Source organism: Triticum aestivum, chromosome 3B, assembly GCF_018294505.1.
Source record: "Triticum aestivum cultivar Chinese Spring chromosome 3B, IWGSC CS RefSeq v2.1, whole genome shotgun sequence".
Lineage (NCBI taxonomy): Eukaryota > Viridiplantae > Streptophyta > Magnoliopsida > Poales > Poaceae > Triticum > Triticum aestivum.
This window is the reverse complement of record NC_057801.1, coordinates 744964759-745069594: the sequence shown is the minus strand read 5'-3', so window position 1 is coordinate 745069594 and position 104836 is coordinate 744964759. Positions and strand designations below refer to the sequence as shown.

At 45.0% G+C, this 104836-nt stretch overlaps 2 protein-coding genes and 3 pseudogenes across 7 annotated transcripts; all 5 read right to left on the bottom strand.

Annotated features, from left to right (window-relative positions):
• Nucleotides 1–27098: 27098 nt before the first annotated feature.
• LOC123072145 (beta-glucosidase 5) lies at nt 27099–30559 on the bottom strand. Of its 4 annotated transcripts, none has more exons than XM_044495700.1 (13): nt 30280–30558; nt 30125–30188; nt 29984–30042; nt 29707–29782; nt 29546–29614; nt 29298–29385; nt 28872–29130; nt 28410–28525; nt 28102–28316; nt 27925–27953; nt 27711–27813; nt 27508–27595; nt 27099–27438 (listed from the first exon to the last, which is right to left on the bottom strand). In XM_044495700.1, the coding sequence occupies exons 1-13, from the start codon at nt 30406–30408 to the stop codon at nt 27408–27410; spliced, it is 1326 nt and encodes a 441-aa protein (XP_044351635.1). In that variant the 5' UTR covers nt 30409–30558; the 3' UTR covers nt 27099–27407. The 4 variants fall into 4 exon arrangements, with proteins under 4 accessions (XP_044351635.1, XP_044351633.1, XP_044351634.1 ...); XM_044495698.1 differs by having other exon boundaries at nt 27099–27424; XM_044495699.1 differs by having other exon boundaries at nt 27711–27953; nt 30280–30559.
• A 25066-nt stretch (nt 30560–55625) lies between these two features.
• Nucleotides 55626–59171, bottom strand: LOC123072148 (beta-glucosidase 2-like; annotated as a pseudogene).
• Nucleotides 59172–59785: 614 nt separating this feature from the next.
• LOC123072142 (disease resistance protein RPM1) lies at nt 59786–64056 on the bottom strand. Of its 3 annotated transcripts, XM_044495696.1 has the most exons (4): nt 63974–64056; nt 63552–63729; nt 59974–62751; nt 59786–59901 (listed from the first exon to the last, which is right to left on the bottom strand). In XM_044495696.1, the coding sequence occupies exon 3, from the start codon at nt 62744–62746 to the stop codon at nt 60017–60019; it is 2730 nt and encodes a 909-aa protein (XP_044351631.1). In that variant the 5' UTR covers nt 62747–62751; nt 63552–63729; nt 63974–64056; the 3' UTR covers nt 59786–59901; nt 59974–60016. The 3 variants fall into 3 exon arrangements, with proteins under 3 accessions (XP_044351631.1, XP_044351629.1, XP_044351630.1); XM_044495694.1 differs by having other exon boundaries at nt 59786–62751; XM_044495695.1 differs by having other exon boundaries at nt 59786–62751; nt 63845–64044.
• An 11205-nt stretch (nt 64057–75261) lies between these two features.
• On the bottom strand, nt 75262–75412 carry LOC123072980 (uncharacterized; annotated as a pseudogene).
• A 2245-nt stretch (nt 75413–77657) lies between these two features.
• On the bottom strand, nt 77658–82058 carry LOC123072144 (disease resistance protein RPM1-like; annotated as a pseudogene).
• Between the last annotated feature and the right edge of the window lie 22778 nt (nt 82059–104836).

The following is a 104836-nucleotide window of genomic DNA, read 5'->3' as shown; positions in this document are numbered from 1 at the left end:
AGTGGATCTCACGCAGCACCCGCATCTCCTCCCGCATATCGCCAGCTCGCCGACGTCTTTGCCATCGTCATTGGATGCACAGGTACAGTCGCAGCACCGCAGACCTCCCACCCCCTCCCCTTGCAGCTCTCGCCCTTCATGGCCGCAACAGCATCGCTCATGCTCGCAGCGCTGGTGGTCGACGCTCAACGGGGTCCATCGGGTCGCCGCTGTCACGTTCATCAGCAGCATCAGTTGCAGCCCGCCGGCTTGTCGAGGCGAGAGCTCGTCGTGGTCACCATCGTACATGGTGGAAGCTTCTGCAAACGCTGGTTGTAACTTTGCCATAGCCGGTTGCAGCTTTTGCGGCCCGTCCGTAGTTTCTGTCACCTCCAGGTGAAGCTTTCTTGTTTGCCAATTAGAGCTTTTCCCATCAATAGTTGTAGCTTCTCAGGTGCCGACTGCAGCTTCCACGGTGCCCCGCCTCAGCTTTCATGTATCTCTGGTTGGAGCTTTTTTTCTCACCGGTGGCAGCTTTCTCGTGTGTCGGTTACGTTGTAGCAATTTGAAGTGTTGGTTGTAGCACTGCGTGACAGCGTTTGTAGCAAAAATTGCCGACGCCGGCATGTCCGATGTAGCATAACGGGACACGGGTTGTAGCAAATTTCAACACCAGTTATAGCAAAAATCCCTGGATGGCGTGGCTACAACTTCGGCGAACTCGGGTTGCAGCTCTGACGAACGTGGTTGTAGATTTCTTGATAAACAGTTGTAGCATTTGTCAACACTCCTTGCCGGTTGTAGCTCCATTGTGCGCATGTTGTAGCATCTTTGCAAGTTGATTGTAGCTTTGTGGTAAGTGGTTGTAGCATTCGCGACACCGTCATCGGCAGGTCCTCGTGCAGAAACCTCACCTGCCGATCGTGGTTTCACCCACCCTCGCTGCCCTATCGTTTGCAGCTCCCCCGTCTGCCCTTTTCTTCTGGCACCGCAACGCCACAGAGATCAGAGTGATGCAAGAAAGGAGCATATGGGGTCCGCTGGTGCAGGCCTCGCCGGAGAAGCCATGGTGCTCGTTGACGGCGCCTGAGGTCGCCGAGGGGGAGGGAGTGAAAGGAGGAGGGAGCTCGAGTGGTGGAAGGAAGAAGGTAAGGCAAAAGGAAAAAAAGGAAAAAATCTGGGAGGAGGATGCGCGACAGACGTTGGATCTATGTGGATTGAACGCGAGCGACGCGATCGGCCGAACGTTTCGGCCAGCGCACTAACATGAAACATTTTCCTTCAAAAAGCATATGTCCTGTATAAATCTCTCCAATTATAATGTCTTTTTTTGCGGGTCTCTCCAATTAGCGCCAGGGCGATCTGCATAAACCGCACGCCTCTGACCATGTTGGAGATGTGCTCGCAGTTGGCGTCCATGTTGCAGTGGTACGGCATGAGGCCAGTAATGTGGTAGACGCCGTCGGCGGCTGCCGTGAGTTCGCGGGTGCAGGCTGGGACGGGGCGGGGAGGGATGTCGTAGGACGTGTCCACGACGGCGATGGGGAAGTCCTGGAACATGTCGGACATGCGAGCCAGCTCTGCCTCCTGGTTATGGGCCCAGACCTCCACCACTCGCGCCTTGCCCATGGCCCTGCCCATGCCTGCGGCGGCTTCAGCATGCGGCGGCGGCCGCTATCCCCTGGTATGTGCCGCTTTCCTAATCAAAAGATAGGAGAGCACCCCTTCTCCCGAAGTTACGGGGTCATTTTGCCGAGTTCCTTCGACATGGTTCTCTCGACGCGCCCTAGTATACTCTACTTGTTCACCTGTGTCAGTTTGGGGTACGGTCAGTTCACCGGGAGGATCGCCCTCCCAATTCGAAGTTTTTTCCTGGAAGTTTCAACCGTCATTGACTATGACAACAGTCGTGACCGACTATTAAGATCCTCGTGACTATGGCAGGGCGGTACGCTCTGCTCTCTCGCGACCTCCACTCTAATCAAAAGACTAAAGGCCCCTACGGAAGATGAAAAAGGCGAGGACTGAAATGAGAAAGGAAGGAGTTCGGCAAGACGACTTCGGTTCACACATGAAAGTGCTTCTAAAGGTGTCAACAGGTGCGCGGAGCCGGAGCCGGCATGTTCGCCTGCTGGGCCGAGTGTTCGCCCACTTCTTTTTCTTCACCTTTAGAGAGAAATCCGTATCCGCCCCAGCAAGAAAACGTATGCACGTGTACGGAAGCGCAACGGCTTTCGCGCTCATCCCTTGCTTTAAAACTATAGGTTTTAGCCCTCCGTTTGCTGGTCGCCAAAGACGAGAGCTTCGCCTTTGGAAGCGCCAGTAGCGTAGGGCGACCGGGCCAGCCGAGCCCCTCTGAATTAGTTGACGGCTTTGATGACTCGATGGTGAATATTAAGGAAAGGAGAGCGAGGGGAAGAGGGGGCAGCCCTCGGCCCGATCATCCAATTCGCTCTGACGATCCAGGCATGGTTCAGTAGTCAAAGCAACTTTGTCACTTTCGTGTACCCATCGGACGGCAGCCCTTTCGGGGGTTCCTTAGGGACCGATTCACTCTGCGTAGATTGACTGAACGCAGAAAGCCTTCCACTGGCAGGCGATCGTGTTTTTCACAGGATTTCTCGTTACTCATGTCAGCATTCTCACTTCTGATATCTCCAGGTCTTGTCACCAAAAACCTTCCCCGATTGACAGAACATCTCACTACTGACACTTGAAAAAGCTGCTTTCAAGGTCTCGTTGCTTCGGTGAACCACTTGAGTCCTGAGACATTTTCGGTGACACGGAGCTAGACTAGTGAGCTATGACGCTTTCTTCAAAGGATGGCTGCTTCCAAGCCCACCTCCTGGTTGTCATCGCTCGATCACTTCCTTTTCCACTAAGTGATTGCTTAGGGACCTTAGCGTACGATCTGGGCTGTTTCCCTCTCGACTTTGGATCTTAGCACCCAATCAGTCTGTCTGTACTAAGGATGACGGCCTGTATTCGGAGTTTCCCTGGGGTTGGTAAAGTGAAATGGGGGCCACCCTAGCCCATTGAGTGCTCTACCTCAGGCCATCAACATCATACGCTCTACTAAAATAGATTTCATGGAAAACCAGCTATATCTTATCTTGGTTGGCCTTTCACCCCTAGCCACAAGTCATCCCCATATTTTGCCACATACGTGGGTTCGGTCCTCCAAGGCCTGTTAGAGCTCTCTTCAACCTGCTCATGGCTAGATCGATCGGTTTCGGGTCAAATAGGAAGAACATAAATCTTCCACCTCTGGAAAGCGCCTACACCTAATGGCTTAAGCCGTTGTTCCCATTTCCTCGCTGACCCATCATGCGAAAGGTACGCCGTTAGAGTGAGTGCGCCCACACTCCGCTCCTTCGACTGATTGTTTGCATCAGATCTCAGGTTCTCTATTGCACTCCCCGATTGGGGTTCTTTTCACCTTTCCCTCATGGTACTTGTATGCTATCGGCCATTGAGGAATACTTAGGCTTAGAGGGTGGTCCCCCTTTCTCGTGTAAAAGTGATCATCATTCGAACACGCCGCGTTTTACTGGGAAGGATCGAACCATGGGAATGAATGAACAGGGCCATCATCTTCTTTGGCCGGATCTTCCAATCTTTTTAGAAAACTAGTTCACTGTGCACCCCACCCCGTCATCAATCATGTGTTGCCTATGCTTGCGCCCTAAAACGGTTGCTGACTTTGTACAACTCTGTAGGGCGTGCTACGGCAACTTTTCTAACTACGCTTGCTGCTTGCTGGTTTTTCCATCATCCAATCCACAACAAATCTAATGAAACCGCTTCGGATTTCTTTTGATGAAAACCCTTGTTTCGCTCTCGCTCGCCGCTACTAACGGGTTCTCGGTTGATTTTCCTTCCTTTAGCTACTCAGATGTTTCAGTTCGCTAAGTTTGAAAAGTCCAAAGAGCGCAGACTAGCCATGGAGCTTGGATACAGTTTCCCGACCGGAGATCCATGGATCACAGAAAAATCTCTCCCCATGGCCTTTCACCTCTGAAAGCGTCCTTCCTTCTCAATGCCCGGGCATCCATCCAATGCATGATTTTCGATAGCGTCGAACATGAGCGGACACCCACACAATCTCGATTTGACATAGCAACACTTTCCACCTCTCTTCCTTCCCTTGGATCAGATAGGAAATCCTCACTTTTCCAAGACAGAAGAGAAACAAGCAACGGATTGAGCAACTAGCACGAAAGCCGTTGCGCGTTAGCGCATCCATTTTCTTGCTTGATTTTTATATGATTTTTTGAGCAACTAGCGCGAAAGCCGTTGTGCGTTAGCGCATCTGTTTTCTTGCTTGATTTTTATACAATTTTCTGAAGTGATCTGTCCAACTAAGTAGAAAAGGACACTAGAGTGTGGCTACACGTGGTATAGGGTTGCTCCTCCCGCCTGGTGTTGAGGGAGCTAAAGTGGAACTCTCACATACATGTTCCTTAAGTTTTTATCTCGCTAAATGATACAGTCCTCGCTGATGGATCGGCAAGTACTCCACGGTCAGCGGCTATCAGCTAACGTTATGGGCCGTTAGTGGTGGTTCATTGCCTATAGTGTTGTAATCCGGAATCCAAGTTTTGTGATAACTGTGTTGTTTACTTTCAGTGTTGTTTATTGTTCACAGCTGGATTGAGCTCAGTTGAGAGTGTCATGCTCTGTCAATATATGTTGCAGGAGTTGTCATTCTCTGTTACTAGAGTTGTCAATCTCAGATGCAGGAGTTGTCCGTTGCAGCCATTCTCGCTGTGTCAAGCTTGTGACTTGCGTTGTATCAGGTTGGTAACAGCTTGTATCTCGATAGGACTGAATGTAGCCAGGAGTTGTCTTAGGTTAGTCTAATGTGCCAAAATGTTAGTCAAACCACCTAGGTTGTGTTTGTTCTGGAGAGTTCAGCTAGTCCGAGTGATCTGGGTTATCCTACGTTTTATCCCTATTTTGATATTTTTCTCGACTATAGGGGTTTTGTAGCAGCCCAGCAGCATCCGTATGACAGAGAGTCATATTAAGGATATAATAATGCTTTCCCCTTGAACCCCTTGCAGAAAAAGTAGGAAAATGGACTGAAATTGTTGGATAAGTGGATTTGCAGTATCTCAACAATCAGAACAGTGAATATTCCATCATCCAAACTAAGCTTCCTCAGATCCTAACCCATTGGTCATTATCGAGCCTCGTGACTCCGGCTGTATTGATATCATCGTATTACCTGTTATCATTCTATCTATCTGGTTATTTCTTTATGTGTTGGTTGGTATTTCACTATTTAAGTAGTATAGTTACTGATTCTATTGACTGAAGGATTGCTATTGCTGACATCTTCTGTGATGGAAGCCGAGGGAAAGGCCACCAAGAGATTCGGGTGGGTCGGCCTTCTATATTACCTAGTCGCCCGTTATGATATTCCTTTACGAGAATAGCCTACTTTCGCTTCTAAAGTGCCTTTTTTCAACAACTCAATAGAACTTTTTTCTTTTTTCATATTATGTTATTTGCAGTTTGGATTTTCCTCTCTCGCTCCTGGACTCTTGTTTAGCTTGTTAGAGGGAATGATCCGCTCGGTGATCCGGATTTTTTCCTTCCTACGATGAAGGTGCCTTAAACCAAATGAATATCTCAAGCACTCGAGTAAGCTATGGACGCACATTGAGGACGAAGGGAACGCGCTTCTGTCCTTCTGTCATTGGACTGATCATTTCTTTTGGCTTTCTAGGCCATAGATTAGTGAACTTTCTCTTCTAATGAAATAGATCTTTCAAGTTTTCGTATGAGTCTACTAGTCATAGGTTTCTATTTTGTTATTTCTACTGGAGATAGGTATGGAAGCCACTATGAGTATATATCCAGGTATGCTTCTAACTTCACCTCACGCCATAAACGGAATCCCTATCATGAGCGCAACTATATTTACAAGTATAACAAATGTAAGCATTCAAAGCAATCGAACCATAGATCCAGCTTTGCAGGACAAGCATAACAAATGTAAGCATTTGGCCAGACATTCAAATAAACCCTATATCGAGAAATCCATCATCCCTGTCTGAACGGTCTAAGCATCATATCTTTTTCTTTTCACTTCCACTGCACCGTCCGGACATCAGAAGTAGCTGCATTAGCAGCATCTCGCTACAACTCCCTTGGCAACCCTAGCACCAACAGGAACAACTCAGTTCAAGCTAGCAACAACTAACAATTTCTACTTCCTCGAACGAGAGCTTGCTTTTAGTTCACGTTAGCTACATTCATTTTAATAGAAAGATGGGAAAGGCTAGGTTAGCAGAAGACTATGCTTGTGCCACAAACTTATTGCTTCGGAGAAGCATTTCTTCAATGAATCTTACTCAGTACAGTATTCATAAGGGACCTGTATCTAAATATTCTGTTCTAACTTTCCAATTTTGGTTGGAAGTTTCTCAAATGAAACAGCACAACCCTTTCCATCACTTCTCTACATACTGGCATTCGGAGCTAGGAGCAGAAAAGAGAAGTCAATCGGAAGAATCGTAAAAGCCTGGAGCTCAAACATTGCATTCTACACTTTACTTTTGTTTTGTATCTCTGAAACATGAGTGAAAAGAAATCAGCTCATCCACCGCTAACTAAACAGGGCGAAACTAGCTCTTCTTTGGTTTCCCTCGGTCCAAGTTGGGGCAAAACCTGCTCTTTTCCCGCAAAAAGTCTATCGTACTAGGTGGCGCGACACGCGACATAGGTAGTAAAGTAGTGATTTTGGGCCCAATTCATACTTGTTTTTTGATTGGAATTCTTATCCTAGCTCGGCCTACTCGCGAGATGTTAGCCTTCAGCCTGATTACATAAAGCATAGCACTTCTGGTCGATTTGAATATTCCATTCCCTATTTCCTTGAGCACTTTCACCATTAACCCATGGGTGCCAAGACCATCCCCCCGGCTCTTTCTTCTTCTACTTCATATAATAGAACACAAGGATCGAACCTACTTTGCTTTAAGTTTGTTTACTTTTTAACGCCGTCTACGGAGAGACAAGATGAGAGAGGAGAGAGGAAGCTGAACGACAAGAGCTGACGAAGTCCAATCAAGCTGAGGCCCGGAAAGAGTTAAGAAAAAACGCCTTCTACCTGCATTCATGGGTGCTCAATGATAGATTCCACATCAAGATAGGAAAAGTGGGATACAGCTTGTTTCTTACCTCAAAGAAAACAAGAAACAGGTCTTTTCTAATCACGGAACACGAGAATAGCATGCACGGGAGAAGGATTTAGGGAAAGGTACACGATGATTTTTCGGAGTCTATAGGGGAAGATTCCACCAGCCCCAATTGCTTTGGGTGAGAGATCGAACCTCCACTCGTTTCTGGTTTCTGCTTTCTCCCTAGGGAAAGAAGATATGATACTTTTCGAAGAATGCAATCCCCGCATTCCGGCCCTGCTCTGCAAATCAACATCTGAAGATCTACGGGTCACCATAGTCTTCTGATCCACTAATAAGATTCCGCGCTCGAGATGATGTGATCTGAACGAAAAGATAGATACATCCGAGCTGCCCAAGGATATGGTCTGGATATCGATCTGCTAGGATAAGAGGGAGATCTTAGTACTCAAAAGGCTGGGTAAATTTCAAAATTAAGCGGAGGAAATCCACCAATAAGAGAGTAATAGAAAATACTGTTATCATGAAGAAATTCTTTCAATCCATTAAGAAGATACTTAATTCGTTATACAATAGAGACGGGGGAAAAGATGATGATAAAAAACTCCACAATAATAAGAAATCCAAGAAAAAAGATATAACGGATGAGGAAGGAGCTAAAGAACCTATCAACAATGATGCATCTAGTGCCAGTAATGATGCATCTACTTCTACTTCCCCTAACCCTAATGATGGTTCTAGTTCCACTAATGATGGAACAAATCCAAATGTGAAAACTAGTACACCTAAGCACGACGATCATGGTATAATCCACCATTTTATATGGGGTGGTGGTAGTTCAAACGGTGGAGATAGTTCCAATAGTGGTTGGACTTCCTTCTTGAATTCACCTATTGATAGATTTGTGAAAAATCGAAAAACATTTACCAATTTAGATCAAAGAGGTCTAAATGGTTTTATTGCCAAAATAATAGGGTTTATAGGTCCAACAACAATTGTGCTTCCATTCTTTTATAACAGTTGGATGCCGAGGATAGTTTTTTTTCATGTTTGTTAGAGAGCCACACGACTTTCAAATAGGAGTTAGCGTACAACCATATACCACGTTTCACAATTATGGAACTCTAGTTATGGAATATGTATATATAAAATATTTGTTCCACGCTCAGGTAGGCTGGCGACAATCTAAATGTATATATTTGATAAGTTTAAAGAAATAAATGATTCACTAGATTTGTTTTTAATCGATAATATTTACTTAAGGGATACTTTTGACGTTATTCAGCGATTCTCACATAGCAGTCTTGGTTTGAAATCCCTTTTGAAATGTGAAATAATAAACAAGTTGGTTGAAGTAGTAATACGATTTTCTGATGAGAATTCTAAGTCGTATGTGTACGTTATTTTGCTTTTCTAGTATACGCAGGGTTATTTTGTACTGTCTGGTATAAGTATATACCTTGGGATCCATATATAAAACCTGCTGATTTAGCTCCACCATCACTGGATGTATTTAACACCTATCATGCCGATGTCTTGGGTTATAAGAAGGTCACATACCTGATTACTAAGGACATTGTCCAAGAAAACTATGGTAGACACCTTTAAACAGCCATCATTTAACGAAGTAGTAAATTCAAATGACTACAACCTTGATCAATCTGATCACAAAGTGAGTTTTTCATGCTTATGCACTGGTATCATGGTTTCTATGTTGTTAGTAACAAAAACACTTCTTCCACATTAAACAGTACTGCATAGATACAAGTTTAGCACAATGAATTTGTGAGTTATTTCACACAAGGAATTTACAAGCTAATGAAAATCAATAGATTTATAGGATATCTATCTAAATACGGCTCCTATCGTTTAAGGTTAGTAAATACATACTAGGAAATGCTCTTCAGGGATACCAGAACTGGAAGATCCTGTCAAGGGGAAACAGGACCTTAATAAGCGTCATCCCGAGACTTGGACTCGAGGGATGGTAAGATCAATAGGAGAAGGAGATATGATACAATTACTATGATCAGGATACCTTATATGAGCCATACTTATCGAGGGAATCAATCGCGTGAGGGTGTTGTTAATAGAGGGAGCTCTGGCCAGGAGAGGCTAGAGCGAGTGATAGCAACGGAAAGGTAAGATCAAGAAGGAAACAAGGCTTAAGAGGACCCTAATGCACCAATACTTTAGGCATTCCAACTTCTAATACATACTTATCATGGAATGAAATCCAAGAGGAGCAAGCATATCACTGAGAATAGCTAGCTGAAATCAAGGATGCTATCACAATATTCAATGGAATCATTACATCAGAATAAGATAGACCCGCTTTGATGTTGTATTTAGTATGTCAGCTAGGAGCCAGAACTTACTATGCCATAGTCATACAATCAACCTGTGTATTAACAGCAATATCTAGACAGGCAGGATGGATTTTTATATTGATGGCCAAGATAAGGTGCTCAAAGGGGAAGCACTCTTCATCAAGTAATGACCCCTGGGGGAGGGTACTGTGAAAAGAAAGCAACGCATAAGCTCTTGTTCCTGATATGGTTCGAAAGTAGTGCAAAGAAAAGCGGTACTTCAGTCGGAAAGAAAGTTCCTGGAGGGTTAGTGCTAAAATCTTCTTGTTCGGATAGTTGAGAGCAGGAGGTGTGTCCTGTGGCGGATACACCGATTGATCGAGACGCCTCGAGGCCACCGGAGGGAGAAATAGTGATAGCAACGCTTACAAGGAATGCTGGGATATGTTGGGAAGAAGGCAAAGATATTGGCGACTAGATCCTTGTGGCAGATTGGAAGATACCGATATCTCTATTTCAAGTCAGCTAGGAAGACCTCTTTCTTAAATTAAAGGGAAGGGGTCCACATAAGCCCCAATTATTCCCTAGCTTGTTAATCCAGCATATCAGTTGGCGTGTCTGAATAAGAAAGAGTTAGGCGATGGTTTTAGAAAACCCGAAACTAGCCATGCCCTAAAGAAAGTGAATTCCAATCTACGTGAATCACGAAATAAGCAAAGCCGGACAAAGAATCGATTATATGCTTTCTCTTTCCATAAGACCGATGGCCTTAGTAACGTAACGCTCAGAAGGAATAGAAGACAGAGCGAGGGGATATGTCACGAGCAAAAGGGATGAACAACTACCCCTGTATACGTAGCTTTGTGTAACAGGGGGAACGACTATTGAGTCAAAAAGCTGAGTGAGAAGGAAGCAAAGGATCGGTTGTGGCGGGATACGAAGTGCTCTGCTAAGCCAATACGAATGTTTACATACGAACCCACGCCAATACATACGAGTAGTAGGGGTATGGAAATTCTCATCAATTAAACAGTTGGCGTGTCGTCCAGCCGTGTCGAGTTGGGATTAGAGGAGAGAGCTCGAATGTATAGGTCCAGTGAGGCGGGTGTGGAGCACAAAGGATTAAGAAGGTCCTCTTTATTTTCGGAATCAACAAGAAAGACTTAGCAGCCCAAATAAAGTAACCCTTTACCCCTCCCAACCTGGGAAATTCGCAGCAGGAAAGACTGGCGCCGATCAGCGAAAGCGAACCCTTCAGTACATCGCGTTCAGCCCTCCCTCAAAATCCCATTTGTTTTATTGAGGAATCACTCTTGATCCTCTAAAGGCTCTTCTCCGTCTATAACTCAAAGTCCATCTGTCTCTCGTGGAAGCACTTTAGAGTGCCAAGAAGATCCAGCAAACGGGGGTGCCAATGCTGTCCCAAGACCAGATCACGGTAGGTAGCTGCTTTAAAGAGGTTGGGAGACAGACTGGTGAACAATCTTCTTCTTGTTTTCTCTGACCTAGAGCACTCTTTTTTTCAATCATACAAAGAAACTCCGTGAAAAACCCAGCTATCACTCCTATGAGACGGCTAACTCCCAACTCCCGATACATTCTTTAGAGTCGACCAAAGGACTCGTTGGTTTGGACATAGTTTCTTTGTTCCTGTGTTTCCGTTTTGCTCTCCCCCTTTTTTCACTTAGTTTAGTTGGAATGGAAAGAGAACTTCCTTCAGTTTTTCTTTTTTTTTTGTTGCCTAGTTCGGTCTCTCCGAGTGGAATAAGTGGGTCCTTCTTCTTTTTCCTGACTGATGAAGGTCGAAACTGAAGATCGAATCAAGCGGAGTCTGGATTCCTATGTTCGTACCAACTCAAATGATTGATGAATTGGATCTTGAGTATGCTCACTTTGCTACTCAGCAAGGGTGAAAGAATGACAAAGAGACTGACATCACAAAGGATGGGAAGGACCCAATCGCCTGCCTCTTTCTTGGTCCACCCCCTGGTGGGTACTTTATAGCTCACAACATGAGATAGGCAGATATGTGACATAGAAAAATTGCTTTCATTGACAACAAGACTCTCTTCCTGATTGGGATTGGTCCGTGCAGGATCTCCTTCCCTATGAGACTCTTGCTTCCCTTTGAAAGAGGCAAACCCCTACTTCAATTGTCATCTGACGCCTCTACCCGCCCTTGGTGTTCGTAGATCGGTTTTGCCAGTTAGGGTTTGTGTGGTGGGTTTCGATGATCTCTGGTAGCTCCTCACTTGGATGAGGAGTGGGGGGATGAGGCTGATGTTGAGCTGGGTGATGAAGCAACTTCACCGCAGCAAGAAGCCTAGTGAGCGGTTGACATGGCGGAAGGTCGTTCTACTTTTCCCTGTGCCAACAAAGAAGGCATACTTGATTGACTCTTTGGGGCTCGTGAGAGACATTCATATTACTGCGTTCTGTGATCGTAGATCGTCAGGATTCATCATTGTATATCCGAGATCTGAAAGTGTGGCAAATGGATTTGAAGGCATGGAAAGAGACCTCCCTCGTGCAAGACTTCTTTATTCTCGCGATTTCCCTCCTCCAGTTGGATTGACACGAAAGTCCAGTGATAACATTGAAGTACTTTAAAGAGTCCCTTTTAGCCCCCGCTTTATCACAGGAAGAAGAAGAGTAATCTAGTTTAGGGGTAAGTGCCCTTTTGTTGCCAATATCTAGAGTCCTGTTGTGTCGATAGAGCTTGGAAAACTCCTCTTTTAGTGATGGATTCTAGTAGCCCTATGCCTAGATTGCACAAGAACTACTCCGCTTCTATATTGGAAAACATTGTGTTTCAGCTTCTGAAAAGAAATGAAGCTGTTACCTGATCCAAGCAGATAAGATGCTCACGGCCTGTCCTGAGCACTACGGAGATATTTCTTGATCCACATGACAGTCAGCTCCCTACACCTACACCGGATTATGTCAATGAGAGCTTGCCAATAGAGATACTTCTGACTTAGAGGCACCGGAGTTGGCCAACTCAAATTGCATTGACAGCGAACCCTTGGTAGATGATTCAGAGCAAGATCAGATTCTTGATGATTTTTCCCTTTGTTTGATCGAGCGATGCCGAATCTTTATAGCGCATTTCCACCTATCCGTGCTTTACGACTTGTCGCCATGAAGCACATGCCTGCGAAACCTTCTTATTCTACAGAATAAATAATAAAGTACTTAGAATGAATGGACTAAAGATCCACTTTTCAAAAGGGACGGCTCCGCCTACATGTGAAGATCTTTCAAGCGAAAATAATGGGTAGCCATGAGAAATCTCGATCGGCGACTCTGATACCATGATATCATTGGTCGAAGAATTCCTTGCCTCGCGGGACACGTAAAGAGACCTACCCACCACCCTTGTGCGTGCGAACCTAACAAGAGATGCTGATGCCAGCTACACCGCGCTTTCTTTCCGACCGACCTGACGTTCCGAGGAGAAGAAGGAATGGTTGTATGCATGCGCCGGACGCCTATCAAAAAGTAAAAGAAACCATGGATGGGGAGAAAGAAATCCCTACTTACTTGACAGGTTTCCGGGTCTCAGAAACATAGAAAGGATTTCACAAATAGGATAAATGTCCAGTGAGGACATCTCCTTGCTTGCTTTTTCATTGACTGATTCTAGTGGCTGGCCCAGTGAGAGAATTACCAGTGTCTGTCATTAGACTTTATCTTTCCACGGTGAACTCCTTTGTTGTTGAAAATCGGCTGGCTGGATTGACCTTTGGGATTGAGTCACTCGTACATTGAATCAGAGTATTTCGTATAACTCTTACTTAACAGACTTAGTGGACTGATTGATTGTTTCTTAGTTAGGATTTTCTATTCCTCCTAGCTTGCGAAATTCCCCTCTGCACTTGCAGCTTTAATAAGAAGTAGTAGATGGGAGTAAGGGCTCGGCTGGTGAGTAGTAGGAGTAAGGGCCCGGCTAGTGAGAACTAGCTTATACTATCTTTCTGGTGTAAGAGCATCTCGCTTATACTTTCGGAGATCTCTCTCGTAATTCGTAGATCTAAAAGCCTAATCTAGAAAAGGGTTTTTCTCAGAGCCATAAGTCAAAATAATAAGTCCAAATTCCGCAAGAGCTTGACAAGCAATCCTTCCTACACAACTCATCGGCGGTGTGACCTGCTTGACTTTTATCTTCGATTCAACCTTGGTATTCTCCTTTCTGAAACTTACTAAGACTATTGAAAGCTTTTTCAATGATTCAAAAAAGCATCCCTAGTATAAGAAGCTGTACCTGACCTACTCCTACTATAGTATTAGAAAAAATAAGAAGCTTTCAAAACACCACTACTATATCTAATATGCCCCGCCAGACCAAGAGTGAGGAGCTTGACTGAACCTCTGAGCGAGCTATTAGTACCTTCTTCCTGAAGAGTAGTAGCCTTCATTCATAGCCTGACCAACTCGTTCGTACGCTAGTCAGCTATGAATTTCTAGTCAGGTTGCTATTCCCTTCTATTGAAGGCTTTTTACCACTATCATACATGACTTTTTTTCGCCCTTCTTTTTAGAACTCATATAATACTGCTGCCCTTTCACTTGCTTCTGCCTTTTCACAAGAATTAAGATAGTGTCCTCCCTGAATTGAGAAAGAAGAGAGAATACCTATGTGCTGCTATGCCTATGGTCCAGAATTGCTATCCGTACGACCTTGGTCTTTGATTGTATAAAAAATACATACTAAGCAAGTAAGCCTGCCTAAAAGCATTTCTTTTTGACACCTCTTCTCTCGATTTGAAGAGATTACACATCACTGCGAACGAACTTATTCACTCTTCGAAGCCCCCACCACCTTCTTTCTTTGAGCTGAGCACTTTACTTCGGCTGTGGTCATTGCCTACCGGTAAACTCCCATACTTCCTTCTTTTGTTCGAGGGAGGCCATACATCTTCCTTCTTTGGTTGGATCCAGGTCAGAAAGTTATAGGAAGGTTGTGTGCGCAAACAAGTCTGAATTAAGAAGAAGGGGAGCGAGCAGTACACTACCCATTTGGGTATTGGCAAATCACAGTCATACTTCTTAGAGCGGGGTGGAGCACCAGCACCTTAAGCTGCACCAGTATCTTAGTAAGATAGACACCGATTAAGAAACCGAGAAGTCTAGATTATGGAGACTCTCTAAGTTTTTCTCTGATTTCCTGTGTCTGTACTACTTCACTTTAGACCCGGCATATTGTATGTATCCTTCGCCCTTATTTTAAGTTCAGAGAATCCGCCTTCACCCTTCGGAGAAAACATGGTGGCCGGAGACAAGGTATGTAGATTAATAGAGTAGCTCTTACTTTTTGAATATATCATTGATCAAAACTTGGTTCTCATGGATGAAGTGTTTGAGTAGACAAAAGAAGAAGAAGCTGCTACACGAAGTGAAAACCGGTGCTAAGAGCAGGATATTCTTATCTATGAGAGAGAACTGGTAGAGAAGTGCTAAAAGTAAGTGTAAGTTAACGAGCATGAACCTCCTCGTTGAGCAGCCGCCTGAGCTTTCTCTTTGTTTAGAATTGAAAGAGAAGTTTTTGGTAGTGGGGTGCGTGGTGTATTAAAAGTGGATATAGACCCCGGACAAGAAAGCCTTTTCTTAAGCACAAATGCGGTACTATTTTTAGCAAGCAATCTCTTCTACAATAGGCGGTCTGATCAATCCAAAATATTGAGGCTGGATTGAGATTTCTCTCTAAATCAAACCGGATTGGAATGCAGGTATAAACCAGCAGCAACCAATAGAGGAGTCAGCCGGTTATGATGCAGCAACAGGTAGACCACTCAGAGACTGAATACAGCTAACATTAGCTGCAAGTGCACCATCACTAACAGGAATCGTAATGGTCTCAAGCATGTGCTTCCTTTCTTCTTGAAGGACCTTGTTTTAAACTTTCTTAATGTCAGGAAGTAGAAGTACGGTGAAATAGATCGAGTATCAAGTATATTAGTGTGTAAGGGTTTCAATGCAGACTTTGATGGGGATCAAATGGCTCTTTCTGGAATTGACTTTTGAAAGCCATCAACCAGAGAACGAAGAATCACTGTGTCCGCCGCAAGAGCAAGAGAAGAGAAAGGACACGACCTCTAAGCGAGTGCGAGGCGAGATCTGCGAAACCAATTTGATGCATCCAACGGGCAGCAGTATTGAGGCGACGTGGCCTACCTGAGTGTAGTCACCACAATTTGAGAGTCCATCATAATTTTATCCCTCACCTTATTCTGCTGAGCTCTATTCTCCTCCGCAATTCTCTTCTCGTTCGCATGAGCAAAATTCAGAGAACTAGTTATTTTCCTCTTGTGCCCATACAATTGGTTCCGCTTTGCTCCGCATCATCTGGAATCTCGCGCGATTCGTCTCGAGATAAAGATACCTTACCATTAAAATCATCTTCTTCCCGTTGCTATTTCTTTTCGCACGCCTCGCTTCATACGGAGTACCTGATATCATCTACCACTCTTTCCAATCTTGCCCTCAGCGAACTGGTCGACTCAAAATCCGCCCCAGCTTTACCACCGGCCTTCGATTTCATTTCTTCGCTTTTATAGAGCTTTTCCTTTTACCTAATGCCGGCTACCGACAACTCTTGCTATCCAATCCTGACCCAATGTACTCCATACTGAGGGGTATGGCGCATACCCATACCCATGACCAACCTGTAAGGTGTTCCCTAGTGAACTTAATTTCTGGGAACATCAATAGAAAAATGACTGTGCACTCTAATTTGGTAGATAAATATATTACAACATTGTTTAGATGTCTATACTCTGACTCTGCATTCAAATAGGGGTCAAAATGCTTGGTGTCCAACCAAATATCCAAAGAGAATAGTCAGTATTAGTTTACCATTTTCTAGTACATATTTCTAAACCAATTGCATCTCTGGTAACTCTGAAATTACTTGAATCAGTATTGCTATGAGATCCCCTCTCCAGTACTGCATGTTCCCTTGCCGCTCCAGTTGGTTTACTCCCAGAGACATGATTAGTACCACCAGAGCTTGAATTAATCATTCCATCCCCAACTCCTACATCAGAAACAACAGTGAGAAAAAACTCTTCCATTCTATCTATGGTAGATAAAGGAGCTTCAAAGCAGTAGCCATCCTCATGGCCTTTTCACCCTACAGCCGTTGCACTTTTTTTATTAAATGAAATAGTTCGTTTTCTCGCTCTTAACTCGAAAGTACTAACTAAATAGGGCCACGGAGAAATAAAGAAGTGTGGGGGAGAAGCAGCCGAGCTCATTCCCTTCCATTCCTGCTCTATAGTAGGGGTTATGTCCCCCTTTCCTAGTGAGAGCAATACGCAATGCTGCTACGAATAGAGATAGTGCCCTATCCACTGCAAAACGGTACTCTGCTTCAACCACACGGTATGGCTCCCTCATTTCAAACCAAGCTGTAGACCAAGTAGGAAACAGCTAAAGGTTCCGGTCCAAAGGTAAGAAGATCCGTTGGTTGGAAATCCGTATCAATTGTTACTGGTTCTCCCGTTCTTGGTACTGTGTCATGTGACTCTAAAGCCCCAACTAGGCTAGATCGAGATCTTGGTCCTTGCTAGGCTTACTCGCGTAAATAACCCCCATGTCTTAGGTGTTCTCGGGGTAAGCGAGTCAGTACAATGGTTGCACAACCGTCCAGTCCATATCATAATTGTCATAATCAATCATATCAGTAGGTGGCATACTTGCCTGCTCAAGTCCATCTACTATGGATGTGGGCTTGGACCAAGCCATCCCCAAACACTGAACCGGATCTTGAAAACGGGACTAAACTGAATCTGACTTCTTGGTAGCCCAGTGGCTTTTGGTCCCCATCGGAAAGTGCTGAATGGATTGCTCCTTGCCCAACGACAAAAAGAAAGAAATTTAGGAGAGGATTGATAGGTTTAAGCATTCAGGGTTGGTCGCTCTTATGGATACCTGTGAGTTAGAGTCGGGAATCGAAAAGGAGACAACGGAAGCCGTACAGATCTAGTTGGGAATGTTGTTCATGCAGTGGAGAGCGTAAATGACCGGCCCTTGAGGCGCGAGTAGACTTATCATATAGAAAGGAAAGAGATAAGCGGAGGGAGGATGGTTTGATGATAGCCAAGATCTCCATCTCATTTGTCACTCTCTTATTCTTAATAGGAATCGGCAAGCAGATACAACCACTAGGCCATTGCCATTCGACTAGTCTATCATAGTATCCTACGAAGTCAGGTCCAGTAGGCGCAGGATGCGCTAAGCCATTCAATCTTCCTGCTGGTGGTCCACCATAGAGCTCCTATGTAGCCATTTGTTTTCTCGCTTAACTAATTTGTATGAGGTGATACAACTGAGATCAGCCAACGGTTCGAGCACTTAGCACAATGTGCCACTTAACCGGACGAGCACAAGACCGGGTCTACCTACCTTATGTCATTTATGAAAAACGAACATTGTATTAAGGGGTTTCTATCAGTTAGTAACAAAGCCGGCAGTATCCTTGAATTCAGGGGTCAGCTACGGGAGGTATGTCTCCATGTGTGCCGAAGAAGCGTCTATCATTATACGATGTTTATCCAATCAAAAACTTCTTCATTTAGTTGGTAGAACCCACGCCAATATCATATTGACTCTCTCTCGTCCAATAAGAGTTTCCGAGAGTTACTTTATTCAAATTCTCTCCTTTCCAAAGCTCCACAAGGACAAAAGAGTAATAGGACAACAATATTGCTTTCATTTATTTTGAGTTCTTTCTGTGTTGAGATGGAAATCGACGTTCTTTTGAAAAGGGCTAGGTAGTTTGCGTGCAGACAAAACTTCTTCATGAAAGGTCAAAAATAGACTTGGATTTCATGCGTTTCTTAATGACTAGTTGTTCGTTTGAAGCCTTAAGAAACCGGCAGAGAAAGCGGCAGTTTTTTTTCTGAATGACCTTATTTCGAGAATCAACTAACCGACAAATCTGTAGCCCAGGTGATTCGCTGCCTCCCTCTCGCCAAAATGGGATGAATCTTCTCACGCAGCTTTTTGATTATCCAGGGCGCAGCGAAGCCAATTTCCATCAAGGCAAGGGGGTAAATAAGGGGGAACAGGAGTTGTAATGATAGAAAAGAGAAATGACTATAAGGAACCAATGATTCTCTCTTCTTAAACAATCTATATACTCCACACTTAACCAGCATTTGATAGATTATCCAACCCCGAGCAATCTTAGTTATTGGTGGGGGTTTGGTTCATTAGCAGGTATTTGTTTAGTCATTCAGATAGTGACTGGCGTTTTTTAGCTATGCATCACACACCTCATGTGGATCTAGCTTTCAACAGCGTAGAACACATTCTGAGAGATGTTGAAGGGGGCTGGTTGCTCTGTTATATGCATGCTAATGGGGAAAGTATGTTTCTCATTGTGGTTCACCTTCATATTTTTCGTGGTCTATATCATGCGAGTTATAGCAGTCCTAGGGAATTTGTTCGGTGTCTCGGAGTTGTCATATTCCTATTAATGATTGTGACAGCTTTTATAGGATACGTACCACCTTGGGGTCAGATGAGCTTTTGGGGAGCAACAGTAATTACAAGCTTAGCTAGCGCCATACCAGTAGTAGGAGATACCATAGTGACTTGGCTTTGGGGTGGTTTCTCCGTGGACAATGCCACCTTAAATCGTTTTTTTAGTCTCCATCATTTACTCCCCTTATTTTAGTAGGCGCTAGTCTTCTTCATCTAGCCGCATTGCATCAATATGGATCAAATAATCCATTGGGTGTACATTCTGAGATGGATAAAATTGCTTCTTACCCTTATTTTTATGTAAAGGATCTTGTAGGTCAGGTAGCTTCTGCTATCTTTTTTTCCATTTGGATTTTTTTGCTCCTAATGTTTTGGGGCATCCTGACAATTATATACCTGCTAATCTGATGCCCACCCCGCCTCATATTGTGCCGGAATGGTATTTCCTACCAATCCATGCCATTCTTCGCAGTATACCTGACAAAGCGGGAGGTGTAGCCGCAATAGCACCAGTTTTTATATCTCTCTTGGCTTTACCTTTTTTTAAAGAAATGTATGTGCGTAGTTCAAGTTTTCGACCGATTCACCAAGGAATATTTTGGTTGCTTTTGGCGGATTGCTTACTACTAGGTTGGATCGGATGTCAACCTGTGGAGGCACCATTTGTTACTATTGGACAAATTCCTTCTGTCTTTTTCTTCTTGTTCTTTGCCATAACGCCCATTCCGGGACGAGTTGGAAGAGGAATTCCAAAATATTACACGGATGAGACTCATCGCACCGGATCCTTTTGGCCATAGCCATAGAAGAAGCTGCTCCTCCGAAGCGGAGGGAGGGGAATCTATTGATTCCTATAACCCTGCTTATATAGCGTTTTTAAGACAACATTTAGGGTTTTTCCCGGGTTTGGTACCAAATCTGGATAAACTCCTTTCGGTTCTTAAACCGGAGGAAATTCTCTTTCTGGCTTTCCGCTTCCCGCGGGATGCGAACATGTTTAAATTGCCCCTAAAGAAGATCAAATATATGATTAAAGCAGCAATGGCTAAAGAGGAGGAAAACACAGAAAAGCCTCCGGTGGAAGGTTGTGAAGACCGTCGTATGATGGAGGAGGAAAACAAAGAAAATCCTCCGGTGGAAGGTTGTGAAGACTGTCGTATGACGGAGGAGGAAAACAGAGAAAAGCCTCCGGTGGAAGGTTGTGAAGACCGTCGTATGACGGAGGAGGAAAGGAAAAAATTGCTGGAAGCATTTTCTTTCCTATGGGATAAAAAACAATGAATTGGAACTATTGAGTGGTGTAGGTATCCATCTTAGCAAATAGAGATACCGAGGCCCACCAACCTACTACTTGTTGGTTTGGTGGGGAAAGAGGAGTGGGTATGAGGGCTTCTTTCACTTTTTAAGGCTAGTTTACATCATCCACATGATGATTTGCTAATTGTTTTATGATCCTTGACTAGCTATATAGACCCTAGGAACTTGCATGTGCTATTACTGCTGTATAAAGGAAAGGTGGCTCACGTTACCACTCTCCCCTATTCCTACAGGAAGGAAGAGTCCATCAAATGCAAGTCGCTACCAGTTTCCTATTTTGGATGAATACCATCGCACCATTTGACCTCGAAGTAACGAGTACTCAAGGTATCCTCTGGAATTCCAGTCATGATGATCAGGTACCCGGAGTACATCACCCTCATCAGGAAGAAAAGAGAGAGAAGTGGAGTAAAATGGATTCAAATGCCGCATTGCAAGTGAACAAAAGAAACCAGTGGAAATAGAAAGAGAATGAACAAGTGTATCAATTCATGAGTTAAGGAATACTATTGGGAAGATTGGGTGACTAATATCCTGAGAAAACGATCTCTTGCTTCCCTTGAAACATGCTGAGAGGACCATTTCGATTAGTGAGAAGCTCAGTTCATGGGTCATGACGACAGATCATATCGTGTACCAGTGCACTGTTCTTTAGAGATCTATGTTCAGTGAACAAGAATGTAGTGAGGGGTGCTACTTTAGTGTTATTCCTAGACTGATGAAGTGAAGACTTTAGGCCTCGCTAATAGTGGACCAACTGAGAATGTTTGTTTCTCTTTTCTATAGATATCTCAATATTCCTTGAAAGCCTTATGAATGGTGGTGATGATGTGGAAGAGCTAGTCATATAGTCCTTGAAGCTTGATTCCTTTTATCGGTTAGCAAGGAGTTTGAAGCTTGAGTACTTTCATTCAGCTTTCGTTCCTGTGGAATGAAGTTGGTTCAGAGGTCTCAAGTAGATCTTCTCAGACAGCGAGTAATATCTCTACTACACTTTCCTTCCACTTTATGTTGAGAAAGTTCACCTGTTAGCTTTCCCGCCAAAGGACAGCAAGCCAGTAATGTGAATCATCATAGTTTCTATTTTCAGACAAGTACAGCGTCCACCTTTATCATATTAGAAAATAGTTGATCTTAAGAGATCTCAAATAAGGGACATACTTTTGCGTATTTCCGAATGGAGCAGAATAGTCATTCAACTGATGCTTTGAAAGTATTAAACGAGGCGATGTGTTTATCTGCCTTTCCTCATTGCACTCCTATACTTTCCTGCTTAGTATCAAAACCATGTGATGGTACACTATTTTGGCTATAACTTCATTTCTCTAACAACTCAATATGGCTTTCTTTGTCGTGTTGAGAAACATGTTCGGATGCAACTTTCATTGAAAAATAAGCATAATGAATTAACTGGCCAGTGGAATTTTATGAAATGAGGGCTCTCGGGAAAGCAAGACTTAAGGAAGGTAGGCAATTTCATACCAAGAAGAGCATTTAAGAACAGCTCATAAGCAATTCCAAGTGGCAGAGATGACTCGAGGGACCTCGTCAGATAAGCATATCCTATGGTAAATGTGGTACCTGGTCCAGTCAACTTGGAAGTAGAAACTGACCACTAGTGGGTGTCAATTAAAAAGTCACTCTGTGGCTAACGCTTCTACTGCTATCGGCAGGGCTTAGTCTCTCGTGGTTCATTTCCACCGGAGAGCATCTGTTTGAATAATTAGCGTATATAGTTGATCACTCTAATGACAACGGATTCGATTCGCAAATTTCTCGTGATTAATCGAAGGAAAGGTTAGCGACTGCTCTCCCTATAGAATCTCAAGTAGAGCCATTGCATAGATGGCAGACACGATGGGCTCAGGGTTTCGACTGCTGTTCATTCCGATCTTAGGTCTCGCTCAGCGAATTCAGAAGGGTTGGGTCCTTTGTCAATGACTTACTTTCCTAGTAGCAGAGATGCAAGAATAACTACTTTCTTCTGCTAGGCGTTTCTTTGTTGCCAGCTGAGAAATAATACTTGTTTTTTTTGGATGAGGGGGGGTGTCTTTGTTTGTTCAACGTGCAGATCCGGGAGGAAGGGGCAGGACTTGTTGTTCGGGAATTCTAGTTTTGTTTTGTTTGGTGCCAGTGTCCCAGTGAAGGAAGTAGGGCTTGCTGTTCCAACAACCGCTCTCTTCTCTCTCCGCTCCCTGATGTCTTCTCTTTATCTTCGGTATAGTATATATTTCTTTTGATTCAGATTCAATCATAACTATAAGAAGAGTGTGGGATGGAGGAATGGATTACGGAAGGAGACAGATTCCTTATAAAATGGATTAAGGTGGGTTTCAGAGATTCTACTGAGTTCGTGGACATATTAGATTAGATACTTACTACCTACACTTGCTTTTTTTATTCAGGGGAAAAGTTTGGTTAGTTGATCAACTACGAGTAGCCAAAAGCGGCTATTAGGATTATGGATTTGATTTAGATACTTCTCAATCCGTCGCGTTCGCAGGTCTAGTTCGATACCATCCAGATCCCACTCAAAGATGGAGCGGATGTTGTCAGTTTGTTCTTCCAGGGTCGAAAAACGCCGCCCATTTATGGTATCCTTCTTGTACAGTCATCCACATAACTCTGGTCATAGGACCTAGTCATAAGTTTCTACTCTAAGTCCATCTACTTCTATTGCTCATACTGAACAGAACCGTAGATTTATTCTAGTGTAAACTGCGTACATGATCTAATTATAAGTGTAATAAACTCTGTACGTGATCTAGTTATATATGATAATAGTGGTTAGCGGTGGCGCCCGGGGCGAGTAGAGGAAAGGGAGTGCTACTTTGACATTTTCATTAACAATATATCATAATAAGCTTTGCCGAGGCATGCTAATGGAGGTTGTATTAGTCCTATCACCTTAGAGAAAATAATATCCCTTTTATTATTAAGGAGCTACGGTCGGTACGTGCCAACCCCAACAAATCGGGGTACGACAAAGGTTCCCGTAGAGTGCTTCGAAAGGTGCCATTCCGATGCTAGAGTGATAGCAGTTGTTGTAAGCAAACTCGGCTAATGTATCTCTATGCCTATTTAGTAGGCTTGCTCATTGATGCTCTTCGGGCCGATTGTATGGGATGTGTTCTGGTGTACAGTGGGAGATGCAAGTATATCAATTGAAGTTTGATTTGTTGGCCATGGAGTTGGGAGCATATGATGTAGTCCTAGGAGTAGACTGGATGAGGAAATTCCCTATTATTTCAATAAGTCTTTTCGTTGGTTGTAACTAATCACGTACCCGTTGCTGCGGAATTCCTTTTACCTAACCAGGATTGCAGTAAAGATAAACAACGTTGGGCCTGCCTGCTTGTTCAGCACCACCCATTCCCATGGGAATATATGGGTTTTTCGGTCCAGTGGGAGGAGCATTTTCCTTTGAAGGTAATTTTCCCAACCAATAAGTATTGGGCTCCCAAGTAAACAAAGCGAAGGATCAAGTAACCAACATGTTGCGAAGCAGCCAAGTAAACCCAGAAATGACGCAAGTAATCCAAGGGCAGAGCAACGTAATCCAATGGAGGGGCTACGTGATCCAACAGACGTAAACAAGGAACACATGAACCTGCTAAGGATCCACTCCACCTGCCAAGTGGACCAATCACAAGAGCTCGGGCCGAGAAATTCAATGAAGTAATCCATATGCTGATTCAGCAAGCCAAGCATTGGAGTTGGTATTCCAAGTTTCTTGAATAACCTAGCTGTCTGAAACTCGCCAATGGGATTCTGCGTAATCCTCCGGTCTACATGGTGTAGGTAAAGGGCAAAAAAAGTCGCTAATTAGTGGCACTAAAGTATGCACCCGGCATGTAAACTTCTTCTTTTTTATTTATCAATGTCGCTATCCGACTGATCATCCTTTGAGACCACGGAGAACATCAGATAGAAAGATACGTCACCTAAAAAAATTGACATCCTGACTTATATGAGTCGGCTAGAAACTCAAGGCCTGGCCTTTTGTGGGAGAATGCTGAGTCCTTCCCAAAATTGCCTGGATCAGATCTGGATAACGCTACGTTGTGATACTGATGTCTAATTTTACTCATATACATCCGATAGTGAAGGCCGTGAAGTTTGAACAGCCTCACTTAACCCTGGTTCGGTAACCTTTCTAGTGCCCAGGTACCCATGACCTGTAGATAGAGCCCCACTTTCCATTGGATACTCCGAATAAAATAAGAAGTAGTTACCTAATCATGGGTCTATACATAAGATGTCCTTGCGTAGAGGTTAAGGCCAGACGGATTACTGAAATGTAGTTTGACTAATGTTTCCTCATCGACTGTGAGAGTTTGCGGTGTGTGTTCTCGGACCAAAGAAACCAAACAAGCATACCTTTCCTTTAATGGAGTATCTTTGGTATGGTACTCCCTTTTTATCAGCTCGATGTTCAATCAGCATTCCTTCACGGGGATCTTGACCGGATGTAAGTCAAGATTGCTATTATCTTTTTAAAGAACATAAACTACAAAGCTTCTAGTCTGTCCCAACTCTTTTGAGCCGCTCTCCCAGTTCACGTTCAAAGGCATCACCATACCATAGAACTTTTGAGCTTGAGAAATTCTTTTCTGGCTTCTTCTCCACACCTTTCTTTAACAACTCAGTTAAAGGCCTGCTGATAGCTCCATACCCCGATACAAACCTCTTGTAATAACCCCTGCAACCCTCGGAGTTCTCTGGCATTGGCTGGTTCTGGCCAAGATGTCATGCCCTCTACCTTGTTTGTATCACTAGATACCCCAATTTCATAAATAATGTATTTCCTTTATGAAATTTGGCTCACCCACAAAAAGTTTGTTCTGCCGGAACACTTCCTCTAGCAACTTGAGATGCTCCACCATGGTAGAACTGTACACCAGAATTTCATCGAAAAAGACCAATACCCCTTTCCAACATATCTCTTTAAAAACACTATTCATGAGTTGTTGAAAGGTTGTCGGGGCATCACCTTGAATTCAAAAAGCCGGTCCTTCAGGCTGTTTTGTATATATCCTCTTCCTTTCATTCTTATTTGGTGATAACCAGCCCTCAAATCTATCTTAGTTCACACCTCATCCAAAAGTGCCGTCTTCTATGATAGGAATGGGGTATTTGGAAAACATAGTTGCTGCATTTAGTTTTCGATAGTCGAAACACATTCTCCAAGTTCCATCTTTCTTCAACACCAGAGCTGCTTTGGGGCTTGTACTGGGCCTGATTACAGCATTTTGCAACAGCTCCTCTGTTTTCTGGGTGATAGCATTTCGTCAGAATACAAATGGTGGCCCACGTTTAGAAAACTTTCTTAGGGTATTCTATTTCAACAGAATAGATCAAACTTTTTATATATTCTATTTCATCTATATAAACTAAACGGCCCACTCAACTTTCTTAATTCATCCAGGAAGTCCTTCCAGGTTTTGGAGGTTACACGGTTTAAGGCCCGGATCGCATAGTTGACTTGATCGTGCCTTTTCCCATATAAAATAAGATCTGCTACCCGGGAGATGTCTTCATCATCATCCAGGCTAATTCCCCGGCTATTTAGAAGCTCCCTGGCTTTAGATTCCAATATATTGTCCCTTTCTTTCGCTGTCTCTATTCTATTGGTGGACGGTCGTAACTCTAATATAGGGCTTTTAAGCATAAAAATCAGCTGCAATCTAGTTTTTTCACAAAGGCTGGTTGAGGCTCAGACTCAACCATCTGTGCTTTGCAGATGATCTTTTTTTTCAGCGGCGGTGATCTGAATTCTATCCAAGAGCTTACTAGTATCATGACTCATTTTAACAGAGTATCTGGGCTTTTAGTTAATGCCAAAAAAGTAAGATCTTCTTCAGTGGTATTTCCTTTTCTTTGAAACAAACTATTTTTGAGTGTGTCTTTAATGAAGGAATTTTACCAGTGAAATACTTATACCCTCCATTCATTTCCTTTTCTTTCCAGGCTAGCTCCCTCTGTAGCCGGTGGTTGATGTAGATGAGTATGGGGAGACAATGGTAGTTTCATTCTAGGTCCCACTAATTGTTGAATAGTTGGTTTGAGTTTTTTTTGGATCCATGCAAGCCATTTCCGGTTGAAGTCATAAGGTACCATCCTGTTCCAGCCAGGAAGACAGCTCTATCTCACAAGTTAGCTGAATCTTTTATTTAAGCCAAAGGCTAGAAAACCTATTTCAAATGAGTTTGGGCTCCGTTAAGTTATCCTCATTTCCTGAGATAAGCGCAGTTCAACAAAACTAAAAGCTAGATATATCGTTATAAAGTAGAGCTAGACTACATGATTGGGTTGTATAGAAGGATAAGAAGGATTTTAAAATTCCTTCTTTTTTCTTAAAATGAAAGAAGAAAGAGAGTGGGATGGGATGAAAGTAAACGCAAAGAGCTGATTCGATCAAAGAACCTCGCAGCTTTAGTGAAATAAGCCGATCGAAAGCACTCATCTTTATCGACGAAATGCTTTTTTGTCTCTTCCTCACTAAACGCCCGCTTCCTGGCTCCTTCCTCTTTGCCTAGTGGTTAAGTAGATAGTAGGTCCCCTCCCTGGCCCCGCAACCAAGAGTCACTCGTCGAAAGATGACCAGGAAGACAATAACTGCTATTTCAAGAAAGCATGGTTGGAGTTCTTCTATTGACGAAGGGAAGAGGACGGTCTTACTTTTCAGAGATACCTGAATTATTAGTGGACTGGTCATGTCATAGTGGAAGGTCAGAGGTGGGAAACAAGGAAATAGAGGAAATGCTTACTGGGACATAGCCTTCGGTACGAGTTGAAGGGAAGAGGTTTGATTGCTAATAAAATGAGTGGAAGAGCTTCTCGGTGAAAGGCATTCTCTCAAGTAGCATTCTTTCACCCAGGATAAATTTATCATTTCCCATATATACCTAAGATAAGGTCACGCACAAACTCAGTGCATCTGACTATACAACTCACTGTTGAGCATGGTGTCCTGTATCGTCGACCTCACTCTGAGCACTAATGCCATTATTTTTCAGAAACCTGGAGTACCAGCGAGCAGAGAGCCTGGCTTCTCGTGGCCGCGCTTCATCGTCGAAGTCGACACGATACATGCCGAACCCTATCTTGTATCCTGCTAGGAACTTGAATATGTCCAGGAAGTTCCACGCGAAGTAACCTTTCACATTGGCTCCATTTCTGCAGAGGAAAAACTGCACCATGGTAACTGAACTCTGAAGGTTTCACGAAAATTCTTGGTGGAATTTGTTTGAATGGCTAACCTTAATGCATCCAATGTGCTCCCTATGTAGGCCTTCAAGTATTCCACCCTGTCGGTGTCATCGAGAGTGTCATTCGCGGATGCCTTGCCTGAAGAGAGATCATGGCCAAACTTCATCAAATTTACCGTATCAATTAATTTTAGATGAAAACTGAATCAACAACAGTTTGCAGATCGTTGTGCCCAGAATGTAGATCGACTTGCCATTCTCTTGGACATAAATGGGGAGGCTCCCATAGGCTTCTGTCAGGTACTGCAACACACATTGTAATCCTTGTGGGTCGTCTGGATAAACCGTTGGGACGTACTGCACTTGAGAGAAAAAAGTTGCATGAAACATAATTCCCAGTTCAACTACTTCATGTCCAAAACAGCTGAAGCGAGTGGCATCTTTGACAAACATAGTGGAAACGTTTACCTCGCTAGTTGCTGGGTCTGTTCTAGAACCTGCATCACGGAAGCATATATCCTATAAGTATATGTTTCGAAAGCTTCGACAGACTATTTGGTCAATATATATGTTTAATGAATCAAATTCCCACTGAACTGATGAACAATACAGCAATACGCTGATGCAGATACAAAATATGCTTACCTCTCTGGTAAACTGACATGTCTGCTGCATAGTCACGAACACCTTCCTTTAAAGGGCGATCGTTCACATAGACAGAATAGTAATGATTTATTCCTATGAAATCAATAGCACCCTTAACAAATTCAGATTGGGATTTTGTGAAGGATGGGAGGCGAGAACCAACATTCTTCTTCATCACTTGCGGGTAATCTCCAAATACCAAAGGTCCTAGTGTCCTATATAACAACAAAAGTTGGTTGCTTAGCTCCATGTTTGCCTCACATTCATTGCAGAATCCAGAAGCAAAGCTGAGAGGCTAAATAACACACCAGCCAAACATGAAGTCTTGATATCTTTTAGTTGCTTCTAAATCCACAGTAGAATTTGTCAAAGGATAAGTCCAAAATGAGTAAACATTTATGCCAACGACTCCATTTTGCACAGCCTACACACAAGACAATTTTTGTGACAACACAGATTCTCGCATTCTGCTGAACTAAAATAAGTTTGTTTTTGTTTCTTTGAACCTTTAAGATAAGTCTGTTTGTGTAATTCATGAGATCTTTTGTCTAAAAATTGGGAAATCTTGTACGGAAAAATTGCAATCATGAAGACACCATCAAAATTGTAATGTTAGCAAATACCATTTTCTTTATTGATTTGATAATACTGATGTTTCTGAATTAGTATTAGATGAAAACTTAAATCTTAATACATTACTCGTTGATAAAAAGTTGGCGAATGTTCTGGCAAAAGGAGTTATTGTTAATTTTGGGCACACGATAACTCACTTGATATTGTTCTCTGTAAAGTCTAGTAGCTGATGCATGTGCCAATATCATGTTATGAGCTGCTATGTATGGTTCCACGGTTGAGTTCCCAATGGTGCATTTTGTTGTTCCAAAAGGATTGGAACAACGTCCAGGTGCAAATATTCCACTATCGTAAGATCCGATTGGGCCGACATTAGGTTCGTCTATCGTGGTCCAGTACGAAACCCTGTCTCCAAACTCTCTGAAGCACACATCTGCAAATGTTGTGAAATCCTCCCTGCATTTTGCAGTGCCATCGATGAGGAAATACCACTCGGAAAGTAGGTACAATTATTTTGACAACATTTTGCAGGGGGCACTCCTTTATCCAATTTCTATAAAAAGGTTAGTTATTCTCAGCTTTGGAGCAATTTCATCCACAAAGGAAAAGGCACAGGATCTTACACAATTCTAGGGCTTAACCATCCTCCATACTCATCATCCAAAACTTGTGGGAAATCGAGATGGTAAAGCATGACATGGATTTGAATCCCTAACGAAACAAGAAGGCCGTAGGGTTTAGATAGTGAAGTATTAAAGAACAAAAACTTTTAGCCAACTACGATAGATTTCCACGGCTTGTCATGTACTTCTGAAAGATGAAATATCTTGTCAGTACAACAAAGTTTATAGACTTGTACAAATAAGCTTACCATGTTTCACTAGCTCGTTTATAAGGCTATTGTAGTACTCTAACCCCTTTGGATTCACAGCCCCCCTCCCTGCAAATTTCAGTTTTAAACCAAAGATCAGCCATTTTTATCATAGAAACTCATAGTATCGCGCAACGAGAAATATTGTGGAAAGCTTTTACTTGGAACAAGCCTTGACCAGGAGATGGAGAATCTGTAAGCCTCTAAGTTTGTGTCAGCCATGAGCTTGACGTCGTCCTGAAACATCAGGCGATGTCATTAGTGTAAACCAAAACAAACAGCCCTGAATTTCCTTCCACAAAATTGTTCATGCAGTATAATTCAATGGGAAGCAAGAAGGATAACGTGTTATTCTCTCCTGGGATCAAAGGAAAAACGTAGAAGCAATTCAACCATGGTTTTTCTGAGGGAAACAATGTAAACTATGACGGCGATTACCTTGTACTTGTGGTATCCATCAGAAGCGATATCGCCCGTGCTTTTGTCTGGCATTTTCCCTATCAAACAGAGAAGAAATTGTCAATGAAAAAGGAGAAAAAAACTGAATGGCTGTCAAACAAGCCTGAGTTCATTAGTTACCAGCGTGAGTGAAGGCGTCCCAGATGCTTGGGCTCCTGCCGTCCTCAGCCACGGCACCCTCATACTACACCAAGAAACAGAGCAAATTAACCCGAGAAGCAGAGCAAGAGAAGCCAGCTACTCCAATTGACCAAGCAAAACAAATGCACGGTTACCTGGTAGGCGGAGGTGGCGGCGCCGAAGACGAAGTCCGGCGGGAAGTCGCTCCGTTTGAGGCCAAGAGCAGGGGCCGCGCCATGGGCGGCGGCGAGAAGCAGGAGGAGCAGGAGGGAGGATAAGGCCATGGCACATCGCACATGCAAATCGCGACCACTACGTGCCTTCTTACCTCTTATCTTTACTGTACCTGCGTGTCAAACTGTTCCAACTGCATCGTCCACAGCTTCGTCTCCCGGAATCAAATGGCCGGCGCTGTCCTGTCTGCTTGGTCCAGCCCCTGCTTCGTCGACACCTTGATAGTACAAGCCCTGCTCCGTTTGGTACTTTGTGTCAGGTCCCTTTCTCGCTTTGTAGGAACACAAGAAACAAACGCACTACCGAACGATTCTGTAGACTAGCCTTTTGGAAAAGCAGGGTGGCTGTTTTCCACAGCACAGTCCACCAATAGTCACTTCGCTGGAATAGCGCAAAAACTGACACCCCTTGTATTGGATTTCTTCTACCAAATCTCATCTCACATCTCGTGACTTATCTTGTCCTATATATCTAAATAATTAGGCAACTCTAACACGCTGACCCAAATGGATACACGTTTTATTCATTTTTTGTCTGTTTAGATCGGTCGTCGTTCTCTTTTTGATTTGGGTCGGCCTAGCGTTCAATGCCGGTGATTCATTTGATGTCCACGCATAAAATTTAAAAGGCGGCTATCGATCATATGGCAGCGGCCATGCCATCGCCCAAAGTCATGCCGGCACCATGCCAGCGGTTGGAATACAATGTCAGCCTCAAAAAAACCACCACACAGTTCATACTGGCCCACTTGCGAGCAGCCGGCACACACGTCGACACACAAAAAGGGACGGAAATTCGACCACGTCATCTCGGGCCGTGGTCATGCCAGCACACTTGCCGGCATAAAATAAAAGATGGCGCTCTCCGCCATAGATCACTCGTCGTCAAATTTGAACATGCCGGACTGCATCTTCTCGAACCATGGCCTCTTCCTCGACGACACGGTGTTTAGGTCCACCTTCATGATCTCGAGCCCCGTCATCATGCTAGCGAGCGTCACTTCTTTTGCCTTGCTCTTGACATTGGCGGCCTCGATCTCGAGCATCTTGGCTTGTTTCTCCGCTTCCATCTCGAGCATCTTGGCTTGCTTCTTTGCCTCGAAGTCAAGCCTCCTCCTCTGGATCTCCATCAAGGCGTTCATTTGCTCTTCCTTGTCTTGCCGACGCTTATCCTTCCTTGTGTCCTTCTTGTTCATCATGCCCTCCACGGTTGCAAGCAAAGCAATTGACGTCGCATCGCGCTTGTCCTCCTTCTTGGAGTTGGTCTTCCCCCGCGGCCGTGGCTTTTCGCCCTCCCCAACCTCCTCCACGGCTTCCTTCCCCCCACGTGACATGAAGGCGGCATATTGCGTCTTGAACTTCTCCTCCCCCTTGATGACATTGAACAATGGGAGAGGTGGAAGGATTGCCGTCATGTTGGGTCCTGAATGCCTCCAAAGCTTGGAATGCCTACAAATGAATAGCATGCAAGCACATAGGCAAATGGACGCAAATGGACAAAGAGGGGCACATGTATACCATATATCTCATCTCACACTTCGTACCTTATCTTCTCCTATATATCTTGTATATCTAAATAGTTTGCTTCTAGTATTAACATATTTTTCTCAACATACAAGATACAACCATGATACCTCAACGTGCAACATGCACAAAAACAAATCCACAAAAAAAACATGCATACAAAAGGGCGCACCGTAACTACAATTGTGCAGAGGAAAAATCCACCTCAACATACAAAAAATGCACGATAATTTGCACTTTATTATGCTATTTATTTTTCATCAATATCTTACAACTATAAAATAATTAAATACAATAAAATCATACATATTTTTTACTTTTAGTTCTCATATTATTATTCCAAATATTTGTCGGCAGTTCATGGGCAGTACGAGGGATCATCATCGACGGTTCGAGGGACTCCAAATACGATCTACACCAACACGTTCTACTTTTGCTGCAACTCGGTAACGGTAAGGATCATGATCCCAACCTGTTATGCATCTTCATATTGATCTTGGGTGATCGTTGGTATGAAATTTTTGTTTTCTACTACGTTTTTCAACAGTGGCCGCCTTTAAATAGCTGATTCCGGTGGGGCCGGGCCTCCGGGTGCTCCAATGCGCGGCGCCGGAGTGTGTTTCTCGACCGATGAGCTTGCTTAATGGCAGCATAGGACGGACCCGGCATTGAACGGGCGTGGTAGATATTCTTCCCGTCCCGTCCAGTAACACGTCTCCGGCATTGAACAGGCGCGGACACCGGGGACGCGTCACGGGCGGCACCCTCGGCCGGCATGTCGCTTCAATGGGGGAGCTAGTGAGAGGTCGCTACCGCCTTGGGTCAGCTTTAATGTGGAGCGGCACGCTCTATAGCGGCATGAATGCAGGCAAGTACGTCTGAACCGCCCTGCGGACCGATACAGGCCCGTGTTGGATGGCAAAAGACGTCTGGACCATGCGGTCTGGACAGTTGCGAATGGTTAGAGGGTCGCCATTGGAGATGCCCTAATGCCTAAGGCGTAGCCTTTGCTATTATATGCATTTTTAATAGATAAAGCTTAAGAGATCATGTAAGGGCATCTCCAACGCTAATCCGTAAACGGGGACCCCGTATTCGTGCGGACACGAATGCAGGAGCCGGCCATCCAAAGTTATCCACATATATTTCAAAACGTGTTACAACTAACCGGACAGATTTCATCAAACACGACGAAATTCATCAAAGTTCGAATAAAAATAGCATAAAACATCCATACATAGCATGCAAGTTAGTACAACAATAGTTCAAATTCACCTAGACTTAGTTCAAATTCAAAGAGATTAACCTAATGCTCAACAAGTTTTTATCGATGAATCATGTTGTCCTACATATACTGTCCCTTGAGCTTCATCCAACAATGTGTGTGCGTTAATGGTTTGCCCTCTGCCCTGTGGTACATCATGGTAACGCGTATAGGATACACAATGTGTAGAGCAACATTGAGGATGAATCAATCAACAAATTAAGCAGGAAGAAGCAAAATTTATGATCTTCATGGTTGCCACGTGCAATGGCTACATTGCCTCCAGCCGATCAATCTCACCACAAAACTTTGTAAATGAGTTCTGGATGGTGTACCATCGATACACTAACGACTTCACATTGCATTCATGGATGACGTCGTGGGGCACAAAGTGCTTTCATGCATGAAACGAACCATGCACGCACTACCAAAAGATCCTCTTTCTATTCCTCCCTACAGAATCCGTAGATATGGCCAACCACTCATCGCACAACAAATCATTGTCTATGCTCGAGTACCCCGCATCCTTTTAAAAAATGATATAAACTTCAAAAATAAGCTCAATAGTATTTGTCCGAACACCTGTCAGGCGTGGTGTCCGCCATGGACGTCGTCGACAGGGGGCGGAGGGTAGCTGACTGCGAACGGATCCTGGGTGGACAACGCCGTAGTATAAGGCGAGTGGGCATGTGGGTGTGGTGACGGTGGACGTCCGGCAATGCTTGGGTGGCAGCCCGAGACGTTCAATGGCGGTGTTGGAGGAGGAGGGCGCAGATGCAAAGTAAGGGGGGCAGGGACGGAGTGGAAGAGAATGGGACCGGGAGAAGGATTTCAAATCGACCGGAGGGGGGGTGGAATCCTACGTGCCAGCGGTTCAGACTCCGGCAAAGCCTCCGATTTGCTTCCAATTTGCGGGGGAAAATGCGTCCAGACTGGTCGGCAGACGGCGGACCAATACATGCCCGTGTTGGATGGTAAAACACGTCTGGACCGTGCGGTCTGGACGGTTGCAGGCGGTTTGAGGGTCGACTTTAAGGTACCCCAATAACATTTTTTACAATCACACAACGCTATGTCAACACACTGAACAGAAAGCTCCCTGCTGCCACTATGCACTACTGGAATTCTGGGATACGCCGAGTGCCACGGCCACTCGGCAAAGGGCCAAAAACCGCCGGCAAAGCCTTTGTGGAGTGTCACCCTCGGCAAAAGCCACCCGGCGTACACCTCTTCGGAAAACAGGAGTTTGCCGAGAGCCAGAACACGGGCATGTTGGGGTGTTGGAAATATGCCCTAGAGGCAATAATAAAAGTATTATTATTATATTTCCTTGTTCATGATAATTGTCTTTTATTCATGCTATAATTGTATTATCCGGAAATCGTAATACACGTGTGAATACATAGACCACAGTATGTCCCTAGTGAGCCTCTAGTTGACTAGCTCGTTGTGATCAACAGATAGTCATGGTTTCCTGGCTATGGACATTGGATGTCGTTGATAACGGGATCACATCATTAGGAGAATGATGTGATGGACAAGACCCAATCCTAAGACTAGCACAAAAGATCGTGTAGTTCGTTTGCTAGAGCTTTGCCAATGTCAAGTATCTCTTCCTTTGACCATGAGATCGTGTAACTCCTGGATACCGTAGGAGTGCTTTGGGTGTATCAAACGTCACAACGTAACTGGGTGACTATAAAGGTGCACTACAGGTATCTCCGAAAGTATCTATTGTTTTATGCGGATCGAGACTGGGATTTGTCACTCCGTGTAAACGGAGAGGTATCTCTGGGCCCACTCGGTAGGACATCATCATATGCGCAATGTGACCAAGGAGTTGATCACGGGATGATGTGTTACGGAACGAGTAAAGTGACTTGCCGGTAACGAGATTGAACAAGGTATCGGTATACCGACGATCGAATCTCGGGCAAGTAAAATACCGCTAGACAAAGGGAATTGTATACGGGATTGATTAAGTCCTTGACATCGTGGTTCATCCGATGAGATCATCGTGGAACATGTGGGAGCCAACATGGGTATCCAGATCCCGCTGTTGGTTATTGACCGGAGAACGTCTCGGTCATGTCTGCATGTCTCCCGAACCCGTAGGGTCTACACACTTAAGGTTCGATGACGCTAGGGTTATAAAGGAAGCTTGTATGTGGTTACCGAATGTTGTTCGGAGTCCCGGATGAGATCCCGGACGTCACGAGGAGTTCCGGAATGGTCCGGAGGTAAAGATTTATATATAGGAAGTCCTGTTTCGGCCATCGGGACAAGTTTCGGGGTCATCGGTATTGTACCGGGACCACCGGAAGGGTCCCGGGGGCCCACCGGGTGGGGCCACCTGCCCCGGGGGGCCACATGGGCTGTAGGGGGTGCGCCTTGGCCTACATGGGCCAAGGGCACCAGCCCCAAGAGGCCCATGCGCCTGGGGAAACCCTAAAGGAAGAGTCCCAGCAGGGGAAGGCACCTCCTAGGTGCCTTGGGGGGGGGGGAGGACTCCTCCCCTGGCCGCCGCCCCCTTGGAGATTGGATCTCCTAGGGGCTGGCGCACCCCCCCCCTTGGGATCCCTATATATAGTGGGGTAGGAGGGCCTCCCAAACACACCTTATGCCTTTGGTGCAGCCCCTCCCTCTCTCCCAAGTTCTCCTCCTCCTCTCCCGTGGTGCTTGGCGAAGCCCTGCGGGATTGCCACGCTCCTCCACCACCACCACGCCGTTGTGCTGCTGCTGGATGGAGTCTTCCTCAACCTCTCCCTCTCTCCTTGCTGGATCAAGGCGTGGGAGACGTCACCGGGCTGTACGTGTGTTGAATGCGGAGGTGCCGTCCGTTCGGCACTTGATCATCGGTGATTTGAATCACGACGAGTACGACTCCATCAACCCCGTTCACTTGAACGCTTCCGCTTAGCGATCTACAAGGGTATGTAGATGCACTCTCCCTCTTCTACTCGTTGCTGGTCTCTCCATAGATAGATCTTGGTGATTCGTAGGAAAATTTTGAATTTCTGCTACGTTCCCCAACAGTGGCATCATGAGCTAGGTCTATTGCGTAGATTCTTTGCACGAGTAGAACACAAAGTAGTTGTGGGCGTTGATGTTGTTCAATATGCTTACCGTTACTAGTCCAATCTTGTTTCGACGGTATTGTGGGATGAAGCGGCCCGGACCGACCTTACACGTACTCTTACGTGAGACAGGTTCCACCGATTGACATGCACTTGGTGCATAAGGTGGCTAGCGGGTGCCAGTCTCTCCCACTTTAGTCGGAACGGATTCGATGAAAAGGGTCCTTATGAAGGGTAAATAGCAATTGGCATATCACGTTGTGGTCTTGCGTAGGTAAGAAACGTTCTTGCTAGAAACCCATAGCAGCCACGTAAAACATGCAAACAACAATTAGAGGACGTCTAACTTGTTTTTGCAGGGTATGCTATGTGATGTGATATGGCCAAGAAGAATGTGATGAATGATATGTGATGTATGAGATTGATCATGTTCTTGTAATAGGATTCACGACTTGCATGTCGATGAGTATGACAACCGGCAGGAGCCATAGGAGTTGTCTTTATTTTTTGTATGACCTGCGTGTCATTGAAGAACGCCATGTAAACTACTTTACTTTATTGCTAAACGCGTTAGTCATAGAAGTAGAAGTAGTCGTTGGCGTGACAACTTCATGAAGACACGATGATGGAGATCATGATGATGGAGATCATGGTGTCATGCCGGTGACAAGATGATCATGGAGCCCCGAAGATGAAGATCAAAGGAGCTATATGATATTGGCCATATCATGTCACTACTCTATTTGATTGCATGTGATGTTTATCATGTTTATGCATCTTGTTTGCTTAGAACGACGGTAGTAAATAAGATGATCCCTTACAACAATTTCAAGAAGTGTTCTCCCCTAACTGTGCACCGTTGCTACAGTTCGTCGCTTCTAAGCACCACGTGATGATCGGGTGTGATGGATTCTTACGTTCACATACAACGGGTGTAAGACAGTTTTACACAGCGAAAACACTTAGGGTTAACTTGACGAGCCTAGCATGTGCAGACATGGCCTCGGAACACGGAGACCGAAAGGTCGAGCATGAGTCGTATAGTAGATACGATCAACATGAAGATGTTCACCGATGATGACTAGTCCGTCTCACGTGATGATCGGACACGGCCTAGTTGACTCGGATCATGTGATCACTTAGATGACCAGAGGGATGTCTATCTGAGTGGGAGTTCATAAGATGAACTTAATTATCTTGAACATAGTCAAAAGACCTTTTGCAAATTATGTCGTAGCTCGCGCTTTAGTTCTACTGTTTTAGATATGTTCCTAGAGAAAATATAGTTGAAAGTTGAAAGTAGCAATTATGCGGACAGTAGAAAGCTTATGTCCTTAATGCACCGCTTAGTGTGCTGAACCCCAAACGTCATTTGTCGATGTTGTGAACATCGGACATACACGTTTTGATAACTACGTGATAGTTCAATTAAATGGTTTAAGTAGAGGCACCAAAGACGTTTTCGAAATGTCGCGGAACATATGAGATGTTTCGAGGGCTGAAATTGGGATTTCAGGCTCGTGCCCACGTCAAGAGGTATGTGACCTCCGGCGATTTTCTTAGCCTGCAAACTAAGGGAGAAAAGCTCAATCGTTGAGCTTGTGCTCAGATTGTCTGAGTGCAACAATCACTTGAATCAAGTGGGAGTTAATCTTCCAGATGAGATAGTGATGTTTCCCCAAAGTCATTGCCACCGAGCTGCTAGAGCTTCGTGATGAACTATAACATATCAGGGATAAATAAGATGATCCTTGAGGTATTCACGATGTTTGACACCGCGAAAGTAGAAATCAAGAAGGAGCATCAATTGTTGATGGTTGGTGAAACCACTAGTTTCAAGAAGGGCAAGGGCAAGAAGGGATACTTCATGAAACGGCAAATCAGCTGCTGCTCCAGTGAAGAAACCCAAGGTTGAACCCAAACCCGAGACTAAGTGCTTCTGTAATAAGGGGAACAACCACTGGAGCAGGATTACCCTAGATACTTGGTAGATGAGAAGGCAGGCAAGGTCGATAGAAGTATATTGGATATACATTATGTTAATGTGTACTTTACTAGTACTCCTAGTAGCACCAGGGTATTAGATACCGGTTCGGTTGCTAAGTGTTAGTAACTCGAAATAAAAGCTACGGAATAAAACGGAGACTAGCTAAAGGTGAGCTGACGATATATGTTGGAAGTGTTTCCAAGCTTGATGTGATCAAACATCGCACGCTCCCTCTACCATCAAGATTAGTATTAAACCTGAATGGTTTATTGAATCTCGATCGTAGTGATACACATTTTCATGCCAAAAGATATAAGATAGTAATGATAGTACCACTTACTTGTGGCACTGCCATGTAAGTCATAATGGTATAAAACGCATGAAGAAGCTCCATGTTGATGGATCTTTGGACTCACTCGTTTTTGAAAAGTTTGAGACATGCGAACCATGTCTATTGGTGTATATGCATGAAGAAACTCCATGCAAATGGACCGTTCGGACTCACTTGATTTTGAATCACTTGAGATATGCAAATCATACCACATAGGCAAGATGACTGAAAAGCCTCGGTTTCAATAGGATGGAACAAGATAGCAACTTGTTGGAAGTAACACATTTTGATGAGTGCAGTCCAATAAGTGCTGAGGCATGCAGTGAATATCGTTATGTTCTTACTTCACAGATGATTCGAGTAGATGTTGAGAATATTTACTTGATGAAACACAAGTCTGAATTATTGAATGGTTCAAGTAATTTCAGAGTGAAGTAGAAAGATCATTGTGACAAGAGGATAAAATGTCTATGATACGATCATAGAGATGAATATCTGAGTTACGAGTTTTGGCACACAATTAAGACATTGTGGAAAATGTTTCATAATTAATACCGCCTGGAACACCATAGTGATGGTGTGTCCGAACATCATAGTTGCACCCTATTGGATATGGTGCATACCATGATGTCTCTTATCGAATTACCACTATCGTTCATGGGTTAGGCATTAGAGACAGCCACATTCACTTTAAATAGGGCACCGCGTAATTCCGTTGAGATGACACCGTATGAATTATGGTTTAGAGAAACCTAAGTTGTCGTTTCTTAAAAGTTTGGGGCTGCGACGCTTATATGAAAAAGTTTCAGGTTGATAAGCTCGAACCCAAAGCGGATAAAATGCATCTTCATAGGAAACCCAAAACAGTTGGGTATACCTCCTAATTCAGATCCGAAAGCAATACGAATTGTTTCTAGAATCGGGTCCTTTCTCGAGGAAAGGTTTCTCTCGAAAGAGTTGAGTGGGAGGATGGTGGAGACTTGATGAGGTTATTGAACCGTCTCTTCAACTAGTGTGTGGCAGGGCACAGGAAGTTGTTCCTGTGGCACCTACACCAATTGAAGTGGAAGCTTATGATATTGATCATGAAACTTCGGATCAAGTCACTACCAAACCTCGTGGGATGACAAGGATGCGTACTACTTCAGAGTGGTACGTAATCCTGTCTTGGAAGTCATGTTGCTGGACAACAATGAACCTACGAGCTATGGAGAAGCGATGGTGGGCCCGGATTCCGATAAATGGCTCGAGGCCATAAAATCCGAGAACGGATCCATGGACTTTGGTGGACTTGCCCGATGATCGGCAAGCCATTAAGATAAATGGATCTTTAAGAAGAAGACGGACGTGGATGGTAATGTCACCGTCTATGAGCTCGACTTGTGGCGAAGAGTTTTTCACAAGTTCAAGGAGTTGACTACGATGAGATTTTCTCATCCGTAGCGATGCTTAAGTCCGTCGGAATCATGTTAGCATTAGCTGCATTTATGAAATCTGGCAGACGGATGTCAAAACGAGTTTCCTTACCAGTTTTCGTAAGGAAAGGTTGTATGTAATACAATCAGAAAGTTTTTGTCGATCCTAAGGATGCTAAAAGGTATGCTAGCTCCAGCGATCCTTCTAAGGACTGGAGTAAGCATCTCGGAGTTGGAATGTACGCTTTGATGAGATGATCAAAGATTTTGGGTTTATACAAAGTTTATGAGAAACTTGTATTTCCAAAGAAGTGAGTGGGAGCACTATAGAATTTCTGATGAGTATATGTTGTTGACATATTGATGATCAGAAATGATGTAGAATTTCTGGAAAGCATATAGGGTTATTTGAAAGTGTTTTTCAATAGAAAACCTGGATTAAGCTACTTGAGCATTGAGCATCAAGATCTATAAGGATAGATCAAAACGCTTAATGGTACTTTCAAATGAGCACATACCTTGACATGATCTTGAAGGTGTTCAAGATGGACCAGTCAAAGAAGGAGTTCTTGCCTGAGTTGTAAGGTACGAAGTTAAGACTTAAAGCTCGACCACGGCAGAATAGAGAGAAAGGACGAAGGTCGTCCCCTATGCTTAAGACGTAGGCTCTTCAGTATGCTATGCTGTGTACCGCACCTGAAGTGTGCCTTGCCATGAGTCAGTCAAGGGGTACAAGAGTGATCCAAGAATGGCTCACAGGACAGCGGTCAAAGTTATCCTTAGTAACTAGTGGACTAAGGAATTTTCTCGATTATGGAGGTGGTAAAAGAGTTCGTCGTAAAGGTTACGACGATGCAAGCTTGACACCTATCCGGATAGCTCTGAGTAGAGAGACCGGATACATATAATGGAGCAATAATTTAGAATAGCTCCAAGTAGAACAGTTATTTGGAATAGCTCCAAATAGAGCGTGGTAGCTGCATCTAGGAGATGACATAGAGATTTGTAAAGCACACACGGATCTGAAAGGTTCAGACCCGTTGACTAAAACCTCTCTCACAAGCAACATGATCAAACATAAAACTCATTGAGTGTTAATCACATAGTGATGTGAACTAGACTACTGACTCTAGTAAACTCTTGGGTATTAGTCACATGGCGATGTGACCTGTGAGTGTTAATCACATGGCGATGTGAACTAGATTATTGACTCTAGTGCAAGTGGGAGACTGTTGGAAATATGCCCTAGAGGCAATAATAAAAGTATTATTATTATATTTCCTTGTTCATGATAATTGTCTTTTATTCATGCTATAACTGTATTATCCGGAAATCGTAATACACGTGTGAATACATAGACCACAATATGTCCCTAGTGAGCCTCTAGTTGACTAGCTCGTTGTGATCAACAGATAGTCATGGTTTCCTGGCTATGGACATTGGATGTCGTTGATAACGGGATCACATCATTAGGAGAATGATGTGATGGACAAGACCCAATCCTAAGACTAGCACAAAGATCGTGTAGTTCGTTTGCTAGAGCTTTGCCAATGTCAAGTATCTCTTCCTTTGACCATGAGATCGTGTAACTCCTGGATACCGTAGGAGTGCTTTGGGTGTATCAAACGTCACAACGTAACTGGGTGACTATAAAGGTGCACTACAGGTATCTCCGAAAGTATCTATTGTTTTATGCGGATCGAGACTGGGATTTGTCACTCCGTGTAAACGGAGAGGTATCTCTGGGCCCACTCGGTAGGACATCATCATATGCGCAATGTGACCAAGGAGTTGATCACGGGATGATGTGTTACGGAACGAGTAAAGTGACTTGCCGGTAACGAGATTGAACAAGGTATCGGTATACCGACGATCGAATCTCGGGCAAGTAAAATACCGCTAGACAAAGGGAATTGTATACGGGATCGATTGAGTCCTTGACATCGTGGTTCATCCGATGAGATCATCGTGGAACATGTGGGAGCCAACATGGGTATCCAGATCCCGCTGTTGGTTATTGACCGGAGAACGTCTCGGTCATGTCTGCATGTCTCCCGAACCCGTAGGGTCTACACACTTAAGGTTCGATGACGCTAGGGTTATAAAGGAAGCTTGTATGTGGTTACCGAATGTTGTTCGGAGTCCCGGATGAGATCCCGGACGTCACGAGGAGTTCCGGAATGGTCCGGAGGTAAAGATTTATATATAGGAAGTCCTGTTTCGGCCATCGGGACAAGTTTCGGGGTCATCGGTATTGTACCGGGACCACCGGAAGGGTCCCGGGGGCCCACCGGGTGGGGCCACCTGCCCCGGGGGGCCACATGGGCTGTAGGGGGTGCGCCTTGGCCTACATGGGCCAAGGGCACCAGCCCCAAGAGGCCCATGCGCCTGGGGAAACCCTAAAGGAAGAGTCCCAGCAGGGGAAGGCACCTCCTAGGTGCCTTGGGGGGGGGGGGAGGACTCCTCCCCTGGCCGCCGCCCCCTTGGAGATTGGATCTCCTAGGGGCTGGCGCACCCCCCCCCTTGGGATCCCTATATATAGTGGGGTAGGAGGGCCTCCCAAACACACCTTATGCCTTTGGTGCAGCCCCTCCCTCTCTCCCAAGTTCTCCTCCTCCTCTCCCGTAGGTGCTTGGCGAAGCCCTGCAGGATTGCCACGCTCCTCCATCACCACCACGCCGTTGTGCTGCTGCTGGATGGAGTCTTCCTCAACCTCTCCCTCTCTCCTTGCTGGATCAAGGCGTGGGAGACGTCACCGGGCTGTACGTGTGTTGAACGCGGAGGTGCCGTCCGTTCGGCACTTGATCATCGGTGATTTGAATCACGACGAGTACGACTCCATCAACCCCGTTCACTTGAACGCTTCCGCTTAGCGATCTACAAGGGTATGTAGATGCACTCTCCACTCTCCTTCTACTCGTTGCTGGTTTCTCCATAGATAGATCTTGGTGATTCGTAGGAAAAATTTTGAATTTCTGCTACGTTCCCCAACATGGGGAACATAGTAATTTAAAAAAATTCCTACACACACGCAAGATCATGGTGATGCATAGCAACGAGAGGGGAGAGTGTGTCCATGTACCCTCGTAGACCGAAAGCGGAAGCGTTAGCACAATGCGGTTGATCTAGTCGTACGTCTTCACGATCCGACCGATCCAAGTACCGAACGTACGGCACCTCCGAGTTTAGCACACGTTCAGCTCGATGACATCCCTCGAACTCCGATCCAGCCGAGCTTTGAGGGAGAGTTATGTCAGCATGACGGCGTGATGACGGTGTTGATGTTGCTACCGACACAGGGCTTCACCTAAGCACCGCTACGATATTATCGAGGTGGATTATGGTGGAGGGGGGCACCGCACATGGCTAAGAGATCCAAGCGGTCAATTGTTGTGTCTAGAGGTGCCCCCCTGCCCCCCCCCCCCCCCGTATATAAAGGAGCAAGGGGGAAGGCAGCCGGCCTAGGAGGAGGACGCGCCAACGGGGGAGTCCTACTCCCACCGGGAGTAGGACTCCTCCTTTCCTTGTGGGAGTAGGAGAAGGGAAGGGAGAAGGAGAAGGAAGGAAGGGGGCGCCCCCCTCCCTAGTCCAATTCGGACTAGTCCATGGGGAAGGGTGCGGCCACCCTTTGGGGCCTTTCTCTCCTTTTCCGTATGGCCCATTAAGGCCCAATACGAATTCCGGTAACTCTCCGGTACTCCGAAAAATACCCGAGTCACTCGGAACCTTTCCGATGTCCGAATATAGTCGTCCAATATATCGATCTTTACGTCTCGACCATTTAGAGATTCCTCGTCATGTTCCCGATCTCATCCGGGACTTCGAACTCCGTCGGTACATCAAAGCACATAAACTCATAATATAACCGTCATCGAACTTTAAGCGTGCGGAACCTACGGGTTCGAGAACTATGTAGACATGACCGAGACACGTCTCCGGTCAATAACCAATAGCGGAACCTGGACTCATATTGGCTCCCACATATTCTACGAAGATCTTTATCGGTCAAACCACATAACAATATGCGTTGTTCCCTTTGTCGTCGGTATGTTACTTGCCCGAGATTCGATCATTGGTATCTCAATACCTAGTTCAATTTCGTTACCGGCAAGTCTCTTTACTCATTACGTAATGCATCATCCCGTAACTAACTCATTAGCTACATTGCTTGCAAGGCTTATAGTGATGTGCATTACCGAGAGGGCCCAGAGATACCTCTCCGACAATCAGAGTGACAAATCCTAATCTCGAAATACGTCAACTCAACAAGTACCTTCAGAGACACCTGTAGAGCACCTTTATAATCACCCAGTTACGTTGTGACGTTTGGTAGAACACAAAGTGTTCCTCTGGTAAACGGGAGTTGCATAATCTCATAGTCATGGGAACATGTATAAGTCATGAAGAAAGCAATAGCAACATACTAAACGATCAAGTGCTAAGCTAACAAAATGGGTCAAGTCAATCACATCATTCTCCTAATGATGTGATCCCGTTAATCAAATGACAACTCATGTCTATGGTTAGGAAACATAACCATCTTTAGTTAACGAGCTAGTCAAGTAGAGGCATACTAGTGACACTCTGTTTGTCTATGTATTCACACATGTATTATGTTTCCGGTTAATACAATTATAGCATGAATAATAAACTTTTATCATGATTTAAGGAAATAAACAATAACTTTATTATTGCCTCTAGGGCATGTTTCCTTTAGTCTCCCACTTGCACTAGAGTCAATAATCTAGTTCACATCACCATGTGAATTAATACCAATAGCTCACATCACCATGTGATTAACACCCATAGTTCACATCGTCATCTGACCAACACCCAAAGGGTTTACTAGAGTCAATAATCTAGTTCACATCGCTATGTGATTAGCAGCTAAAGATCACTATTGTACTCCCTTGCCAAACCAGGGCAGAGTATACAATAGGTCTGGTCCATAGCATGGCATACTTTTATAGAACCTATGACTGATGCATAGGGAATGACTTTCATTCTCTTTCTATTTTCTGCCGTGGTCGGGATTTGAGTCTTACTCAATTTCATACCTTTGCAACACAGGCAAGAACTCTTTCTTTGACTGTTCCATTTTGAACTACTTCAAAATTTTGTCAAGGTATGTACTCATTGGAAATCTTATCAAGCGTGTTGATCTATCTCAATAGATCTTGATGCTCAATATGTAAGTAGCTTTACTGAGGTCTTTCTTTTAAATAACGCCTTTCAAACACTTCTTTATGCTTTCCAGAAAAATTCTACATCATTTCTGATCAACAATATGTCACTCACATATACTTATCAGAAAGGCGGTAGTGCTCCCACTCACTTTATTGTAAATACAGGCTTCACTGCAAGTCCGTATAAAACTATATGCTTTGATCAACTTATCAAAGCATATATTCCAACTCCGAGATGCTTGCACTAGTCCATAGATGGATTGCTGGAGCTTGCACATTTTGTTAGCACCTAGGATTGTCAAAACCTTCTGGTTGCATCATATACAGCTCTTCTTTAAAAAAACCATTAAGGAATGCAGTTTTGACATCCATTTGCCAGATTTCATAAAATGTGGCAATTGCTACATGATTCGGACAGACTTAAGCATCGCTACAGTTGGGAAAATCTCATTGTAGTCAACACCTTGAACTTGTCGAAAACCTTTTTTTCTGCAACAAGTCGAGCTTTGTAGATAGTAACACTACTATCAACGTCTGTCTTCCTCTTGAAGATCCATTTATTTTCTATGGCTTGCCGATCATCGGGCAAGTCCACCAAAGTCCACACTTTGTTCTCATACATGGATCCTATCTCAGATTTCATGGCCTTCAAGCCATTTCCTGGAATCTGGGCTCATCATCGCTTCCTCATAGTTCGTAAGTTCATCATGGTCTAGTAACATGACTTCAAGAACAGGATTAGCGTACCACTCTGGTGCGGACCATACTCTGGAAGACCTACGAGGTTCTGTAGTAACTTGATCTGAAGTTTCATGATCATCATCATTAGCTTCCTCACTAATTGGTGTAGGAATCACAGGAACTAATTTCAGTGATGAACTATTTTCCAATTCAGGAGAAGGTACTATCACCTTATCAAGTTCTACTTTTCTCCCACTCACTTCTTTCGAGAGAAACTCCTTCTCTAGAAAGAATCCATCTTAGCAACGAATATCTTGCTTTCGGATTTGTGATAGAAGGTGTACCCAATAGTTTCCTTTGGGTATTCTATGAAGACGCACTTCTCCGATTTGGGTTCGAGCTTATCAGGTTGAAACTTTTTCACATAAGCATTGCAGTCCCAAACTTTAAGAAACGAAAACTTTGGTTTCTTGCCAAACCACAGTTCATAAGGCGTCGTCTCAAACGAATTTTGATGGTGCCCTATTTAAAGTGAATGCAACTGTCTCTAGTGCATAACCCCGAAATGATAGTGGTAAATCGGTAAGATACATCATAGATCGCACCATCCAATAAAGTGCGGTTATGACGTTCGGACACACCATTACCCTGTGGTGTTCCATGTGGTGTGAGCTGTAAAACTATTCCACATTGTTTTATATGAAGGCCAAACTCGTAACTCAAATATTCTCCTCCACGATCAGATCGTAGAAACTTTATTTTCTTGTTATGATGATTCTCCACTTCACTCTGAAATTCTTTGAACTTTTCAAATGTTTCAGACTTGTGTTTCATTAAGTAGATATACTCATATCTGCTCAAATCATTTGTGAAGGTAAGAAAATAACGATACTTGCCACGAGCATCAACACTCATTGGATCACATACATCGGTATGTATTATTTCCAATAAGTCAGTAGCTCGTTCCATTGTTCCGGAGAACGGAGTTTTAGTCATCTTGCCCATAAGTCACGGTTCGCAAGCATCAAATGATTCATAATCAAGTGATTCCAAAAGTCCATTTTTATGGAGTTTCTTTATGCGCTTTACACCGATATGACCCAAACGGCAGTGCCACAAATATGTTGCACTATCATTATAAACTTTGCATCTTTTGGCATCAATATTATGAATATGTGTATCACTACGATCGAGATCCAACAAACTATTTTCATTGGGTGTATGACCATTGAAGGTTTTATTCATGTAAACAGAACAACAATTATTCTCTGACTTTAAATGAATAACCGTTCTGCAATAAACATGATCAAATCATATTCATGCTCAATGCAAACGCTAAATAACATTTATTTAGGTTTAACACTAATCCCGAAAGTATAGGGAGTGTGCGATGATGATCATATCAATCTTGGAACCACTTCCAACACACATCGTCACTTCACCCTCAACTAGTCTATGTTTATTCTGTAACTCCTGTTTCGAGTTACTAATTTTAGCAACCGAACAAGTATCAAATACTCAGGGGCTACTATAAACACTAGTAAGGTACACATCAATAACCTGTATATCAAATATACCCTTGTTCATTTTGCCATCCTTCTTATCTACCAAATATTCAGGGTATTTCCGCTTCCAGTGACCATTTCCTTTGCAGTGTAAGCACTCAGCTTCAGGCTTTGGTCCAGCTTTGGGCTTCTTCGCAGGAGTGACAACTTGCTTGTCATTCTACTTGAAGTTCCCTTTCTTTCCCTTTGCCCTTTTCTTGAAACTAGTGGTCTTGTTAATCATTAACACTTGATGCTCTTTCTTGATTTCTACCTTCGTCGATTTCAATATCACGAAGAGCTCGGGAATCGTTTTCGTCATCCCTTGCATACTATAGTTCATCACGAAGTTCTAGTAACTTGGTGATGGTGACTAGAGAACTCTGTCAATCACTATCTTATCTGGAAGATTAACTCCCACTTGATTCAAGCGATTATAGTACCCAGAGAATCTGAGCACATGCTCACTAGTTGAGCAATTCTCCTCCATCTTTTAGCTATAGAACTTGTTGGAGACTTCATATCTCTCAACTCGGGTATATGCTTGAAATATTAACTTCAACTCCTGGAACATCTCATATGGTCCATGACGTTCAAAAACGTCTTTGAAGTCCCGATTCTAAGCCGTTAAGCATGGTGCACTAAACTATCAAGTAGTCATCATATTGAGCTAGCCAAACGTTCATAACGTCTGCATCTGCTCCTGCAATAGGTCCGTCACCTAGCGGTGCATCAAGGACATAATTCTTCTGTGCAGCAATGAGGACAATCCTCAGATCACAGATCCAATCCGCATCATTTCCACTAACATCTTTCAACACAGTTTTCTCTAGGAACATATCAAAATTAACATATGAAAACAACAACGCGAGCTATTGATCTACAACATAATTTGCAAAACACTACCAGGACTAAGTTCATGATAAATTTAAGTTCAATTAATCATATTACTTAAGAACTCCCACTTAGATAGACATCCCTCTAGTCATCTAAGTGATCACGTGATCCAAATCAACTAAACCATAATAGATCATCACGTGAGATGGAGTAGTTTTCAATGGTGAACATCACTATGTTGATCTTATCTACTATATGATTCACGCTCGACCTTTTGGTCTCCAGTGTTCCGAGGCCATATCTGCATATGCTAGGCTCGTCAAGTTTAACATGAGTATTCCGCGTGTGTAAAACTGGCTTGCACCCATTGTAGATGGACATAGAGCTTATCACACCCGATCACCACCGGCAGTAGGACTCCTCCTTTCCTTGTGGGAGTAGGAGAAGGGAAGGGAGAAGGAGAAGGAAGGAAGGGGGCGCCCCCCTCCCTAGTCCAATTCGGACTAGTCCATGGGGAGGGGTGCGGCCACCCTTTGGGGCCTTTCTCTCCTTTCCCGTATGGCCCATTAAGGCCCAATACAGATTCCCGTAACTCTCCGTACTTCGAAAAATACCCGAATCACTCGGAACTTTTCCGATGTCCGAATATAGTCGTCCAATATATCGATCTTTATGTCTCGACCATTTAGAGACTCCTCGTCATGTCCCCGATCTCATCCGGGACTCCGAACTCCTTTGGTACATCAAAAGACATAAACTCATAATATAATCGTCATCGAACTTTAAGCGTGCGGACCCTACGGATTCGAGAACTATGTAGACATGACCGAGACACGTCTCCGGTCAATAACCAATAGAGGAAGCTGGATGCTCATATTGGCTCCCACATATTCTACGAAGATCTTTATCGGTCAAATCGCATAACAACATACGTTGTTCCCTTTGTCATCGGTATGTTACTTGCCTGAGATTCGATCGTCGGTATCTCAATACCTAGTTCAATCTCATTACCGACAAGTCTCTTTACTCGTTACGTAATGCATCATCCCGTAACTAACTCATTAGCTACATTGCTTGCAAGGCATATAGTGATGTGCATTACCGAGAGGGCCCAGAGATACCTCTCCGACAATCGGAGTGACAAATCTGAATCTCGAAATACGTCAACTCAACAAGTACCTTCGGAGACACCTGTAGAGCACCTTTATAATCCCCCAGTTACGTTGTGACGTTTGGTAGCACACAAAGTGTTCCTCCGGTAAACGGGAGTTGCATAATCTCATAGTCATCGGAACATGTATAAGTCATGAAGAAAGCAATAGCAACATACTAAACGATCAAGTGCTAGGCTAACAGAATGGGTCAAGTCAATCACATCATTCTCCTAATGATGTGATCCCGTTAATCAAATGACAACTCATGTCTATGGTTAGGAAACATAACCATCTTTAATTAATGAGCTAGTCAAGTAGAGGCATACTAGTGACACTCTGTTTGTCTATGTATTTACACATTATTATGTTTCCGGTTAATACAATTATAGCATGAATAATAAACTTTTATCATGATTTAAGGAAATAAATAATAACTTTATTATTGCCTCTAGGGCATATTTCCTTCAGGGCACTCGGCAAAGACTTTGCGGAGAGTCAAACAATACCACTCGGCAAAATAAAGTAGCTAACGGATAGCAGACGGTGACGGCGGTTCCTGACACGTGGGACCAGGAGAGCAGGCCGAGGGCCTACTTTGCTAAGTGCACCTCTCGGCAAAGAGAGCCAGTAGGTGGCTGACACGTGTCAGCTACTGACACATGGGACCAGGCGAACAAGCCGAGGGCCATCTTTGCCGAGTGCCACGCTCGGCAAAGACAGCTAGTAGGTGGCTAACACGTGTCAGCTTCTGACATGTGGGACCAGACTTTGCTTTGGAACTGAGGGTAACCATATATATTTTGTTTTTCAGATTCTGATGGGAGCACTGGTAGTAAGTACCGGAGAGTCCCGATTGGTAGGACCGAGTCGTCCGCCTCCCATCAGGCCACAACCGAGGCATCGTCATCATCGGATGGCGATGTCGGAGTGGACTTAGAAACATCAGATCCGCTCGCCACCGAGTCGGGCGACATGGAGGCCTCGGACGGCTCAGGGTCTACCTCGAGCAACATTTCCAAGAGGAAGAAATCCGGGCGTGGTCCGGGGAAGGTCCCGGAACCAACTGCTGCCAGCAACCGTCCTGTCATTTGCCCGACAGGAGAGGGGTAAGCAAGCATTTCATTTGCATCATATTTTGGATGCCACAGCTTTGACACTCACATACGCTTGTCTTTTATATCATCAATCAGTGGGAATTTATCCCGACACAACCTAAGGGGGCACGCCCGCCGAACCACGTCATCGGCTCCCTCTTGAGGAAGCACTTCCATGGATTGTCCAAGCCGGGTGATGACGATCCGCCGTCGCCAGGTTTAACCTGGGAGCATTACCTACACAACAAGGATGAGCACGATGTCACCATGGCCACTCGGGTCATCAATGCTTTTTTTGTAAGTATCTTCGCTCCGACCACTGCATTTTTTCATATCCAAACCCTTGCTTGTGTGGATGGTGAGAAGATGCCTTATGCTTTCTTGTAGGAAACATTTGCTTGCGTGGATGGTGAGAAGCAGAAGGCGATCAAAGGCATCGTGAAATCTGCTCAAAAGATACTCTCTGACCTCAAGCACATGCTGCGGTACAAAGCCGTGATGCAGTGTCGGCAGCTCGATGAGAAGGTAGAGAAGATGACAAGGAAGACTGCTTGCCAGACCAACATGTCGCGAGAAGAATACCTGTCAGTGGTAAGTGACTACATCGGTTGCTAGTACTTTGATTCATCCCTCTTGTTCCTCAATTATTCGATTTTGTCTAACTAGGTGAAGGAACCCTAGATGAAGGACGATTGTTGGGAGGCCCTGGTTGACATGTGGTGTGACCCAGCATGGCAGGCGCAACATGTGGAGAAGGGAAACGATCGAGCCAAAATGACAGTCCTAGCTCATGTCCAGGGGAGCCGGAACCTAACCGCTCTCAAGCAACATATGGTATGTGGATTAAGATGTTAATTTTTTGCACGGTGCATCTTGGTTCATTAAACTTGATGGTTAATTTTGCAGGAGGCGAAGGAGGGTCGCCCGGTCCACATCTTGGAAGCCTGGAGAGAAGGCCACAAGGGGAAGGATGACGCCGAGTTCTGCAGCGAGTCGGCGGAGGAGAAGTGGGGGACCTTCAAAGAGGTCTTTCAGGAGGTGCACGGGCAGAAAGCCGAACCTACGTCCAAGCCCCTTGACCCTGAGCTTCTCATCATTGCTGGCGAGGGGAAGGGCCATGGCCGCCACCTCCTTTGCAACGGGGCGATCGCCACCTCCGGGCATCGCAAGCTGCATGAGATATGTGCGTCGAGCACCAGCTCAACTCCGTCCATACGGAGTCGCCCAACCGCCGCATCACGTGAGATAGCGCGTCTCAAGGTTAGCATCCTAACCTTTTATTTATGTCCATGCCTCGAAATAGCACCGTTCCAACCTATATGAGCCTAGTGCCATGTTACAGGATTTAATGGCACAGCGGGCCGTTGAAGAGGAGCAAAGGCGGCAGGCTGAGAAGGACTCCAGAGAAAAGGAACGGGAAGACAAGAACAAGAGGTTGAAGGTGCTTGAGGATCAACTACAGGTAGAACATTATCTAAACTAGAGTAGAAGATTCATTACATAGGGATGAACCACCCTCACGTGACTCTACTCTTATAGGTTCTTATGCAATCTCGAAGCAGTGCAAGTGATGCCCCTCCTCCTCCTCCGAAATGTTAACCCGATAGCCTCTCCTCCTCAAGATGATCTATATATGAACAAGTGTACTTCTATTGTGACGTGCACATGTTTTGAAAGTAGTGACAATATGTATGAATTTACGACTTGTGTGTGACGTCTACTAGGATAATACATTCAACTTGTGTGTGACAATATGTGAACTATCCCTAATTATGCATATATGTGTGGACTAGATCAAATTATGCCTATATATGATCAAATTATGCCTATATATGTGTGTACTAGATCAAATTATGCCTATATATGATCAAATTGCACTGTAGTTGTTTTTATCTGCAAGGATCAGAAAAGAAAGAGCTTGACAGCATAATGGATGGGAAATATTTCCGAGAGCAACACTCGGAAAACGATAGACTACCGAGAGCACCTCTCGGAAATACGGTCGTCTAGGACACTACTGTTGTGCCACAACTTTTCCGAGAGCAGCTCTCAGAAAAGAAGGAGAGCATTACCGAGACTAGCTCTCGGCAAAGCTATGTAAATTGTCAGCTCCCATGTGGGCCACACTGTCCTCACTCTCGTCATTTTTTTAAAAAAAAAATTAGCAAGTTATTTAAAAAATTTAATGATAAATGTGATCATTGGGACCACATGGCAGTTAGAAAGAACACACGCACAAAAAAATATAGGATGTTATGCTTTGCCGAGAGTGACGCTCGGCAAAGTACGCACTAACTGACGGAGCCATCTGTTGCGGGCGGGCAATGCCACGTGGCTACTCTTTGCCGTGAGCGGCTCTCGGCGTCTGCAGGGTTTGCCGTGCGCTGCCTCTTTGCCGTGAGGCAGTGACGGCAAAGATGGCAGTTTGCCGTGAAGGTGGGTTTGTCGAGAGTGACGCCGAGTGTCCGTGTTTTGCACTCGGCGAAGAGTATTACACCTGGCGTAGCCCAGAATTCCAGTAGTGGTGTCAACACACTGAACAGGAAGCAAGCAATGCATTCTAACTAGAAAACGGGTAGATTGGAGTTGTGATGCAATTTAATCGCCCACATGCATCCGGAGATACCATCAGCCTGCAGCCGCACTCCGATAACTACCAGGACTACGAACTCGGATCGGATCTCAGGACCGAGTCGGATTCCCATGTCTTTGTAGACTAAATATCCCACCCCTCCATCGATCACATCTCCTCCATCAGCCCGTTTCTGCCTGTTTTACAAGGAAAAAAATAGTCGTTCTCCATGGCCCTTGCTGTGGCGGCGCATCAGCTGCCAGTACCCGATGACATCCTGGCATGCGTCCTCCGCCGCCTCGCGCTGCGCAGCCTCGCTGCGTCCCGTTGCGTCTGCAAAAGCTGGCGCGCTGTCATCGACGACCGCCGCCTGCTGTGGGCAGACCTCCTCCCGCTCTCGCTCCATGGGATCTTCTTCATGGAGCAGCTCAACCCGACTCCCCCGAAATTCTTCGGGAGCCCGTTGATACAGCGCAAGATCGCCGCCAAGCTTGACTACTTGGACACGGACTTTTTCGGCCATTTGTCCATCAAGGACCACTGCAACGGCCTACTCTTGCTTTGGGATCAGCTCGTCGTTAATCCGGCGACACGGCAATGGGCGCGCCTGCCCCCTCCACCTCCCCATGCACCGGGATGGAGGACTTAGGCGTTGACATGTGCATTGCCTTTGACCCCACCGTGTCGCCGCACTATGAGGTGCTTCTCCTTCCTTACGTCCCTCGCATGTTTCAGAGCACGACAATGTTCACCAAGGAATCGGCATGGCCGCCCTCTCCGTATGCAATACGTGTCTTCTCTTCAAGGACATGGCAATGGGAGAGAACTCGTTGGTCCGGAGAGGGGAGGCGGCTGGGACCATTGCCGACATGCAGTCGGATTGGCAACCAGAGCATCGCTACACCGTCTACTAGCAAGGAGCGCTTTATGTGCATTGTCAAGATGACTCCATCATGCGGTATCCATTCACCACCTTAAACATGCATGCTCACTTAATTTTGGTTTTACTTTTTTAGTGTTTTTTTTATTGAAACTCATCGATCGTATTACCCATCCTAATATGTTCTCTTTTCCATTTGATAATTGCAGCATAACCTTATCCCATGGAAAGTATGAAGTGATTAAATCGCCAACAGGCAGTAAAACCAAGCGTGCTGATCTTTATCTAGGGAAATCAAGGAAGGGGGTTTATTGCGCTTTAGTCCGTAATTGTAGGTCATACCGACTTCAGGTTTGGTTGCTTACCCAAGTATGTGGTAAAATGAAGTGGCGAGTGAAGATTGACATAAGCCTTTTGCCGGTGGTAGCAAAATTTTCTTGGATCTTTCGTGTTGAAAACTCTCGGCCGTGGAGCTTGCATGAAGGGAATTGCAATAGAGATGGTGAAGAACCACTAGTGGAAGATAAACTTGAATAGGACTTTGACAAGGCTACTGTTCTCGAGGGCGTAGATAATGCTGAAAGTGAGTATATGCATGGAGATATTTATTTCCTTGGGTTCCATCCATACAAAGAGATTGCCTTCTTGTGGGTATCAAGAAAAAGAGTGGTTGCTTATCATTTGTGTAGCTCAAATGTTCAAGATTTGGGCGAGTTACGTCTACAAAGTGTAGGAGATTCTTTTCCATACACACCATGTTGGACAGGAGAGTTATTTGAAAAGAATTGATTGTGTGTACCCAGCATCCAGGGCTATGTTTTAAATGTCATATGAATTCTAACTTATATTCGTGAATGTGGATTCTTACAAGTAATAAATAAAGGGCGGATTGCAATATATCTTACCTTTATTTCAGTTACATGTGTGTTCCTTTTATTTGTCCCTGATCCTGATACAAATTGCATCCGAACTCTAAGGTCCTGATTGGCTTGTGGATGCAATTTAGGGTAGTTTGATTAGGTGGGCTGCATCGAAATCCTACGGCTGAATCGACAGCTTCCACTCAGACAGACTCATCTTGTACATGAAGGGGAACGCAACGTCGAGCTCATGCGGACGGGATGGCAGCCACCCACATGGAAAATTTCCACGCTATATGGATTGATTAGCAGATAACACTGAATCACACTATGAAGACCCACCATAACACCGCATTATAAATAAATAAAAAACACACTCCATCGTCTCCCCCACCCGCCAAACCATATACTCCATCATTCCAAAATATAAGGTGTATTAGTTTTTAAAAAGTGATTTTTTTTAAGTTTGACCAAGTTCAGAGCCAAAACTATCGACATCACAATACTAAATTCATTTCATAATTAATCTAATGATGCTGGTTCGATATTACGTATATTGGTATATTTCTCTGAAAAATTAATCAAACTTAAGACTTTTCAAAAAATTAATACACCTTATATTTTGAAACAGAGGACTTTTTGTTTTTGAAAATCCAACAACACCAACTTGCAGTAAAGCGTGCACAACCCTTCTAGTATTAGTTCAAACCCCATCTAACGCGAGCCGTTACACCACGTCGGCTTTTGCAGGACCCACAAGCCATAATCGTCATCAAATGGGCCAAAGCCACCAACCAGTTTTTTTTTTTGTAAATGATTAGGCTGAGAATTAGGGGGGTTTCGTATCAAATCTGTGAACCTGTGTATCCTGAAAATCTGGTCGTTTTCTGCAATTAACTCCCATCATACATATAGAAAAAGCAAATTATTTACTTACACCAATTCCTTTCACCCAGATGAATCCAGTGTTTCCCCATGCATGGGACTAGATTAATGAACAGCTCAATTTATCTGATTATATAACTCACTGTTGAGCATGGGATCCTTTATTATCGAGCTCGCTCCGAAAATGGATGCCATTGTTTTCCAGAAAGCTGGAGTACCAGCAAGCAGAGAGCCTGGCCTCCCTTGGCCGCGCCTCATCGTCGAAGTCGACACGGTACAGGCCGTACCGTGTATTGTACCCTGCGAGGAACTCGAACATGTCCATGAAGTTCCACGCAAAGTAACCTTTCACATTGACTCCGGTTCTGCAGAGCGAAAACCGCATCATGGTAACTGAGCCCTGAAAATTCTACAGTGCCTGCAACTGCATTTCTCGTGGGTTTGTTTGAATGACTAACCTTAATGCCGCCAGTGTGCTCCCTATGTAGCTCTTCAAGTATTTGACCCTGTCAGTGTCATCGAGAGTGTCGTTGGTAGATGCCTTACCTGTAGAGAGGAAGGACGTGGTAGAAGACAGGTCTCATCAGACAGAATGGACTAGAAGCATAACACATCGACATAATTTTATCAAATTCTACTGAATCGGATATTTAAGATGAGAGCTTGATAAAAATATTGGAGATTGTAGTGATCAGAAACAAGATCGACTTGCCATTCTCTTGGACATAAATGGGCAGGTCACCATAGACTTTTGCCAGGTACTGCAACACAAATTGTAATCCTTTTGGGTCATCTGGAAATGCTGTTGGCACATCCTGCATTCAAAATAAAAAGTAGTAGCATCTTTTTGTCACAGCTCGCAAAATGGGCACAATTAAGATTGCTTGCTTACTGTATGAGTCAGAATTCCTAATTCACCTATACTTTATGTCCAAAACAGCTGAAGCTAGTAGCATATTTATCAGTCAATATCGGAAAACTTTACCTCACTTACTGCCGGGTCTGTTCTAGAAGCTGCATCAAAGAAGCAAATAACTTGTTAGTATATGTTTCGAAAGCTTCGATACACTATTTGGTCAGTACATCTGTTAACACATTTCTATCACCCATCGCAAAAAACAAACATTTCTATATGCCTTAACAAGTTGTGTTAGATAAATGAGTCAAATTCCCAATTTTAGCCGCTAAACTCATGAACAATGATGGAGCAATACGCCAATGCAAATATAAAATTTTCTTACCTCTCTTGTAAACTGACATGTCTGCTGCATAGTCGCGAACACCATTCTTTAGAGGACGATCGCTCGCATAGACAGAATAGTAGTGATTTATTCCTATGAAATCAATAGCACCCTTGACAAATTCAGATTGTAGTTTTGTGAAGGATGGAAGGCGGGAACCAGCATTCGTCTTTATCACTCGGGGGTAATCTCCGAACACCAAGGGTTCTAGTATCCTACGAAATATCACAAATTGATTGGTTAGCTGCATGTTTGTTACACGTTTAATTTCAGAATCTAGAAGCAAAGGTAAGAGTCAAAACAGCATACAAACCGAACAGGAAGTCCTGATATCTTTTGTTTGCTGCTAAATCAAGAGTAGAGTTCGTCAAAGGATAAGTCCAATGGGAGTAAACATTTATGCCAACAACTCCCATTTGCACGGCCTACACACAAGAATATTTTTGTTAGCATACAAATATTGTTTCTAAAACATAGAAAATATAATATTATACAAAAAAATTGCAATCATGAAGACTCCGTAGTAAATTATGCAGTTAACAAGTACTTTCTTCTGGATTGGTTTGACAATACTAGTGTTTCAAAATTAATCTTAGATTACAACTTAAATCTGCCGGCAAAAAAGAGTTGTTAATATTTGGCACAAGATAACTCACTCGATATTTTTCTCTGTAAAGTCTAGTAACAGATGCATGTGCCAGTATCATGTTATGAGCTGCTATGTACGGTTCCACGGTTGAGTTCCCCGCGGTACATTTTGTTCGCCCAAAAGGATCAGAGCAACGCCCGGGTGGAAATTTTCCACTACCGTAAGAGTCGGCTGGGACGACATTAGGTTCGCTGATCGTAGTCCAAAAGGAAACCCTGTCTCCAAACTCTCTAAAGCATACATCTGCAAATGCCGTGAAATCCTCCCTGCATTTTGCAGTACCACCTGTTAGGAAATATGTAACTGAGAAAGTAGGGATCATTCAATTATCTGCACATAATTTTGCATAGACGACCTCAATGATCTAAATTCCAAAAAAGGTTGATCAATTTCAGATTTTGAGAAATTTCATCACCACAATGGAAAAATTACAGGTTCTTACACAACTCAAGGGCTTAACCATCCTCCATATTCATCATCCAAAACTTGCGGGAAATCGAGATGGTAAAGCATCACATGGATTTGAATCCCTAAACAGCAAGGACATTGTGGTTCAGATAGTGAAGAATAAAGGAACGAATATTTTTTAGAAAACTATGGTAGATTTCCGCAGCTTCTCATGTACTCCCTCCGTAAAGAAATATAAGAGTGTTTAGATCACTATATTTCTTTACAGAAGGAGTAGTATATTGTTGAAAGATGAAAAAGTTTGTCAGTATATTCGAATTTATAAGCTATTTTACTCTAAATAAGCTTACCATGTTTCACCAGCTCATTTATAAGGTTGTTGTAGTACTCTAACCCCTTTGGATTGACAGCTCCCCTCCCATCTGCAAGCCAAAGATCAGTTATTATTGTCCGTGCAAATTCATTTTATACAGCAGTAGAGATATTGTGGAAAGCTTTTATACTTGGAATAAGCCTTGGCCAGGAGATGGAGAATCTGTAAGCCTCCAGGTTAGTGTCAGCCATGAGCTTGACATCATCCTGAAATGTCGGATGATACTGCCCAGGATTAGTATAATCTGAAACAAACAACAATCGGACATTTTTTTTCCCTTCCACAGAATGTTCAGGTTATCATCCATGTCGGCCATGTAAACTTTCACCGTGATTACCTTGTACTTGTGGTACCCGTCAGAAGCGACGTCCCCTGTGCTTTTGTCCGCCATTTTCCCTGTCATTCAGAGGCAAGCAGATTTTGTTTTGTTTTGGAAACAGATTTGATCAACACCTGCACAAAACCGACAAGTTCGTTGATTACCAATGTGAGTGAAGGTGTCCCAGATGCTTGGGCTCCTGCCGTCCTCAGCCACGGCGCCCTCATACTGCATAAAAAAACAGAGCAAATTAACAGAGAAACCAGCTGACCAAGGGAAACAAATGCACGGTTACCTGGTACGCGGAGGTGGCGGCGCCGAAGACGAAGTCCGGCGGGAAGTCGCTCCGCGTGAAGCCAAGAGCAGGGGCCGCGCCATGGGCGGCGAGGAGCAAGACGAAGAAGAAGGCCATGGCAGCGGCCTGTCTGTATCTGTACTGATGATATGTGCCTTTGTGGCCATGACAGGTTAGCTTATCGCTCATCCTGCCTGCTCAAACGGTCCCCAACTCTCATTACTTTTTTGACAGCAACGAGTGACCAAACCACGTGTGTCCATCAAATCCGACTGTTGAAGCACATGGACGGGTGGTGAGATAATCTTGTGCTTACAAGTGTCTAATAATCCTACATGCACATCGGCAGTGTACCTAAGATATCTAGGCGTATGTTTTACTCTCCACCGTTGATTCGATTAGAGGATGCACCGAAGCGGCTCTTTTGTGTTGCCATGGCGAATAAAATTTATGAAACTCTTTTTCATGGGCATTACGTCAAAGAACAGCTCCCCAGTCAACCTGAGAGGACTAAGAAATTAAAGGGCATTTTTTTCCCCTGACCAGAGCTTAACTCCAGACTCGGTGATCAGGCTTGGCATTTGTGCTACTGATGTACAGGGTACAACCTATGAAGGATCAGTAAAGCTGTACAAACTCCAGGCAGCGGCCTAAACCGGAATTAAAACAACTGCTACTAAAAAAAACATTTTCTTCACATAAAACACAGCAGTTTTTGAGTTGAGCTCCTACAAAATCCCGCCTCTCGGACTCTCAACTCGAGCAGGGGCTTCACTTGGACACGGAAATCAGTATCGGTCGAGGATGTGCCTCTTCGAGAACGACAACCAGGATGCAGCAGAAACATAGATCGGGCGGTATCTACTAACAACAAGGTAAACAAATTCCACAACATTGTTTTCTCACATGTTCGACACAACTGTTTCCTGAAATCAGTATTACAGCATCAAACTGAAATACAGGGCCTCCTGAAAACAGAAATCGTATCACGATATAGAAGTACAAGGCTCGCAAATGATGTCTTAATAATTATAACATACCAGAATGATTAAAGCCACTGCAGAAAGAACCGCTGTGCCACATTCAGACACGAAGCTCCTGAACATGCACCATCTTCTGCTGCATTCCGTTCTTGTCCCACTGAGCTTTGAAGCCCCCGTGCAAGCCCAGCAGCCAGAGCTTCTTCAGGGAACTAAGGGATTCAATGCCTTGAGGGACCTTATCCAGCTTCGACAATGACACGACATACAAACCTTCGATGCTCGGAAGGGCGCCATCGATGATCTTTAGCTCGTTGACATTATGCATGTGCTTCAGTGTAAGGCTCTTCAGGTGAGGGAAGGAATCTGCAGAAAGAACCAAAATGTTTGCACTGCGCATGTTGTTGAGCCGCAGATATGTGAGGTTTGGCAAGTGTGGTGCAAGCATCCCCAGTGGATCCTCGTCTTCCCAAAGGTGACACCAGCTTAGAGCTAGATACTTGAGATTTTCTCCGTGGCTGCGGAATATCGGGCACTCCAGCGTTCCCTTGGCCCATTTCCCTCTGATGATCAGCTTGTGGAGATGTGTGGACATTGGCTGGAGGGACTCGAAACAAAGTGCCTCGTTCTCATCTCTTCCAGCAAGAAGCAGACTGGAAAGAAGCGGCATATTTGACAGGGCAGCAAAAATAGTTGCGCATTCAGCAGAACTTATGTTGTCAATCCACAGAGTTCGCAATTGCACCATTCTCTCCAGCTGCTCAGCCAAGTCTTTGTTGGCTTGGATGGTCTCAAGAGTCTGCAGCCCTTCAATGTTGGGCAGTTCTTTCGGTGCTTGAATTCCGACAAAGTATCGAAACTCCGTCTGCTTCTCATCAGCATATCTATCAGCTAAGAGGTGCCGTAGATTCTTGATCTTAGCAATCCCTCTTGGTAGGGTCTCTATGTTAGTTTGCTTGATGTCCAGAGTTTGCAGGTTCGATAGTTTCTCAACAGAGTCTGGGAGTGACCTCACCTTGGTGCGGCGTAAGCCAATGTAATGTAAATTGAAGAGTGTACCTATCCATGCCGGCACTTCAGTGATTTCAGAGTCTTGTAGCTCGAGGACAGTCAGGTAGCTGGATTCTGACGAAACTGAGAACGGCATGGCAGGCATGGATGAAATTGCTCCTACTGACACTAGAGTTCGAAGACGGGGAAGCTTAATTTTCAGTGCAGTATTGCCTTTCCATCCACATGATGACAGACGACGAACATCCTTATTCATATGTATCAATGTGGCATAATCATTTGCACATACAAACTGCTCCTCGCTTGCAACACAAAGAGCCAGGTCTCGCACAATATCATGCATCGTACAGGTGCTCACCCTTCCCAGTTCATCTGTCTCCTTGACTTCAAGCATATTGCGGTATATCAGTTCCGTCAGGTTTCCCTCGGCCACCTCCTCCGGGGTGCTATTTCCTTTGCTACACACAAAGCCTTCTGCAACCCACAGCCTCACAAGGCTCTCACGTGACATCGGGTAGTCTTCCGGGAAAAGGCTGCAATACAAAAGGCAGTTTCTGAGGTCTCCAGATAGGTCATGGTAGCTCAGATTTAAAACTGCCCGGAGATGATCATTCTTCGACAGCTCAGTTGAGAGTTGATTGTATATCTGCTCCCAAGAGTATTGTGTTTGTGGCCTCGAAGACAAAACACCACCTATTGATAAAATTGCTAGTGGCAGACCCTGACATCTATCAACTATAGACCTAGCAGTTTTCATGAGATGATTGGGACACTCATACTCATGGTCCTTCTTGATATAAAAGACCCTCCTGCAGAAGAGTTCGAATGCGTGAGCATTCCCCAAAGGCTTGAGAACGATACGGCGTGTCAAGTGAGCAACAGCAGCAACATGATTGTTCCGCGTTGTGATGATGATGCGACTTGCATGAGAATTCTGGAATGCATCTCGCATTTGAGAGTACACTTCCTTGTTCCAGACATCATCCAATACAATTAAACATTTCCTATCTTTAAGCTTTCGCTTTATTTCTTCCTTCAAGTCATGCACATCCATCCTGTCAATGTTAGGTGATGATGGTTGTTCGGTAACCTTCTCGAGTAACTTCCTCAACAGAGCATCCAAACTGTAGGTCTGAGACACAACCATCCACGCACTTGTTTGGAAGTTGATCTTTTCACGTTCATACACATTTGTGACGAGGGTTGTTTTTCCCAACCCACCCATACCCGACACCGTTATCACCGTAGTCTCCATCTCATCCGAGTACAACCATTCAGTCATCATTCTCCTGTTATCTTCAATTCCAATAAGATCTTCATCTTTCACAAGTTCAGGGAAGATATCTTGGGACCGTTGTCTTTCCATCTCAGTGCACGGGTCATGAACAAGCTGGGATGGTTGCAGCCATTGCTCCTTGAGTCCGATAACTTGCTTTATCTCCTTCTCTATCTTGACTACCTCATCGGCAATTTGACTAAAAACCCGGACATAATGTGATCCTTTGAGGCACTTCTTCAGAAACCCTTTTTCCACATGAAGAGAGTGATATGAGTATTTGTCCATCACATCCTCAACATGGTAGGCCAACTTCCTCACCTCCCCAATCCAACCCTTTACGACTTTGTCGGCTAGGTACGGCGTGCCTATCTGCTGTATGACGTTCTTCATTGTATTTAATTGCTTCGCTATTCCCTCAATCTTGTCATCCAGATCAATCAGATTACTAACTTTTTCTGACAGCTTGGCCAGCAAAGCCTTGGTAGCTTCATCAGCTAAGACATTCCCAATCTTTCCGAGAGCAACGAGCACCGCCTCCGCCATTTGTCCTGAACAAAATAAATATAGATCAATATGTTAAATGGGGCAATAACCAATTTCATCCAAGAAAATTAAGTCGAGAGTTAGCTTAGCTTGTATGAACAGAGAGAAACTTTCTCCAATGGTTGTTTTACTTCCACTAGTTTTCGAACTGAAAATTTATAGGTTTGTTGACATTACTCCACTGGTTTCGTGCATGGATGGAACGAGTAGCTCTGTTGATATTTAAGAATTTTTTTTATTAATGTATCATGGGAGAAGATACCTGGTGTCAATGTACTACCAGTACTAGATAAATATGTATAATCAACACTTTTTGTCGTCTGACAGACTGACACTGAGATAATCAGACAAAAGTACTAACAGGGTCCGTGATAAGAAAAGAGATATAGAGTTTTGCTCATGGGCCTGATAAACCGTAGCATGAAGGAAGGAAAGATTTAAGACATGTTAATACATAGTACTACACGCACGTTTGCATGACTTGACACTCTTGACTTGAATATAGTTGTATCAACTATGCAACTCTAATGCTTATTATGGAACAAAATAGTTGCAGTTGTTATACAGGTCAGAAAAATGCTAGAAGTGTGCTTCTTCGAAGGAGAGGGTACTAATAATTATACAAGGAGAGTGCTAATTACATGGTATGTGGTTTCTGGGAAGGTAGTTGGTTGTTCAACATGCGATTTTAGTTGTGTTGGGAAACTTGCAAGCTGTGAATGAACTAATCTGACATGGTGCATATTCAGTCAAAATCAATTTTTTATCTTTTTTGAGGGAAACTGAGCACAATCAAAATCATTACCTGGTGACAAAACAACTGTTCAGTCAGTCAAGCAGAATAGGTTGGGGGCCGAGCAGCGTGCGCAACTGACAGGAAAGATTGACCACGGGTTAGCGATTTGGCATCAACAAGCACGGGGGACACAGCTCTCATCCAAAGATGAAACTTGACAATCACATCAGGAGATAGTTGGTTGACTCTGCAGCATGGAAGAAGAGGGGATGAGTATTTATTTATGCTCAGGAGCAGAAATCGGATCAGAATGGCATGTCACCCTGATACGGGGACTGGATTTGCCATTTCCACGCGACAACCTAGGTCCGGCTGCCAGATCCAGGAGCACAAAGTGCGGCCTCCTCCGCCGCGCCTGCGCAGCCCGGGCGGCCAGAGGCCTCCCAGCAGAGACGGAATCTAAGCTAAGATAAGGAAGAGCGTGTGTGCACCTGTTGGTCGCAATGGAGCTCCGTGGTGTGAGGAGGAGGAGGAGGAGACCTTGACCCGCTGCAGGTCCGTGGTTTTGTTTCTTCTCCGAAGGCACCTCGGGGGGAAGTCAAGTCTTTGGTTATTGTCCTGTCTTCTTTTCTTTTCTTTTCTTTTTTGATTTTATTATTAAGTTTAAGAAACCAAAGATTCCCGGGAAATTATACGGTTGGTACGCTCCTATCCTATCCTACTTGTGGTCTAGTGCGCAAGAAACCGTGACACGTTATGTCAACAAGTTGTCGGATTGGTTGTTGGCAAAGCCAACTCTACTTTCAAACTCCACCAACTAATTATTTTTGCCAAAAAACATTAGGATATGGAGTATTATAAAAGTTTACAGAAGTATAAAGCACTTCAAACATATAATAACAAAAGATACATTGATATTCCTGGATCACCTTGCCGTTGACGCTCCTCAGTGGCTCTCTGATACAAAAGTTGAAATAACCTTATCGGGGACAGACAAGAAAGTCTTTATGCATGTGGCTCTAGGAGCAACGCCCAGGAGCCACAGTCGTCGTCATCGTCGTCGTTGAACCCTTGAATCAATCTAGGGAACCTGACTACAAATCTTGCCTCCGTGTATGCATGGCAAGTAACCCTAACCTCGTTGTCCCGAGGAGCTGACAGAAATCCACACCGAAGCTCCGTCTAATCCGTTTCGAAGAACGAACTTGAGGAAGATCGAAGCCCGATGACTGACTCGAAGAATAAGAGACACCATATGTTCAAGTGTCGCCCTGCAAGGGCTAAAACCATAACCTATCTACTAGCCGAAAGCGAGACATCAAGATCCCTCTGCCCCCGCCGACCACCGAAGCGGTGGGCAGAGGAGAGGCGAATCCACAGGATCAACAATGGAGATAGAGGGAAGGAAGGCTTTGCCCTAGCTACCTTGCGAAATGGATAGAAAGACATGTTGCTTACCAACTGATTATATACTCTCTCATTTGTGTATACCCTGCTCTAATATTGGCTAATTTGAGTGTATAAAATCACAAAGTACCCATCAGAAGCGAACATATTTGTGTTTTGTTTTGAAAACTGACGGAGACCGACAAGTTCGTTGATTACCTGCGTGAGTGAAGTTGTCCCAGATCAGATGCTTGGGCTCTTGCCATCCTCCGCAACAGCGCCCTCCTACTGCATTAAATAACAGATCAAATTAACCAGAGCAGGGCACTGGGGGCGGAAGAAACAGAGTGAATTTTGTAAGAGCCCTCCAAGAAGGAATGCGACGCCAATAACGCTGCTGTCCGGACAAGTCCTAGGGTTTCCCCCGACACGCAAAAGGGGAACGGGGGATGGGTAGCACCGACGCCCTTCAGGAAGGAATGGCGGAACCCACCGGCGTCACCACGTCGGAGCCGGAAGAGCCGGCAGAGATTTCTCCCGCACCCCCATGCCCCGGCACCCACTAGAATGGAGCCAAACCACCGTCTTGCCACCCGCCAGCACGTGCCACCACAGTCTTGGACCCATCCACGCCGTCTTGCTGCGAGCACCACCACGAGGACAAGCAAACAGAGGCGAGATGCACCTAGATGGCACGGACGGGAGCACCAGAGCCGAACGGGAGGGAACCGCCTCCACCGCCATCGCGCAGGAGGCCTCTGCCTCCCGCACCGATGCGGATTGCCGACCGGGCGCCGCAGCCAGGGCAAACCAGGCCACCCGGGCCTGGCAGGGCCCATAGCGGGACAGCAAAGCCCTAGCCACGGCGCTGCTGCACGCCGGCAGCCGAAGCCGCCGCCCGCCACCAGCCGGACACCTCACCACCGTCGCCCGAGAGCCCCGCAGACGCCACGCCCGATGCCGGGCCGCCCCGGCCCAGATGGGACCCGAAGGGTCCAGATCTGGGTCGGGCGAGCGCCGCCAGCCCGCGCCACCGCGCTACCCCGTCGTCAACGACGCCGCCGCCGCCCAGAGTTCGCCCCCGCCCGCGCCAGGAACTCCGCCGCCGCGCAGGACCGCCGCCGCCTGAGTGCACCGCCCGGAGTCGCCCCGTCCCGCGCCGGAAGAACCCTGGGAGGGGAAAGGCCGAGGGGCCGCCGCCGCCAGCGTCGCCCGGGCCAGGCCCGAGACGCGCGCCAGTGACGGCGGCGGGGAGGAGGAGGAGAAGGGGAACGCTCGCTGGGAGGGGTGGCGAGGCGCGACCGATCGCCCGCGGGGACGACGTGGTCGCGGGGAGGGCCAGTTTAGCCGAAGCTAACCCTTTTTTTGCCGCAAAAAATAGATTAGGATCTATTATTATTATAAAAGTTTACAAGAAATATAAAGCACTTCATCAAATATAATAAAAAAAAAGTGCATCAATATTCCTGGATCACCTTGCCGCTGACGCGCCTCAATGGCCCTCTCATACCGGAGCTGGACTGACCATGTCGATGACAGCCAGGAAGCCTTTATGCATGTGGCCCTAGGACCAGCAGCTCGGAGCCACAGTCGTCGTCGTTGAACCCTTGAATCGATCTAGGGAACCTGACTACAAATCTTGCCTCCGTATATGCATGACAAGTAACCCTAACCTCGTTGTCCCGAGGAGCTGACAGAAATCCACACCGAAGCTCCGTCTAATCCGTTTCGACTAACAAACTTGAGAAAGATCAAAGCCCGATGACCGACTCGAAGAATAAGAGACACCATATGTTCAAGTGTCGCCCTGCAAGGGCTAAAACCATAACCTATCTACTAGCCGAAAGCGAGACATCAAGATCCCTCTGCCCCCGCCGACCACCGAAGCAGTAGGCAGAGGAGAGGCGAATCCACGGGATCAACAATGAAGGTTGTCGTGGAATCAACACGTCAGATGTCCTTAGTGTCAAGACTTAATCGCGAGGCCAACGCATCTATGTGGTAGCGAGGGGTTGATCGGGACGAGTAACGCAACACGCAAGACAAGGATTTAGACAGCTTCGGGCCCCGGGAAACATCATCCGGTAACAACCCTACATGTTGTTTGTGGCCAGGTCTCATTATGCTCATGAGAAGAGTCGCCGTAAGCCGGCTCCCCCTTTGTGTCTAGCCCTAGATATTATTTCTTGTTGCTTTTTTCCTCTTTGGGGAGCCCTCCCCTCCTTATATAAGTTAGAGGGGCGGGTTACATGTGGAGTCCTAGTAGGACTAGCCTATCTTGTACTACAAGCCGGATACAAGTCCGGGTCTTGATTCCTTGTAAGGGAGATACTCCTTACGCCTTTCCTCTTAAGCCGGCCTATCATAACGTAAGCCGGCCTTCTGGGCCTTGAGCCTCCTGGGCCCCCGGGTCTTGTCGCTCCTCTGATCCGCTTGCCAGGTCACCCATAAGTCGCCAGGATTGGGCGGGCCACTTAGTGCGTCGTCCAGTTAGGGTGGGTCATTAGTGAATCGTCAAGTCCGGCCGGGTTATGTTGAGTAAATAGGCAATTTCTCGATTAAATTAATCCATGAGTAAATCACTAGCATGGCATTGACTAAGTTGATGACGTACTCACTCTGATCTAAACATGCACGTACTAAGCAAACAGTAGACAAATCTACACATACTGCTAGTACTGCTAATATGAAAATAATCAAGAGCGGGATAAACGAGTTATACCCTCCAGTAGGCCACGCAGAGGCCGCGGCTTTGGTGGCAGCAGCGGCGTCCTCGGCGACCTTCTTGTCAGCTTCAGCTTTCTCGGCGGCGGCACGGTCGGCGTCGGTGGACATGGTGATGACGAAGGCGACGCGGACGTAGAGGAAGTAGACGATCGGAAGCGAGCAGTCGCGTAATCGCTGCCCAAAAACCTATTCGCCCCTCACCCCGTACAGGAACCAGAAGGGCGTGGTTTCGGAGACCTGCTCTCCCGTCGACCGTGTACGTGGCGGACGGGATGGAGTCACCGGCGGCAGCAGCAGCAAAGGAACGACGGTGGGCGTGCGCGTGAGCAGATGTGATCTGTTCGTGGCGGCTAGGGTTAGGAGACACCGCATACTTATAGGCGCAGCCGCGTGGAGAGACGTGGGCTCGACCCACGTCCGAGTCCGTGACAGCCCACGATCCGACGTCTCAGATCGTGGCCCAGCTGTCAGAAAACTCTCCGTTAGTGACTGGCAAAAATAAGCGCGTAGGTGTGAGCTCGGCTCGGCTCAATCCCGCAACCCGCGGCGCGTCGTGACGAGGCGTGGCGTGGCGTGGCGAGGCGGGCGGCGGAGGAGGAGTGCGCGAGGGCCTCTTCTCTTCTCAAGCTCCAATAGCATGTAGAAGAGAAACCCTTATAAACCACTCCAACTCTCCTTCCACTTCCGGGGTGGGACTAAACTTCCCACCACACCTAGTGCCATATAACCCACATGGGCCCTTAGAGATTTTTCAGAAATTGCAATATGGGCCTAGAGCCCATCTCAGATTTCAGCAATCCCCCACCAGATCTCGAGGGCCCATTGTGTCCTCTGTTCCAATTGCTGTTTCGATATACCAGTGTTTCAGTAAAGACCTGTTAAGGTTGAACTTCACCTAGAACAAGTGGCTACACTCCTTCACAACTGAACAATGGACTATGCCTTGAATTGTCAGTTTGGCGTAAAGAAGTTTCACTACATGTCTTACTAGTACTAGGCTGCCGAAGGCTGACCCCTCGGGTGGAGCATATAAGTCACACTCCTGGCCTATTCATGAGCTTACTAGAGATCACCCCAATCTCATAGACTGTGACCAGCAGTCGGGCTCATATAGGTGTGTTCCTCCAAAGATCGCTCTGTAGGATAGCATCTTGCTTTTATAAGCTTTGGAACACATTGAGACCGTAGTCATCCTACCATACAGTATCGAGAGTATTGCATCTCCAACGGAGTGGGTTAGTATAGTTACTCTCCTCAGTTCACCACTGGCTTGTTTTCCCAGGTCCTAGTTCACGGGATCTCCGATCATATAGGTTGGGTTACCACCATGGCAACTCATGTGGGTCTCATACCCATCTCCCTCGATGCATTATCTATCACAACACGTGATAGCCCTTTTGTAAAGGGATCTGCCAGATTCTTAGCCGTATGGACATAGTCCAACGCTATCACTCCGGAGTTTCTTAATTTTCTGACAGCTTTTAATCTCATTCTTATGTGTTTGGTGGACTTCATGTTGTCCTTTGAACTCTTCACCTTGGTGATGACAGTCTGATTGTCACAGTTCATAAGGATAGCCGGAACCGGTTTATCAACCAATGGCAAGTCCATCAAAAGATCTCGAAGCCATCTCGCTTCAACACCAGATGTGTCTAATGCCGTTAATTCTGCTTCCATTGTCGATCTCGTTAAGATCGTTTGCTTGCAAGACTTCCAGGAAACAGCGCCACCTCCAAGAGTAAACATATACCCAGTTGTGGCCTTCATCTCATCAGCATCAGAGATCCAATTCGCATCACTATACCCTTCAAGTACCGACGGGTATCCGGTATAGTGAAGTCCATAGTTCATAGTACCTTTCAGATAGCGCATAACTCTCTCAACAGCATGCCAATGTACATCACCCGGTTTGGAAACAAACCGGCTCAGTTTGCTCACAGCAAACGCGATGTCAGGCCTCGTTGCGCTCGCTAGGTACATCAGTGAACCAATGATTTGAGAGTATCTCAATTGATCTTTAGCCATGCCTTTGGACTTTCGAATCAATACGCTAGGATCATATGGTGTTTGAGATGGTGTGCAGTCCGAATATCCAAAACGACTCAACACCTTCTCAACGTAATGGGATTGCAGAAGTGTGATCCCACCCTCATTATCTCTCAGTAGCTTGATGTTCAAGATAACATCAGCCACACCAAGGTCTTTCATCTCAAAGTTCTGAGATAGAAACGATTTGACCTCCTCAATGACTTTGAGGTTTGTTCCGAATATCAGTATGTCATCAACATACAAGCACAGTATAACTCCTTCGCCCCCACCATGGCGATAGTATACACATTTGTCAGCCTCATTAACAACGAAACCAACAGATGTCAGAGTTGTATTAAACTTATCATGCCATTGCTTAGGTGCTTGTTTCAGGCCATATAAAGATTTTATCAACCTACACACCTTTCTTTCCTGACCATCTATCACAAAGCCATCAGGCTGTTGCATGTAGATTTCCTCCTTTAGCTCTCCATTTAGAAAAGCCGTCTTAACATCCATCTGATGGACGAGAAGACCATGTGAGGCCGCCAACGAGAGTAATACTCGAATGGTGGTCAGTCTAGCCACAGGTGAATAAGTATCAAAGAAATCTTCCTCTTCTTGCTGGTCATAGCCCTTGGCCACAAGCCTAGCCTTGTACTTTTCAATCGTACCATCGGGCCTAAGCTTCTTTTTGAACACCCACTTACATCCCAGTGGTTTGCAACCATAGGGACGGTCAGTGATCTCCCATGTCCCGTTAGCCATGATGGAATCCATCTCGCTACGGACCGCATCCTTCCAGTAGTCAGCTTCTGGAGAGGCATACGCTTCTGAAATAGAAGTGGGAGTATCATCCACGAGGTACACGAAGAAATCATCACCAAAGGTCTTTGCAGTCCTTTGTCTCTTGCCCCTACCAAGGGTTTCCTCGTCATCCTCCTCGGGATTTTCATCATGTGTTTGTTCATAATATTCCATAGGGATGGCAGGTTCAGGAGTCTCCTCAGATTCCTGTCTAGAAGTGCTTTGCATATCTCTCATAGGAAAAATATCCTCAAAGAATGTAGCATCCTTAGACTCCATAATTGTACCGATCTTCTGGTCAGGTACCTCAGATTTCACTACTAGAAATCTATAGCCAACGCTGTTCTTAGCGTAGCCCAAATTAATGCAGTCCACGGTCTTATGTCCAAGCTTACGCTTTTTGGGGATCGGCACGTTGACTTTCGCCAAACAGCCCCAAGTGCGCAAGTACGAGAGTGTCGTCCTTCTCTTTGCCCATTTCTCATAGGGAGTGATCTCACTATCCTTTGTCGGAACTTTATTCAGGACATGACATGCCGTCAATATAGCCTCCCCCCACCATGCCTTGGATAAACCCGATGTATCTAACATGGCGTTAACCAAATCAGTTAGAGTACGGTTTTTCCGCTCGGCAACCCCGTTTGACTGGGGTGAATAGGGAGGCGTCCTCTCATGAATAATGCCGTGTTCCGCACAGAAGGAATCAAACTCACTCGAGAAGTACTCTCCACCACGATCTGACCGGACTCGTTTAATTTTCTTTTCAAGTTGATTTTCAACTTCTGCCTTATAGATTTTAAAGTAGTGTAGAGCCTCATCTTTAGTATTTAACAGATACACATAGCAATATCTAGTGGAATCATCTATCAATGTCATGAAGTATCTCTTTCCACCTTTAGTCAACACACCATTCATCTCACAAAGATCAGAATGTATGAGTTCTAATGGTGCCAGGTGTCTCTCCTCCGCGGCCTTATGAGGCTTGCGAGGTTGCTTAGCTTGCACACATGAAAGGCACTTAGAACCTTTGGCTAAAGTGAAACTCGGGATTAAATCCAACTTGGCTAGCCGCGTCATAACACCAAAACTAATGTGACAAAGACGTGAATGCCAAACTTCAGATTCATTAACATTCGAATGAATATGGTTCACGACTTTATTACAAAAATCTGCGAGGGAAAGGCGGAACATCCCTCCGCTCTCATAACCTTTTCCAACAAAGAGTCCATATTTTGTAACAACTAATTTATTAGACTCGAAAACCAACTTAAACCCTTCTCTACATAGAAGGGAGCCACTAACGAGGTTCTTCTTGATGGCGGGGACATGCTGCACGTTCTTCAGCTGCACGATCCTTCCCGAAGTAAACTTCAGATCGACCGTGCCAACACCATGAACAGAAGCACTCGCGCCATTCCCCATCAATACGGACCCGTGACCTGTGACCTGGTAAGAAGTGAACAATGAAATGTCAGCACACACATGAACACCTGCACCTGTGTCCACCCACCAATCGTTGGGTTGAAACACTGAAAAAACAGTAAATAAATTACCGTACCCAGATGCACCATTCTCATTGTTGCCCACAATCATGTTGACAGACTTGGAGTCCTGTCCTGACTTCTTGTACTTGTTTGGGCACTTGTTGGCCCAATGTTCAACCGAACCACAAGTAAAGCAGCCCTCGTCCTTCTTGTTCTTCTTGAAGGTCTTCTTACCCTTCTTCTTAAAGTCGGTATTGTGTTGGACACCGTTCTTTCCCTTGGGCTTGTGGGAGTTGAAGTTCTTCTGGTTCACCATGTTGGCAACAGAAGTCCCTTCGGCCCCTTTTCCGTGCGAGTCTTTTGCCCTCGAATTCTGCTCAACACTCAGATGGCCAATGACATCCTCCACAGAGAATTCACGCCTCTGATGTTTCAGAGTGGTGGCAAAGTTCCTCCAGGAATTAGGGAGCTTAGCGATTATGCAGCCCGCGACAAACTTGCCCGGTAACTCGCACTTGAGAAGCTCAAGTTCCTTAACAATGCATATTATCTCATGAGCCTGCTCCAATACAGGACGGTTTTCAACCATCTTGTAATCGTGGAACTGCTCTATAATATACATCTCGCTCCCTGCATCGGCGGCCCCGAATTTAGATTCGAGCGCCTCCCACAAGTCCTTGGCGACATGCACATGTAAATATGCGTCGACCAGTTTATCTCCGATCACGCTAAGAACTGCTCCGAGAAACACAACGGTAGCCTCCTTGAACGCCTTCTCCTGTTCAGGAGCAATCGTTCCCGTGGAGACACCGGTGACCCAGAACACGTTCATAGCCGTGAGCCATAACGTGGTCTTAGTCTGCCAACGCTTGAAGTATGTACCGGTAAACTTATCCGGTTTCAGTGCAGCGGCAAAGCCACTTGCCGAGAAATTCCTACACATAATAGGTTTTTGGATTGTTGAGTAAATAGGCAATTTCTCGATTAAATTAATCCATGAGTAAATCACTAGCATGGCATTGACTAAGTTGATGACGTACTGACTCTGATCTAAACATGCACGTACTAAGCAAACAGTAGACAAATCTACACATACTGCTAGTACTGCTAATATGAAAATAATCAGGAGCGGGATAAACGAGTTATACCCTCCAGTAGGCCACGCAGAGGCCGCGGCTTTGGTGGCAGCAGCGGCGTCCTCGGCGACCTTCTTGTCGGCTTCAGCTTTCTCGGCGGCGGCACGGTCGGCGTCGGTGGACATGGTGATGACGAAGGCGACGCGGACGTAGAGGAAGTAGACGATCGGAAGCGAGCAGTCGCGTAATCGCTGCCCAAAAACCTATTCGCCCCTCACCCCGTACAGGAACCAGAAGGGCGTGGTTTCGGAGACCTGCTCTCCCGTCGACCGTGTACGTGGCGGACGGGATGGAGTCACCGGCGGCAGCAGCAGCAGAGGAACGACGGTGGGCGTGCGCGTGAGCAGATGTGATCTGTTCGTGGCGGCTAGGGTTAGGAGACACCGCATACTTATAGGCGCAGCCGCGTGGAGAGACGTGGGCTCGACCCACGTCCGAGTCCGTGACAGCCCCACGATCCGACGTCTCAGATCGTGGCCCAGCTGTCAGAAAACTCTCCGTTAGTGACTGGCAAAAATAAGCGCGTAGGTGTGAGCTCGGCTCGGCTCAATCCCGCAACCCGCGGCGCGGCGCGTCGTGACGAGGCGTGGCGTGGCGTGGCGAGGCGGGCGGCGGAGGAGGAGTGCGCGAGGGCTCTTCTCTTCTCAAGCTCCAATAGCATGTAGAAGAGAAACCCTTATAAACCACTCCAACTCTCCTTCCACTTCCCGGAGTGGGACTAAACTTCCCACCACACCTAGTGCCATATAACTCACATGGGCCCTTAGAGATTTTTCAGAAATTGCAATATGGGCCTAGAGCCCATCTCAGATTTCAGCAGGTTATACCTTACGGCCGGGTTACACCGCGGGGTATATCCCCGACAGAGGTAGAGGGAAAGAAGGCTTTGCCCTAGCTACCTTGCGAAATGGGAAAGAAAGACGTGTTGCTTACCAACTGATTATATACTCTCTCATTTGTGTATACCCTGCTCTAATATTGGCTAATTTGAGTGTATAAACTCATAGAGTACCCGTCAGAAGAGAACAGATTTTTGTTTTGTTTTGAAAACTGACGGAAACCGACAAGTTCGTTGATTACCAGCGTGAGTGAAGTTGTCCCAGATCAGATGCTTGAGCTCTTGCCATCCTCAGCAACAGCGCCCTCGTACTGCATTAAAAAACAGAGCAAATTAACCAGAGCAGCGCACTGAGGGCAGGAGAAACAGAGTGACTTTTGTAAGAGATCGCTGCTACTCCCTTCTACTCCCTCGATATCATAATGTAAAACGTTTTTTTTAACACTAGTGGCTTGTAGAACATTCTTATATTGTACTAGGAGTCTAGGACGGAGGGAGACAGGGAGTAGCTGATAAATCCAAACCAATATTCAGTCACCTGGCATGCGGAGGTGGTGGCGCCAAAGACGAGGCCCGGTGGGAAGTCGCTCCGCGTGAAGGGGACAGAGCACTGCTACATAGACGACATTTAGCAAACGATACATGCACGACATACGTATCACGCCATCCATGAGCAAGGCTGAAACAACAACCAACGGCTGGATTAGCCATCGTCCGAGTGTTGTTCAGCGCTGTATCGTCTGTGAAGTACTTTCAAAAGGGACACGCCATGGGCGGCGAGAAGCAGGAGGAGGAGGAGCAAGAGGGAGAAGAAGGCCATGGCAGTGGCCTGTACTGATGATATGTGCTTTCTCATCCGGCAGTTGCATCACCTGTTCCCCAACTCTCATTACTCACTCTTTTGACAGCAAAGAGCGAACAAACCACGTGTGTCTCCGAACAGTACATTAGTACAACCCACAACCAGACGGGCGAGACAAGGACGGGTGGTGTGGTAATCTTGTTCTTACAGGTGTCTACTAATCCTACATGCACATCGACGGTGATCAGGCTTTAGTAACATCAGAATCAATATAGTATTTCGGTGATGAGGCTTTGCATTTGTGCTACTGATGTTACTAATGGTACACAGATCCGCGGCAGCTTCATCTGTAGCCGTACTAGCTTACGTTTGTGCATTTCTGCTTACATTTCTGTGGAACGGCAGCATCAATCGTGCTGTAAGTCATTGAAAATTTCATTATCTTCAGTATCCGCTGATCTGAGAGAAACAACCAGTACTAAGTCCCGTTTGAGAAGAAACTAGTACTCCCTCTGGTCTTAGGCCATGTAGCTAAAAAACTGAACAAATACTTTCATCTTCATATTTGTAGGGCTTTACCCTCCCCGAAGGAAAGGAGCCCTTTCAGAAATTCTCAGTGGCCCGGGAGGGCCAAAGAGGGGGTTTGGAAATAGTTTTCAACCAGCAATTGACGCGCCTCGGTATAACCTCACTAGCTGCGTCATTGCCCCAAGCGCAAAGATGCCTCTAACGGCTCGCCTGCTATCCCATCTTATACCCGGCCACCCCTGACACTCTTTTTTTTTTTTGATCGTACCCCCCTGACACTCTTTCCTCCACAACCAATGTGGTACAAACTAAGATAACCCTGCACAGAGCAAAACAAACCCACTCGATGAATTAGGAGCGGGGCAGCAATCCTTGCTAGGCCGTGCCTCCCACGGCCCACAAAAACCAGGGAGCCCGACTTGCTGCAAAAAACGAAGTGACAAGGAATCGCGCAGAGTGCGCTAACCAACACAGCCAAACCACCTTCTACGATTATCTAATTCCTCTATCTTCTTTACTTCTAACGAGTTTTTCTTTTTTCTTTTTTTCTGTTGTTTTTTCTTTTTGCCTTTTCTTTTTCTTTTTTCTTTTTCCTTTTTCTGCCTTTTTCAAAATCGACGAACTTTTTTTCAATTTTATGAACTTTTTTCATATTTGGTGAACTTTTTGCAAAATCGATGAACTTTTCTCACCAAATTCCATGAACTTTTTTCAAAATTGATGAACTTTTTTTCAAATTCAACAAACTTTTTTTGAAAATCAGTGAACTTTTTTAAATTCGATGAACTGTTTTCGAATTGGATGAACTATTTTCAATATCCAAAATATGTTCAGATTTTTCGAAATTCGTTTGCCTTTTCAGAAAATGTTTTTTGAAATTCCAAATTTTGTTCATGTTTTCGAATTTTGTTCACGTTTCAAAAATAGTTTCGAATTTCAAATTTTTGTTCACCATATTGAGGAAAAATGTTCACCATACATTGAAAAAATGTTCAGTGTGTATAAAAAAATGTTTCATCGTGTATAGAAATTTTGTTCATCATGCATTCAAAACGAGTTCATCGTATTTAAAAAAAAGTTCTATGTGTATTTGAATATTGTTCACCATACATTGAAAAAATGTTCAGTGTGTATAAAAAAATGTTCATCGTGTAGAGAAATTTTGTTCAGCATTCATTCAAAAAAAGTTCAGCGTATTTTAAAAAAAATGTTCAGTGTCTCTTTGAATGATGTTCACCCTATAATAAGAAAATGTTCAATGTGTATTCTAAATTCCCTTTCTAAAAATTGTTCACAGTACAAAAAAAGTATTCAATTTTCGAAACTTGTTCACTTTTTGACTTTTGAAAAACATAGTTCACATTTAAAAGAAAAGGAATATTCGAAATTTGCGTATGATATTCGAAACATTTGTTCGCATATTTAAGATTTTCAATTTTTCCAAGAATTAATGGAAAATGTTGAAAAACCCTGGATCTACCATTTGGGTTGGTACTTAAAAACAAACGCCGTTTTTAGGATGTACACAATTAGTATCCCAGCTGGCCAGCTTCGTTAGCATGCAGCGCTATGTCTGGAGTTCGAGTCCCATTGTGATTGTTTTTTCAAATTCGTTGAACTTTTTTTTAGATTTGATGAACTTTTTTTAAAAAAGAAGGATGAACGTTTTTTTCAATTTCGTTGAACTTTTTTTAGATTTGATGAACTTTTCTTATAAAAAGAAGGATGAACGTTTTTTCAAATTCATTGAACTTTTTTTAGATGCGATGAAATATTTTTAAAAAAGAAGGATGAAATTTTTTCAAATAGATGAACTTTTTTTAATTTACTGAACTTTTCTTAAACATCAATGAACTGTTTTTTTTAATTCGTAAACTTTTTTCAAAATTTGATGAAGTGTTTTTAAAATAGTTAGGAAATCTAATAAATAGCGCTAATTTATTGGTTCTTATACATTTCACGTTCGTTGTAGTCACTAGCTTTCCTTCCTCAGCGCGTGGTGGGCCGGCCCATGAGGTGCGGCGTGTGACTGCCAGCTTCCTGAACCGGCGCTTAAGGCGCCGGTTAGGAGCTCCCCTCCATACGACACTTGAAATGGCCATCATGGTATTCCCACCATACACAAAATGAATTGTGTACGTGCAGCTTGTACAAAGCCAGCAGCATTTCTAAGGGTGGTACCAAACCTACTCAAACAGTACAGATCAGTAAAGCTGTACAAATACAAACCCCAGCAGCGGCCTAAACCAGAATCAAAACTACTGTTACTAAAACACAACATTTTCTTCACACATTAAACACTGCAGTTGTTGAGCACCTACCAAATCCCGCCTCTCGGACTCTCAACTCAAGCAAGGGCTTCACTTGGACACGGAAATCAGTCTCGACCGAGGATGCGCCTCTTCGAGAACAACAAGCAGGATGCAGTAGAAACATAGATTGAGCGGTATCTACTAACAGCAAGGTAAACAAATTTTACAACATTGTTTTCTCACATGTTCGACACAACTGTTTCCTGAAATCAGTTTTACAGCATGGAACTGAAATAATACAAAAAAAGTACAGGGCCTCCTGAAGGCAATGAACACCGGCATTTTCAAAACAGAAACCGTATCACGATACAAAAGTACAAGACTCGCAAATGGTGTCTTAAGAATTGTAACATGCCAGAATTATTAAATCTAGAATGACATGGATGCACCATACCAGAATGCCACTGCAGAAAAAAGAACCACTATGCCGCATTCAGACACGAACCTCTGGAACACGCGTCATCTTCTGGTGCATCCCGTTGATGTCCCACTGAGTTTTGAAGTCCCTGTGCAAGCGCAGCAGCCAAAGCTTCTTCAGGGAACCAAGGGATTCAATGCCTCGAGGGACCTTGTCAAGCTTCGACAGCGAAACAACATACAAACCATCAATGCATGGGAGGGCACCATCCATGATCTTTAGCTCGTTGACATGAGGCATGTCCTTCAACACAAGCGTCTTCAGCTGAGGAAAGGAATCTGCAGAAAGAACCAAGATATTTGCACTGCGCATGTTGTTAAGTTTCAGATATGTGAGGTTCCGCAGGTGTGGTGCAAGCATCCCTAGCGGATCTTCATCTTCCCCGAGGTGACACCAGCTTAGTGCTAGATACTTGAGATTTTCCCCGTGGCTGCGAAATATCGGGCAGTCCAGTGTCCCCTTTGCCCATTTCCCTCTGATGATCAACTTGTGGAGATGTGCAGACCTTGGCTTGAGAGCCTCGAAACAAAGTGCCTCATTCTCATCCTTCCCGGAAAGAAGCAAGCTGGAAAGATGTTTCATATTTGACAGGGTGTCAAAAATATTTGCACAATCAGCAGAACTTATGTTGTCAATCCACAGAGTTCTAAGTTGCATCATTGTCTTCAGCTGCTCGGCCAAATCCTTGCTGGCTTGGATGGTCTCAAGAGTCTGCAGCTCTTCAATACTGGATAGTTCTTTAGGTGCTTGAACTCCGATAAAGTACCGAAACTCCGTCTGCTTCTCATCAGCAAATCTATCAGCAAATAGGTGCCGTAGATTCTTGAGCTTGGCAATCCCACTTGGCAGTTTCTCTATTTTAGTTTGCTTGATGTCCAGAGTTTGCAGGTTAGATAGTTTCTCAACAGAGCCCGGGAGGGACCTGACCTTAGTGCGGCGTAAGCCAATGTAACGTAAATTGAAGAGTGTCCCTATCAATGCCGGTACTTCAGTGATTTCAGAGTCTTGTAGCTCGAGGACAGTCAGATAGCTGGATTTCGACAAAACTGAGGATAGCATGGCAGGTGTTGCTCCTAGCGACACTAGAGTTCGAAGACGTGGAAGTTCAATTTTCCGTGCAGTATTCTCTTTCCATCCACATGATGACAGACGACGAGCATCCATATCCATCTGTTGCATTGTGCCATAGTCGCTTGTGGATACAAACCGCTACTCCCTTGCAATACAAAGAGCCAGCTCTCGCACAATATCATGCATCGTACAGGTGCTCACCCTTCCCAGTTCATCTCTATCCATGACTTCAAGCATATTGCGGTGGATCAGTTTCCTTAGGTTTTCCTCGGCCACCTCCTCTGGGGTGCTATTTCCTTTTCTCAACACAAAGCCTTCTGCAACCCAGAGCCTCGCAAGGGTCTCACGTGACATTGGGTAGTCTTCCGAGAATAAGCTACAGTACAAGAAGCAGTTTCTGAGGTCTCCAGATAGGTCATGGTAGCTCAGATTCAAAACTGCCTTGACATGATCATTGTTCGACAGCTCAGTTGGAAGCTGATTGTATAATTGCTCCCAATCATATTGTGTCTGTGGCCTCGAAGACAAGAGGCCGCCAATCGATAAAATTGCTAGTGGCAGTCCCCGACACCTATGAACTATAGATTTAGCAGTTTCCAAAAGATAATCAGGACACTGCTGGTCCTTTTTGCTATAAAAGACCCTTCTGCAGAAGAGTTCAAATGCGTCATTGTCCCCCAAAGGCTTGAGATCGATACGACGTGACGAGTGAGCAACAGCAGCAACATGGTTATTCCGCGTTGTGATGATGATGCGACTTTCACGAGAATTCTGGAGTGCATCTCGCAGTTGATAGTACACGTCCTGGTTCCAGACATCATCCAAGACGAACAAACATTTCCTATCTTGAAGTGTTCGCTTTATTTCTTCCTTCAAGTCATACACATCCATCCGGTCAATGTTAGATGATGCTTGTTGTTCAGTGTAACCAACCTTCCTGAGTAACTTCCTCAACAGAGCTTCAACGGTGTAGGTCTGAGACACAACCACCCATGCATGAGCTTGGAAGTTGGCCTTTTCACGTTCATACACATTTGTGGTGAGGGTTGTTTTTCCCAAGCCACCCATACCTGACACTGTTATCACCCTACCGTCCATCTCATCCGAGTACAGCCATTCAGTCAGCATTCTCCTGTTATCTTCAATTCCAATCAGATCTTCATCTTTCACAAGTTCAGGGAAGCGATCTTGGGACCGTTGTCTTTCCACCTCACTAAGCGGGTCATGAACATACTGGGGTGGTTGTGACCACCCCTTGAGCTCGATTACTTGCTTGATGTCCTTCTCTATCTTGACTACCTCTTCGGTAATTTGACTGAAAACCAGGAGATAATGTGATCCTTTGAGGAAACGCTTCTTCAGAAAACCTTCTTCTGCCATTTGAAGAGAGTGATATGAGTATTTGTCCAGCACATCCTCAACGCGGTAGGCCAACTTCCTCACCTCCCCAATCCAACCCTTCATGAACTCATTGGTGAGGTACATTGTGCCAATCTCCCGTATGATGTTGTTCATGGCTTTTAACTGAACCTCTATTTGCCCAATCTTGTCATTCAGATCAATCAGGTTACCAACTTTTGCTAACACCTTGGCCACCAAGGCCTTGGCAACCTCATCAGTTAAAACCTTCCCAGTCTTTCCAAGAGCAAGGAGCACAGCCTCCGCCATTTGTGCTGAATAAAATAAACATAGATCACGTGTTAAATGGGACGATAACTGATTTCATCCCAAAAAAATTAGGTCGCAAACTAGCTATATATATATATATATATATATATATTCAGAGAGAAAATTTCTCTGATGCTTGACTTATTTCCACTAATTTTCCAACTCAAAATCTCTAGCGTTGTTGACACTTAACTCCACTGGTTTCATGCATGGATGGAATGTGTAGTTCTGTTGATATTTAATAAGAATTTTATCAAAATATCATGAGTGAAGATACCTTATGCCAATGTACCTGTAGTAGATAAATATACAATTATCACTCTTTGTCAGCTAACACTGAGATAATCTGATAGAACTACTAATTGGGTCCATATATTACATATAAGGAAAAAGATATAGCGTTGTGCTGATAAATGGTATTGTGAATGAAGGAAAATTTAAGTCATGTTTTAATACATAACTAAACGCAGTACATTTGTGTGACTTGACTTAATCGCTTAAATATAGTCGTGTCCGCTATGGAACTTTAATGCTTATGATGGAATAAATAGCTGCAATTGTTACAAAATACAGCAAAATTGAAATGTTCTTCTATGAAGGAGGGAGTACTAAATACACCGCCACAAGAGAACACCTTAAAGGGATATGTTGATTAAACATGTTACAAAGATGTCGAACCTCATATGCAGGTACAGAAAAATTAGAACTTTTATACCCCCCCTAAGTCAACATGTCATAGGCATTGTGTGCCCCATATGTCAATATGTCATGGCCACAGTGGTGTCTAACTTTGCTGCCGCACATGAGGATTAAACCTGGTATGGGAACACGTGTTGGTGAAGTGTTTCTCGTTCTTCCGACATGTGGTTTTGGCTGTGTTGTGAAAATCACATTGCAAGCTGTGAAAGAGCTAGTCTGGCTTGATACATCCATACTGAAAGAGAAAAATCGTTACCTAACTGACGACGAAACTAGTAACCGGGCCGGGCAGGATAGCTTGAAAGCCGCTCTCACATGCTGCTGATTCACATCAGAGTTTGCCGGAGGCTTCGGCCCTGCAGCATCAAAGAAGGAATGATGAATGAGCATATCTGCAGTCAAGACAGGCTAGGAGCAGAGTGGGGAACTGCTGAAAGGCGGGCAGGAATCGGCCCAAATCAGAAGCGCATATCACACCCTGATAATATGGGGATTGGATTCGCCATCTCGGCGCGACGACCCAGGTCCGGCTGCCAGATCCGGAAGCACAAAGTGCGGCCTGGGCCGCCGGCGCAGTCCGACGAGCAAGCCCGGACAGAGCGCGGAATCAAAGCAGGACGAAGAAGAGGATCTAAGGAAGAGCGTGTGCGCACCTGCCTGTCGGTCGCAGTGGAGGTCGCTGGCGGGAGGAGGAGGAGACCTTGACTTTGAGGATGATGCAGCGGACTAGCTGCAGGTCCGTAGCTGAGTGAGCTGTGCTTCTTCTCCGAAGGCACCTTCCTCTCGGAAAATATCTTTGTTTTTTGGGCATTTGTTGCCCCCTTCTTCCTTTTTTCGCCTTTAAAGATTCCGAGAAATCATTATACGGCCTACTAGTACTACCTCCGTCCGGATTTATCAAACCTTTTGTAATTTGTGTCAAATTTTAACTAAGGAATTAACTAGGGTCCGAATAACTGCCACACGTGTGGCGTCGACGGAAACCAGCCCGCACGCCTCGTGTGGCATGGACGGGAACCGGCCCGCATGACCACGTCCGCGCGCACAAAAGCACGGCCCGCACGTCCGTTGCGTGCCAACCCCGCCCGCACTGCCTCGTCCGGGCAAGCCGACCCGCTGCCCGCACGACAAAGCAGTTCACGGCCTCTGATCAATCCCCTCTCTCGTCTGCCGCCATCGTCCCCCACCTCTCGAACCCCGACCTCCGTCGCCGGCCTTCTCTGGTTGCCATGGCAATCAGAGCACATCCATAGGGCACTCCCACCTCAAAACCACACCCCAACCCTCCCCACCCCAGCCCCAAACTCCAACCCAGCCCTCCAGAGACGAAAATCTAAAAACCAGGTGAGAATCTCCCGATCTCGACCTTCTCATCCTTAAGGCTGAAAATCTCCTGATCTTGTGCTGGATCTATGCTATAGGGGTAGAACACTACATGGTTTAGTGTGTAGTCGCAATTGCCAGGCAGAGTACACCAGATCTGCCATGTACTACGTTTGAAAATGACTTAACTTCCTAGCTTAATTGACGCAAGTAGTTGGGTATGAAAAATGGATGAGTAGGAATCACTAAAGAAGGACAGTAGGAGCAAATGTTGGAATGAAGAGGGCTGGAAGAAATTAGTTGCCACTTGTGTATAACGACAGTTGCCACCTTTCCTTGTCGGTAGCTGCCACCTATTTTGACCCGTCGCTTGCCATCCATATCTTCTATGTGCAAGCAGCAGAAGAATACAATTCTTGTGGATTGTTGATGCCTTCTTGTTCATGCAGTGATTGAGAACACATTGGAAAGAAGCGAGACACGGAAAGAATGAATCACGAAGATGGCGCTGATGCTTGGGGTTCTCAAAGGCCAGAAATGCCCCCTTGGGATGCAATAGAGTACAGTCAGCTCATCTCTTCAGGGCCGTTGCTGCCACTACTAGAACAGTATGCAGGCGTAGGTATGATGCGTGATAACAAAAGAAGAGAACAGTTGCCATCTTCGCAATGATGAAGATGACATTCTACTTATGTCGTGCACTGTCATTTTTTCGCAGGTTCTTATGACCAAAACACAATTAGGGGGCCCCCGTGACAAGTTCACTCACAAGGCGCTAACACTGACAAATGTATGGGCAGCCAACTTCAACTAGCTTGTATGGATAATCAAGGTAATGCAAACCGAGAAAAGAGAACATACTGCAGTGGACATGAAAAATGAACATGCAAAAAAACTGGCAAAAGGACCCACGAGTTACCACGGGTGAAAATGCAGAGCCTTCATGTAGCGCGTGGCATCAGGCAGCACCAATATACCTGCCATCGACGTCATACACAGGTGAGTCCATAAAAAAAGTGAAGTTACGGATGATCAATTAGCAGAAGGAGCATAGTTGACAACTACAATTGTCAGGACTGGACAACTACAGTTGCCGTGAATTAGAAAATACACTTGACATCTCTGCACAATTGTTGTTGCCATCCATGGACACCTGCAGTTGCCAGGAAAGAACAACTGCAGTTGCCATGCCAGTGCGACTACATTTGCCATGCCATGGCAACTGCAGCTGTCATGAAGGAACAACTGCGGTTGCCATGCCGATGCAAATACAGTTGCCATGCCAGTAAAACTGCAGTTGCCACAGAAGGGGCAACTGCGGTTGCCGTGCTAACACAAAATGCATTTGCCATGAATTGACCAACCACTACTTTGCGTACAGGTTATTACGCTGGTGGTAACCCGGCAAACGTCTCGTGGCAAGCTTCAGAAACTGCAGGTGGAGCACGTCATTTTGGTGTCACAGACCACACAAAAAGGTCAAATGCAACACAACAAGGTAAGGGAAAAAAAACTGAACCACAAAAACAGCACTACATTTGTTATTTGAAGTTATTTGTAGGCAAAAACAATAGTTGCCATGTTTGTTGAACAGTAGCTGCCATCACTGGACAGCTGTAGCTGCCGTACATGTCCATGCGCAGAATCACGGCTTGCTGTTTGAAATGATGTCGTGCCAAATCACTCGTAGATGGTGTGATCCGTTGCGATACATATGTTATTCAAACAAAAAACTTACTCTCGTATCTATTTTTCCTATTACAGGGCCTACAACTACAGTTAACAGCGGCGCGGGGACATCTACTGCGGGGAGCTCTGAGCGCACGGAAGACGCGTTCCACCAGCCAGCAGACAATCATGCCGCAGACAATTTCGAGTCACAGTCGGGAATGGCAATTATTCCAGCAATACCGACAAGCACCCCTTTGAACACAAGCACTGCCAACACTCAAGTGGATGGGACTGCCGCCGATACTGAAGTGAATGATGAAACTGACGACGAGGCAGAAGGGGATGAAGATGGCGGGCAATCAGAGATCATGGTACCTCAGCCACCGTACATTGGGCAGAGATTTGAATCGTTCAAAGAAGCAAAGGAATACTACCAGACATATGCAAAGTTCCATGGATTTGCGGTCAACACCGAGTACCATAGGAAAATTAAGAAAACTAATGAGTACAGCAGAGGTGAGATGAGGTGCCACAAGGCATGGAGGAACAAGAAGGGGAAAGGTGATGCGTCTGTCGTTCCGGAACGAAAGAGAGGTATCATTCTAAAGACAGAATGCCCTGTCCGGTGTAAGCTAAACGTAGATGGTACACAGTGGGTGGTCACTGACTATTTTGACGAGCACAACCACCAACTCATAAAGAAGTTCGACCTGGTAAAATTTCTGACCGCCCACAGAGGGTTCACCCCCGTCGAAAGACAATTCGTAAAGCTGCTACACGATTGTAACGTCAGTCCATCAAGAATGATCCAGATACTATCGCTCATCCACAGCAAAAAGGGGACTCTGAGTAGCATGCCGTACATACCAGCTGACGTCACAAACCTACAGGCCAAATACCGTAGAGAGAGCAAACCGGCGGACATAGAGGCCACAATTGCCTACTTCGATGAGAAAGCGAAGGAAGATCCAGATTTCTTCTACAGGATAAGGTTGGACGATGAGGACTGTGTCAGGAACATGTATTGGGTGGATGGTGCTGCAAGGAGAGCCTACAAACATTTCTGAGATTGCATTTCATTCGACGTGACGTACCTCACCAATATGTACAAGATGCCATGCGCTCCGTTCATAGGAATAAATAACCACAATCAGTCGTTGCAGTTCGGCTGCGGGCTCGTTCGGAACGAAGACAGGGATGGGTACGTCTGGTTGTTCAAGACCTTCTTGGAGTGCATGGATGGACTTGCGCCGATGAACATAATAACAGACCAAGATTTCAGCATGCGGGCAGGCATAGAGGGGGTCTTTCCGTTGGCAATGCACAGGCACTGCAGGTGGCACATTATAAAGAAGGCTGAGGAGACGCTAGGACCGTTCTTTGCTAACCGTCCAGAGCTGCACAAGGTATTCGAGCTGTGTGTGGACCACAGCTTGACGGTCGAGGAGTTTGAAAGGAGCTGGATGGCCATGGTTGAAGCACATGAAGTCCAAGACAACGAGACGTTTGCTAGCCTGTGGGAGAAGCGAATGTACTGGGTGCCCGCCTACTTCATGCAGTGCTTCTTCCCCTTTCTGCAGACTACGCAGCGCAGCGAGGGGTTCAATGCTGTTTTGAAGCGATACGTGAGTCCTGGCAACTCATTGCTACAGTTTGCCAAGCAATATACAGCTTTGCAACAAAAAATACTGGGACCTGAGCTACAGCAAGAAGCGAACACCGCACTAAAGCAGCCAAAATTGCTGACGTATTTACCGATGGAGAGGCAAATGAGCAAGATATACACAAACAAGATCTTTAACAAGTAAGTCAATTGCGTTACGGTCTTATTTGTGCAAAAGTACTAAGGCAGTAGGTGCCTAGTAGAGTGCAATGCAGTTGCCATGATATGCAGTTGCCATATTTAATGAAATACGGTTTGCCATGCTTACTCAGCTGTAGTTGCCATGTTCAATGAAAATTCTGTTTACAATGCTTACTCGGATACATTTTCCATGTTCAAATGAAGTGCAGATGCCATGTTTAATAAACTGTACTTCCATTGGGGCATGTTGGTATGCAAATGCCAATATCAACTGAAAAATGTTATATTGTCAACGCATATGCTGAAATGCAATTGCCATGTTTACTGAAATGCAACTGCCATGTTTGTTGAAAATGCAATTGCTATGTTTACTCAAATGTAGATGTCATGTTTTATGCACTGTGCTTCCATTGGGGGAAATATTGGTGTGGAAATGACGATGGCCAGTTGAAAATGTTGTACAGTTGCCATGTTCAGTGTACTCCAGTTGCCATGTCTGGTGTACTGCAGTTGCCATGTCTGGTATACTACAGTTGCCATGTTTAGTGTACTACAGTTGCCATGTCTGGTGTACTGCAGTTGCCATGTCTGGTATACTGCAGTTGCCATGTCTGGTATACTACAGTTGCCATGTTCAGTGTACTATGTTTGCCATGTTCAATGTACTATGTTTGCCATATTCAAACAAAAATCTAGTTCTATTTCCATGACAGCGTAACGTCCTACAAAAAAAAAAGATCGCACGATAGATTAACATAAAACACACAAAACTTGCAGATTCCAGGAAGAAATAAAGCGTGCCAGCATGTTCACGGCTTTCCAGGTGGACGAACATACGTTCAAGGTGTGTTCTATTTTGGGCATGTCGGATTCAGAACCTGAAGACCCAGACAAAGGAAGGAACTACTTCATGAAAACCTCGATCGAGCAAGGCGAATACTACTGCCAATGCTGCAAGTTCGAACGGGACGACATTGTGTGTTGTCACATACTAAAGGTAATGGACATGAACGCTGTGACACGGATGCCCCGCCATTTCATAAGGCGGCGATGGACTTGGGACGCTGACGACGCGTTGGCGCCACAAACAACACACGCGGTTCTGGCTGTGCATGACGAGAGACCTGAGTCAACCATGGAAGCCGTGAGGCACGTTGTGCTCACAAAGAACTATGCTGAGCTAATTGATGAAGCGTGCAAGAGTGATAAGACAGCGAGAGTCGCAGAAAAACACAGGAAGACACTGAAAAGAGAGCTTGAGGAGATCAAGAAGAGGAAAGCTGAGGAAGCCTTACACCGGTTCCCCCGCACATCAAGTGTGCCTTCATCGATGGGGCCATCGTCTGAAAACTCGGAGATAGGATCTGGAACAGCAAGCACACAAACCCAGGTCAGGAACCCACCCCGTTCCATCACAAAGGGTCGCCCCAGAGAGATAAGGTACAAGTCAGGATTGGAGATTTAAGCAAAACACAAGAAAACGAAGAAAGGGGCGGGCAATCCATGAGCAGAAATTGGGGCAATGTGAAATGGTCCTTGTGGACATTTTCTTTTGTACCCTAGACGATGAGTTTTTAAAAAAAAAAATTGTGAGAATAACTCTTGAGGAGCATCAGAAGTGGAAGGAAAATTCATTGAGTGGAGAAATGCAGTTGCCATGTTATGGGTACTTAATCTGCCATGTTATGTGTATTAAATCTGCCATGTTATGTGTACTAAATCTGCCATGCCATGCTATTTTATACTAAAATATGTGCCATGCTACTTTGTACTAAATATGCCATGCTAGATGTACTGGATCTGTCATTTTAGTTGTACTAGATCTGCCATGTTAGTTGTACTGTATCTACCATGTTAATTATGCTTGATCTGCCATGTTATTTGAACTGTATCTGCCATGTTAGCTCTGCTGAAAATATACCATGGTATTTGAAATGACTCTGCGTGATATATATTTCCATGACAAATACCACACGGTTTAGAGAAACATAGTGTGTTGTGGGCGATGTATGGGAAACAAGTTGGAAAAAGGCATAACGTGCATAAACCATAGCCAAGGTTGTGAATGCATGATCAACCCTACCCCATGCTAGCCGGTGCACTTAGTGATGAAAAAGAAGAAGCAAAACCGACAAAATGAAAACCGATGATGACTTTCGCTACCCGTGTATGGTGAACTACATTTCCCATCTTTTTTAGAACATCATAGACGCAATCAAAACAGCAAACTGGAGCTGTAAGCGATGAAACCGTTGTAATAATGATAAAACATAAAAACATATGTGCATTTACGCCTAAAAAGGTTCACGTCCACACATATATTAGAGAAACTACTAAATTGTCGCTCACACACCACCACTACAAAGTAGCCTGCGCGGGGTTGCAGTCGTAACATAGCACACTGACATAGTTTTCAAAGATAACAAAGAGATAAGTACCTTACATTCCTCAGCAACAGAATGTAAGGTATGCGTCCGGTCTGTAACACCACGTGATCACTTGTACTTCTTGTTGATTTTCTTGAAAGCTTCCTCCACGAACTCGCGTGCTCCGGACCGCTTGTTGAAATCTTCATTCGTCAACCAGCTCCATGTGTGGATTTTTCGGAGCTCAATGACCGTTGCAGCTGAGATAGCAGGGACAACTCTGCCTTCCCACTTTGCAAAGTATTCCAGCGCATGAAAGCCACAGTCCGTACTGCACGAGAAAAAGACTCAGATGAACACGCAAAAAAGGACAGATGTATCAAAGATAGACTTTAATTCAGATGTGACAACAAAAATAGGGGTTGGATTGATGTAAACGGCACATGAAGGAGGGGGTTGAGAAATTACGTGTTCCCTTGCTTCACAGTGGCCACATACTCAATCGGGAAATGCCTGATCTGGACCTTTGAATGTTCATAGTGACGGTTCCATGTCTCTTTGAGGTTGTTGATGAAGAATTCGGCATGCGTAGTAAGGTCTGAATCAGCTTCCGAACGGATTGAATCAAGCACCTCAAAACGTTGGTTCTTCAGGTCAAGGCAGATGGCATAGTGGTGACCACACTTGTCTTGCTGGTCATGTGGTGCAAGCTCCTGGAACATGGGGAACATGACCTGCATTTGAAAAGTGAATGAATGAGAAAGCAGATTACACAAAAAGAACATCGGAGGGACAAAAAAAATAGAATCACGTAGAATGTTTGGTTATGGGTGAGCAAAATGTGTCGTGCATTTTACAATCAAATTGCCACGTAGTTCGCACGGGATGCAAAAATTAAGATGACAGTGTGCACGGCAGCTGTTGCCACATGAAAACATCTGCCACATAATCACAAGTGCAGCAGATGGCAAAAACCACACCATCTGAAAAAACAGTGCAGACAGGGGAGGAGAACTCACATATTTCTTCAGTGTTAGCTTGAATTCACCGTGTTGAGCGAAATTCTTCCTCAGGATTTTGTGGTGGAAGTCACCATCCCATATTTTGCATGTCACACTGTAATGCATGATGATCTTGTCGGCACACACATCGATGTAATTGTTGATGTAGTCGATCCCGCATGCAACTACATTTGTCGACATTTTACCGTTTGGCCTCACGGACTCGGCGAGATCACCTAGGTCGACGTACGTCGCTCTGCATTGAATGACTTTGGTTCTGTCCAAACATGAGCTGTATGAAAACGACATAACATGGAAGAATCATGTCTGCTAAGTAAAAAAATATATGAAAGAACTAGAACGTAAGCGCATCATGTACAAAGAGTACGAAGAAGATGAATGTTAAGAAAGGAACAAAGCAAAATGAGAGATTATAGGGTGTGGTCATTTACGCTTTTAACTCCTTCATGTGCTTGCTGCTGGCTCTCGCATTTCCAAACCGCTTGATGATGTCGTACAGCTGGGTTTGTTCCTTAGTGGCCCTGAATTCGGGCTCGTAGTCTTCCGCGGGAGGTGGGTGAACTACCCTCTGCTGTCTCACAGAACCAGGGGTGGCACTTCTGATGGTATCCTCAGATGCCGTCTCTGCAGGCAAGTTGGAACTTGATTGCCCTTGCCCTCGCAAGGTCCTCCTCTGCAATGCTGCCTCCTCGATCTTGCGGTAAGCTTCGTCAAGTGACGGTGAAATTTCCTCAGGGGTGCCCGCAATGGCTCAAAAAATAAAAAGTGTGTTAGGACAAGGAGAAAGTCAGAAAACAGATGGGTTGTGAGAAAATAAGGTGTATGATGTGACATGTAGGTAGAAAAATAGTGGGGAAATTGACATGTGTGGTGCAACTACAGTGGCCACGTCATGGCAACTATAGTTGCCATGCAGTTGTGCTGAATTACCATCTAGATGGATTGTGGTTGCCATGTCACATGAAATGTAGTTGCCATGCTGTGTCAACCCCACTTGCCATGTGATTGCCGTACAAAAAAAATGCAGAATGGTAACAAAAAAATGCAGATGACATGGTGTGGCAAATCCAGTTGCCATGTGGAATGCACTATATTTGCCATGTACCAGCAAATACAGTTGCCATGATGAATCAACTTCAGTTGCCACGTGTTTACCCGAATGTCAAAAATGCAGCATGGCAACCAAAAAAAATGTAGGCCATGGTGCATCAAATCCACTTGCCATGCCATCACACGGCAGTTGCCATCACAAGTGAGAACACCCAAAAGAATATGATTGGGACAAAATTCAAACCACAAAGATGTATCCAGGAAAATCATAAGGACATGACAAGTGTACCTTGCACAATTGGCTCCGCAAACTTGACAGCCTTCCTGCCCTCGACCATTGGCTGCGCCATCATTGCGGGCATGCCTCCTGGGAAAGCAAAGGCAACTGGCAAAGGATCGTGCACCACCGGTTGATCTTGACTGATGCCAAGACTGAAGCCCGGTGGGGTAAATGCCATTGGGTGCCTCTCATTCCTACTGGCCGGACCACGAACGATTTGCGGGGCAGAATCCAATGGTGAAAGATCGACAAACATATCTGAATCGGCCGCTACAGAATGTTCGGGCTTATTTGTAGGGCGGGGCGTGTTGTCGGCGGTATCAGCAGCAGCTTTCATGGCAATCTTCTTGTTTGGGCTGTAGGGGACACCGACATTGACTGGGAGCCTGGAAGTGCGCAGATTTATCCTGGGGATTTCCACTGCGGGTAAAGGCGCAGTCTGCCCCGACTGTTCACCTGCGTCACTCGTGCCCGGCTTCACACCTGCATCAATTGTGCTCCGGTCTTGCGGTTTCTCCATCACATTGCTTCTGGCGGGTGGCGGGAACAGTGTGGACGCAGGAACATACCCAGGCTCGTCTCTCCTGCTCCTAGATACAGCCGGTGCGTTGGGTATGACTGTTGGTTGCTTGCAGGGGCTGCGACGCCTAGGTGGAAGACCAGCACGCGCCACGGTCACCTTAGCAGTATCTGCACCGACAGGGGCTGGAGCTGTTGTGCCAGGACTCTCACCTGTAGATGGCATATCCTTATGAACTGCCGCCTCAGCAGCTTCTGTCGTGGACACAGGTGTGCCACCACGCACGCGTTTGGAATCAGTATCAGAAGAGCGGGAATCTTCCCTGCCTAGGTTCGTCTCGGGAGCGTCCACTTCAACGCTTGCTGATGGGGTGGCATGGCTCACAGCAGCATCCTTCATTGCAAGAAGAGTTGGCAATATTTCAGCTGTCCTGGCAGATACCGACTCGTCACTCCCCGATGTACGGATGCCTGTTGTTCTAGCCTGGACATCCGCAGCCGGCGAAGATAGTCGGCCACTTGCATCAAAGTTGGTGGGAGCGGTCAATGGTGCAGCAGCAGTATTGTCGCCTGGTGCCTCATGTACATCTGAGTTGCCCCCCGTTGACAACTTTGAATGTAGGCGTTTGAACGGGTCCTTACTGCTATGCTTGGCCCCGCGTATAGTGGTCTTCTTCACCCTGAAAAAGAAAAAAATCACATGAGAAAGGTATGAAAAAATGAACAAAAAATATGTTTGCCATGGTAGAAATCTTAAAAGAATTGAAAAAACAAGTGGAAAAGCTGGTAGTTGCCATGTAATGGGAACATGAGTTGCCATGTGTCATAGTTAGCAGTTGCCATCCAGCAGCAGTTGCCATGTTAGCAAACTTGAAGAATGATACAAGTGTATGTTCTGTCAGGAATGCAATTTGAAACCTGTGTGTGGGATGAGCTCACAAACCCAAAGGTAAAGATGGCAGCTGCCATTAGCTAGAGTGCTAGTTGCCAGTTGGCCTAGAAGCCAGTTGCCATGTAAAGACCAATAGGAGTTGCCGTAAACTAAAAAATGAAGGAAGAAATCATTTGGAAAAACAGCGGTTGTCGCGTGGGGGACGATGACAGAAGAACATGTGACAAGCTGAAACAGTAGCATTGAAAATTCAAGAAAAATACCACTATGTACATGAAAGCACATGGATAAACATACTTCTTGACTGGCTTCCTCAGGTCTGGCAACACGACAGGATCCGCGGTGTTGGTCGTCGTTGTACGAGGAGAAGACCTGATGGAAGGGGTGTCACCGACAATGGGGGCACCTTTGTTCAAGCGAGCAGAAACACGGGTTGGCGTTGGCGCCTGTTTCTTCGTAACTGCTCGTCCACCAGCGGTCGGCTCCCTGCACGTAACAGATGGAGAGAGAAAAGAAGGTGGCAACTGTCAGACAACAAACCCATTGCCGCGCTTGACAAAAAACAAGTGCAGAGAAATGGATGAGATTGTTCCAAGAAAATAGACACAACAGAAAACTAAAATTGAAAGTCGAACCTCCTCCTGGCAGCTACGGGATCAGTCCTAGACCTCTTGCCATGCGAACCCTGCCCAACATCATATGGAGCCCTCCCCCTCCTTGATGGCAACACCCCCTCGCCTCTCGCAGCCGTATGCTCTATCACTTTCTCCGGTGGGGGGGCATCTGTTGCATCCTTGCCCTTGTTGGCGCCTGTGCGAACTTCAGCTTGTTCATCGTCATCCGTGTCCTGATGCACATTATCCATGTCATCATCGTCATCCTTGCTGAGGCCAGCGTCTCCATCTACATCATCTTGTGTGTCACCGGGCTCTTGGGAACTGTTGTAGTCATACCGGCCACGGCTACCGGTTGGTCGATGTGTATGTTCTGGGACAAATGAAGTGAACTGCCTCGCAACCGCGTCGCTGTCAGAGGCACTGAGGGACGTCCACCCCTCAACCAACTTCCCGAGCAAGCCGGTCATTCCGGATGCAAACTGCCCAATTAGATGCTCAACTAGTGCCCTCGCCTGTGCACAAAAACAAGAAGTATTAACAACAATCCGTATTGCAGTCGCTTGCGCGACATCAACAAGTAATCCACGGCAAACAATGGATGTCGATATTTTGATTACCTCAGAAGGGCAAGACGGAGCTAAGTGCACATCCATCCACTTTCCAAAATTTTGAGGCCCCCCAAACATGTTGTAGTCTATAGCATGCTTGGCCACCAGCTATAAAAAACAAAAAGAAATTGTAAGCATGCCTTATAAACCACGGACAGTTGCCTCATGTCAAATTTGTAAGCATGTCGTGGGAAGAGATAAACAAAAACTAACCTGTAGTTTTCCATATGTGGTATCAGTTGCCCTGTCTGCGGCAAGCACAACCTTGACAGCGTTGATGGTCCACGCAGAAACAACAAACTTGTGCGTAGGCGGCGGGCCTCCTACCCCAGAGAAATCCACGGTGGACAGATCAAGTCAGTCGACATACATCAGCTGATTTAAAACAAATTTACAAAGAAAGAAATGTCAGTTTCCATCATGGGTACTTTATAGTTGGGAAAAAGAGCAGGATAATGTATGATCCAATGATAGTATGTATGTGCTAGTTGCCATCATAGTGTGCTCGCAGTTGCCATCATACTGTGATAACAGTTGCCATGCTAATATGATGGCAGTTACCATATTGTCAGTATGACAGTTGCCATATTGTCATTATGGCAGTTGCCACATTGTCATTATGGTAGTTGCCATCTTGTTATGATCGGTTTGCCATGCATGAATAAAACTGTGTTATAAAAACAAGAGTTCACACAGAGATCTGGTAAAATAAATACCATTAAATGCAGTCGACAACCCTTCTGGTACATCTTGTTTTTGAAAGCATCATGGAGAAAGTCGGCAACAAACTTACACCAGTTCATGTTCTTCACATTTTTCAGATTCGCCTGCACCACACAAAATTTCAGGGCAAAAAGTTTACCGCATCAGAAATCAAATGGAAAATAACAACGAAAACACTGGCAGTCATTAGCTTAACACATGACATCGGAGCCATAAGATTGAAGGAAAATAAAGTAGAAAGGATGGATCATTCACCAGGATGGGGAAACATTTTTTGCTTGGGCGAAGGGAAGTGGTCGGCGCGAAAACAGCTGAGATGAGGTACATGAGTAGCTTCATCTTGAAAACATCTCCATGCGTCGTCATGGCCTGCAGCGAATCTGCCACTGCAGACGTGTTCGGCATGGATTCCGACCCAGGAAACAAACGGGGGAACAGATCTTGCTCGATCTAATTGTTGACCTCGTACGAGACTTTGATATGTCCACGAGGCATGCCCAGAGTGAAGAACACAGAATCCTCGTTCAACGGGAGTCTTCCACGTCCCGGAATCACGAACTCCCTGGAGGTGGGCTCGTATATCTCAGCAAGCCAGTCGCATACAGGGTTGACAAGGTTCGTGCACCAGACAACCATCATAGACTGCATGCCCATCTCAGCAGCAGCCCCCTTCCGATCATCGCTGAATTTGTCAGTCAACACAGTCAGTCGTTCTTGGGAGGCTCTGTTGCGAATACATTTCTTCTTCTGCAAAAAACAGACACAAAAGTGATCAGCTGTTGCCATGTTTTGCAATGTCATGAGAATTTAGTTCATGACAGACGACTACAAAAGATATAGGTGCCAACCAATAACAAAAATCGGGAGGAGATGGGGCGGGTGTGTGGACAGTTACCTCGTCGCCCTCTTTTCTCCGTCCAGTTGCCCGGTTACGCTGTGGTGGATCCATGAAATCATCATCATCATTTTGATGATCGCCACGAGCCATTCTGCTGATGTAGGAACAGACCAAATTGTTAAGGGGAAAATGTAAATGCAAGAGGTAAGCATTTGCCACCTAACAGAAAATGTCAACTAGTGAATGCAAAAATATAGCATGAACACGCACGCGGCCCCCCTCCCCCCCATATGATTGTCGAGAACATAAACGTGGCAAGTAACCACGTTGGTTAATGCACTTGAAAACAAAAATATTGAAGTTGCCATGTTAGCCCAATATAGTACAAAAAAAAGCAATGAAACCACATCTGAATCGATAACCTGAAAAAACAAGCACAGTGTGTTCAGATATCACAAAAGCTAGTGTGGCAAAACGAAAAAATTGCGTCCGTAGTACATTGAAAATGCCATATTTGTACTGACTGTAACATGACAACAGACATGATCTGGCAACAGACATGATATGGCATCTGGCATAATTGTTACGCAAATGTGGTTGCCATATTATGCAGCCAATTTGGCACACTGTCATATCTGCATTGTGGCAATAGACATTGTGTTCACATTCTATTTGCCACATGATTATACAATCCAAGTGGCAAACACGCACACTCGATGTGCACATTAGTTGCCGTCCAGTGCAGCTGGATGCCGAAACTGCATTAACTACCGATTGTGGCAACTATCAAAGTGTGAAAACTATGACGAATAATTCAGAAAAAATTAGATCTCACAATGAAAAATCATGTTTGTGGTTACTATCATATAATTTCACCAAAATTCAGTTCGACACATGGAAGAGCATGTGTGTGGCAACTATCATAGTCATTCAATAAAATTAGTTGCCCTATGTGAAAGCTTGAATGTGGCAACTATGACATACATTTTCGGTAATTTGTTGCCGCAAAGGAAAACACGTTTGTGGCAACTATCATATTTGTTCAGGGAGTTTAGTTGCCACACAAAATTCGCCTCGTTCTGCCAAGTTCAGCCATTCTGCCAAGTTCGCCTTGTTCTACAGTTTCAAAACCAAACTAACTAGATCTAGGTTTCAATGGCAACTACTTCAACTTCAAAATCACCCTCAAAATTCTCGCACGAACTGACTGCAAACACAAATTTGAACCAATGCGCATCAAAACAAACCGGAGGGCACCTCCCAAATCCATGCGCAAGACTAGTGCGTGCCTCGGAACAGGCATAACCGCACCGATGATGCCGCAGCCGCGACAGCGACGAAACTGCCCAGTGCCACAAAAAACGGCTAGCAGACAACTTCGACGCCGGCGGGAACGCTGACACACCACCGAATCGCCAGAATCTCTATGAATCGATCTAGGAATCGAACAGGGAGGGAAAGGGGAAAAATACAGGAAGTGGTTGCGAGAGATGAAGCGAGCATTAGCTTCAACCCGCACGGGTTCCGGCGAAGCCGCTCCGCTCCGGCGAGCACCACCGACGGCCGCGAACACCGTCGATTGTTCCGTCTCCGTCGTCGCCTTCTCCTCTCGCCTTCTCCTCCAGTGGTTTCAAGTGCGAGTGGGTTGTGCCAGTAAATGCGTCGCGGGTGAGTAAAATGGAACCGTGAGGAAGAGGGTGGAGGGGTGTGCGACGTGTTTGACGTCAACCGCGGTCGGAGCGTGGCGTGCGGGCGCATGGCAGTTCCACCGCACGCCTCTGAGTGGCAACCGCTGACCACGGGATGGCAACCATCGTGCGGGCGAACTGACTCGCACACCGCACACGAGACTCGTCCTATGTGGCACCGAAAACCGGCCTGTTTGCTACAAGATTCATGCGTACCAAAGCCAACGGAGATGTTTGTGTGTGGTCGGGGTGTTGAACGCCCACACGTGGCAACATTTCCGATTAACTAACAAAATGATAATACTACATGTTAACAAAAAGGACTGTGCTATAATCCGGTCGACTGGACTATAGCAACAGATCCGAACGAATCCCTCAATCCTCCTTTCACACGAAGTGGAGCGAGCCATGCGTGGGTTTTCTAAAAAAATTAAAGCAAGCACAGAACACATTCAAGATTCTTTTCCCTAATTGTTGCATGCATGCATATAGGACAAAAATATTGGTGTCAGCAAAGATTCTATCGAATTCAAAAATTCAAAATGTTTTGTAGCACAAATCGTCGCTCCAATTGAAAAATTGTTTTCACATAAAAGATTCGTCGCAACGAGATCTTCGAAACTAGATCCCATGTTGATATGTTTCGACGACTTTTTGTTTCTGGTAAAAAGTTACCACATGCGACCTACATAGGTTATCATGTCCGTGGTGCATAAGTTATCATGTTGTTTACACAAAAATAACCAGGGCATGAAAAAAGTTTCTCGAACATTCTCTTCACATGCACATGTGTGCATGCAATGGAAGAATTTTTTCATGTCATCCTAGTTCTTCTTGTTCGAAACTCCAAAATGTTTTATAGCTTAAATCGTCGGTCCAATCGAAAGTCGATTTCACATAAATATTTTTTGCGACGAGACCTTCGAAAACTAGGTCTCATTTTGATATGTTTTGATGACTTTTTTCGTGCAAATAGTTATCAGGCCCCGGGCTAAAGTTATCAGAACATGCGACGAGACCTTCGGAAGTTATCAGGAGGGGGTGGGGTATGTTTTCAAACAACTTCATCCCGTCCCACCACCCTCCGGACGGTTGTTACTGTGGTATTTATGCGTAAGTTATCACGTATACGGTGCATACATTATCATGCTATTTGACGGTAGTTATAGGTGATGTTTTAAAACACCTCCTCTCCCGAGTCAAAGTTATCACGGTATTTGTGCAGGAGTTATCAGATTTGTGGTGTGTAAATTATCATGCTAGTTATGCAGAAGCTATCGGGGGATATCTTCAACCTTTTCTCCCGGGTCTAAGTTATCACGACGTTTGTGCATGAGTTATCATGTTTGTTAAATTATCATGCTATATACGCATGAGCTACCGGGGGTGTATTATACCACATGTAGCCTGATACCTACAAAAATTAACGATGTTGATAACTATAGTACATCTTGCCCGATAACTGCATAGTAACCATGTTGATAACTATAGTAGATATTGCCCGATAGCTATAGTAGATATTGCCCAATAACTACAAAATAACCATGTTGATAACTATAGTATATCTAGCCTAATAACAACAAAATACCCATGTTGGTAACTATAGCGCATAGTAACTATGTTGTGAGATGGTGCATCTTGCCACTCTTCAAAAATTTGATGCGGGAGAGGACGGGCGTTGGACATTCCTAATCTACTTAAATCCTCCAAAATCAAGTACATGCTGAAGCATGTTTTCAGAATTGATTGAACACTGTTTTTCAGAATCAAGTACACGCTGAAACAAGGTATTTACACACAAGTTATCGGGGGTGTTTTTTAACAACAATTTTCATGGGCCAAAAAAGTTAGCATGATGTTTGTACGTGAGTTGTCAGCTATGGTGTGAGCATATTACCATAATATTTACACAAAAATTACCGGAGGGTGTTTTGCAACAACTTTTCACACAGGTCAAAAGTTACCGCGTCATTTGTACGTGAGTTATCAGCTTTGACGTGCGTACATTACCATGATATATATACAGAAGTTACCGGGGTATCTTTTCAACAAATTTTCCCCCAAAAATAATTGTAACGGTGTTTGGTGCACAAGTTATCAGGACTGTGATGCGTACATTATCACATCATTTACACAAGAGTTACCGAGCATATATTTTAAGCAACTTTTTTTTCTCATATTTGTTACAAAAATTAGGGCGTTCACCCATTAACTTTTCAAACACTAACTATAGTAGATATGGTAGTCCAATACCAAGTCTTTATTCACTTGATAAAACACATGCACTAGCTGGTACGTGCTTTGCCTAGTTTGATCCGGTCTAGCTTGAGTCTAGTGTCAATCTTTATGTAAGGTCAAAAATAACTATTTTCTACCGTTAGCACAACAATGAGTCCTGTCTAAGGTGGACACCTGGTGTAGTTTAGCGCCTCGCCTTAACCTCGTCCTGTGCTCGAATCCCAGCTAGCGCATGCGTCGTTTCTTTTTTCACCAGGATGACAGTGACGCGGAAAGTCGCCAGGAAAACCGGGCGTGACATCGGAATTTACTGGGTCCAGAGAAAAGACCGGCCGAAAAATCGGGATATGCGAAAAACTAGCAAGGGCGAGGGTATCCGCACGATGTAGATCTGACGATAGGCGAGGCGTTTGGATCTGTCGCTAACTTCCAGTCGACTGAAAGTTAGCTTTCTAGTAACAAAAATTATATCGTTGGATTATACATAGTTTTCATTGATAGATAAGTTTTGGTGATATACATAAACATTTTGTTATTTATTAAAAAGCATGGAATACAATGAGAATCAATAAACCAGGACGGAGGTAGTAGTGCGCAAGAGACCGTGACACGCTATGCGCGTTACTGGGGGCAAAGTACACACTCTGCTTTCAAGGGAAACGCACAACGCAATCAGCTCCTCCTCACGCCAGCGAGCTCTATTGCGACCGGCTTCGTTCTAGGCTCCTGCAGCCTGCAGGCCTGTGGCCGGGGAAGGGGGCTGGTGGCTTGGTATGCGGGGCGTTTTTTTTTTGCGAATAGTGCGGGCTGGTCAGCGTGAAGAATCCGTTGGCGCTGCTACCTGGGCTCATGCAAACCTGAAGATGGCGCGGTGCTGGCGGCAGGAAGTTCGGATGTTGGTGTGGCCGGACTTGGATTTGGGCGATTAAGGATACCGGTGAAAATTGTCCTTCGGTTGTGGCTGGAGTCATGGACGGCGGCGCCTATATGCATCGCCCTCTTGTTACAAGCTCGATGTGCAGTCCTTGCCTTTCTTCCATCATGCTCCGGGGAAACCCTAGATCTTGTCTCCTAGATCGTATGATGGCGCCATTAATGGTTATGCTTGGTGTTGCGCTCCCCCTTGAGGGCATTGTCTTGGAGTTAGATGGTCAGAGGGACTCATGGCATCAAGGTTGTGCGTCAGACATCAAGGTTGTGCAGCATGAGCACTCTTCACATGTGAGGAGCATCAGATCAACCATATTGGTCGTTCCTCGTGGAATCAGAGCAACATGTGTCTTCCTCCGAAAGGGTATGCCGTCCCTCTTTTGTGTCGACGAGGTTGACGAATATGCTCATGGCAGACCGTATTGATGCGATAGTTTTCGCGTGCGCTCTGTTAACGAGTGACGCTCGAGGCTATGTGTGTCCTGCACTGTCGGCTTTACTGGCATCTTGTATGTCATGTGATGCTTTAGACCTAGTTTAGCTAGATGGCTTGTCGTTGTTTAGGCTTTTCCCTGGTTTGCTAAACGATTGTTTTTCCCTTCTTTTTTTTAGCACATGTCTTATACTATGCATCCCTCCTTTGATGATGATCTTGTAATACCCCTTTCTAATCAATAAATTTAAAGAAAATTACTTTCTTTTTTCCATTTCATTTTAGGCTTAGCTCTAGAATTGGTTGATTTCCGTTTGTAAACTCACTATGCTTCGTGGGATTAATTTCCTTGTGAATAGCGCTGCTCTCCTCATTCTGGTTGGACAATGGGTGACAGTTGGCGAGATGATGTAATTACTTCGTACTCTCTTCTTTTTAGAATACATAAGGTGCATCAACTTTTATGAAAGTCAAACATATATACTCCACAATATGTTTAAACAAGATTATAGAATAAAACATCGACATTCACAATACAAAACAAATAAATATGAAAATGCATTTTCATAATAGATCTAATGATACAATTTTGCTATATTCTTCAGAATGTTAAATAACGTATCAAATATGCCTCCAGCGAAAAGAAGGTAAGTAGAATGAAAGGAAAACAAACCACGGAATTGGAGAATCAGTTGTTCCTTTGCAGTGAGTGGAGTCAAGCTCGTTCTCAGTCGTATCCACTATAGGAGGTTTGCTACACGAAGAACGGGAACAGGCAGGCTATTGCTTGAAGGAAACTAGGAACTGGGATTGATTGTCCGCTCTGAGATCGGTATTCGTTCTGTTCTCCTCGGTTCTGGGTCTTCATCTGTTCTGTAGACTAGACCCGCACATAAGGAGAAGCTAGCCTAGGAATCAGTCAACTAGACTCGCACTGAAAGCCAAGCCATTCAACAGGGATTCTCTGAACTGATACGATACGACTATTCAACTTCCAACTATCTCCCCTGCCCTGTTGAGGTAAGAACCAGGACAATAAGGAAAACCTCTAGAGCACTTAGCCAAGCCTTAGCCTGATATTGAGATAAGATAGTAGTTGCACACACGGAACTAGCCTTAGATCAAATCTGGGATGATGCCATACCCATATCCCTTCTTCCCAAGCTCAAAACCATTACTAACGGAAATATACGCAGCACTCATAAATGAAACTAGACCCGCACGCACCGCACCTAAAAAGCAAGTTCAACCAACCAACCAAGCAAGGAAGTGAGCTCCCTATAAAGGAACTTCGCCCAAAGCAAAGAAATGGTTTCGGTAATGGCGCATCTTCACTTCACAGTCTTTCTCGAGCCTCATCAGCCCAACAAGCAAGCTTTTTTATTGCTACGCGCCTCCGCCTCTCTATATAATGATAATGGGAAGAATCTTTTGAACGAGAATCATCTAGTTATATCAATTACTTATATAGTTAGTTAGAAGACAATCTCCCCTTTATTGCTTTTGCATAGCATTGAGCATTATATATGGTTAGCTGCGGATCCAATGGATAATGCGAGACTACAACGTATAGTGTTACCGACGATGTTTCGCTTTCGTCTTCGGTGCCTGGCGTGGTGCTATCATCACATTGATCTACCCGCCCTTCTATTCCCTTCCCTAGCTTTCGTGTTTGAGTAGTCGCGCCAGATTTCGATTCGGATGCAAACTTAGCACAATGCCCGGTAAGCTAAACACTCGATTCTACATCTCCGGGAATGCAACGAACTTCTACTTCTAGATAGGTCTAATAGATAGACGGCTAATAGATAGACGAGGGGCCCACTAGTCCTGTATTGCGGTAGTTCAATACATACTGACAACGAGAGAACGAACCCAATACCTATAGTACAACAAACACCACCATTACTTGCGTCACTAAATTGAAGCATAGAAAGAGGTGGACCGCGCCTTGGATAATTGGTCGGATACAGCCGTAGACCGCAGAACTCGATCGGACACAAAGGGTACGGTACAGAACTCCTCAAGACACAGTAGTCAACTGCTTCACTCCTACGCATTATCCTTTCTTTGAAAGGCAAGATTAGGGAGCCAATTGAGTGAACAGACGAAGTAGCTTGCTTTGTACTACCGACATCTTAATACGATATTCTTTGCTACCTTTTCCAATGACAAGTCAGACTTCAGAACTGATTGGACACCAGAGTCGATAGCTTACTTGGGACTACCGAAACTACCAAAGAGCAGCTCTCATTTTTCTAAAGAGGAGGTGGATTTAAGTGATAGTTAAAAAGAGAGACCAACAGAAGCCCTATCTGGGTGAAGCAAGCCAGTGCCAGTGCAAGGAGCAAGCTTACCTGCCTCTGGAGTGGAGTGATCCAGTTCCAGCGCCATCATAATATGACATTCTAGGGTTGGCGCACCAGAGAAGATCCCGTAAAGGGTGGTACATTTTCAACTACTTCACTCGAGAAATTCGAATGCATTTCCGGGTCCCATCCTCACCTGCTTCTCTCTTCTGCATGACTGTTCTGTTCCCTCCTGGCATCTTAGAGAAGTCAAGTATTCTACTTCTGATCTGTCAACTCTGACCCACAACTAGCGCTAGGGAAATGCTATTCTCGAAAGCAAGGGATTGAGTGAGATATGCAGCAAGCAAAGAAAAATGGAACCCAGCAACCCGGAAACTACAGAAGCCTATCTAGCTTATACGATCACAGAAATGAGAGAAGGAGAACGAGAACATCCACGGAAGATAGTGATTCCAGATGGCGAGGGTTCTTTCCCTATCAATCTGCCCTGACCCATCAAGCTATTCAGCAGCAATCCAGCCAGACTACTTTAAAGGGTGCCACTAGACTCTGACAGAAACATAGCCCTATGACAAGGATACCCATCATTCCTATTCAAGGACTGGTCCAATTCTCTTCATTCACCATATTTAAGGGGATGCTTGGGGGCCCATGACATCCTTCCTAAACAGGAGCTATTGATCCAACACCTGAGCCATATTTATTGCGAGGAGCAATCCGGTTGCTAAAAGAGGAAGAGCTTCTAAGTTCGAGTCCTGATCCCCAGATCAATGGGTTTCCACTTATGCCCGGACCGGAAGTAGCATATATGAATTAAAGGGAGATCTAATCAACCGAGCTGGGTGAGGATTCCGAGATTATGTATTGGTCATTGGCTACAGGTGAATCTAATTAGGTTCGCTGATCATCCAATATGACCCGCATCAGGTCGCGCATTAATTAAGTGGTGGGCTATACAAGTGGGAAAGTACGGGCAGTTGCATGTTTCCTTTGTTTCAAAACAATGTGAAAAAGGCGGGTGTGATGAAGTTGGGAGGAGGGGGCAAGGTATATAGAATGTGAACAATGGGTGGAAATCGGAGAATAGTGCCAGAACAGCCGTTGCACAAATATGAGAAATCAAGGGTTGTGGATGGTGGAAAGTATCAAGTTGTTCTACTTCCTGGCCTTGGTGGTTGGCCCATGCCCGAGGGATACTATGGCGCATCTCTTTCTGCGGGAACTAAACAAGTTGCCAATAATAATAGATATCCCATAATACTTGAGGGCAAATCCGGGACGGGATATTCCTCGATTACAGAGACAGCAGTTGCGGGCTCAGGTGTGGCTAAATCTACATCAATAGCAGGATCAGGATACGATGCTTACTCGAAATCAATATTCCCCGATTTCTTACGAGATAAGATATGTATGCCGGTCCAACTAAAGGAAGGGTGGTTTTGAGCTTGGGTTTCAGGCGCCGGGCTTTTCTACTGATGAAGTGCGGTGCGCATCTAAAAGAGTGGAATATCCCGTTCTGCTATCAAAGAAAGAATCGAATCCGCCGCTTTTCTAGCTAGAAAATCCCTTGCCCAACAGGAACAGGATCTCTTGCCGGCACCGGCACGAATCGAACTGCGGATCCGACGTGTGGAAACGAATCTCTTGGATGCTCTGGGATTGGGGAAGCGAAAGCAGTTATCGAGTCAAGTCAGGAAAGCAGTCGAGCTACTACGGTACAAGAAGAATCTGTATTCGCAATGAGAAATAACATATGAAATCTGCCACCCAAAACAATAGGAATAGGCTTGCTTGTCCGCTCTTAGATCGGTTCATAGCTTAGGCTCTGGTTTCTAGCAGATGTGAATGAATTCATTTCTACTCTACTCCGGGGAATGGCCTGTCATTCGTACATTCGTATTCGTATTGGATTGTTGGAAGGAAGCAATTGGCATTCTCGTTCGAAGGAAAGGTACTTGTTCGAGGAAAGAAAGCGTATTAGTGCTCTGGGCTAATCGGTCGGGTAGAAGCTCGTAACAAGAGCAAGCATCGGAGAAAGCGTATGTACTCGTTCTCGAGTCAGGAAAGCACTTGTTGGCATTGGCGTCGGAAAGTAAAAGCAAGCAAGTAGTTTCGGCATTGGCTACTACTTCTTCC

Coding starts and splice junctions, on each gene's coding strand:
- LOC123072145 (XM_044495697.1), bottom strand. CDS start 30,408: ATGGCCTTATCCTCCCTCCTGCTCCTCCTGCTTCTCGCCGCCGCCCAT. Junction 28,526..28,871: donor TTTACAGAGAACAATATCAA/GTGAGTTATCGT, acceptor TCTTGTGTGTAG/GCTGTGCAAAATGGAGTCGT. Junction 27,954..28,101: donor CATGTCAGTTTACCAGAGAG/GTAAGCATATTT, acceptor TCCGTGATGCAG/GTTCTAGAACAGACCCAGCA.
- LOC123072142 (XM_044495694.1), bottom strand. CDS start 62,746: ATGGCGGAGGCGGTGCTCGTTGCTCTCGGAAAGATTGGGAATGTCTTA.